The following is a 144,179-nucleotide window of genomic DNA, read 5'->3' as shown; positions in this document are numbered from 1 at the left end:
AGGAGCGATCTTCCCACGCTCCTGCCCCATGCAGATTGCTCAGAGGAAATGGCCTCAAAAACCCACTAGATCACCAGGTAAGGTTTAAGGGGGGGTTTACAGGGCTTAAAATAGCCCAAAAAATTATTATTATTTTTTTTTTGTTTAAAAATCGCGAATAACCAAATCCGCGGATACTGAAACCGCAGATTCGGAGGGGGAAGTGTAGCAGGAGGGGCCCCTGACATGTTGGTTCTGTGACTTACTGATCTGTACACTGCAGCTCTTGGCTTCACCATACAGTAAAAACACTGGCACTACAGACCAGTGGCGTACCTAAGGTATGTGATATCCGGGCCCATCATTTTTTGACACCCCCCACAGCCTATCATTTTTTGACAGCACCCCCCCTCCTTGGTATGGTTTGACAAAAGACTAAGAAGGTGGCGGAAGCAGTGAAAGCATCCTTTAAGGAACACCCTCCCAATCTGTCTCTATCCCGCCCCCTTCGTGACGCCACTGGACAGCGTTCTCAGCCATTGGTTGACCTTGACTGGGTCGCAGCGCCCAATTCTCAGCCAAGGTCGACCAATGGCTGAGAATGCTCTCGGGTAGCTTCACGATAGGGGGCAGGATAGAGCCAGATTGGGAGGTTGTTCCTTAAAGGACGCTTTCGCCGCTCCCACCATCTTCTTAGCCTTTTTCTTGGCCGTGGGGGTCGACCGGCAGCTGCGCAGAAGTGCAGGTCCCAGGAGGTTCCGGACCTGGCCGGCTGTGCACCCACTTAGGGCGTGCACCCCGGGGCGGTCCACTTCCCCCCTGTACGCCACTGCTACAGACACAAGAATGAGAAGCACAAATTCTAGTCAAAGGTGGACCCACAAGGCATATTTGAAATTTGGATGTGTAGCCCAGAGTTCAGTTTTAAGAGCGGCAACAGTAGCACTAACCATCTTGTGCTCCAGACAGAATTCATCTATGGGCTCCCTGTTATGTAGGACCCAGGGCAATTTATCCTTTCACCAGTTTGCCTCTGTATATGAGGGGCCACCATAAAGTTTTCAGTCCAGCCAAGAAGAGAATGATATGGAGCCATGAAACTTATTTATTTATTTATTCATTCAATTCTCTATGCTGTTCGCCCAGGAGAGCTCAGAATGGTTTACATGAGCTTATTCGGGTACTCAGGTATACTTCCCTGTCTGTCCTAGTAGGCTCACAATCTGTCTAATGTACCTGGGATTGGGTGACTTGCCCAGGGTTACAGGGAGCAGTGTGGGTTTAAGCCCAGAGCCCCAAGGTGCTGAGGCTGTGGCTTTGACCATTGCGCTACCCTCTCCCTCTCCTCCCACTTACAGGTTATTCTACATGTTTCTTGACACTTTTGTTTCAATTATATAGTTGGGCTGAGAACTTTTCAGTGACCCCTCCTAACAGTTAAGAATGTCATGACTGAGCTGAAAATCTGGTAGGCCACATTTGGCTATTAATCTAAAAATCTGGCTTATACTGATTTAGCATGACATTCCAATTCCATTTGTTGAAAATGGATTAAAACAAATTAAAATTACATTAATTACACTTCAATCATTTTTAAGACATGATGAGACCAGAAAATGCCCCATTTGTTAAAGAGAATGCCCGCAGGTTACTTTGTTTGAGAAGCCTAATCAAACTAGCACTGTAAGTCCTAAATCATGGCTCATTAACCAAACAGGTACTACATTTAAAAAACAAACCAATTTATCATTTAAGCCGCTTTAAGAACCACTAACAGACAATTACTAAGGGCTTCTTTTACTAAGGTGCGCTAGCAATTTTAGCGCGCTCGCTAGACGCTAATGCCTCCATAGAACTTGCGTTAGTATTTTTCGTTTAGCGTGTGGTTTGCACGCGCTACTCTTCAGCGCGTGCTAAAAACGCTAGCGCACCTTAGTCAAAGGAGCCCTACATGTCAATTAAAAAAAAATACTTTATCTGTAACTGAAACAATTTTACGATTTAAACTACTTATCATGCCTAAAGTGATTTATTAAATAATAACTTTTCATAAACTATATCTTAATGCCCATATGTGTTGAAATTAGACTATGTACTTAATAGATAAATACACATAAGAGCAGGCAATATGATCTATAAAATTAGTATGTTAAAAAAAAAACTGAGTATTTGCCAAAGAAAATGAAGCAACCTTTCAAAAATAAGTTTCTTTAAATAAGAAAGGAAGCTCCTTGGGCCAGATTAACAAATCAAACTTTGAAATCTTTCTAATAAGGAGTTAGGAGAAACCGTGTCGCTACAAATTAAAGAATATAATGTGTATATATTATACAATTTACATTAAAATATGCCTCTCCTGAACAACTTTAAAAAAAGGGAATTACTAGCTGGGTAAGCCACTTATCATAGCTACCGCTTAGCAGCCAAACATATTCACACTCCATAAACATTGAATATTTTCTCCCAAAATTCTCGGTTAGGTATTATGCGTATTACTTTTTTAAAATATTAAAATGCCACACTATGCATATTGTCCATAAGCAGGGCGGATCCCTCTCTTTACCTGGACTCGTACTTCGGGGAGATTGACTTTGGTAGCCAGCTCTTCCCTGCTGTACACATCTGGGTAATGAGATTTCTCAAAGGCTCTCTCCAGTTCATGCAGCTGGAAGGTGGTGAAAGTGGTCCGGTTCCTCCTGTGTTTCTTTTTGGGCTGTTCGTCCTTGGACAGTTTATTACCAGCACCGTTACAGTTTGCTATTTCTGGGCTGATGCAGTCATTAGAATGTTTGCTGCAATAGGACTCTGGAAAAAATAAAATAATAAAAACAAAAACAGAAGAGGAAAATATTCTGGGTCACTTTTGAAAGCAGAAAAGAGACAGAAAGTGAGTCCCCTTCTCCAGAGAAGGCAAGGCAGGCTGACATCTAGCTTTCTAAAGTATACACAAATTTTATTAATTCGTAAGTATTGCGCTCATCTCGGGCGCACATCAGAATGTTTAAAAGCATGCAATAACAAAAGAGGAAATTACATTTAAAATGGAAAATTATAACATGGATTTTATGAATTTAAATGTTTTCATCGTTTTTATCTAATGAAATGTATAGCAGGGAAAACGTATTTGTTACTTTTTATATATCTGCAAGCTTGGTAAAGCAACTAGTTTTCTATCCTCAAAAGGTCACAATCTAGGAGAGTCTTTTGGTGAAGAATAGCAAATGTTATCTACCACATTTATTTATTCCGTTTTCTATAAGCTCAGAACGGTTTACATTAATTTATTCAGGTACTAGAGCATTTCCCCCTGTCTGACCTAGTGGGCTCATGATCTGTCTAATGTACCTGAGGCAATGGGGAATTTAAGTGACTTCCCCAGGGACACAACGAGCAGCGCAGGTTTGAACCCACAACCTCACCTGTAGCTTTAACCACTGCGCCATGCACTGCCCGCATTCGATTCTTATGAGCCTTGCGACAGATAACATGCACTGGAGCAGTGGTCTCAAACTTGCGGCCCTCCAGGTACTATTTTGAGGCCTTTGGTATGTTTATCATAATCACAAAAGTAAAATAAAACCATTTCCTGATCATATGTCTCTTTAGCGGGAAGGGGTAAAACGCGGACCTCATGGACTGACGGACCTCGCGGATCTAAACCCGCACGGCCTTATAAATCTGAGGTCCGTGCTGTTTGTAGTTAGTTTCTGGCTCTGACAGACCTCGGTGACAATTTAGTGCCGACGGATCCGTCTCAGCATAGGGAGGGAAAAGTATTAGGATCCGCCAGCGCTACAATGTCATCGAGGTCTGTCAGAGCCGATTTGCTGGGGCTGCAGGAAACCAGTTTAAAGGATTCGTTTTACAGCCGCCCCAGCACTAGCACTAGTCTCTGGCTCTGACAGACCTAGGTGACATTTTAGCGCTGACGGATCCTAATACTTTCCCCTCCCTTTGCTGAGACGGATCCGTCAGCACTAAATTGTCACCGAGGTCTGTCAGAGCCAGAAACTAACTACAAGCGGCACGGACCTCAGATTTTTAAGGACGTGCGGTTTTAGATCCGCGAGGTCCATCAGGTCCGTGAGGTCCGCGTTTTACCCCTTCCCCTCTTTAGCTATAAATGACAATATTATTATTAAGACTTAGCCAAAAGGAAAGCTTTATAAACTATAAAGAGTTTTACCTCATGCAAAATTGTCATTTCTTTAATAAGACATTAACTTTTTTTCCTGCGGCCCTCCAAGTACCTACAAATCCAAAATGTGGCCCTGCAAAGGGTTTGAGTTGGAGACCCCTGCACTGGAAGGTTGGGCGATTTGGCCAGGCTCGCGGGTGCCGTGGTGGGATTCGAACCGGCTTCTCCCGCTCTGCCCTTTGGGCTCTTCCTCCGGGTCGCGTGACCTACCTCCAAAGGGCTCCCCCCCTTGCACTTGGGCTCGCTCTCCGGCGCCGGCCTCCTCGGGGAGAAAGCAGCGCCTCGGCTTCCTCTTCTCGGCTTCCTTCGGGCCGCCGGCCGCCTGGAACGCGCTCAGGATGCCCTCGTCCTTGGCGAATCCCAAAATGGCTTCTATGCTGTGGAGCCTGGAAGGGTTTCCCGCCGGACTCCTGCCCAAGCGTCCCGGGAAAGAGAAGCTGCCCTCGGACATGCTCAGTCGGGCGCTGCGCACGTGCATGGAAGGGCCGGCGCCGCTTCCCTTCTGCCCCTGTCCCTGCGGGCCAAAGAACACCGCTCTGAAGTTTTGTTGTTTTTTTTAATGAGCAGCAAAAATCTGCTTCTAGGCAGGTGGAGCAATTATAATTCCCAACAGCAGAGAAGAAAAATCTAGGTGCCACTCCCCACTCTGATTCCTTTAGCCGGGGCTTTGTGGCAGAGGCTCCCGGGTTCCCGCTAGGTGACTCTGCTTGTCATTCAAGAGGCGAGGATCGGTTCCCTGTGACCTCTGGCAGGAATGGCTGCGGCCTGACTTGCTGGGGGACTTTTAAAGCGATGCCCCCCCTGTCACAAGTTCTTTGTGCGAGTGTCAGCTGTCCCTGCTGTGCTCTCCAGAGAGATCTCATCTTCATTAGAACAGGCGTTTTGTCTTAGCTGGGATATAGCCCACCTGAGCTGATGATGTATTTATTACAGGCTACTCGTGGTTGCCAATTGATTGCAAAATGGAATACAGTTAATCGCGAGCTCTGCCACCTAATTTTCTCTGATTGTAACATTGTACCATCTTCGCTGATTGTCCAGCCCTTTTTCGTTGTAAACCGCCTAGAACCACTATGGCTTTGGCGGTATATAAGAACTAAAATTATTATTATTATTATTATTATTATTAATACAGTGGCCTAAAACTCAAACCCTTTTCAGAGCCACATTTTGGATTTGTAGGTACTTGGAGGGCCTCAGAAAAAAAAAATAGTTAATGTCTTATTAAAGAAATGACAATTTTGCATGAGATAAAAACTCTTTATAGTTTATAAATCTTTCCTTTTGGCTAAGTCTTAATAATAATATTGCAATTTATAGCTAAAGAGATATATGATCAAGAAACTATTTTATTTTATTTTTGTGATTATGATAAACATACCGAGGGCCTCAAAATAGTACCTGGCGGGCCGCGAGTTTGAGACCACTGCTCTAATACGGCTTGAAACGTAAAAGAGCAGAGACTTCGTTTCTAATTTGAAAAAGAAAAAAAAAATCACTTTTAAATTGCATTTGCATTGTTCGTGATCATACCTATTACATCTAGGAATGTTTATACGTTATATAACAAATATAGATGGATACACTTATAGATGGGCAGTTACTGTGACATAATTGTTATTAGGCTGACCTTCAGTTTACAGTGTATAATATTATCCGTTTCCGAATAAACTGCTTGTGGGGTTTGGTTCTCTGCATGCCATTTAAAATAGTTTATGGAGATAAGGCCAGAGTCAGAAGTATGAAGGGAATAGAAATAGATGGAGGGAGGAGACAGGAGGAATGGCGAGGAAGGAAGGATGATGTGGAGACAGATAATGAAGATGCTGTGGTTGCTGATTCTTAGTATTTGGTTATGATTAGGACTTTCGGTTTTAAAAGATAAGCACTAATAATAATTACCTAGTAAATGAATAAAACATTGGAACAATAGCAATAGAACTCCCAAAATAGCTTGAATTTTTAATTTTTTTTAAAAAAGAAAAAGTATCATCTCACCCGTCCCCGTCTTGTATTCTTTTAGTGATGAGTATTTGATATAAAAGTAGATATTTGATTCCACTACAGAAGTATTTGTGGTGCAAAAACATCATGAATATACCATTTTGTATCCCCAAAGTCCTCCTTCTTAGCTGGGAAATAAAACATTAAATTTTATAAGCACGTAAGAATAGAAGTCCTAGTTACGATTAATATATTTTTTGTGATTTTGCTTTCTCTAAGCCCTTTTAAGGTTTCCAGAATTTTATGGTAACTTTAGGCCCCGATTTCTAAGTTTTTTTGGGAGTGGGTTTTTTTTTTTTCTCTATGCCACAGAAAGAGAGACAAATCTTTGGGGGAAAACGGATTCCTTCACTGGCTTTTTCAGTTGTTCTGCCTCTTAAACACTATTTGAATTGTTTGATTTTTCACATATATTCATTTGTGAATGAGATGTTTCTCTGTGGCTTTGCTTTCATTAACTCTAGAATTAATGAATAAGGGATACTGTAAATGTATCAACCAAGAAATGAAGAATTAATTTATAACATTTTATTGAAAAAATCCAGTAAATATACAATAATATAATACAATAAAATAGTCATTACAATAAAATTCATCATATTAATTTCCATCAAATGCCTTTCATTTCTTCAAAATATATTTCCAAATTACCCATTACATCTCTCAATACCCTCCCCCTATTTCCTTACCCCCTTCCCTTTTCCCTATTCACCTCTCCCCATCCCCCCCACAATTTTTAATTATAACATTGTAATAAATGAATTAAACAAAATACAATTCAAATAATTCCACATATATTACTATCATCCTCCTATTACCACCCCAACCCTAGAATTAAACTGTTTGAAGAGGATCCAGCATTTCTTTTTGCTGAAAAAGCAGCCCCCATAAGCCTCCCCCATATTCTATGCACTATCACTATTATTTCTGTAGCGCTACCAGAAGTACGCAGCGCTGTACTTGCACGACAGGACTTTTAATTAACTGCTTCCTGTATCTGTTGCAAAGATTTCAGTAACGCCCTGTATAAAACACATTTATTTCTTTTGAAATCTCACAACAGTTTTGCCGCGGCATAAAGCTATTTCTAATGATTACTAGAGATGTTTTGCAAATCAGAAGTCAACCATCAGCTGTTAAATTCGCTGTAAATAAGGGAAAATAGTTATGTTAAACAGACGTATCTGTCAATGCATTTATTTATTTTTATTTTTCTGAAGTCTTTATTAACACTTGCAATTCTGATTACAAACCCACAAAATCAAGTAGCAAACAGTTGTGGGCATGAAACTCGACCCCCCCCTCTATTTTTTCATTTTGCAAAGGGAAAACACCCCAAGGTAGAAAGGGAATCAAAGAATACAATAATAAAATACAATTGATCTTACAAACTGGTGTACTAATAGCACACATTTTCACAAACTACCCTCTAGTAACTAGTAGAACAAACCAACTGCAGCATATGTTACAATGTAGTATGCATCTATATTTAATTTATTTATTTATTCAGTTTTCTATACCGTTCTCCTAAGGGAGCTCAGAACGGTTTACATGAATTTATTCAGGCACTCAAGCATTGTTCCCTGCTATCCCGGCGGGCTCACAATCTATCTAATGTACCTGGGGCAATGGGGGAGATTAAGTGACTTGCCCAGGGTCACAAGGAGCAACGTGGATTTGAACCCACAACCCCAGGATGCTGAGGTTGTAGCTTTAACCACTGCACCACACACTCCCCATAAATGTAATGATGCAAATAGCTAGGGTTACCGTATGACTCCAGAAAAAAAAAAAAAAGAGGATGGATAGAGACATCTGGTTTTACTTCCATTTAAAGCAGTAGAAGTGAAAACCCGGATGTCTCAATCCGTGCTCCTTTTCTGGAGCCATCTGATAACCCTACAAAATAGCTGGAATGAGTCTGAGACATTTTTAAAGGACTTCCCCAGCCTCTCCCTAGCCATGCCTTTTCTGCAATACTTGTCAGGAGCTCTGCGCTGTGCTAACACTGTCTGGGAGTACAGGAAATGAGCTCTATCTGCAGTACTCATCGTCCAGACGCAAGGGTCTCAAAGTCCCTCCTTGAGAGACGCAATCCAGTCGGGTTTTCAGGATTTCCCCAATGAATATGCATGAGATCTATGTGCATGCACTGCTTCAATGCATATTCATTGGAGAAATCCTGAAAACCCAACTGGATTGCGGCCCTCAAGGACTTTGAGATCCCATTATTTATGGAGGGTCTTATGATAAGCCCTGCCCTTCCCATGGTTCAGGTTTATTAAGTTCCGTCCCATGGGGCACACACACCGCCTAGGACAGGGGTGGGCAATTCCAGTCCTCGAGAGCTGGAGCCAGGTCAGGTTTTCAGGATATCCACAATAAATATGCACGAGATAGATTTGCATCTCAAGGAGACAGTGCATGCAAATCCATCTCATATATATTCATTGTGGATATCCTGAAAACCTGACCTGGCTCCGGCTCTCGACCGGAATTGCCTACCCCTGGCCTAGGAGCTTCTCTGAGATCAGTTCACACTGTCCACAGAACCTACTGGCGTATGAAGCTTATTCCCCAGTGCCCACAGATTAGGAGATCAGAAATCATATTTCTAGCAGGATACAGTATCTTCAGATTTTTTGGTGTCTCGTTAGGTGCATCTCTCTGTGCTAAACTCACTGTTGCAGTAGGTCTCATGGGACTACATTCATCTGGGTCGAAGGGAATGTTGGAAAAAAAAATAAGGAAAAATGTTCATTACTGTCCCTATTTATTGTATAAGTCCCATTTACTGTTGTCTCAAAGCCTAGCACACACATGAGAGATTTTGTTTTCTGCTTGCTGATCCCAGAACACTGTTCACCCCATTAGATGTTTCCTTATCGGTGCCCAAATAAAACAAAATCTTAGGGCAGAACAGGTGGTTCAGCGCTCGAGACAGCTTGCTACTGTCCGGGGCTTTCTGCCAATTAACAAGAAGCAATTAGTATAGTTAATTGGCACTTATTGCTTTCCTTGAATAAGAAAGCAGTTTTATGGAAACTTCCTAAAATATTAAACTGATCCATGTGATCTCGCCTAAAACTGCCCACATGCTTCTTACAGGTTTGTCTTCCGAAGTTAATTACCCTTAGAACTGTTCTGCTCTCCCTAACAGCTCCAGATGAGGTGAGCCTTTATTTGATATTTATTATAGAGCTACTGATTTAAAAAAAGAAATCTTGAAAGACTTAGCAGTCAATGGTAAGGTCCTAGGGAAAACAGGCTAAGAAGAGACGGGAATAGGTTGTGCTAGCCTTTGTCACAATATAAAGAGCAAGTTAGTGCCATTGTGAAGGTACGTCACAATATAAAGAGCAAGTTAGTGCCATTGTGAAGGTACTGGAGGGTCCTCCAAGCAATCAGTCAGGGGTCATTGTTAGGTTTTAATCTACATGTGTATTTCCCAAGAACTCTATTAGGAAAGATGAATGGGCTTTGCCATGTTACTAATTCTTCTAATTCTGCCTTGTATATTTATAGAAGCTGTCCTCGCAAAGGGTCCGAGGCCTTTTGTTTTCACCCAAATCGTGTACATTGCTAATAGCCCCTCTTTTTGTCACACAGGAAGCCAAAAAGATAGGAAGAAAGAATTAATTCCTACCCAAAATGAATCAAGGAAGGGGCAAGTGAGGGGAACAGTTTGCAAACACAGGACAGAAGGGCAGCCCGCCTATTAAGGAAGCAAAAGCTCACTGGGTAATCTCTAAGGCTTAAGCACTTCTCTTTTCATCCCCCATAGGGGTTTGTTGGTTGTTGTTTTTCAATAGTCAGAGTCTTCTCTTACCAGGTAGAAGATACTGGAGAAACTTTATGGCAAGTGCGTGGAAGAAGATACAAGATGCTATGTCAACACCACCTGATCTTTATTTATCATGATGTATTAACTCCTTAGAGGGGGGAGGGAGAGAGAAAATATTCACTTACAGTGGAATTGAATGGACTCTGTCACATTTGCCATGCAAGGCTCGCTACCATGGCTTTGTAAAAGAGACCCCAAGTTAGGGAACACATCCCAACCGTCTGGCAGGTCTTACTACTACAGTCAAACCTTGGATAGCAAGTAGCGTTGTTTGTGAGTGTTTTGCAAGACGAGCAAAACATTTTATTAAATTTTAACTTGATGAACGAGCTTTGTCTTGCAGTACAGGCACATATCGTGTGTCATGTCATCAGAACCCACAGTTGAAGCGCGCACATCTTACGCTAAGCGTGGCTGAATGTAATAAAAGGGTCACGCCCAGTTTACCCACAGTTCAAGCACGCACTACATACGTACTTCTTACGCCAAGCGCAGCTGAATGTGAAAGAAGCGTCACACCCAATTTACCCATAGCTCAAGCGCTCACAGCATACAGTATTTTGTATTAAAGTTTTTGGGTTGAGGAACGAATGGTCTGAGTTTCCATTGGGGGTCCTTGTACGAAGGCGCGCTAGCTGTTTTAGAGCACGCCAAACGCTAACACGTCCATAGACTATAATGGACGCATTAGCGTTTAGCATGCACTAATATTTAGTACCCGCTAAAATGGCTAGTGCTCCTTAGTAAAAGGACCCCTTTATTTCTTATGGGGAAATTCGCTTTGATATACAAGTGTTTTGGATTACGAGCATGCTTCAAGAACAAATTATGCTCGCAAACCAAGGTTTTACTGTATTATTTATTTACAAACTAGTGTTTAAGCCCGTTACATTACATTGGTGGATCAGGAATGCTGCCACTGCACTGAAACGCTTCCCTGTTCGGTGGTTCCTCCCTGAAACGCTTCCCTGCTCGATGGTTCCTCCCTGAGACGCTTCCCTGCTCGGTGGTCCTCCCTGCTCGGCGGTTCTTCTACTGCGCATGCGGTGGCACGGAGTTTCAAGTGCATATGCATAGCTAGGGTTTTATTATTATAGATGTATTACTCACAACTATCTAACAATTCTGAGTGAGTTACAATCCAACATACATAATTAAAACAATGTCACAAACTACGAAAAGACATAAAAACAAATCATTTCATAAACTATAACAAACAATAATATTCTTCATAACTCAGTCATTTACCAAACAAACATACACAGCACAATAAAAAGGATTCACTTAAATAATTCTTGTTCAATCATTTACGGAAACCTTTCTGGAAAAGCAAAATTTTAACCAATTTCCTGAACTGACGTAAGCTGGTAGCATTCTTTAATGGTAATGCATTAAGCATGCTGAATGCCAAGCAACTTTATCTTTTTAAAAGGTGGAACTTCAAGACTGTTCCTATGGGTGTTGAAGCATTTACAATGCAGACCTGTGCTGCTGGCTTTTGTTAAAGAGGGGGATAATGCCAATACAGCATTGTTGGAATTTAGGTAACTCAGTCCCTGTTCAGGCCCAGTCCCTGCCTCTTTTCTCTCATCCCATGGGCCTATAATCCATGTTTATACCCTGATCTATTTTGCCCTATTATTCTCTCTTCTTTTATCCCACACTGCCCAAATCTCATTCATTTTCTATTCCAACCCACATTTTCCCAATGTCATCTCTCCCTTTCTGTAAGGTACAGCAAGTTTCTCAGCCTCTCTTCCCTCCCCAACCAGCCTCCCTTTCTTCTCCTTCATTAGTCCAGCAGTTTTCCGCTTTTCTCATTCCATATTTTTCTGACAGAACAAAAAAAGTGGAAAAGCACTATGAATGATTACATATAAAATGTCAAGCCCAGTATGGCCTCTGTTTCCAACCCAGGTCACAAGTACTTGGCAAGATCCCAAGGAGAAAACAGATTTTATGCTGCTTATCCTAGGAGTTACCAGTGGATTTTCCCATGCCATCTCAATAATAGCTTATGGACTTCTCTTTTAAGAAATTAGAACATAGAAACATAGAAATAGACGGCAGATAAGGGCCACGGCCCATCCAGTCTGCCCACCCTAATGACCCTCCCCTACCTTTACCTTGTGAATAGATCCCACGTGTCGATCTCATTTGGACTTAAAATCAGGCACGCAGCTGGCCTCAATCACCTGAAGTGGAAGACTATTCCAGCGATCAACTACCCTTTCAGTAAAAAAGAACTTCCTGGTGTCACCTTGCAGTTTCCCGCCTCTGATTTTCCACGGATGCCCTCTTGTTGCCGTGGGACCATTGAAAAAGAAGATATCTTCCTCTGTCTTGACGCGGCCCGTGAGATATTTGAACGTCTCGATCATGTCTCCCCTCTCTCTGCGCTCCTCGAGTGAGTATAGCTGTAATTTTTCTAACCGTTCCTCGTACGGGAGATCCTTGAGTCCCGAGACCATCCGAGTGGCCATTCTCTGGACTGACTCCATCCTCAGCACGTCCTTGCGATAATGCGGCCTCCAAAATTGCACACAGTACTCCAGGTGGGGCCTCACCATGGATCTATACAATGGCATAATGACCTCCGTCTTACGGCTGACGAAACCCCTGCGTATGCAACCCATGATTTGTCTTGCCTTAGATGAAGCTTTCTCCACTTGATTGGCAGCCTTCATGTCCTCACTGACGATCACCCCTAAGTCTCGCTCTGCTACCGTTCTTGTTAGGATCTCACCATTAAGGGTATAAGTCCTGCATGGATTTTGGCTACCCAAGTGCATAACTTTGCATTTTTTGGCATTGAAACTGAGTTGCCAGGTCCTAGACCAGCGCTCCAGTAGGAGTAGATCGTGCATCATGTTGTCGGGCATTGAGTTTTTGTCCGTTGTGCTTTTGCCCACTACATTGCTTAGCTTGGCGTCATCGGCGAATAATGTTATTTTACCTCGGAGCCCTTCTGTCAAGTCACTTATGAAGATATTGAACAGGATCGGGCCCAAGACCGAGCCTTGGGGCACTCCACTGATCACCTCCGTCATTTCAGAGGGGGTGCCGTTTACCATTACCCTTTGAAGCCTACTTCCAAGCCAGTTCCCAACCCATTTTGTCAATGTCTCGCCCAATCCTATAAAACTCATTTTACTTAGCAACCTGCGGTGTGGTACACTATCGAATGCTTTGCTAAAGTCCAGGTACACGATGTCCAGGGACTCCCCAACATCTAGCTTCCTCGTCACCCAGTCAAAGAAGCTGATCAGGTTGGATTGGCAGGATCTCCCCTTAGTAAATCCATGTTGACGGGGATCCCGCAGGTTCTCCTCATCAAGGATTGTGTCTAATTGGTGTTTGATTAAGGTTTCCATTAGTTTGCTCAATACTGATGTGAGACTCACCGGTCTATAGTTTGCTGCCTCAATTTTTGAGCCTTTCTTGTGAAGTGGAATGACGTTAGCCGTCCTCCAGTCCAATGGGACGCTGCCTGTACTAAGGGAGAGGTTGAAGAGCACGGACAGCGGTTCTGCCAAGACATCACTCAACTCCCTGAGCACCCTGGGGTGTAGGTTGTCAGGCCCCATAGCCTTGTTAACTTTGAGCCTTGACAGTTCATCGTAGACACTGCTGGGTGTAAACTTGAAATTACTAAATGGGTCAGCCGAGCTAACCCTTGTCTGTAACTGAGGGCCTTGCCCCGGCGCTTCTCAGGTGAAGACTGAGCAGAAATATTCATTTAATAGTTGTGCCTTTTCCGAGTCTTTTTCCACAAATTCTCCGTCTGGTTTACTAAGACGTACTATCCCTCCCGAGTTTTTTCTTCTGTCACTGATGTACCTGAAGAATGATTTATCTCCCTTCTGGATGTTCTTTGCTAGAGACTCTTCCATGTGGAATTTAGCCTCCCTGACTGCAGTTTTGACGGCTTTAGACTTGGTCAGGTATTCTGCTCTAGAGTCTTGTTTCCCTGATTGTTTGTAAGAGATGAATGCTTTTTTCTTCTTCTTGATGAGGTCTGAGATCTCCGCAGTGAACCACTGCGGCTTATTGTTCCTACGCCGTTTACTTACTAATTTAACATAGCGGTTTGTCGCTTCCTGTATTGTGGCTTTCAGAGTCGACCACATTTCTTCTACGCTATTGGTTTCTGCTTGGCTTTGTAGCACCTGGTGAACAAATTCTCTCATGTTCTGGAAGTTTGTGTCCTTGAATTTGAGGACCTTGGTCAGTGTGGTAGGTTTAGTGAAGCCTTTCCTAAGATTGAACCATATCATGTTGTGGTCGCTGGAAGCCAGTGTTTCTCCCACCGAGACTTCTGTGACACTTTCCCCATTGGTAAGTAACAGGTCCAGTATTGCCTGATCCCTTGTTGGGTCCAACACCAGTTGCCTGAGACGTGCTCCCCTCAAAGAGTTCAATAGCCTCCTACTGCTGCCGGAAGCAGAGGTAAGTGTGTCCCAATCCACATCAGGCATGTTGAAGTCGCCTAACAGTACTGTGTCCCCACGCAAGATGATATTCTCTATATCTCCTATTAACTCCATATCTAGGTCATCCTGTTGTCTTGGGGGTCTGTAAATTACGCCAAGATACAGGCATTTGTCCTTTCCTCTGGCCAAATTGACCTAAAGAGATTCCCCATTGTACTGGACGTCTGCGATTCTTGTGACCTTAATGTCATCTTTTGTATATAATGCTACACCTCCTCCCATTCTGCCCTCCCTGTCCCGGCGAAGCAAGTTGTAACCCGGTATGACCATGTCCCACCCATGGGTGTCCGTGAACCAGGTCTCAGATATTGCCACCACATCCAGGTCGGCATTCCTTATTTCTGTTTCCAGTTCCAGGATCTTGTTACCCAAACTGTGTGCATTAACGTACATAGCCCTCCATGTGTTTTTGTTACTTCTCGCTTGAGCTACTTGGACACTATTAGCTTTATGCTCATATTTTGTATTCTCCCTAGACTCAGAACTATATCGTGTACTTAACCCGGACTCCCCAGATCCAGAGTTACAGTGTGTACCTATCCCAAATATGGAAGGGTGTGTATCCTGTGGGGGTGTTCCCGCGTGGGCTACTTGAACTCCTTTGGTACAATATGCAATGTGTGTACCCCCTCTGGACCCAGGATTACAATGTGTACTGCCCATAGTCCCGGAATTACCATGTGTACTCTCTCCTGACCCAGAATTGCAATGTGTACTCTTCCTAGATCCAGAAGTACAATGTGTATATCCTCTAGACCCAGAATTACAATGTGGCCCAGAATTATAATGTAAACCTACCCCAGACCCGAAATTGTGTATGCTCTCCCCTGACCTAGAATTTCGGTGACCACTTACCTCAGCCTCAAAAAAGAATTGACAATTTAGCTCGTCAGGTTGGTTGTATGTGCCCGTACCCTCCCCCAACTTACCTAGTTTAAAGCCCTGTGAAGTAGGTGGGCTAGACGGTGTCCAAGGACGTTCTTCCCTCTTCTGGTCAGGTGCAACCCGTCTTGTCCTTGTAGTCCTTGCAATGCTTCTCCATGGTGTATCCAAACCTTTTTAAAACCCTGCTATGCTAACCCCATTCTCTGGCAACAAATTCCAAAGTTTAATTACACACTGAGTGAAGAAATATTTTCGCCAGTTTATTTTAAATTTACTACTTAGTAGTTTCACCACACGCCCCCTAGTCCTGGTATTTTTGGAAAGAATAAACAAATAATTCACATCTTCTCATTCCACTCTACTCAGTATTTTATAGATCTCTATCATATCTTTTCTAAGCCATGTCTTCTTCAGGCTGAAGAGCCATAACTGCTTTACCCTTTCCTCAAAGGGAAATTGCCCTATCATTTTTGTTGCACTTCTCTATACCTTTTCTAATTCCACTATATCTTTTTTGAGAGGTGGTGATCAGAATTGCACACAGTATTCAAGGTGCAGCCACACCATATCAAAGGCATGATAGCATTTTCATCTTTATTTTCTATTTGCTTCTTGATAATTCCTAACGTTCTATTTGCTTTCTAAGCCACAGCCACACACTGGGTTGAGGGCTTCAACATATCCTCAACGATGACACCTATATCCTATTCTGGGAGGTGACTCCTTCATTTTCAAATACCCAAGAATCATTAGCAGCACCAAGTTTGCTATTCTAGTACTTTCCCCATGGAAATTTGTGGTTCTGTTTATTTTCCAAGCTGTAAAGAAAAAGGAAAGGGAAAGATGATGAGATCTGGTATACCATCTTCTGTGGTTTTACATATTATATATATACAAGCATTTATTTTGTACCTGGGGCAATAGAGGGTTAAGTGCCCAGAATCACAAAGCGCTTAGTGGTTCCCCTGGTTGTCAGACCGCTGTACTAAGGATTAAGCAGTAATGTGTTTGAAGCAGCCCATCTGTATAGAAAAATTATCCATTTTCAGGAGAAAGATTTTGTGGGCAAGTCTGGTTTTAAGTTTATATCACAAAGCAATGCAGTATTTCAGTCCAAAAGTCTACCCATAGAAATCAATACCGCAGGTCCCATAATACAAGGATTGGCCTAAGTTGCCTAGCTGGAACTGGGTCTGCCTATACCTGTAAATGTCATTGTTTATTTGTGTTGTTTTTCTCACTTCTCTGCAAATAAAGTTACAAGGGGCTGCTGAAAAGTTCTCAGCCCAACCAACAAAGTTGGGGCAGTCTCCATCGAGGGGCTATAAACTTAGGGCTCCTTTTATCAAGCCGTGCTAGCCACTACCGCCTCCTCTTGAGTAGGCAGTAGTTTTTGGCCAGCGCAGGGGTTAACGAGTGATGAAAAGTCGCACATGTTAACCCCGCTAGCGCGGCTTGATAAAAGGAGCCCTTAGTCCAGTGATTTTCCATTTTTATTCATTCTGTCGGAAAAATACAGTATAAAAAAAGTGGAAAATTGCTGGAGTAAGTGTATAGCCCTTGATGGAGAGTGTTCCAACTTTGTTGGTTGGGCTGAGAACTTTTCAGTAACCCCTCATACAGCTGCTAATAGTACACACAGCACAAAACATCTAAGAGGGAATAAAAAAAAGAAGTCATGATTTCACCAAGCCCTTCCCAAGAATTATAATTTAAAAAAAAATAAAAATTATTTATTCATTTTAAAGTCTTACAGCAAGTGTACAGGAATATGTTATTAATAAGTACAATATAACACTTGAAATTCTTTCTCATATAATCCTAAAAACATAAAAATTATAACCCTTCCCACCCACCCTTCCTCAATTAGTGCAATCAAACCTATCATAAATATATTATAATCACATTTTTTTGTAAAATTTCCGTAACAACCCCCCACCCCCCCTATGTGTATATATATCTATATAAGGAAAATTATGTTTACTCTTTACAATATCTTTCTAACGACCCCCAGATCTTTATAAAATTATTATAATTCCCTTTCTGCATAGCAATTGCTCTTTCCATCTTAAAATTATGGTATAGCGAAATGAATAATTTAGATTAGTATAATTTTTCCAGTTATTGGTAATATGCTGAATGGCAACCCCTGTCATGATTAATAAAAGTTTGTTATTATGTGATGATATTTGACTTTTTTTCCTCATAGACATAGGGTTCCAAGAATTACAATTAAAAGATGGCTTTGCCTAGAAAAGTTCCAGTCTTTATCACTGTGCTTTAATATGTTACTATGTTTTGATGTAGTCGACAAATTAATTTCCAAGTTTAAATAAATAAATAACACGAAGTAGTGTCTGTGATTTCCCAAGGGAGAATGCTTTCTATGCATTGTGAAATAAAGCTGGATTAATGCAGTCCATCTCTACTTGTTTCCCAATTAAGCTAATTGAATTCAGATCTTTCCAGAGTGGACTCTAGCCATGTTTACCTTGATGGGATGACAGACCTGAGTCTTAACAATCCCATTAGCCATGAGAAGAAAATCCTAGCAGCCAAGGAGGGGGGTGCTGAAAAGTTCTCAGCTCAACCAACAAACTTCCTAAATTCTGAGCATTAATTTGCCACTGTAGCTGAAAAGAGTTATCTTATTTTGTCAAGTGCCAATTTGCAGAAACAAAATTCTATGTTTTGACATTGTTTCAGGCCATTGATTGAACCATATACACGTTATTCTCGTCTTGGGTGGGCTTAGAACTTTTCAGCATCCCCTCGTACAATATTTACCATGTGATCTAGTTCTGCGCTCAGCTGTCCCTTCTGCATTTTAGGTACTGCATCTGTCTTTACAAATATAGTAGGGGTTGTTTTTTTTTTTTGTTTGTTTTTTTTTGGGGGGGGGGGGTAAGTGGCAATGAAAGCTTGGATTTTAAATCTGTTATCTGTGGACCATGGTCAGTGCCTTTCCCTGAAAATGAATCATTTCTCAATATGTTGGTTACGTCAGCCTGTAAATCAAAATTCGGGTTGTAATGGAATTCAAAAGATCAGTTTTACTTGAGCAACAAATACAAGAAGAAATTAAATAAATGTTTGAGTGGAAGTAAAAATAAAAGAACCAAAACTCTTATCTAACATTTCAGGATGCCAAATGTGATGTAAAGGAGACAGTTTTCAATAGCTCATGTAGCTGGAAGAATGTGAGTACAAATAACACAAAACAGAACAGATAATTTTCAAAGATAGACTAGGCATGTGCATGGTCAAAAATATTCAGCTCACTTTTTGTAATTTTCTAAATTTTTCCTGACTTCTCATTTTTTTGTAGTTTTTTTTTCCCCACAGATTCAGTTTTAAAGTGCACACTGTCCTCTAGATTCTATAAAAGGTCACCCAAATTTACACACCCAAATTTGGGCGTGATCATCGTATGCGCATGAAACTTCCTCAATGGCTCCTGTGAATTCTTGCGAGATTTGCCGCAGTCATTCAGGAAGCCACTCAGCACCGAGCAACAGCACCCAAAGCATTCTCCTGCTTGGTACAGCTGAACCGCCAGAACTCAGGACAGCGACCAGCTCAACAGCGGGGCAGGAGCGTGGAAATCTCGCTCCTGCATGCTACACCTCTGGATCACCAGGGATTCCAGGTATGCGGGACATACAGAAGGTGTGATGGCATGCAGGATATCGACAGGGCAGGGAGAGGGGAACAGGGTGGTGAGCCTGACAGGGCAGGAAGTGAAGGGGGTTGGGTGCAGATCCTGGATATTAAGCCGCCTGTCTTATATTCGAGTCAACCATTTTTCCTCCTTTTGGGGGGGAAAATGGGGTCTCGGCTTATATTCAGATTGACTTATATTGGAGTATATATGGTATACTTTCTGTAGCCACATGTTTTCTGTCTGTGACAGTCCAGTACTGGCAATAATGGGCACTGGAATGGAGGATAACTCGTTCAAGTAGATAAAATACCCAGAGATGCTGCCTCATATGCTACTATCTCTGCAGTCTTTTAAGGAGCTTTCGGTCATGGCAGAGATAGAATAATTACCTCCAATGGGAGAAAATTTAGATATATCATGTTATCTGTAAATACGTTCAAATATCTTTATGTTCAAGTCAAGAGGTGGTAGCAGGTCGGAGGCAGAGAAGTAGAATATAAGACGGTTCATAGCTTTGAAGGCAATTCGGTAAGGAGATCGCAGCAGGTAACCGGGCAGCCCATGATGTTAGATCAGATAGGAAGTGTAGTGTTAAGTCCAGTGTAGAGAGCCGCAATTAAGACAGTCAGGATTTAACTACCCCATCTTTGTCTGCTGGAGCCATGCACGCAGGATCTCTGGGTCGTTGTAATTGTCTGTTTTGTTGCGGTAAGTCACCCGAAATCTAGCGGGATAAAAGAGCCCATACTGTGCACCGAGGTCTTTCAAGTCCTGTCGCATGGAGAGGAAGGACTTTCTCTTCGCTGCCGTGGCGGGAGCTAGGTCAGGCACAATTATGATTTTTCGTCCTTGATGTAACATAGACGCTTTTCCTTTAGCAGCATTTAATATTTGTAGTGTTTGCTGGAATCGGAGTACCTTAACGACCAACGGGCGTGGGCGCTTGTTTCCAGGTTGCAGGCTAGAAGGGGAGCGATGAGCACGTTCAAGTTCTAAAATCGGGGAGAAGTCAATGTCCAAGAACTTCGGTAGCCATGAAGTCAGGAAGGCTATCGTATCATTACCTTCGGCCCCTTCCGGCATTCCGAGGATCCTTAAATTGGATCTACGACTGCGATTCGCCATATCCTCGAGGTCAGTAGTGAGCTTAGAAATGGCCACCGAGTTAGCATTTATTGTCTCGTTTCGATGGGCCAGCTCTTCCCTAAAATACCTCGGTATCCAGTTCCATCCTGATATTGATATCATGATGTCTATCAATTTAGCGGCTTTAATATCTAAGGTCGATGCATTGGTGAAGAGATGGTCCCCTCTTTCTTTACTGTGGTGGGGACGTCTTGAGGCCATCAAGATGACTATTACACCGACTGTCAATTACTATCTTTCTATGCTCCCTAGATTAGCCCCCAAGGAGTTCTATAAATCTATTGAAGGGACGCTTTCAGCTTACCTCTGGTGTAAGAAACCACCTCGTATCTCTCTTAAAATTCTCAAAGCCTCAAAAGAAAATGGGGGCATGGGTTTTCCAGATTTTTTTCTTTATCATATTGCCTCGTATCTGCGATATAGTTCGCTCTGGATGTCAGATCCTACTCTCTCTAACGAACTGGCCGCTTGGTTTGGAATTGAGCAGCATCTTATCCATCCGATTCCATTATCTAATTTATCTTTTCTTTCCACTTCCTCATTACCATGTAAATCTACCATCATACATACCACTCTCCAAGCGATTCAACATTTTGATCGTATTTCCGGATCTGATCGACGCAACACGAACAGTTCTCCTCTCTGGTATAATCCCTCTTTTTGTATTGGTAATCGCCCAATTCACTGGAATTCATGGATTAATAAAGGGATATGGACTTTAAATCAAATTATGAACAATGGTAAACTCCTCACTTTTGCTCAACTTATGGACAGATTCGACTTGCCCACAACAGAATACTATCATTGGATTCAACTCTCTCACTGTCTACATAAATGCTCACCATCCATATTTTCATATGACAATGCCTCGCCTTTCCAAACTTCCTCGAACCTAGCGATAAAACTCGGTCATACTACATCTCTTTTCTATAAAGAACTCAGATCATATTTGTACCCTAGATCTAAAAGATCCACGGATGTATGGTTTTCTTACTCTACTTGGTACGGAGATGATCAGGACTGGGACCATTATTTTAGCAAAATAATTCGCCCAACTGCCTCAGCAAGCTTATCCCAGTCACTATATTTCCTAGCTTACAAAGTTTTTTGGACTCCAAACAAGATGTATATGGCTGGCTTAAGAGATTCCAATAGGTGCTGGCATTGTGCTTTGGAATTAGGGGATCTTCATCATATGATTTATGCATGTCCTATCCTTCAGGACTTCTGGATGCAAATATGGCGTCTCATTCAACGTATCCTCCCTATTTCATCTGGTTTCTCCTTTGATATTTTGCTTTATAGAGCATTAGCTGTGTCGGATCCCCTCTCCACCAGTCAACAAGCCCTTCTCAATATTTTAATTGCATTAACCATTCAAATGATTCTGAACAACTGGAAATCCGCAGATTTGCTTAATGTTGTTTTCTGGTGGAACACAGTCCTCATGATTCATTCTTATGAACTTAAAGCTGCTGAATTTACAAATCGATTGCAACGTGTCTCCAAGATTTGGGACCCTATCCGACACTACTCTTCTTAACCGTTGCCTTTCCTCTACTTTCTTTTGATTTTGTTCAGTCCACTTTTTTCTCTCCTTTTCTTCTCTACCCATTCTGGTAGGCTGACATGGGATGTCCGCCCCGTATTTCTCAACCATCTCCCAAGTTCTATACTTAATATTTTTCACTCATTCCTACTTCATTATGGTCCATCTTTTCCTTTTTTCATTTTCTACCTGAATCACGTCTTCCTCCTCTCTTTCTATTTCTCCTCTTCTTTTCTCTCTTTCTCTTCTCCAGGTTCTTTAGCGGGTTCTTTTGAACCTCCAGGATCTCTTGGGTTTTTTCTCTTTTGTAATGACAAGTGTTAACATCATATCATATGTATTTTGTACTACGTATTCTTCTATTATCTGGTTGGTTCTGTTGAACCTCATTGCTCATTTATTCATTATACTTTTCTGTTTCCTTTTTGTATTTTGTTCTGGTTCTTTAAAATTCAATAAATATATTTGAAATCAAATATCTTTATGTTCAATTGTAAAATACTTTAAGGGTTGATTCACCTCTTCTCTTTTGGGGCTTCAGAGGGCCAGGAAATCTGTGGGAAGAGATTAAAAAAATATTCAACATACTCCTTTAATGCTAATGATCTTACCTATGTAACCTCTTTCACTGTAAAATGGAGAGTCAAGACATTTTTTAGAATACCGTGTTACCCCGAAAATAAGACCTACCCTTAAAATAAGCCCTAGCATGATTTTCGGGGTAGGTCTTAATATAAGCATTACCCCTGAAAATAAGCCTTAGTTGCCGGCAGCAGCAGCGTTTCCCTCGCCCCATCTCTCCCTCCCATCAAAACCACGCGACTGAAATAAATACCTTACAACAAACTGGCAGCATTGGCAGCAATCTAGACAGGCTGCTTCACGGCCTTCTATTGCCCGGGCTTTCCTCTGCCACGTTGCTTGACTTCGGTGGCTCGATTTGTGTGGGGTTTTTTTTTTTTGCATTTATTCTGTGCATGTGCTCATTGCTATCATCAGCGATGGGCTCAAGCAGATTTTAGCGAATCTTTGCTACTCTCCGCCAACCTCATTTGCATGAGCATTGTTTGGAGAATGGCTCGCTTTTTAAAAATCGCTACAATAATAGCTGCGACAGCGGCCCGTCGGATGAACTTTTCCAGCAGTTGGTAATGGAATCCATACATACTAGACTAATGGAGAGACCATTTCTGTTATCATATTGGGGAAATCACCAAATGGTATGGTTTAATTATTAAGACAGTTGAGAAGATTCATTCAAGAATAAAGGTTCTAGGCTTCAAAAACTAACTTGGTTCAGATGGGGGATTAACTCAAGGAGCAGTTAGCTGGAAGAGAACATCTGGAAGAAGTAGGAAAGCAGAGGGCAAAACTGAAAAGAGCTATTGCAAGGGCAACAAACCTTTTTTATATGGAAAGTAAATAAAAGAGGAAAAGAAAGCTGCTTTAATTCTCAAAAGTAGTAGCTGAAAAGGTAAAGAAAAAGAGGTTAGCCTTCATAAACTACAAGAGATTCCAGAAAGAGGAAGACAGGCAAAAAAAAATCTGGAAAACCTATGAGAAGCAGGTAATATAGCCAGGAAAGAAAATAAGCAAATGGAAGAAAAAATAGCCAATATGGAAACATGTTTTCAACTCTTAGCGCAGCCTCTTTTTACTGCTTCCTTGAGACGCTTTACTTTTTGCAGCCATCCTCGGCAAACACAATATACAGGCACTTTGTTACTTATCTTCATTTTTTTATGGTATGTCCCAACCTTTTTCACCATGGACCCCTGACGAAGGTTTGTCCGAAACACGGACCGTGTCGGGTCCCTTGATTGGTAAAAGGGTTTTATTTTACTTATTTGCATTTTAATTTTGGTACAATAAATTTTTGCCTGCATCTTGTACACAGTCTGCAGTTTTGTTTGTTTCTCCTGCTTGGTTTTTTCTGCAGACAAAGTTGGACTTTCTCCTTTGTTTTGGTGTTCAACTCTTAACTCCCACTCACTGCTGTCAGATACCTAGACCCCCTGTATCATTTCCTCTACCATAATCGCCCCAATCCTGAAATGTCCTAAATTAGATCATAAGCTCTTCTGAGCAGGGATTGTCTATTGTATGTTAAAATGTACAGCGCTGTGTACGACTTTCAGCACTATAGAAATAATAAATAGTAGTAGTAAGGACAAGACCAGTGGCATAGCGAACGTAGGAAGCACTCAGGGTGGTGGCACACCCCCATGCCCTCCTCTCTTTCCCCCCACTCCTTCTGCATCTCCCATGCCACAATCGTGCCCTCCCTTCCCCCATACCTCTTTAAATCTTCACCAGCGTGAACAGCTTCTCCTGCTGTCCACGCATGCAGATAGTACTCAAAGTTGGTGGTAGAAATAGTAAACCCTTTCTCAACAAGGCCCTTGTTTCGTGCCCACGCGCTGCTTCAGGACAAAGGGCTCCACAAAAACAAAAAAAAACCCCAACAAACCATAAAAAGAACATATCTTCTTTTAGCACCATGGCACAAAGCTCCAAATGGCAGGCAGATTTAAATTTCTCCACTGACGTCCTACTACGTCAGTCAGATCACATGATGCACTCCAACTGCAAAATTTAAAGCGCCCTTTCCTTTCAGACTCCTTCAATAGAATGCTTGCCACTCAATAGCAGTGTTCAACCCCCTAGGTTGCAATGATTGGAGCGTGTATATCCAGTTTGCAAGCAAGAATTTAAGCAAGCATGGGACAAGTACATTGGATCTCTAAGAGAGAGGAAGGGATAATAGATGGAATGGATGGGAGAGCTGGATAGACCATACAGTCTATATTTGCCTTCATTTTTCTCTATTTTCTATGCTTCTGTGATGATAGGCATAGAAAGAGAAGAAATGTTAAATGGACAGGAGACCCTGCAAAGACAAGAAAAACAGAAAAGAGACACTGGAAAAAAAAAACAAATGGAAAAATTTGTCCCCTTGTCATTCTCTACTTTCAATCTCACCCTTGGCATCTCTGATTACTTGATTATGGCATAATTATACCGGTATTAATAACTCTGTATTGTAACACCACTACAGAAGTCCCTGTAACTCTATATAGTGCCCTTATATAGAGCTCATGTATTGTAACACCTTTACAGAAGCTCATGCAAACCGCTCTGAATTGACTCCCTAGTCATTAGTAGTGGTATAGAAGCTCACAATAAACAATCTTCTTTCTCTCCTCTCCCTTCCCCCTGGTCCAGCATCTCCCTTATCCCCCACTGTTTCCACCAAAAAGCACAGTTACTTACCGTAACAGGTGTTATCCAGGGACAGCAGGCAGATATTCTTCACGTATGGGTGACGTCACCGACGGAGCCCCGGTACGGACCTTTTTAACTAGAAAGTTCTAGTTGGCCGCACCGCGCATGCGCTGGTGCCTTCCCGCCCGACGGAGGAGTGCGTGGTCTCCAGTTAAGATAAGCCAGCTAAGAAGCCAACCCGGGGAGGTGGGAGGGTCGTAAGAATATCTGCCTGCTGTCCCTGGATAACACCTGTTACGGTAAGTAACTGTGCTTTATCCCAGGACAAGCAGGCAGCATATTCTTCACGTATGGGTGACCTCCAAGCTAACAGAGAGGGAGGGGGGATGGTTGGCCATTAGGAAAATAAATTTTGCAACACAGATTGGCCGAAGTGCCCATCCCGCCTGGAGAAGGCATCCAGGCAGTAGTGAGAAGTGAATGTGTGAACTGAAGACCAAGTGGCCGCCTTGCAGATTTCCTCAATAGGCGTAGAGCGGAGGAAAGCCACAGAAGCAGCCATAGCTCGGACCCTGTGGGCCGTGACAGCTCCTTCCAGCGACAGGCCAGCTCGAGCATAACAGAACGCAATACAGGCAGCAAGCCAATTGGACAGCGTCCGTTTAGATACAGGGTGACCCAGACGGTTAGGATCGAAGGTCAGAAAGAGTTGAGGAGAGGAGCGGTGAGCCCTGGTACGGTCAAGGTAGTACGCCAGGGCACGCTTACAATCCAGCGTGTGAAGAGCCTGTTCCCCAGGATGAGAATGGGGTTTAGGGAAGAAGACAGGCAGAACGATGGACTGGTTGAGGTGAAAGGCTGAAACCACCTTAGGAAGGAATTTAGGATGGGTACGCAGAACCACCTTGTCATGGTGGAAAACAGTGAACGGTGGATCGGCGACCAGTGCATGTAGCTCACTAACCCTCCTGGCAGAGGTGATGGCAATGAGGAAAAGCACCTTCCATGTGAGAAATTTGAGCGAGGTAGTAGCAAGAGGCTCAAAAGGAGGTTTCATGAGGGCTGACAAAACCACATTGAGGTCCCAGACGACGGGGGGAGGCTGAAGAGGTGGTTTGATATTGAAGAGGCCTCTCATGAACCGGGAAACCAGAGGATGAGCCGTGAGGGGTTTTCCAAGAATAGGCTCATGAAACGCAGTGATGGCACAGAGGTGCACTCTGATTGAGGTCGACTTGAGGCCAGCGTCGGAGAGAGAGAGCAAATAGTCCAGTACAGTTTCCACCGCCAGAGAGGTGGGATTGTGATGATGAAGGAGACACCAAGCGGAGAACCGGGTCCACTTCTGATGGTAACATTGGAGTGTGGAGGGTTTCCTGGAGGCATCCAAAATGCGACGGACTGGCTGAGACAGGTTTTCTGGAGAGGTCAGCCCGAGAGAAACCAAGCTGTCAGGTGGAGGGAAGACAGATTGGGATGTAGCAGAGACTGATGATGCTGCGTAAGCAGAGAAGGAAATACAGGAAGAGGAATGGGCTCCCTGGAGCTGAGTTGAAGCAGGAGGGAGAACCAATGTTGTCTGGGCCACCGAGGGGCGATGAGAATCATGGTGGCCCTGTCCTTGCGGAGCTTGAACAGGGTCCGCAACATCAGAGGAAGTGGAGGGAAGGCATAGAGGAACCGATCCGTCCAGTCGAGTAGGAATGCATCCGGGGCCAGACGATGTGGAGAGAAGAGTCTGGAGCAGAACTGGGGCAGCTGATGGTTGTGAGGAGCTGCAAAGAGGTCCACCTGTGGAGTGCCCCATCGAGCAAAGATGGAGTGGAGAGTGGGAGGATCCAGGGTCCACTCGTGAGGTTGAAGGATGCGGCTGAGCTGGTCGGCCAGGGAGTTCTGTTCGCCCTGGATATAGACCGCTTTGAGGAAAAGATTGTGGGCTGTGGCCCAGGTCCAAATTCGGAGGGCCTCCTGACAAAGGAGACGAGATCCGGTGCCGCCTTGCTTGTTGATGTAGTACATGGCGACTTGGTTGTCCGTGCACAGGAGAAGAACCTGAGGATAGAGAAGGTGCTGGAAGGCCTTGAGAGCATAAAACATGGCTCTGAGTTCCAGGAAATTGATGTGATGTTGACGCTCCTGAGGGGTCCAGAGTCCCTGGGTGCGTAGATCCCCTATGTGAGCTCCCCATGCATAGGGGGAGGCATCTGTGGTGATGATCATGGAATGAGGGGGCGGATGAAGAAGGAGGCCCCTGGAGAGATTTGAGGAGTTCAACCACCATTGAAGAGATTGCTGAAGAGACGATGTTACAGAGATGGGATGAGAAAGAGGATCCCTGGTCTGTGACCATTGGTTGGCGAGGGTCCATTGTGGTATTCTCAGATGGAGTCGCGCCAGAGGAACCACATGGACTGTCGAGGCCATGTGACCCAGAAGAATCATCATCTTGCGAGCAGGGATGGATGGTTGTAGGAGTACCTGTCGACAGAGGTGAAGCAGTGTCCGGTGCCGGTCGGCAGGAAGGAACGCTCTCATGGAGTTGGTATCGAGAAGAGCTCCGATGAACTGAAGGCGCTGCGTGGGAAGCAGATGTGACTTGGGATAATTGATCTCGAACCCCAGGAGGTGGAGGAAAGAGATGGTGTGGTGAGTGGATTGCAGCACAAGTGGAGCGGTTGTTGCTTTCACCAACCAATCGTCCAAGTAGGGGAACACTTGTAGGTTGTGGGACCTGAGAAAGGCCGCTACCACAATCAGGCATTTGGTGAACACCCTGGGCGATGATGCGAGACCAAAGGGCAGCACCTTGTATTGATAGTGGTGATTCTGAACCTGGAATCGGAGGTAGCGACGTGAAGCCTGATGAATTGGAATGTGGGTGTAGGCCTCCTTGAGGTCCAGGGAACATAGCCAGTCGTGTTGAGAGAGAAGAGGATAAAGTGTGGCAAGGGAGAGCATTCTGAACTTCTCCTTGACCAAACACTTGTTGAGGTTCCTGAGGTCGAGGATAGGACGAAGATCTCCCGTTTTCTTGGGTACCAGGAAGTAGCGGGAGTAAAAACCTTGACCCCTCTGGTCTTGCGGAACTTCTTCGATGGCATTGAGGAGGAGAAGGGATTGGACCTCCCGAAGGAGGAGAGGAATTTGGGAGGAGTGAGAAGCAGACTCTACGGGAGGATGATCTACGGGTAGAGTGTGGAACCTTAGTGAGTATCCGTGACGGATGATGTTGAGAACCCACAGGTCTGACGTGATGGCCTCCCAGCGGTGGAGGAAGATGGTGAGGCGGCCTCCGATAGGCTGAGGAAGAGGCATGGAAGGTTGGAGACTGGCTATGCCCTGGAGAAAGGAGTCAAAAGGGCTGAGGGTTCTTAGTCGAAGGGAGAGGCTTGGTCGCCTGGTGGGACTGAGAACGAGCCTGAGTGTGTTGTTGTTGTTGGCGAGGCCGGCGGGATTGTTGTTGAGGAGGATTCAGCGGCCTGGCAGAGAATCGACGTTGATAAGAGGACTGAGGCCTGTATGGTCGTGCCGGTGGAGTCTTCTTCTTCGGCTTAATGAGGGTGTCCCATCTGGTCTCATGAGCCGAAAGTTTTTGTGTTGTGGTATCAAGAGATTCCCCAAAAAGTTCATCACCAAGGCAGGGCGCGTTGGCGAGACGGTCTTGGTGGTTGACATCAAGGTCAGACACTCTCAACCAGGCTAGGCGTCGCATGGCTACAGCTAGTGCAGAGGCTCGTGAAGTAAGCTCGAAGGAGTCGTAAATCGAGCGCACCATAAATTTTCTGAGCTGAAGGAGGCTGGAAATCTGCTGTTGGAAAAGTGGGATTTTACGCTCAGGTACATACTTTTCCAAAGCAGAAAGTTGTTGGACCAGGTGTTTCATATAAAATGAAAAATGAAACGAGTAATTGTTGGCTCTGTTAGCCAGCATGGCATTCTGGTACAGGCGCTTTCCAAATTTGTCCATAGTTTTTCCCTCTCTGCCAGGAGGGGTGGAGGCATACACACTAGATCCCTGAGATTTCTTTAGAGTGGACTCTACGAGGAGGCTCTCATGGGGCAATTGGGTTTTATCAAATCCCGGGATCGGGATGACCCGGTATAAACTGTCCAGTTTTTTAGGGGCACCTGGGACAGTCAGTGGGGTTTCCAAATTTTTATAAAAAGTTTCCCGTAGGATATCATGTACGGGGAGTTTAAGAAATTCCTTGGGAGGTTGGTCGAAGTCCAAGGCTTCTAAAAATGCCTGGGACTTCTTGGAGTCGGACTCAAGTGGGATGGAGAGAGCCGCAGACATCTCCCGAAGGAATTTCGTGAAGGAGGATTGCTCGGGCTTGGAAGTGGTTTCAGCCATAGAGGGTTCCTCATCGGTAGAAGAGGCGTCCTCTTCGGTACCGAGTGGGGATTGCTCCCACAGGTCTGGGTCCCTGACAGCCGGTTCAGTATGGCGTGTTTTAGAAAGGGACTTGCCAGATCGCATGGATACGGTGCCGGGGGATGAAGACCGGCGTCGATTCCTGTCCCTGGAGGAATGGTGTCCATCCCGGTCCCGAGATGACCGGCGTCGATCTGGGGCCTGGGTCGGGTCCTCTGCCGAGTAAGTCTGAATTACAGGCTGAGCAGATAAGACCGGCATGGATGTGTTCAGCGGTACCGAAGGGGTGGATACCGGTGGGGCGGTACCAGGCTCGGTCTGGACTGGTACCGGAAGGAGCGGTGCCAGTATGGTTGGAAGGAGCTGTTGGAGTTGCTTCTGTAGCTGCTCCTGAAGTTTGTCCTGGAGGATAGCCGAGATCCGGTCCTCCAATGGGGGCACCGGTACCGCTTTAGATTTCTTCGGTACCATAGGTGCTGCTCGACGCTCCGGCGATGAGGAGGCCGATGACGAGGCACTCACCGTGATCGGAGCGGAGCGTTTACGGGATCGGCGGGACGTCGGAAGAACCGGTGTCACCGCTGTAACAGGAGGTCGCTCAAGGGAAGTGGAAGGCTTCTTAGCCGGCTTACCTGGCGCTATCGACCCCGAAGAAGGATCAGGCGGTGTCGATGTGGCCGGTGCCGATTTAGGCGGTGCCGTCGACGTCGGGGCCTGCTCCATGGTAGAACCGGTACCGAAAAGAATATTTTGCTGTATTTGCCGGTTCTTAAGTGTGCGTTTCTTGAGAGTTGCACAGCGGGTGCAGGAGTCAGCCCGATGCTCTGGACCCAAACACTGAAGGCACCAGTTGTGCGGGTCAGTCAGAGAGATCGGGCGTGCACACCGCTGGCACTTCTTGAAGCCCGGTTGCGGGGGCATGAAGGGAAACACGGCCTCCGCGAAATCAAACCCGGAGGCTTGTATGATTACAACAGGCCCCGCCGGGGCCGGCTGCAAAAAAGCAAAGAAAAGACACGAGTTTTTTTTTTTTTTTTTTTTTGAAACGGAAAGTAAAGTCAAAAGACAAAATATAGAACAAAAAGGATCAAAAAAATCGCGAGCGGGAAGGCAAAATAGAGTTTTCAACGGCCGTTGAAAGCACATGCGTCTTCTTCGCTCCGCGGAAACGAAGAAACTGGAGACCACGCACTCCTCCGTCGGGCGGGAAGGCACCAGCGCATGCGCGGTGCGGCCAACTAGAACTTTCTAGTTAAAAAGGTCCGTACCGGGGCTCCGTCGGTGACGTCACCCATACGTGAAGAATATGCTGCCTGCTTGTCCTGGGATAAAAAGAAATACCCAAAGCGGTATAAAGGTGTGAGGTTACTGTCTAGGCTGCGCATTGGATGACTTTTTTTTTTTTACAATCACATTACCTCTACTTTCCAAGACTCACACTGGCTCCCAATACAAGCACACATACAATACAAATTCTTCTGCACCCTCTTCAGAGCCCTAAATGGAACTGGTCCTAGCTACCTAAACAACCACCTAATCAGAAATAACACATCAAGACTAAGGAGAACACAGGCTCTCTTCACCCATCCTCAAGCAAAAGGCATACAAAGCAAAAAACGATTTGACGAACTACTAGCCACCAGAGCAGCGAAAACAGACCGCCACCGCTCCAAGCTACTGACCAAGACGACCAACTCCAAAACATTCAGGAAAGAACTGAAAACTATGCTTTTCAAAAAAATTTGTCAAATGATCTAACTTAAACCTTATAAACCCTTCCCCAGATCCCATCGCTCATGCTATCCATCAATTCGTGTAAGCTCATTCTATCTATCAACTTTGTAAGCTCCCTGGGAATGCCCAGACCAATTCTTTTTTATAAACCGCTGGAACTGAAAGGTATTGGCAGGGTAGAAAACTGTAATGTAATGTTTTTGAGGAGCAGAGCCAGCAAAGCCATCTGTGACGTACGTGGCCTTGACAGCTGCTTGGAACTTTTAGGCTGCATTTTTATCAGCAAGAGGTGGCTTGGCTTGACTGGTAGGAGGGCTAAGGAAGCTGTGCCAATAGACCGAGGAAGTGGGGGAGATGACCATCCACAAAAGTTTGCCTGGGGTTCCATTGATGCTTAAAATGACTCTGGTTTTGTGAAAGATTTTACCAAAGCATTTTACATTGCATGTTTTGGGATTCAGGAATGAATCTTACAAGGAAATACTGTCTGCAAAGGCAGCAAAATGAGGTTGGCCATTAGACCACAGCCCTACCCATATTTCACACAAAATTGCATCAGCATCTAGAGTAGAGAACTTGGACCAGAAATTGGTTTGTTTAGCCTCCAACCAATAAGATGCTCTGCTGCCACTGATGTGTGATATGTGATGTATTATTGTATTTGGTATACAATACTGCAGCTGTACACATTTAATTCCAAAAACTCACAAACATGCTTCTGCTTTTACATCACAGAACATTTCTCTTCAGCAGTCTGCTTTATTTCAGCAATTGTGGCCTGAGCTTTCTCTTTCAAAGTGTCCAGATCCAGATTTTGAATATCTTGAAGGTGCCCCAGGAACGAATCTTTCTCTTCTTCTTCCTCCTGATCATCTGCTACCATTTTCTGAAGGTCCTCCGGTACATCTATCTCATCTCCTGCCATTTGGATCTGGTTCTCATCTTCTTCACTCTACAACAAAGAGAAACAATGACCGCTCTGTTGACTTAATTCTTGTGGAAATGTGCATCAGTTCTGTTGACTATTACATAGTGGTGAGACCACCCATAAGTATAATTTTTATACAGTATGACTGGACAAAATGAGCAGGAGACTTCTGAGGGGATGAGGAATCAGAGCAAAATTGAATGCATTTTTTTTTTTTTTTTAATTAAGATAACATTTTAGCAGTAGATTGCTCAAAAGATGGTCAAATAATTGCAAACAATTACTTGTGCTTGCTCTAATTCATTGTACATGGGTCTTTGGGGAAAACAGATGATGCATTCTAAATATGTGCAAAATATTGCACTGTGCATTTTGTTGGGCCTTAGGGATCATATTATACTAACTCTTCAAAGGCCTCACACTGCTTATCAATAACTGCAAGAGTTAAATTTAAAATATTGATATTTATACTGTTTTCAGGATGCAGATTCTGTGCACCACTAAACCGTTAGCTAAACCTGTACAAAATCCAAACGAAGACTCGCTATTCTTGAGTTCCAACAGTTTATTACAAACACGTATACAAGTGATGCTGCAGTAGTTGAAACAAGGATATGTTTGTAACTGGATGCTGTTGTTTTCTCCGTCTGTCCTGGTGGGCTCACAGTCCATCTAATGTACCTGTGCCACACTCTCCCATACTCCCTCACAGCTGTTTACATTTGTCTTATTTTTATAGTTGCAGCATTTTAACCAAAACTAACAGTGACTTCTGGCTAGATCTTGTAATCTCTGTTCAGGATCAAATGTTGCATGTGCTCTATTCCCCCCCCCCCCCAAATCTCTTTGAGACCTTTCTGGTTTCATGCCTCTGCCTAACCTCTTAGTGTCATACCAAGGGAAGGAGAGGGGAGGGGTGCAAGCACCAGCCACAGTGGCAGTAAACTTCAATGCAGCCATCACGGGACCTTCGGGCACCTCCCTGAGACTGAGAAGTGATATCAGAAGCAGTGGCCCGGCAGTCTCAGGGAGGCATTAAGGGGGAAATTCTACAGATGGCACCTAGTGGCATCTAGCCAAATTCCGTACATAAACCCAAATTTGTTTGTTTTCTTTCATTGGTGCTATAATTGAAAACACCATTAAAAGTCAATTTAAAAAAACATGAATTTAATTAAAGTGCGTGAAATTTAGCATGACCCCTAATGACACCTAAGTTGAAGTCAATGCCTACCTCAAAAATAGGTGTGGTTGGGGTGAATAGGCATGGTATGACTTAGGTGTCGTTAGGCATCGATAAATTAGACCTGGAAAACCCTGGCCTAATATACTGGTGCCTATCATTAGGATGCCCAGTGACGCCTAAGTCAAGTTAAGCGCTCGTAGGTGCAGTTCTTTAAATGGCACCTAGCGGTTGATTGACAATTGCACCGAGCAGCGCCTATTTAGATACCATATCTAGAATCGGGCCCTAAGGGTTCTCGTGTTAAATCAGTGTTATATTTAGTGCATAGTAATCCTAACACGCTAATTGAATAATATAGGAATGCCCACGCTCCATCTGCGACATGCCCCTTCCAAAAATATTTTTTAAAATAGCTAATGCACCAACAGGCAAAAAAAGATGCTAAATGCTTTGGCCTGGTTTTCAATAGCGTTTAGGCCCATGCTAATTGCATGTTAAGGGCTTAACACTCTTTAGTAAATGGCTCCTTACTTCTTTACCTGAGCAAATCATTTTGAAAATTGTTCTCTTAAATGAAGTTGAGTGGATCGTGAAAGTTCTTAACATGCTGTACTGTTGTAGCAAAAGGAGTGCAGGGAAGATGTAGCATAACCTGACAACAACATTCAATGATGAGAACCCACACTGCAAGAGAACATAGTATATGATGGCCAATAAATAATCTGGAACAGTATCGCCTACCCGTCCAAGTCTGTACTTCTCTCTGAGGTACACCCGAAGTGTAGCTCTCTCTGCTTTTTTCTGTGCAAAGGCAGCATCTCTCTCCATCCTGCATATTAAAAAGCAGCGCGTAATCTGAGTTTTCTGACTATAACAAATGCACGGACATATTTTCAAATAAACTTAAGGCCCCCTTTTACAAAGCCGAAATGTTTGTAACTCACCCTGTACTAACCTCCCCTCCCCCCTTTTACGAAACTGTGGCGCAGTTTTTAGCACAGGCCGCAGCAGTAACAGCTCCGACGCTCATAGGAATTCTATGAATATCGGAGCTGTTACCGCCATGGCTGGTGCTAAAAATCATGCTACAGTTTTGTAAAAAGGGGGGGGGGAGATGTTAAAATTACCTCATGTTTTAAAACATAAAGTCCTAGGCCATTTCCATTTTGTAATGATTGCAAGTATCTTGAAGGATCAACTCAAATTGTTTCCTAGCTCAACTCCACAGTCAAAATGCATGGACAGAATATCTGGTGAACCATCTTCATTACTAAATTTCACTTTAATTCTCTTAGGGCCCTTTTCACAAATCCACAAGTAGTGACTCCCACACAGCAAATGCAACACAGTCCATTCAGTTAACTGTGGGCTGCATCACATTTGCTGCACCATGACTCTACAGACAGCTGTGTAAGATTTTTTATTTTTAGTTATTTAGTTTGTAACATTTTATTGAAGGAATCAGACAAAAGTACAAGTGTACAGTCGTATAATACACAATATTCTCATAACAGACAGCTTTGTAAAAGGGGTCCTTACTGTGGGTTCAGTCCACCCAAATATGGGTCTTAGAGAAATGTTTCATTACAATTATATTTGTTAACTTTATCAAAAAAAAATAATCATGTCTATTTAAAAAGCAGTTTGAAAGCCTTCTGTACCTTGGTAACTAAAAAAAAAACCCCAAAACACTGTCTTCTACACTGTATCTATATAAAAAAAAAAGAAAAGAAAGTAAGGTCTGAGTAAATTAAAGCAAATTCATTAAGGTTACATTTCCATATCAGTCCTAAGCAGTACCACTTTCTTGATATCAACATACATCTGGATTTGGGCAGGGGAAATCACAATGATCGTTCTCTTACTATCATGTCAGGTGGTAGGAAGCTGAAAATGGCTGCACACACTCTAGTAGCCACATTGCCTCATTCAGAAATCGACTGAAAAATTGTACAAAGAAAAGAAACGGTATCTTTTCAGCTGCACACAGAACACTACTTCCATTGTAGAGAATTACATGGGGGTCAAATTTTTCCCCTTTCCTGCAGGAAATCATTTTCCCATCCCATCCCCACAAATTCTTTCCTGTCCCTGCCCCATTCCTGCAAGCTCCATCCTCATCTGCACCAAGCCTCAAACGCTTTAAAATAATAACTGTCCGAGGCTTGTGTGGTTAAGGCAGAGCTTACAGAATGGGGCAGGGACAGGGATGGCGACAAAATTTGCAGGGACGGGACAGGGAAATTGAATTCCTGCAGGGATGAGGAAAAATTTGTCCCCATGTCATTATTCCATAGCAAGAAAATGGAAAAAAAAAAAGCAAAGAAAAGTGGGAGGCCAATGTGATGTGGTATGCTATGATTAGCACACTTTATATCCATATTTTTACGCACATTTTCAGCTCCCATCAGTAGATATTGTGTATCTGGATTTTCAAGGTATTTGACAAAGTACTTCCTGAAAGACTTGTGAGGAAATTAGAAAGTCATGGGATAAGGAGGTGTAAATGTCCTATTGTGGATTAAGAACTGATTAAAAAGAGAGAAAACGGAGCAGAATAACTAGCGAGATGATAAAATTTGCTGATGACACTAACTTGTTACTGTACATTGTACTGAAAAATAGGTGCTGGGAAAAATCATTGCAAAGTACTAGTCCAGAGGTGGGCAACTCCGGTCCTCGAGGGCTGGAATCTAGTCGGGTTTTCCCAATGAATATGCATTGAAAGCAGTGCATGCAAATAGATATCATGCATATTCATTGGTGAAATCCTGAAAACTTGACTGGATTCTGGCCCTCGAGGACCGCGTGTTGCCCACCCCTGGACTAGTCTATAAATGGCTGAAACCTGGTGTAAATCCTGGCTCTCTGACACCATGCACGTCTTTTGTGAATGCTCCTGAACCTTCCATACCTCTCCCATGGCTACATCTCCTTTTGGGTTGTGAGCTATGGGATTTGGGCACTTGTTGAAGAGCATGAAGCCAGATGCATGCACAACCTCGAATTGGTGCCAATTAACTGATTGACAGCACCAATTATTGGTTTTAATTGTCTTATAAATCAATTAGGTTGCGTGTGCTTCTCTGGACCAAGCCCACATTTGGGTATGGATATTTTGATACTCTTTCTAGAATCCGGGGATGGTGCCTAGTAATCAAGCTCAACTTTAGAACTCACTGATGACAAGCAAGCAATTTTTAAAGGCATGGGACATGGATGAAAAGGGAGAGAGGATTTTCTCTAACCCATTTCTGCCCTGACCAGGAAGCAACTGCTGCAGACTACGAATCACTGGATATGGAATATTTGTCAAGTACTCACTTCTCCTCCATAACCTGCCTTCGATATTCTTCATACTCCTCGCGTGTCATTCCCTGAGCTGCGGCTGGGTCCGCTGCATCTGTTTCTTTATTTTCCTCCTCTCCTCCACCAAATCCAAAATTCTTCAGTTGGTTGCTCACCATATTTTTCAACAAGAAAGACATTTTCTTTTCCAAATACATAAAGTACAGCAAATCAAATAGAGATTAAGGTCTATTTGTACTCGGGAAATATTTCAACTACAGCCTCACAGGTTCAAGGACAGATAGTGAAAAGAATATGACAAAACCCAGTGCAACAGCCATAATCTGGATTAATTGATGAACATCTTAGCATCCACTGGCAGATGGCTCAGATTATGTACAAGTAAATCATGAGATGTTGCTGACTACTTTTTAACAGTAATAGTTTTAATCTAATTTCCAATTATATGCTCTATTTGGCTTTTATATTCTAATTTGACATTTTGCTTTGTTCATTTTGGGAATTTCTCAGTAGTGGAAACAATGCTCTTATCAGACCTTTGCACTGAATGATAATAATCTGTTTACTTGTATAATGTATATCTTGATTTTGTATGAATAATTTACATTAGAGAATATTATGACAAATGTTTAATCTAATGGTTTTTGTTAGTTGCCGATAGCATTATTTTCAGATAGTTGTTGTCATGCCATGTCCGAGCAACAGCATTGAATATCCAGGGTTCTGTAGCTGGCTATCTCTTATGTTGTTATGTGCTTAAGTGCTGAATCTTGCACTTAAGTGATGTTGCATAAAGACTGACTTTTATGCAGTCCAATTTGATGGCTAAACTTAGGTGCTGAACATCAGCAGTTTATACTGCATAAGTGCCGAGTACGCCCATGGACCACCTATAAAAATAACCAGCTTCCAGTAGCGATAGGCACGTAAGATCTCTTAGAGCAGGGATGTCAAAGTCCCTCCTCAAGGGCTGCAATCGAGTCGGGTTTTCAGGATTTCCCCAATGAATATGCATGAGATCTATTTGCATGCACTGCTTTCATTGTATGCTAATGATTTCATGCATATTCATTGGGGAAATCCTGAAAACCCAACTGGATTGCGGCCCTTGAGGAGGGACATTGACACCCCTATCTTAGAGAGAGGAAGAGATAATGGTTACTGCGTACGGGCAAACTGGATGGGCCATTTGGCCTTTATCTGCCATCATGTTTCTTTGATATTCAGCAAATAGGGAAGTATATGAAGTTCACGAAAGAGAGTAGGAATAGATAGATGCTACCACTTGGGCTCACTAGTTTCACAATGTCATTTATTCATATACACTCACATACTGTATTGCAGAAAAACAGACTCTACACAGCCAGTGTTTTAGCACTGGAAAGTGCCTTCCTCAGGAGTCTAATGCTGCTATGCTGTACCTGGAGAGTTCAAGTTCTTCCTAAGCAGAATGCAAGGCCGAGTAGAGTTCATTTTTTCCAACTCTAGTGGGTACATCCATCACTACTTTCTCTTTTGGACTTCCTTTGACATGGAGATTGCACTCCATGGTTTGTGGTGTTCTTCTTAGTATATGAAGTTCCACAACAACCATAAAACTAACCAGTTAAGTGTTGCTATATGTCATCCATTAGCTTCAAACACGTGATTTAAAGACCAGGAGCCATTTCTAGTCAGGGTCTCTTCCAAAGCAATGGAAAGAATCAGTTATTCACCCAATCATTAAAGACCAAAAGACAGACCATAATGATTGTTCAAATTATTGCCCCATTGCCAACCTCTCATTTATAGCAAAACTGACAGAAAAGATGGTATTCAATCAAATAGCTGAGTTCGTCGAGAAAACTAATGCCCTGCACCTGCACCAGACTGGGTTCTGATAGAATCACTCAACTGAACACTCCCTAATCGGTATGACATCTTCAATACTATACTTCTTAACTCATAAAGAATCAGTTCTCCTGATATCTCTAGATCCATCAGCTGCTTCCAACACCATAGCTCAGTGTTTTTCAACATAGGGTACACAGGCCGCTTATTGGGGGTATGCAGCCTTGCCACTGGTGGGAATCCCTCCCTGCCCACCCCCTACTGAAGCTGCTGCCAGTCAGCTGGCCCAATGCACCACCCCACTTCGTTGGAGCTGGACTGGCTTCCTCCTCCCCCAGCAGCACTCCATGCAGGGACGCAGGCAGCGAGTAACAAAGTAGCTGACCTGGAACCTTCTCAGATGTCAGAATCAACTTGAGAGGTTTGTGGGTGCTGTCCCTGCACAGAGTTGTTGCTGGGGGAGGATGGAGTGAGTTTGGCTCCAACAAAGTAACAGGGCTGGCTTCGGGGTGGGGGTGTGCAGCAGGCAGGGAGGGAACCCTGCAGCGGGTTCAGAAAGGGATGTATGGGCAGGGATTCCTGATTGTGCCTGTGGCTTCTGTGGACGGGTCATCTTCCGGGAGGGGGGGGGGGGTACAACTAGGGATCCACAGTGGCAACTGCAGCTTCTGGGAAGTGTGGTCGGGCAGGCATTGATCGCCGGTGTGCAACTTAATTTTGGGACAAAGCTGGAAGGCAGGGAGGGAGGCATGAACATGGGCCACAGAAGGGAGGGAACAAAAAGGGAGAATTGATGGGCATGAGTGAGAGATGGTGCACATGGGGAAAGGAAGAAAAGAAAATTGGACATAGAGAGGAGTGCGGTAGCAATGCATGGGGAATAGGATGAGAGGGGAAAAAGTTGTATAGGGTAGTGGAGAGAGCAGATTGAAGGGGATGCAAGGGGGAGGAATGTTGGACATAGTGGAGAAATGTGGCATTGTGCTGAAGAGGGGTAATAGGAGAAATGGGCATGGGGCTGATGGGCAGTGGTGAAAAATGCTGTACATGATCCAGGGAATGAGAGGGAGAAATGTTGGATGTGGCAGTAGAGGGGGTGGGAGAGATGCCTGGATCTCTCAAGAAAGATGGACAATAAGAGAGAGAGGGAGACATATTGCCAATAGGGGTGGAGAAGAGAAGAAAAAGTTGGACTCATAGAAGGACAGAGATGTTGGTTGGGGAAGGGAATGGGGTCTGGAGGAGAGGCAGTGTGCAGGAGGCAGAAATAAATAAATATTGAATGCATAGTCAGAAGGAAATGCAACCAGAGACTCATGAAATCACCAGACGACAAAGGTAGGAAAAATAATTTTTATTTTCAATTTAGTGATCAAAATGTGTCAGTTTTGTGAACTTATATCTGTCTATATTTTGCTCTATATTTGTCTATAGCTGTTACTGATTGCATATTTTTAAGTTATCTGCCTTGACCTCTGTGGGAAACCACCCCTGAATATAAATGATAATTAACATTTTCTCTGCATCCAGTGTGTTTTGTGTTTAATTTTGTGGTTACCATTATGTATTAATAAGATTATATTGTATGTATGTGAGAAATAGATGGAAAAAATTACATTATAATTAGTACTATTATTATTGGGCTCATGTCAGGAGCGGAGCTTGGGCAAGGGTACTCAGCTGGTATTTGTTAGGCTTAGGGGGTACTTGGCTTGAAGAAGTTGAGAAACACTGCACTAGTGGCATCAATCATATCAGCGTGTTTAAAAGTATTATAGAACATTTTAAATTTGTTGTTTTAACTGAAAATAAACTATTGAACTAACAAACTAAGATCCAAATGTACGATTAAATGCTTCATGATAACCAGTTTAGTGTGAAGGGGCAAAGGGAAACAGTTATAGACCTTGGCAAGAGAAGTCGAGATCAAGCCAGGATGTCTCCTTTTCAGGTTTAAAAATAAATAAATAAATAAAACAAATACATAGAGACCTCCTTCCACTGTCAATATTGCAATATCTTTTTTTTTTGCGCAGTAGACTGTCCCTTATCAATGGCATGCTCTGTCTGCAGCTATCTTGCAACTTAGTGGCAACAGATGAGTGCGCGGGATCTCAAATTCCACTTTTAGCATGAAATAGTGCCATTTCTAACCACTTTTCAAGCTGTGGGTCAGAACCCTGGGCCAATTCTTTGGCAGGATTGTCGGCATTGCTGTGACAGCAATCGGTCATATCCTGGAATCTGGAAAACCTTAATCTAGATTGAATTGCATCGATAACCAAAAGCTAAATTCTGTCACATTGACTTTGTGAGCCACATATCAGGACAGCCGATTAAAGTGCAGGCTTTGTGCAGAAAGATCTGTGAAAGACTGGCAGAAGTACAGAGATTTGGCACATTCCAGCTTCCTGAAGTTGGGATCCATAACTCACATTCATTTTGTACTACAGTATTAAAGATACCAAGACTGATCTGGTAACATATCAGACCACACTGAAACAAGGGAACCAATACAAAAAATATATATATATATTGAAAATATTTATTCTTTACATTTTCACTGGGTTAGTTCAAAATTGCATTCCGATTATCATCCAGCATTAAGTTACATTAATCAGAAACAGATAGACAAATGCTTAGGGAATAAAGTGAACTTGGGTAGAAAATTGTTCCATTTAATATTCCAGTATACTAAAACATAACACCATATCCAATATTTGGGTAAATAAAAGCAGGTACATCACAGAAGACATAAAACCCCAAAACATGGTAAAAATAAAATTTCCAGTTCTACAGCTGATCTATCTCTGTTCTACAGTGCCTTCTAAAAGTCTTTGAACCCTTGTACATTTTGCTCATTCTGCACTCTAAAAAACATATGTTTAGAATGTATTAAAGAAGGAATTTGTTGCAGTGAGTTTTCCGGAAGAAAGGCTCAGTAATCTACTGGAAGAACAACCTGCCATTGAGGAAGAGGAAGATAATTCCACATCCATATCCAATGCTTGGAAAGATATCTTCATGAATAGAGAAATCATTAGAGCAGATCTCCAGTTTGCCTTTCTATTGGAATATTGCAGTGAGTTTAGCCACAAGAAGGCCTGATTGGACGAATACTGACCTACTAACTTTGAGCTCAAGACAACCCACTGAAGGCAAATCTCTGAGCTGGCAGGTTGCTCCCAAGTCCTACCAGCTGAAAGAATCTATCCCTCCCCTCTCCTGCCATCTCAACTCTATCCTATACCGTTTAAACCTCTTTTTCAGTAGCAAACAGTAACTTGTATCCACTATTCACGCCTCTGCTTCCACATATGCAGGGCCAGTGGATATGAGTCACTGCTCATTGTCGGAAAGGAAATGAAGACTTTAAAGGGTACGGGGGAAGGTGAGAAAGTTGACACTTGCCCTTCACCTGGAGGGGGGCAGGTGATAGGGCTCTCACCATAGGAGCCAACTTTTCAAAATAATTGGGGATACTCAACTCAGCACAAATTACCAAGTCCATATCAAGGAAATTAAAGCAAGGTGGGTTGGGAACACAACTGGTCAGGCTGTCTTTAAAGGAAAGGCACAGCAGGTGGTGTACATATAGGTAGGACTTACGGGAAAAAGAAATGTTAGGGGTAGCACTGCCAAGTCCCATCAGTTTCGCTTCCTCCCCAACCCCAACTCATCCCCAGAGTTTACCATCCTTCTCCCAGCCCATCTACACCACAGTCACAAGACCTCTATAAAGTCACTATATGTTCATAGAATAATCGCAGCTGGTTACACATTTGTCGAGTGTGTGACCAAAGGACCTCGGTTCAGTAATAGAAACATGAAGACAAAAAAATGAACAGGGAACCTTAAAATGTACAGATTCAAAATGTACAGCAATATTAGAGGAACAGAAACTGAAATGCAAAATATTAGAGAATATTTCAGCTTTTGGAAATGCAGAATAAAATATATTTTTTTTATACTTTTGTTGTATGAACATTTTATGTTTCTATTCACTTTGGTCCATGTCTTTTGTAGGATCTTCTATTTGACATTTCTCCTCTCTCCAGTTCCATCTTCTCTCTGTGTCCTTATCCATTTTGTACTGCATACCCCCATTTTCCTGTCCCTATCCATCCTGTAGTGTGTCTCTTTCCCTATCCTCCCTGTATTTTCCCCCTCATAATCAGCATTGCCCTATGTCTCTGTCCTGTCACCATCCAGCATGGTCCCCATGTACCCCTATCCCCCCTCTCTACCCAGCATCTATTTCCTTGTTCCTCCCCTCTCTCTTACCTTCCGCTCATACTTGCTCCCTTCCCCAATCCAGCATCTATCCCTCTTACTCCCCCTCCAAAGTCCAGCACCTCTTACTGTCTATCCCTCCCTCTCCTCCTGTCCAGAAGTATTTCTGGATCCAGCACATTTTTATTCCTCCCTATCCCATCCAGCAGAGGAGCTCTCACTCCCTCGGCCCAACACCCTCCTCTCTCCCTCCCTCTCCCGTCCAGCAAAGGAGATTTCTCATTCCCTGGGTCCAGCATCCTCCTTTTCTCCTACAAGTTGAGGCCTTTGCCTTCTCTTTCTTCACATTATACCAGCACTGACTCGGGGTCTATCTTCCCTGGGATGTGTCCCACCCTCATGGAAACAGAAAGTTACATCAGAGGAAGGTGGACTCATGTACCTGGACTTCAGTAAAGCTTTTGACAGTGTCCCACACCGCAGGTTGATAAGCAAGATGGAATCGATGGGGTTAGGAGAGACACTAACTGCATGGGTGAGTGGCAGACTTCAGAGGGTGGTGGTTAATGGTACCCTCTCTAAAACATCAGAGGTGACCAGTGGAGTGCCGCAGGGCTCGGTCCTGGGTCCACTCCTTTTCAACATATTCATAGGGGATCTGACTCAAGGGCTTCAAGGTAAAATAACACTATTCGCCGATGACGCCAAACTATGTAATATAGTAAGTGAATGCAGTTTACAGAATTATATGGCGCAGGACCTGCTTACATTGGAAAGTTGGTCCTCAACCTGGCAGCTAGGCTTCAATGATAAGAAATGTAAGGTCATGCACCTCAGAAGCGGAAATCCATGCAGGACATACTTCTTGAACGGAGAAACTTTAACTAGGACTTCAGCAGAACGAGATTTAGGAGTAATCATCAGTGCAGACATGAAAACTGTCAATCAAGTGGAGAAGGCTTCATCTAAGGCAAGGCAGATATTGGGTTGTATCAACAGAAGTTTCGTCAGCCGAAAGCCTGAAGTCATAATGCCGTTGTACAGGGCCATGGTGAGACCTCATCTGGAGTACTGTGTGCAATTCTGGAGGCCACATTACAGTAAAGATGTGCGCAGAATTGAATCGGTTCAGCGGACGGCCACCAGGATGATCTCGGGGCTCAAGCGTCTCTCATACAAAGAGAGACTGAACAAATTGCAGCTCTACACTCTCGAGGAACGTAGGGAGAGGGGAGATATGATCGAAACATTTAAGTACCTCACGGGACGTGTCGAAGTGGAAGATGATATTTTCTTTCTTAAGGGACCCTCGGCCACAAGAGAGCACCCGCTCAAACTCAGGGGCAGAAAATTTCATGGCGACACCAAAAAGTATTTCTTCACAGAGAGAGTGGTTGATCATTGGAACAAGCTTCCAGTGCAAGTGATCGAGGCAGACAGCGTGCCAGACTTTAAGAATAAATGGGATACCCATATGGGATCCCTACGAGGGTCAAGATAAGGAAATTGGGTCATTAGGGCATAGACAGGGGGTGGGTAAGCAGAGTGGGCAGACTTGATGGGCTGAAGCCCTTTTCTGCCGTCATCTTCTATATGTTTCTATACCAGGTAATACCAAGGCCCCGAGGCAGCGCTGGCGTAATTGTTCCAGTGTCATGTGATCAAGGCAAGTAGGGAGGAGAAATGCCTGAAACATGGGAAAAAATATTGGGAATGCTTAAGCACCCCAAGTTGGTGTCTATGGTTCTTGCAACCACCCACTTTGGGCCAGGCTCACCCAAAATTGGGTGCTTCTAATTTGTTGCACTGATCTAAAAGAGCTGTCATTACATTTTAAATATGCAAAAATTATACAAATATTTAAAAAATAATGGAAAGGCAGCTGGCATTTCTATCAGTAGTGGTGTCTGCCTAGATTCTCAATGCCACTACCTTAACCAATAGGATTTGATTCCCTCTGACCTCAGTGATAAGACAGGCAGAGCCATGCTTGACTTGGAAGAATAGCCAAATTGCTGGTTCAAGTCCCACTGCAGTTTTTAATGGCATATGGAACTCACTCTGAGAAAAGCTTTCATACTTTGTGTAAATTCTGGTATCTTCCAGAAAGAGGGAGAAACTAGGAACAACATTCTAGATTTAAATTTAAGCACCATTTATGCACACAAGTGCATATTTACTCATGTAAATTGGAGGTGCACAACTAAGCTATTCTGCACTAAAATATCTAAGCACATAATGCAAATTAAGCATTCATAGTGTGAAGGAGCTTCAGAAGGGCCAACATTTATGGCTTAACTTACTGCAAATTGCACACATAAATGTGACTGTTTCTGGGAAAACATGCCTAGAGCCGCAGATCCATAGAAACATAGAAATAGACGGCAGATAAGGGCCCACGGCCCATCTAGTCTGCCCCCCTTAATGTCCCTCCCCTACCTTTGCCCTGTGAATAGATCCCATGTGCCGATCCCATTTGGCCTTAAAATCAGGCACGCTGCTGGCCTCAATCACCTGTCGTGGAAGACTATTCCAGCGATCAACCACTCTTTCAGTGAAAAATAATTTCCTGGTGTCACCTTGTAGTTTCCCGCCCCTGATTTTCAACGGATGCCCTCTTGTTGTCGTGGGACCTTTGAAAAAGAAGATATCTTCCTCCGCCTCGATGCGGCCCGTAAGATACTTGAACGTCTCGATCATGTCCCCCCTCTCTCTGCGCTCCTCGAGCGAGTATAGCTGTAATTTGTCAAGCCGTTTTTCGTATGGCAGATCCTTGAGTCCCGAGACCATCCGGGTGGCCATTCTTTGCACCGACTCCAGTCTCAGCACATCCTTGCGATAATGCGGCCTCCAGAATTGCACACAGTATTCCAGGTGGGGCCTCACCATGGATCTATACAATGGCATAATGACTTCCGCCTTACGACTGACGAAACCCCTTCGTATGCAGCCCATGATTTGTCTTGCCTTGGACGAAGCCTGCTCCACTTGATTGGCAGACTTCATGTCCTCACTGACGATTACCCCCAAGTCTCGTTCTGCTACCGTTTTTGCATTCTGAAATTTAAAGCTCAATTTCTCAAAAATTACTATTTAAGCACATATTTGAACTTCTGTAACTTTTTTTTCCCACATACAAGGATAAGGCTTGAACCGTTGTATTACAAATTGTTCACTCTGATTCATTAAAACCTCATGGTCTGTTTCTGGCAGCATAAGGCCACAAACATCACATTTATGCAACATTTACACCAGCTATGAATTTGGCATAAACATTAGCACACTGATGACTTAAGCTATCCGCTATAATAAAACCTTTAGGACGCATGCACACTTCAATCTCTGTGCCTCTGTGATCTGTGGTGCCATGCCACGCATGAGCAGTGCCTGCCTCAGCTGATTTCTTGCCTCCTGCCCCGATCTCCGACACCGGCCGATTTCCTGCCTTCTGACTACGCTACCACTGCCAGGACGCCTCTTCTTCTCACCCCTGGACCAGCAGCAGCCAGTTTCAGCAAGCAGCCATGGGGCATTTGCTAGGCCGGCCCACTTCGATAATGCGAGGTGGGCCGGCCTAGCAAAAGCCCTGAGGCTGCTCAGGCTAGCGGATGTTGGACAGGGAAGGGGTGCTGCTGGACAGGGGGGAGGTCAAAGGAAGGGAGATGGGCTACTGCTGGACAGGGGGAACAGGAAAGGGGTGCTGCTGGACAGGGGGGAGAGACAGAAAGAAAGACGGGGCAGAGAAAGCCAAAGAAAGAAAGAAAGAAAGAAAGAGACAGACAGACAGGGGGGCTAGGGAGAGAAACAGAAAGACAGACATACTGAAAGAAAGAAATGCCTAAGTCTACACATCTATTCTAGCACCCGTTAATGTATCAGGCTAAAAAACGAGTTACTCTATAATAAATTATGCAGGTTACATGCCATTATAGAATAGTCTCACAGCTCTCAAAGCAGACTTCTAAACTGCCCCCCACCCTTATAACCAGAAGGGAACTAGTTCCAGAAGGAAACTCCCTTTACTATAAAACACTGACTTGCTGTTGAAATTGTCTTAGGTTCCTGATTCTCCCCAATTCTGAATTTAAGCATAAGGAGAGAGCCTTCACGCTTAAGTCATACAGTCCAGAAAATTATATATAAACTTGGTATTGTGCTCCAGCCTGTCAAGAAGTACCCACAAGCACCTAGGTATCAGAAAACCACTTAAGCATCTGCCATATTAGATAGTAGATGAAACCTTCACCACTCTCTTGTGATAGTGAGATGGGTAGAGATTGGTCATAAGAATTGCCGCTGCTGGGTCAGACCAGTGGTCCATTGTGCCCAGCAGTCCGCTCACGTGGCAGCCCTTCGGTCAAAGACCAGCACTCTAACTGAGACTAGCCCTACCTGTGTATATTCTGGTTCAGAAGGAACTTGTCTAACTTTGTCTTGAATCCCTAGAGGGTGTTCTCCCCTATGACAGACCCCGGAAGAACATTCCAATTTTCCACCACTTTCTGGGTGAGGAAGAACTTCCTTATGTTCGTACGGAATCTATCCCCTTTCAATTTTATAGAGTGCCCTCTCATTCTCCCTACCTTGGAGAGGATGAACAACCTGTCTTTATCTACCAAGTCTATTCCCTTTGTACCTTGAATGTTTCGATCATGTCCCTTCTCAATCTCCTCTGCTCCAGGGAGAAGAGGCCTAGTTTCTCTAATCTTTCGCTGTACGGCAACTCCTCCAGCCCCTTAACCATTTTAATCGCTCTTCTCTGTACCCTTTCGAGTAGTACCATGTCCTTCTTCATGTACGGTGACCAGTGCTGTACGCAGTACTCCAGGTGAGGGCACACCATGGCCCGGTACAGCGGCATGATAACCTTCTCTGATCTGTTCATGATCACCTTCTTTATCATTCCTAGCATTCTGTTCGCCCTTTTCGCCGCCACAGCACATTGCGTGGACGGCTTCATCGACTTGTCGATCATAACTCCCAAGTCTCTTTCCTGGGAGGTCTCTCCAAGTACCGCCCCAGACATCTTGTATTCGTGCATGAGATTTTTGTTACAAACATGCATCTCTTTACACTTATCCATGTTGAACCTCATCTGCCATGTTGATGCCCATTCCTCAAACCTGATTATGTCACGTTGCAGATCTTCGCAATACCCCTGTGTTTTTACTACTCTGAATAACTTCGTATCATCCGCAAATTTAATCACCTCACTCGTAGTCATTCATGTGGAACCTTGTCTAACGCCTTCTGAAAATCCAGATATACAATGTCAACCGGGTCGCTCTTGTCTATCTGCCTGTTTACTCCCTTGAAGAAGTGCACTAGTAGTCCAGAACACCATGGGTATGAAAGAAATGCATCATCCACTATATTTAATAGGTTCTTGAGGATCTAACAACACTGTAGCTAATCCTAATTGCAAAGGACCTATACCTATGTCTTAAAATTCCTGACCCTTACAGTAGTAGAAACTAACAGCTGTACATGGAACATTTTATTGTGCTGCCATCATGCTGTCCACTGTACTAGGAACTGATGTAGAGGAACTGTTTGCTCCCTACTGCCCTGTAGTAGGAATAAGGAGTGTAGGACTCTGGCTTTGGAGTTGAGTGTAAGTACTATGATAGACACACTACATAATTCAGTTGCCTATCTGCCTCCATTATTATAGACTGACTACCAAATAAACAGCTTGTTCAGTACACATCATTGACTTAGCCTGAGTCACTGAAAGATTGGACAATATGTAGTGAGAGTGAAGCTGCTTATTGGCCTCCTGGAGGATTCCAGTCCCAATCAATACATCTTGTTTATGTGCAAAGAATAGCAACCATCCATGAACATACTAGATGACTGCATAGTGGACAATTTAAACCCTACCTTATGTAAATTACAAAATCATAATGACTTGATGGCATAATCTTCCAACTTTGTCCTAGTAAATCCAGACTAGAACTAGTTCCAAAACTGGTCATTAAAAAGGCCCATAGTTAGTTACATAGAGATCACCTGTTTCAACAACAGTAGTCAAGCTGATTCAATTATTCCTGAAGGAAATATGAGGTCACGTGTTACAATTGAAGCAAAGATTTAAACATGCTAAACATTGGAGCTGCCAAAAGAACTCTGGACCAAAGTTATCCAAAAGTATACTAAGATAATTTCAAAGTAATTAAATACTATTACTTGGGATACTATTAAGTCAACTGCTATAAAATGGACACAGTAAGTCTTTAAAACACTACGATTAGGCCACCCTACCAAAGTCCATAGAAGTGACCTAAAGATATTGCCGAGAAGGGTTCCTCTCGAGTCTGTGTCTTCAGAGGTCAGTTTTACACATTCTGTGACAATAACGAACCTCATTCCTACTGTGAAGTTTAATATTTAAGAGTTTGAGAAAAATGTCTACTCAATGTCGAGATTAATCCACAAACTGTATGGGAGGATGGCAAGTCACTGTTAAATGTGGAAAACACACATACATTGTGTCCTTAGCATTTGCAAAGATACTTGGTTCATAGACAACGGCACTAAAGACAAAGGCGTGCCCGGACAATTGAGCGCAGCGCGGAGGCGCGCGCCGCTCTAAATTACTGTTTTTAGGGCTCCGACGGGGGGTGTGGGGGGGAACCCCCCCACTTTACTTAATAGACATCGTGCCGGCGTTATGGGGGGTTGTAACCCTCCACATTTTACTGTAAACTTAACTTTTTCCCTAAAAACAAGGAAAAAGTGAAGTTTTCAGTAAAATGTGGGGGGTTACAACTCCCCAAACCCCCCACAATGTGGCACGATGTCTATTAAGTAAAGTGGGGGGGTTCCCCCCCCACACACACCCTCGGAGCCCTAAAAACAGTAATTTAGAGCGGTGCGCGCCTCCGCGCTGCGCTCAATTGTCTGGGCACGTCTTTGTCCCGGCGCGCTTTTGACCTGACACCAAGATACTTGGACACTGCACCCATGTGGGTGGATATCTGTAATCTGCCAAGACCATCATGGAACCTTTTGGTCTTAATACTAAGTGATTTCTGATGTAAAACAGGGCGTATCACCTTGCTAACAACATTTGTATAGTACAGGTACACCACCAAATTTCTGGCAATGGATAGTCCCACACCTCCTTTAGTCTGGACAAAATTACGAGTGGGAACTTGAAATTCCCACGCCTGCTAGTTTACTGGGTGGCCCACAGATAGCCTTGAGTGAACCTGCATTAATGTGGCTTGCTTACATTGCATCTGCTGGTAACAATATCTCGATTTTACGAGATTCTTAGCTTATTTTGCTTAAATGTAACCTTAGCTATGGCTTCTAAGAGAGATGCAAGTGTCAGTGGTAGTGTCAACACCGGCTCATATCAATTCAAAAGAAAGCTGAACTGTTGAAAAAGCTGGACCGTTGTGTTTCAGTGTGTAAGCTGTGTGAAATTTACATTTAATATTTCTTTATTTAAAGGTTCCAGCAGTCCATGGTGGTTTAGAGACATACAGGAAATCTATAATTAGTGGGTTAGAGATTTATGAACGTGAAAACTGTCTGTTCAGCATAACCGTTAATCTGGCAAGGTTTTGGTACCAGGGATGCCAGAAAATCAGTGGTATTCCTGTATCAGTTTGTGACAGCTTTATACTACGAGGATGCTTTGCAACAGCAGGGAAAAATGGATAATGCAAAGTGCAGGCAGATTCCGAAGAAAAACCTTATTATACTGCCTGCCACAGACCTGAGACAATATTTGCCTTTCAGTAGGACAACAATCCTAAGCAAAAGCAATAATGGAGAAGCTAAGCAAGAAGAAAGTGGCCTATCAAAAGCCTTGACTTGAATCCTCTACAAAATCTACAAAGGCAAGAATCCCCTATTTCCAGCCAACCTGAAAAAACATGAGGTATTCTGTCAAGAGGAATGGGCAAAAGCTACAGAATTCTACTATGCAAAGGTTGATAAATTGCTGCAAAATGAGCTTCTATCAAATATCAAGTCAAGGGATTGAAGAGTTATGCAATCAAAAATATTTTGACTATTTGTATACATGATCTTTCATGTCAAACGTGTAAAGCTCTTTGTGTAACTCAGTGAAAATAAAGTAATCCAAAGGGAAAAAAGGAAGAAATTCGGAAAAAATACGCGAGCTGGAAGGCAAACTAATGATTTCAATGGCCGTTGAAAAACATACGACTTCTTCGCTCCGCGGAAACGAAGAAACTGGGGACCACGCACTCCTCCGTCGGGCGGGAAGGCACTCGCGCATGCGCGGTGCGGCAAACTAGAACTTTCTAGTTAAAAAGGTCCGTACCGGGGCTCCGTCGGTGACGTCACCCATACGTTAAGAATATGCTGCCTGCTTGTCCTGGGATAATAACTGTATGAAGACCAGCAAGGCACTGTAAGTATTCCACTCCCAATGCCTTAAGGTTATTTGATTTGAGAATATTAATGTTTCCACATTCTGTAATGTTCTCTACTGTAGTATGTCATTATCAACTAAGTTGCTCTCTACACCTCAAATCAAAAGTCACTGTGAGATGTTATTTACTTTAGTGGTCGTATTTCATATAACATTTCAGCTCATGAACTGAAAAATTTATACTGATGAAACTAGATCAAACAGCTTGTCACAGTGAATTGATCGGATCATTTCCAACGGATCTGCTTTTTTGGTGGCAGCTTCAGAGTAACATTCAAAATTATCCATTCACAGTTCAATCACAAGATACCTTGGGAGCAGTTACTTTTCGATTTACTGACAAGATATGCAAACTAAAATATTTTTTATTTCTTTTTGTTTGCTATATTAATGTCTGTATGTACATCTATCCTATACCCAGATAGGTAGACATATAAGAAACATAGAAACATATACTTTCAGTATGTACAAAATAAATGGGTTGAAAAACATGACCTACAATACTAAACTTAAAATGCAGGAAGTATGTTTTTGTATGATTTTCTGGGGTTTTAAAAACCTGTTTTCTAGCAGATAAGATAAATCATTGTTGTACATCTCGTTATGGACGGGATTTCAGACCATTATTTTCTGGTCTTTACCAATCTATCCATATGTACATACACTTCTCCCTCCGTATTCGCGGGGGATGTGGGCAGAACATAGTCATGAATACCAAAAAACTGCGAATAACTTTTTGCATGTTATTTGTGGTTTTTCGGTAAAATAGACCTGAAAAAGATAACCCGTGAATAACTCAACCTGCGATTTGCTCCTTACAACGCCGGGAGCAGCGGTTTCCAATGTGAAACGCCAGGTTCAGTGATGAAAATTAGGGGAGCGGAGTCAGCAGCCAAAAAATTGCGAATAAGCGAATTTGCAGATACGGAGGGAGAAATGTATTTCAGTAATGAACTTAAAAGAAGAAAAAAAAAAATCCAGGCTGATAACCTGATATAAAATGTTTTCATTCTATTTCTCTGTATTTAAAACACAAAGTTGGTCACTTCTGCACAAAGATGTGAACAGATGTACATGGCACATAAAAAAAAATGCAAGCCTGTCACTTTCTCAAAGTATGTACAATCCTCAAATCTACTGTACAAACTTGCTTTAATTGAAGGCACCTATGATATTACCACTAACACAACCAGTCAAAAGTGAGCTGTTTAAACTCTGTTTCAGACAGCTAAAGAAAAATGTGTGCTCATCAATGAGTTACCAATTTTGCTTTATACCTAAAAAATTATTTTCTTTAGAACTCCATGAAATTATTTTTTCTCAGCCATAAAATAGCAAAAAATAAAAAAATCTTGGAACATATGAATTTGCAGGCTAGGACCAATCATAAGTGTAAATACCATTTTTACCCATGAAAATTTCCTTTGAAGAACATATTCAAGGCAAAAGGTTTTAGACCACCACATCCTGGCATCTACAATCAAATTAAAATGTATTATTTACGCTGAAATATCAGAGTTTACAATATTACTCTAGAAAGTTCTATTTATTTAGCATTCAAAATCAATTTTACATTCAGTGTCTACACAGCTCACTTCTGTTATTATCTTAAGACTGGTGCAATGTGTACACTGGTAAATATCTAAATTGCAGTGGTTAATAAGCTCTCTTTCTGCTGACAGAAAATGGGAAATGACTTATTCTTCCAAATCAAATAAGAGACAGAATGAGGTTATTAAAAAACATTTCAATTTTTAAATGTTATGTTTGGTGCTTATATCTTGTCTAACAATGGTATTTACGGTCAGTCTTCAAGAACTGCCAACTGGCCAACTTTTCAGGCTATTCCTACTGAATATGCACAATATATTTGCAAAGCAGGAAAAAAAATAAAGCAGCACAATTGGTGTGAAAGAACAAAATTTATTAAAGGAACCCGACACGGGTCATGTTTCAGCAATACGCCTTGACAGGGGTCAAGTGGATAAAAAGCCTTTCAGCATAAGTCAAAAATCTTGCTATTCAGGAAATTTATTAAGATGTGTTAATTCTGCTCTATAACAGGTGTATATATGATATTCTGTAAAGTATCAGGATGTGTAAAAACTGCTATAATAAGTACTGAATTTATAATCTTGCTGGGTGTGTCCAGTTTATTTTTCTTATTGTAATCCACCTAGAACTGCAAGTTTAAGGCGGAACAGAAGTCAATAAATGTTTTAATCAGTTCACAAGTGATAAATCCAACATAAGTACTGGCTACTACAAAAAAACTCAGAAGCTGTGAAAAACCACATGCATTAATCGAACATTCAGGCTGAATGCTCGTTTGTAGTCCAAAAAAACCCCATCTGCGTACAATGGTGGTGGAGTCATGGAAATCTCTCATGCATATTCAGTAGGGCTACCTTGAAAACCTGACCCATTGGCGGTCCTGATGGATTGGAAGTGAATAACCACCACCTAAAAGCAGAGCAAGTGGGGGAAAAAAGTGCTGAAGAGGCCATCATAACCCAGTGAACTCCATCAAAGTACAATACTGTAAGAAGCATGGTCAGAGTAGATATCTTTTGGGTAACATAGTATTACAAAAGTTATAAAGCTGTTACAAATTTTACTGCTGCAAAGAGGACCAAATTATGCCCTAGACCAGTGGTTCCCAAACCTGTCCTGGAGGACCCCCAGGCCAGTCGGGTTTTCAAGATAGCCCTAATGAATATGCATGACAGAGATTTGCATATAATGGAGATGCCAGGAATGCAGATCTGCTCCATGCATATTCATTAGGGCTATCTTGAAAACCCGACTGGCCTGGGGGTCCTCCAGGACAGGTTTGGGAAGCACTGCCCTAGACATTTCAGAAATGTCAAGCAACTCATTGTGAAATAGACTTGCATCAAATACAACCAATTAATGGAACCACAAAAGTACCAAATGTCTCTAAGGGTGTTCCCTTTCTAGTAGGATGATAAAGCAATTAATTTACAGTATATGGGGGGTGGAGGGGAAGGGGGTGGAGTGGTAGCTACTGAACTGACAATACCTGCACAGAAATGAGAACTCTGTCTCTTGTATATTACAGTATTTGTTTGTTCTTCAGGGTGATCTCTTTCTCTTTATACCTTCCTGCACCACCCATTTTTTCTCTTGTCTGTCAGTTTCAACTGTTTCAGCTTGCTCTTCGACTGCCCGTGTCACTTTCATGCACCTCTAACCTTAAGACAGTTCAAAAGAGTTTTAGGCTTTTTTTTTTCACAGCCGCTAGAACGAAGCATTGCACCACTCGGGGGCAGAAATCACAGGGAATGCATACAAGTCCATTCTTCTGTGTAAAAGGACTATAGGCAGGTTTCAGATCTTATGCCAGCGAGCAGGAAGGTGGCAATCACTCTAGCTGGCAAGCCAATTAGCATATCAGAGTGAAAGGCAAGGATTAACATTCACTTGTTCGCTACAAGTACGATTGCTGCCGTTTAGTCAAAGGGAAGCAATGACATATCAAGGAAGAATTCTTTCCGAGGTGGAAGCAGAGAAATGGAATAATCATTTCCCCTTAAAAACACTGCTTGCCATCAAAATGCCAGGAAAACATCTGTTAAAAGTATAGATTAACTAGAATCATACAGATATTTTCCATTTCACTGTTGTATGTTACAATGTTAGTCCATGTCCTGAACTAGTGTTCTTGAAGGCATTCATACTTAATGGATAATATCTGGAATACTGTCTTGTGAAAAGATATGCTCTCATTGAATACAAATACTGTAGGGTATCAAAAATAAATTTCAATATAACAGGTACAACAGGGCCAGAGACATTATGAAACAGTAACTGGATATTCTAAACTGAACACAATTCTTGACTTTAAAATCATTTATAAATCATCTACATTTCATGGTCTATACATTCAACTCTATAGACAAAATAATCCCTAAACCTTCATCTGCTGTCTATATCCAGATCTTCTGGTTCTTCAAATATTTTTTTACGCATAATATTTCAAAAGGAAAGAAAAATAAACTATTCAAACCAATTCCAAAGGCCATTGAAGGTAGCCATGCTTTCTCCCTTTAACAGACTACTGGGTTAATGTAAAAGGTCAAATCTTAAACATAAGCTTAAAGACTGCTAATCCAGCCAATAAATTGAAGGTATCAGAACACATTAAAAACAGAAAACAAGCGGACCAACAAACATATAGAAAAATGTTTCTTAAAATGGAGACTAACGGTTTTCATAGGAACATGTTATAGCCTACTCTCCATTTCTGTCAAGATTCCCCCCCCCCAATGGGAGAGGAACCATACATCATTTCATTTTACATCAAGACCAATAGCCATAAAGTTTTTCAGGAGCTCTTCTACAGCAAGGGAAACACTGAAGGAGACCAGCTAAGTCCTGGTTCTAACCCAATGTGTATAAAAATAGCCAAATTGTTTTTACTCTTTACAAAAACGAAAAAACCAACACAATTGAGATATCAGAACTACTTCTCCCAAGCCTGGTACAGTCATGGTCATCCCATGCTTAATTCGTCACCAGTCAGGTTATTCCAAAGGCCTTGCTGCTCTCAGTGAAGGTATGCACTGAACGCTTGTTTAAATCTTATTGTACCTGGTAAACAAATCATCCTGTAATGTTGCGAAGAACAGCACAGCAACCACTATATTCCAAGAGACTTTTTGTATGCTGAACTCACCTTTCAAACAAATTTTTAAAATCAAGACTGAAAAACACATTTTTGGTCAATATCTTTTCATATGCCACCGAGGAAAAATAGTGCCCTTTTCTTACATTAAAAAGCACATTTACACTCACCAAAAAATCAAAATTTCACCCCGTGGCCAACCTGCTGTGCCAAAAGTTCTTGAAGGCTTTCCTAATCTACCTTACTTTTTAAATAAAACAAAATTTAGAGTACTGCAGACTGGTATCTTATGATCTGTTCCAACACCGTCCCCTGGAGCTAGCATCCAAAGGCTTAACCAAGATAAAACCCACTTTACTGATATATGTAAGGCCCCGATTCTGTAAAAGATGCCTACAGTTACACGCCTAGATCGGCATGCCTAGCCGATCTATGTGCCTAATTTTTTTAATGGCTTAAAACCGGCACTGATAATCGAAAGCACCATTAAAAACCAATTATAAAACATTTGCTGGTAGCCGCCTACCAATGCAATGTAGGCATCTACACTGAGGTGCCTACCTGCAAGTAAGTGTAGCAGGGGGTGGATTTGGGCAGGAGTTTGGGTGTGGACTGTTAGGTGCCAGGTGGCCACCTCAGATGCACTCATTTAGGCCTAAATGGCAATGCGTCTAAGGATTTAATGTTTCACAGCAGCTAAGAATGCTTAGGCAGTAGGAAAAGGCGCCTAGGAGGTTAATAATTTATAGAATCAGGACTTAAATACCTACACAGCAAGACAAACTGTAACTATCACACAACAATCTCCATAACAAATCATGGTGCCCCGTTTTTTATTAATATAAAACTAAACACACCCCACTATTTAGTTGCGATATCCTAAGGCTTACATGGTTTAATTTAATTGGCTTGTCTTATTTTTTACTACTTCCTATCCGGTCTGAGTGAACCGGCAGTGTCAAATGGAAAACTAAAGATAAAGATACAATCCCCAGCAGCAAAAGACTTGAGCAGAAATCCAAATTCTGGGTTGTAATGAACTCTGGGAGTGAACATGTGTATATTTGTATAGAAACATTATCGATGGTGCTCAAGCCCCGAATTTGGATTTCTGCTCAAGAATCTTGTTGCTGGGGATTGGACATATCTGCAGAAAAGTGATTTAAAATTTTTTTTTTCTATATGACCAAGTTTATTTGAAGAAATTGAAGCTGTACCTGGACGTAAAAATTTTTTGAAGATTTAAATAGATGTAAGAAAATTTCAGTAATGGAGTTTTTTTTTTAACAGGGATGTATATTCCCTATTTCGGCTTTGTGGCTGAAGTAGTAGTGTCTTGGAGATATTAATTAATTCTATATCTCTGGGGATACCGAGGTCTTTTCTCTATTTACCGGAATAACCTGCGTGGGTATGCTGTATGTGCTTTTTTTGGTCCTTCCTCAGGTATATATGGAAAGTTAACACAGATTCATTAAAGAGGAAGGAATGCAGGCTGTCCTACACCAATATACTGCTTGTGAGAAACAGGGGATAGGATGTAACAATAGAAAAAGATAAGAAGGAAAAAATAAAGGAAAACATTTCAGGTTTTTTTTTGCCCTATGACTATCAGGAGCAAAGTGAGTAATCACATTTGGAACCCAGAGTAGGTATATAGCTCCAGACTCTGAGGCTTTTTTTTACCCCATAAGTCAAATGATAGGAAGTAGTAAAAAGAAGAGAAGCAATTAAATTAAACTATGTAAGACTTAGGACATCGCAACTAAATAGTGGGGTGTGTTTAATTCCATATTACTGTATTTACTTTTCAACCACTAGGTCAGACAAATTGTTTTTATCCCATTTCTCATTGCCATTTTCTAATTAAAAAACAACAACAAAAAAAAACCATGGCTGTGGAGTCGGAGTCGAGGGAAATTTCGGGTACCTGGAGTCGGAGTCAAAAGTACAAAAAACTGAGGAGTCGGAACATTTATCTACCAACTCCATTTTTGAACTTGGCATACCAATCACAAGCGATTCTTTCAGCTATAGCACCCACTATATACACAGCACAAATGTTGCGAGCAGCTTCTGCGGCCTTAGAACCTTGATTAAAAGCAAAAAGAAGGTGGTGTCGAAAATGCTCATTTCTCTCAACTTGACATTCCATTTTAACGATCTGAAAATTAACCAGTGCTGTGGAGTCAGAGTCGAGGAGTCGGAGTAAATTTCGGGTACTGGAGTCGGAGTCTGAAGTACAAAAAACTGAGGAGTCGGAGTTGGAACATTTATCTACCGACTCCACAGCCCTGAAAAAAACAAAACCTCTTCCCTTTTGATTTATCCTTGGATGGAAAAAATAAAGGAATTGGACTTTATAAAGCCAATTTCAAATGGAGAAACATATGTCAAAGTGTCACTGGGGCCAATATTTTACTATTTACCATTATTTTCATATGACAGACTTCTGCTGGCTCAACGTAAACAATTTTGTTAGCAGGGTAAGGAACGTAGAGATGAAAGAAACAAGTCTGCAATGATTTAAAATCTCAAAGTTCTTCCTTTTCATTGTAAAACAAGAATCAAAGTCTAGTACACTGGAGATAAATGGTTTAAAAAAAAAAAAATAATAAAAAAATATCTAGGTCTCCCTTATAATCAGTCTTTGTTTTAATGTTAGTTCTTTTTGTTTGTTGTAACATTATAAACCAGAGTTCTTTGTTTTATATACAGAAAAAGGAATTTCAATAATTTAATCTTGAAAAGTACTTAAAGACTAGAAAAATTCCCCTGTAGAAACCTGTGCAATGCTGTGAGCATACATACAAGAGACACATACAGGTACATATACACAAAGCTCATCAAAAGAACTTCTTGGCTGCTGCTTCCTGTTGGCTCCTAAGGGCAGAGAAAAAAGAGAAACAAAAGTTACGAACTTTCATTTACAGTCATTGTATGGATGTATCTGACTTCAGGCAATTTGATAAGAGTGGAACATCTGTTCACTCTTTTCTGAAAGTTCTAGGTTTCACTGGGTATAAAGCACAGTTACTTACCGTAACAGGTGTTATCCAGGGACAGCAGGCAGATATTCTTTACGCATGGGTGGCGTCACCGACGGAGCCCCGGTACGGACCTTTTTAGCTAGAAAGTTCTAGTTGGCCGCACCGCGCATGCGCGAGTGCCTTCCCGCCCGACGGAGGAGTGCGTGGTCCCCAGTTAAGATAAGCCAGCTAAGAAGCCGGGGAGGTGGGTGGGACGTAAGAATATCTGCCTGCTGTCCCTGGATAACACCTGTTACGGTAAGTAACTGTGCTTTATCCCAGGACAAGCAGGCAGCATATTCTTTACGCATGGGTGACCTCCAAGCTAACAGAGAGGGAGGAGGGATGGTTGGCCATTAGGAAAATAAATTTTGTAACACAGATTGGCCGAAGTGTCCATCCTGTCTGGAGAAGGCATCCAGACAGTAGTGAGTAGTGAACGTGTGAACTGAGGACCAAGTGGCAGCCTTGCAGATTTCCTCGATGGGCGTGGACCTTGTGGGCCGTGACAGCACCTTCCAGTGAGAGACCGGCCCGAGCATAACAGAACGCAATACAGGCAGCAAGCCAGTTGGAAAGCGTCCGTTTAGAGACAGGACGACCCAGACGGTTAGGATCAAAGGTCAGAAAGAGCTGAGGGGACGAGCGGTGAGCCCTGGTACGGTCAAGGTAGTATGCCAGGGCACGCTTACAATCCAGCGTGTGCAACGCCTGTTCCCCAGGATGAGAATGGGGTTTAGGGAAAAAGACAGGCAACACAATGGACTGGTTTAGGTGAAAGGCCGAGACCACCTTGGGAAGGAATTTAGGATGGGTACGCAGAACCACCTTGTCATGGTGAAAAACAGTGAACGGTGGATCGGCGACCAGTGCATGCATCTCACTAACCCTCCTGGCAGAGGTGATGGCAATGAGGAAAAGCACCTTCCATGTTAGAAGTTTGAGCGAAGTTGTGGCAAGAGGCTCAAAAGGGGGTTTCATGAGGGCTGATAAAACCACATTCAGGTCCCAGACGACAGGAGGAGGCTTCAGAGGTGGTTTGACATTGAAGAGGCCTCTCATGAACCGGGAAACCAGTGGATGAGCCGTCAGAGGTTTTCCGAGGATAGGCTCATGAAACGCAGTGATGGCACTGATGTGGACTCTGATTGAAGTAGACTTGAGGCCAGCGTCGGACAGAGAGAGCAAATAGTCCAGTACAGTTTCCACCGCTAATGAGGTGGGATCGTGATGATGCAGTCGACACCAAGAGGAGAACCTGGTCCACTTCTGATGGTAACATTGGAGGGTGGCCGGTTTCCTGGAGGCATCCAAAATGCGACGGACAGGCTCAGACAGATTCTCTGGAGAGGTCAGCCCGAGAGAAACCAAGCTGTTAGGTGGAGCGAAGACAGGTTGGGATGCAGTAGAGACTGACGTTGCTGCGTAAGTAGAGTAGGAAACACAGGAAGAGGAATGGGCTCCCTGGAGCTGAGCTGAAGCAGGAGGGAGAACCAGTGTTGGCGAGGCCACCGAGGAGTGATGAGAATCATGGTGGCCCTGTCCCTGCGGAGTTTGGATAATGTCCGCAACATCAGAGGTAGTGGAGGAAAGGCATAGAGGAACCGATCCGTCCAGTCGAGCAGGAATGCATCTGGGGTCAGACGATGAGGAGAGAAGAGTCTGGAACAGAACTGGGGCAGCTGATGGTTGTGAGGTGCTGCAAAGAGGTCCACCTGCGGAGTGCCCCAGCGAGCAAAGATGGAGTGGAGTGTTGAAGGGTCCAAAGTCCACTCGTGAGGTTGAAGGATGCGGCTGAGATTGTCGGCCAGGGAGTTCCGTTCGCCCTGGATATAAACAGCCTTGAGGAAGAGATGGCGGGCCGTGGCCCAGGTCCAGATGCAGAGAGCCTCCTGACAAAGGAGGCGAGATCCGGTGCCGCCTTGCTTGTTTATGTAGTACATGGCGACTTGATTGTCCGTGCACAGAAGAACCTGAGGGCAGAGAAGGTGCTGGAAGGCTTTGAGGGCATAGAACATGGCTCTGAGTTCCAGGAAATTGATGTGATGTTGACGCTCCTAAGGGGTCCAGAGTCCCTGGGTGCGTAGTTCTCCTAGATGAGCTCCCCACGCATAGGGGGAGGCATCCGTGGTGATGATCATGGAGTGAGGGGGTAGATGAAAGAGTAGACCCCTGGAAAGATTTGAGGAGTTCAACCACCATTGAAGAGATTGCTGAAGAGACGATGTCACAGAGATGGGATGAGAAAGAAGATCCGTGGTCTGTGACTATTGGTTGGCAAGAGTCCATTGGGGTGTCCTGAGGTGGAGTCGTGCCAGAGGAAGCACATGTACCGTCGAGGCCATGTGGCCCAGGAGGACCATCATCTGTCGGGCTGGAATGAAGTGATGAAGGAGCACCTGACGACAGAGGTGGATCAGGGTCCGTTGACGATCGGAGGGGAGAAACGCCCTCATTAGCGTGGTGTCGAGAACTGCTCCAATGAACTGAAGTCGCTGTGTAGGAAGCAGATGCGACTTGGGGTAGTTGATCTCGAACCCCAGGAGATGGAGGAGAGAGATGGTGTGATGAGTGGCTTGTAGCACAAGTGGCGATGTAAGTGCTTTCACCAACCAATCGTCCAAGTAGGGGAACACCTGGAGGTTGTGAGACCTGAGGAAGGCCGCCACCACAATAAAGCACTTAGTGAACACCCTGGGCGATGAAGCGAGGCCAAAAGGTAGCACCTTGTACTGATAGTGACGGTGCTGTATCTGAAACCGTAGGTAGCGACGTGAAGTCGGATTGATTGGAATGTGAGTGTAGGCCTCTTTGAGGTCCAGGGAACATAGCCAGTCGTGGTGAGAGAGAAGAGGGTACAGCGTGGCAAGGGAGAGCATTCTGAACTTCTCCTTGACCAGACACTTGTTGAGGTCCCTGAGATCGAGGATGGGACGAAGGTCTCCTGTCTTCTTGGGAACCAGGAAGTAGCGGGAGTAGAATCCCTGACCCTTTGGGCCTGAGGCACCTCTTCGATGGCATTGAGAAGAAGGAGGGATTGGACCTCCCTCAGGAGGAGGGGGGTTTGGGAGGAGTGAGAAGCAGACTCTACGGGAGGATTGTCGGGTGGAAGAGTCTGGAAGTTGAGAGAGTAGCCGTGGCGGATGATGTTGAGGACCCATTGGTCTGATGTGATGGCCTCCCAACGGCTGAGGAAAATGTGGATACGTCCTCCGATTGGTTGAGGAAGAGGCAACGAGGGAGGAAGACTAGCTATGCCCTGGAGAGAGGAGTCAAAAGGGCTGAGAAGGTTTCGAAGGAGGTAGAGGCTTGGCAGGTTGATTAGACTGCGAGCGAGCCCGAGTGTGTTGATGTTGTTGACGGGGCCGCCGAGGTTGCTGAGAAGGCGGATTGAGGGGTCTGGCAGAGAAACTGCGTTGGTACGAGGACTGTGGTCTGTAGGGGCGAGCAGGTGGAACCTTTTTCTTAGGTTTAATAAGGGTGTCCCATCTGGTCTCATGGGCAGAGAGCTTCTGGGTGGTTGAATCTAAGGACTCCCCAAAAAGTTCATCCCCAAGACAGGGAGCGTTGGCTAGGCGGTCTTGGTGGTTGATGTCCAAATCAGATACCCTCAACCAGGCCAGGCGGCGCATGGCAACGGCCATGGCAGATGCACGGGAGGTCAGCTCAAAGGAATCATAGATAGAGCGCACCATAAATTTCCGCAGTTGAAGGAGGCTGGAAATTTGCTGCTGGAAGAGCGGAACTTTGCGTTCTGGGATGTATTTTTGAAGGGCGGACAGTTGTTGTACTAGGTGTTTCATGTAAAAAGAGAAATGAAAGGTGTAATTGTTCGCCCTGTTGTCCAGCATTGCGTTTTGATAAAGGCGCTTGCCAAACTTGTCCATCGTTTTGCCTTCTCTGCCAGGAGGGGTGGAGGCATAAACACTGGAGCCCTGAGTTTTCTTTAAGGTAGATTCAACCAGGAGAGACTCATGGGGCAGTTGAGGTTTGTCAAAACCCGGTATCGGGATGACCCTGTAAAGGCTATCCAGCTTCCGGGGGGCCCCGGGGACGGTGAGTGGGTTTTCCCAGTTTTTATAAAAAGTTTCCCGCAGTATGTCATGCACGGGTAACTTGAGAAACTCCTTGGGAGGCTGTTCAAAATCCAAGGCCTCCAGAAAGGCCTGGGATTTTTTGGAGTCAGACTCGAGAGGGATAGAGAGAGCCGCAGACATCTCCCTGAGGAACCTTGAGAAGGAGGATTGCTCAGGCTTAGAGGTGGTATCGGGGGCTGAGGGCTCTTCGTCCGACGACGATGCATCCTCCTCGGTACCGGGAGGGGAGTCTTCCCATAAGTCCGGATCCCTGACATCAGTGTGCGCATGTCGAGATATCGGGGTGGAAGGCTCGGTATGGTGTGTCTTAGACAGAGACTTGCCAGAGCGCATCGAGATATTACCGGGAGAGGAAGATCGGTGCTGGTCTCGGTCCCGGGAAGAACGGTGCCGGTCTCGGTCCGGGGAGGACCGGTGCCCAGCCTGGTACCGAGGAGGATCGGCATCAGCGTGGGTATGACCTACGGGAGGAGCACGAAGGTGTTCAGCCGAGAGAATCGGCATGGAGGAGTTCAGTGGTACCGATGGAGTGGATACCAGTTGGACGGCGGGAGGCTTGGGCCGGTCTGGTACCGAAAGGAGCGGTGCCAGGAGGGTCGGTAACAGGTGCTGGAGTTGTTGCTGCAGCTGCTCCTGTAATTTGTCTTGGAGGATGGTCGCGATGCGGTCATCCAGGGGTTGCACCGGAACCGCTTTTTCTGCTTCGGTTCCTTAGGTGCCGCTCCACGCCCCGGCGATGAGGAGGCCGATGACGAGGCACTCACCGAGATCGGGGCGAAGTGTTTCCGGGGTCGGCGTGAAGCCGGTAGGGTCGGTGTTGTCACTGTGGCCGGAGGGTGCTCAAGGGATGTGGAAGGCTTCTTAGCCGGCTTACCTGGCGCCAGCGACGCCGATGAGGGATCGGGCGTCGTCGAAGTGGTGGGTGCCGATTTTGGCGGTACCGTGGTCGACGCACTCGGTTCCATAGCAGATGCGGTGCCGAAGAGGATGTTCTGCTGGATTTGTCGATTCTTTAGAGTGCGTTTTTTTAGGAGTGGCACAGCGGGTGCAGGAATCCGCCCAATGCTCAGGACCCAAACACTGTAGGCACCAATTGTGTGGGTCAGTGAGGGAGATCGGGCGTGCACACCGCTGGCACTTCTTAAAACCCGGCTGCGGGGGCATGAATGGAAAAACGGCCTCCGCAAAATCAAACCCGGAGGCCTGTATGGTGACAACAGGCCCCGCCGGGGCTGGATCGAAAGAAAGTACAAAAGAAACAAAAAAATTTTTTTTTTGAAAAATGAAAACAAGAAAGAACCCGAAGGCAAGGAGAAAAAATAAGAGAAATTCGCGAGCGGGAAGGCAAAAAGTAGATTTTTCAACGGCCGTTGAAAACACATGCGACTTCTTCGCTCCGCGGAAACGAAGAAACTGGGGACCACGCACTCCTCCGTCGGGCGGGAAGGCACTCGCGCATGCGCAGTGCGGCCAACTAGAACTTTCTAGCTAAAAAGGTCCGTACCGGGGCTCCGTCGGTGACGTCACCCATGCGTAAAGAATATGCTGCCTGCTTGTCCTGGGATAAACATATTATATCCATTAGAGCAGGGGTAGGGAACTCCGGTCCTCGAGAACCGTATTCCAGTCAGGTGTTCAGGATTTCCCCAATGAATATGCATGAGATCTATTTGCATGCACTGCTTTCAATGCATATTCATTGGGGAAGTCCTGAAAGCCCGACTGGACTACGGCTCTCGAGGACCAGAGTTCCCTACCCCTGCATTAGAGCAATGTATTGCAAACTGTGTGCTGTGAGACGCCAAGGAGAAGGCGAGGTGCCAGCACCAGCCTACAGGACATGCCTTTCACGACGAGAGGCACATCCTGTAGGCCAGGGGTGCCCACACTTTTTGGGCTTGCGAGCTACTTTTAAAATGACCAAGTCAAAATGATCTACCAACAATAAAATTTTAAAAAAACACAACGCACACTGTACGCATAGAATTGTTAATTATCATTATTCCGGGGTTTTTTCAAAGAGGTCAAAGCAGATGACTCTATGCACTGTCACCTCAGTAACAACCATACAAAAATAGACAAATACCCACCCCCTCCCTTTTTACTAAACCACAATAGCAGTTTTTAGTGCAGGGAGCTGCGCTGAATGCCCAGCGCTGCTCTCGACGCTCATAGGCTCCCTGCGCTAAAAACCTCTATTGCGGTTTAGTAAAAGGGGACCATATTGTAAAATATAGAGAGCAGATATAAATTCAGACACATTTTGATCACTAAATTTAAAATAAAATCATTTTTCCTACCTTGTCTGGTGATTTCATGAGTCTTTCTTCTTCTGACTGTGCATCCAATCTTTCTTTCAGCCTGTATTCTTCCTCTCCTCCAAACCTTGTTCCCCCCCCAACGTTTTCTTCTTCTCTCCCTGTCCTCTCTTTCTTTCTCTCTTCATGCCCTCTTTCTTTTTTTCTGTTTCTCTTATTTCCTTCTGTCTTCCTGCCTGCCCTCTTTCTCCCTCCCTTCCCTCCCCCAAGCCACTGCCGCTGCCATCGGATAACAGGCCCCCAAAGCCGTCTGCCACCGGCCAAGCTCTTCCTGCTTCGGGCCCACCAGCATTCCTCTCCCCGACGTCAATTTTGCCGTCGGAGAGGAAGTTCCGCTGGCCAGAACTTCCTCTCTGACGGCAGAATTGACGTCGGGGAGAGGAAGGCTGATCGGCCCAAGATCGACCTATTGGGAGAAATGCTGCCGGGTCCTGCCTTTGAGGAAACAGAAAGTAGGCAGGACCTGGCAGCAAGAAGAGCAAATCGCAAGCTTCACTGACCTGTCTCCCGCTTTAGCCTGCGAATGGGGCTCTAACATGTGCGTGCCGGCTTCCCTTCTCTTCTCCCCCACCCCCCCGGACATAACTTCCGGTTTCAGAGGGAAGAGAAGGAAAGCCGGTACAAGCACATGTTAGCCCCCGGAGCATAAATTCTCCAAGCCGTTTTTTGTTTTTTTTAAATGTTGAGCAGCGGAGGCAGCAGCAGAATTCAGGAGCAGGCCAGTCAGGAGGGGAAAAAAGAGAAGGGAAGAAGGGAACCCGCTCTGCGATCGACTGGGGTCGCCTGAGCGAGCGACCTGTCGATCGCGATTGACGTGTTGGGCACCCCTGCTGTAGGCAGTCAGCTGGCGCCTCTTCCCTACCAGGGCCCCGTCTGGAAGGCCTTCGTGCATGCATGGACGTTAACGCGACGATGTCACGCATGTGTGTGATGTCATCACGTCGACATCTGCGCACTTCCGGATGCTCTCGAGCCACGGCCACCAGTTTAGTGCGCTGCAGCTTCACAAAGTTTGCCAGACAATTCATTGGAGAGTGCACTTAACTACATTCAGAGGTGTTCAGGGGGAGGAACATAAGCAACACAGCACATTTCTCTATGTTTCAAAGCACAAGCATGAACCCTGTTTCCATTGAAAAATCATGCCCACGGAACAAGCATGTGCAAAAGATCTAGAAGGCATTGTTTTTCCTTGGGCAACTTTCCAAGATAAACATGATGCATGCTTTCACTTTTGAAAACTTGGTACAAATTCCACTGTTAAAACATTCAAGGATTTTGCTATTATGCAGGTAGATTAATTTTTGCTGTTGAAGGGGATAATTTTAAAACATATTTCTGTAGGTGTAGTAGGCTAGAATCAACATTGGTTTTCAGGTTATTTACACTGCAGTCCTCCTTGATTTCCCTTGTCACACTGAATGGCTCTGATCATTAAAGTGTAATATTAGACAAAGGGAACCTGAAGCCGAGTAGCAGACTTGGAAGAAGTAAGGGAGATAGAGATGTAGATAAAGAAGACCTACAGGGACGTTGTAGAAAAGTCCCACCTCCAGTCTAGCAGCCTCTGTGCTGCCTCAGAGGAGGGAGGTCTTCTTATGTTCTGCTTATGTTCTTATGACAGCATCACCCTGGTGAAAGAGGAGGCAATCCTGTAGTCATGACCTGCCCACCAGGGGATGCAATGTCCTCTTGCACCAAGGATGTCTTTCTAGGGGCTTCTGCCTAAGAGGGAAGGGTTAGGACAACCTTTATAGTGGGAGATTCGATCATTAGGCATGTAGATAGCTGGGTGGCTGGTGGATGTGACGATTGCTTGGCTACTTGTCTGCCTGGTACAAAGGAGGCAGACTTCATGCATCACCTAAATAAGATTTTAGACAGTGCTGGGAAGGAACCTCCTGTCTTGGTACATGTGGATACCAATGACATAAGGAAATTCAGTAGGGAGGTTCTGGAAGCCAAATTTAGGCTCTTAGGTGGAAGTTAAAATCCAGAACCTCCAGGGTAGCATTTTCAGAAGTGCTCCCTGTTCCACACGCAGGTCTCAAAAGATAGGTAGCGCTCTGAGTCTCAATGTATGGATGAGGCGATGGTGCAGGGAGGACTGTTTTAGATGTTAGGAACTGGGCAACTTTAGATGTTAGAAACTGGGGGAAGGCAGACAGTTGTTCAAAAGAGCATGGTTCAGGACAAGGTATCTTTAAAAGGATATCATCATAAAAGGGAAGGCAGACTATCCCGATAGTGAGATTGTAATACAAGACACAGTAGATCAGGTTTCCTTAAATTCAGGAGGCTGATTTTAAAGGTTGCAAATTATCTATACCAACTGCTGAGCAAATTGTAAATATTTATGACAAACACCGTTTGAAATGTTTGTATGCAAATGGCAGAAGCCAAAGAAACAAGACGGGAGAATTAGAATATATTGCACTACATTTTTAAGAAGGGTTCCAGAGGTGATCCGGGAAATTATAGACTGGCGAGTGACATCAGTGACAAGTAAAATGGTAGACTATTATAAAGAACAAAATGACAGAACATATACATAAGCATTAGATTAATGAGAGAAAGCTAACATGGTTTTAGTCAAAGGAAATCTTGCCTCACCAATCTACTGCATTTCTTTGAAGGGGTGAATAAACATGTGGATAAGGGTGATCCGGTTGATATTGTATATTTGAATTTTCAAAAGGCATTTACAAAGTACCTTATGAAAGACTTCTGAGGAAATTAGAAAGTCATGGGAAAGGAAGTAATGTTCTATTATGAATTAAGAACTGGTTGAGGCAGATCACATGATGCTGTGAGCTGGTGAGCAGCAACTCCAGCCAGCTCCAAAGCCTTTACCCTCATACTCACTATTTTGGAGACTTTTATAGACCACCTAACTGTTTTTTCCTTGCGCTAATGTTAGCTGGACAAGTTTTTGGCAAAATCTCAGCCAGTAATGTCAATGAAATCGGCAAAAAAAAAGACCATGAGAAGATGAAACCCAGGGAAGAAAAAATGGCAGATGCCTCTCGTAGTGTTAGCACATTACTTACCCCTAAGATGATGATGGAGCTTACCCAAGTGATTTTACAGGCACTGGGTCCTTGCAGAGAGAGAGATTATATACATCAGTCTCGTGTACACCACACATTTTCCAGAATAGATTATATATTGACTTCTACTCATTACTTCTCCCAGATCCATGCTGCTGAAGTGGGTCTCCTCTCGGTTTCGGACCATTGTCCGATATGGGTAGTCATTCTTCAGGATGATTCTCTGCCTACTGGGGGGAGGGATGGTGTTTCTCCATCATATTTAGTTAAGAACCCGGATTTTATACAATATCTTAAGAAGTGGGAAGACTATGCCACTTTTAATGCTCCACATATAGATACCCCCTTACTATTCTGGGAGGCTGCCAAAATGGTATTTAGGGGAGACATCTCTTATGTTGCAGCACAGAAAAAGCGCATGGCCCAGGGTATCTTGCGTTTGGAGAAGGAATGTGCTGCTTTGAAACGGAAACATCTAGCTTGGCCTACGCCTCAATCCAGGGAAGCCCTAGCGGCCCCAAATACATTTTTACACGTGCGTACACAAAAATATTTTTATTATACTCTGTTTCATTATTACAAATATGGGAATAAGCCAGGCCATTTATTGGCTGCTCTAATTAAACCGCGGAGCCCAAATCGTTATATATTGCGTCTTGTACTTAAGGATGGTGCAGTGGTGGCAGACTGCTGATATTGCAAGCAGCTTTTATACATACTACAACGATTTTTATTCATCGGTGGAGTCCTCAGGGTGGTCCTGATGTCTGTGATTATCTAGCTGATGCCGCAGTACCCCGTCTATCTTCCCTTGAGCGGCAGCAATTGAACCAACCAATTCAGGGGAAAGAATTTCAGGTGGCGGTTACCCACTATACTTCTCCAGGTCCCGATGGATTCTCCCCTGAGTTTTACAAAATGCTTTTTCCCTCTTTGTGTGGCTCGTTGGATGCATACTATACAGCAGTACTAGTGGCGGGTACATTTCCATCAGGCACTAATCAGGTGTATATTACATTAATACAGAAGCCGGGTAAACCAGATACCGAAGTCAAGACTTATAGACCAATTTCACTTATCAATGCAGACATCAAGATATTGGATAAAATATTGGCTAACCTGATAGCATTGCTCTTGCCCAAAATGATAGTCCCAGAACAGGTGGGTTATGTTAAACAGTGCTACCGATTGTTAACTCCATGCAAAGATCTCAGGATGCTGAGGTGGAGGGTATCTTGGTCAGCTTAGTCGTGGCCAAGGCCTTCAACCAGGTTAATTGGGCCTACTTATTTAATGTCCTCACATACTGTATATGGGTATCACTGGCTCGTTTCATGATGTGGTTTGGTTACTTTATATGGAGCCCACAGCGTGGTTAATGGAACGCGCACCCCTTCCTTTCTCATAGCTAGAGGAACCAGACAAGGGAGTCCTCTTTCCCCACTATTGTTTCTCCTCTATCTGGACCATTTTATGCAAACTATTATGCTGGACAATGAATTACAGGGTCTGTCAGAGGGTTAATCACAACTGCGGGTGTTGGCTTTTGCAGACGATTTGCTTCTGACCCTTGGAAACCCACAGCACTCTTAACTAGAGCCTTGGAATTACTAGATGAACATAGTATGTATTCAGGTATGGTACTGAACAGATAGAAATCAAAGGTTTTGCCCTTGTCCCTGGAAATTCGAGGGGGCATTTTCTTTTAACTTGGGCTAAGGATTGTTTGACTTATTTGGTTATTCAAATCTCTCCAGATCTCAAAACATTTATATACTCTGAATGTTGGACCACTACTGACACTTACTAAACAGAAACTGCAGCATTGGAGAATTTATCCACTATCTTTAATGGGGAAGATTGCATTGTATATGGTTTTGGTGCCACAGTAGCTTTATATCTATCAAATGATTCCTATTTTATTGTCAGCTAAACATAAGGAACTTTGTAAATGTTTAAGGCAGTATTTGTGGAATGGTAAGCAGGCACGATTGTCCTTGTCTGAACTGATGAGGCCAAAGGACAGGGGTGGCTTGGGACTGTAAAGTCTAAAGTATTGTCCCAGGTATGCCAAATGAGACATTTAAACAATTGGTTACAGAACACCAAACATGTTTCAGCTACCCCTCAAGAATTGACTCTGTGCTCCTTATCATTTCAGCTATTTGTTACACACTAAATAACCTTGACTGCCTTTTCCTCACAGAGACCTGGCTCACCTCTGATACAGACCCCAGAATAACTGAAGTCTGCCCAAAAAGCCACAAAATGACACTGGTATGCAGAGAAAATGAGAGGAGAGGAATTGCCATCATAGCTAGAGACACATTAAACATACACCTACAAGACAAAATAACAGACCAATACATGGATTTACTTGCCTGTCAACTCTCAAGCACATCACTTAAAGGAACACTCACATGCATACTATGCTACATAACCCCAAGTAACTGGAGCACAGCCAAACCAATATTTGAAGAATTTATCTATCGAAACTCCTTAGCAACTACCTACAACCTCCTCCTTGGAGACCTCAACCTTCAACTTGAAAACCAATCCTGCAAAAATGCTGAAACCGTACTAGCATACCTAGATGCCTTAACTTATAAAATTTTAGATCCTCAGGCTACATATGAAAAAGGACACCAGCTGGACATCGTAGCATACATGTCCCAACAGAACTCACACCCAGAAATTCAAACCTTAAACGGAAAATGGAACCGTTCCCTTTGGTCTGATCACTACACCTACTCCTTCGAAATCAATTGGTCTAGTAACAAATACACTCCAACTACTCAACAGACTACCTTCCTCTCACGCAAACATATAGATCCCACAGTATTCTAGACAAAAACAGACACCATAATCCAACACTACACACCTAAAGACTTCATCTCAAAATGGAACCTGCTAAGTAAGGCCATCCTAAACGAACTAGAAACATAGAAAAAAAGCAGCAGAAAAGGGCTATAGCCCACCAAGTCTGCCCATTCCAAGTATCCCCTCCCCTGAATTTACTCCCTTAAAGATCCCACGTGAGCATCCCATTTTCTCTTAAAATCCGTCACGCTGCTGGCCTTTATCACCTGGAGTGGGAGTCTGTTCCAATGATCCACTACTCTTTCGGTGAAGAAGTACTTCCTGGAGTCGCCATGAAACTTCCCTCCCTGATTTTCAGCAGATGCCCTCTGGTGGTCGAGGGTCCCATGAGCCAGAAGATATCATCTTCTGACTCGATGCGTCCCGTGATGTACTTATGTTTCAATCATATCTCCCCGTTCTCTTCTTTCCTCAAGTGAGTACAGCCGCAATTTTTTAAATCTTTCTTCATACGTGAGATCCTTGAGCCCCAAGACCATCCTGGTGGCCGTTCGCTGAACCGACTCGATCCTCAGCACGTCCTTTCGGTAGTGTGGTCTCCAAAACTGAACACAGTACTCCAAGTGAGGCCTCACCATGGCTCTGTACAACGGCATCATAACTTCAGGTCTCCTGCTGACGAAACCTCTGCGGATACACCCCATCATTTGTCTTGCTCTGGAGGAAGCCTTCTCCACTTGATTGGCAACCTTCATGTCCTCACTAATCATCACCCCTAGGTCGCGTTCCGCCGTGGTCCTAACCAAGGTCTCACCATTTAGTACATAAGTTCTACGCAGGTTTCTCTTACCCAGGTGCATTATCTTGCATTTTTTAGCATTGAAGCCTAGCTGCCAAGTAGTTGACCATTGTTCCAGCAACAGTAGGCCCCAGAAAAACCTAAAACCAAAATCAACAGAAAATCAGACAAATGGTTTGACAACGAACTACTCAACTCAAGACAATGTAGACAACTGGAAAGAAAATGGAGAAAAAGCGACCAAGAATCCACTAAAACAGCATGGATAGCAACAAACCAAAAGTACCAACAAAAACTGAAAGAAAAAAGGACACTACTCGAAACAAATCGGAGATGGACCCCAAGACTCAAAAAAGCTATTCCAGCTACTAAAAGTCCTCACAAACACAACATCATACATAGCAATCAACAATAAGCCCCCACCTACAGCCACCCTTTTAGCTACCTACTTCAAAAACAAAATCGCAAATATAAGAGCCTCTTTCAACGGAACACCCTCACACATAGGGACATCATTTCCACCAACAGAAAAAGAATCAGTCGCAGCAGATAGAACCTGGTCCCATTTCTCACCTATAGAATGGGCAGAGTTCAACAATCTTTATAACAAATATAGCCATGCAGCCTGTGACCTCAACCATTGCCCCCCATACCTACTTAAAACATCAAGCACATTATTCCGCTCCCTGCTTCTTCAATGGATATACTCAAGAACTCAGCGAAATCATAATAACTCCGATATTAAAGGACCCTAAAGGAGCAACAGACCAACCATCCAATTACAGACCCATTGCCTCAATCCCATTGTACATCAAACTGATGGAAGGTCTCGTAGCCAAAACTTTAGCCTTTTACCTAGAAAATCACAACATACTCCACCCCACACAGTCAGGATTCAGAACCAAATACAGCACGGAGACACTTCTAAAACACTAATGACACTGTAAGACAACACCTCAGTACAGGCAAGAAAATCCTGCTGATACAACTAGACCTTTCTGCAGCCTTCGACTTGGTAGACCACGACATGCTTCTACAGACTCTCGACTCAATAGGAATCTCAGGCAAAGTACTTACATGGTTCAAAGGATTCCTACAATCAAGAACTTACAGAGTCAAAACAATGCAAGAAAAATCAGAACCATGGTTCAACCCCTGCGGAGTTCCCCAAGGATCACCCCTATCACCTACACTATTCAATATATACATAGCTTCCCTCAGCTACTACCTGGATAATCTTGGCATAATTTCATACAGCTACGCAGATGACATCACTATTCTCCTACCCTTTGACCAACCAGAATCCATCATGACAAGCACAATACAAAAAACACTCGAATCAGTTGCAATTTGGATGACAGAGCACAAATTAAAACTTAACCCTGACAAAACAAATTTCATCCTACTAGAAAATAACAAAACTCCAACATTAACTAATCTTGTAATAAATTTGTTCTCATACCCACTACAACCTACAGTAAAATTGCTTGGAATCATAATTGACAGAGGCTGCACTATGCAACCCCAAATTAACAAAATAATAAAGGCATTGTTCATGACCATGAGAAATCTAAGAAAAATCTGCACATTCTTCGAAAAGAAGCAATTCCTTCTATTGGTACAATCTCTTATCCTTAGGATGATAGACTACTGCAACATACTATACCTACCATGTCCCGCGACCATGATAAAGCAACTGCAGACAATACAGAATACAGCCCTAAGACTTGTCTATTCACTAAAAAATATGACCATATCACAGAGGCATACCATGACTCGCACTGGCTTCCAATAGAAGCGAGAGTGCACTTCAATTTCTACTGCTTACTTTACAAGGCTATCAACGGAGAAAGCCCAACCTACTGGAATAACCGACTAAATCAATCCTCAACCAGACACAGAAGAACCCACTCACTATTCTCTCATCCATCATTCAAAAATGTCAAACGAAAAATACTTTATGACAACCTAATAGCCTCCAAAGCAGCTAAACTAGACAGACAAATCACCACCCTGTTATCTTCAACTACAAACTACAACACCTTCAAAAGAGATACTAAAATCATACTCTTCAAAAAACACATAAAACCTATCTAGCACGACTAATCCCAACCCAACATCCAACACTCTCTATACCCTTAGTACTCTCTAATATTCTTCTATCTACCTAATGTTATCTAAAACCACATAATTCACTCCATTCTTATCTCCTAAAGACTTCTACTTCCAGTTGGTAACTCTTTACCCAATTTTTTTTTTTATTACCTTAAAAATTTTATATCATCGCTTATTCTATTCTTTCAAATTTTGAATGTAATTCTTGTTTTTAGTTTGAATGTAATCCGCCTTGAACCGCAAGGTAATGGCGGAATAGAAATCACTAATGTAATGTAACTAAATATCTTCCTCCAAAAACATCAGCAAGGGACCTTCTGTTATTGCCACTACACAGGTTGTGGAGGACATTGTGCAAGCATCTTCGCGTCCATTCTACAGTAGTCTCTGGGCCAAAATACCGGAAACAAATGGAATGGCTACGAAGATCGGCATCTACTACTGACCTCCAGGGCAGTCCGAAGAGACTGATGGAGAAATGACGGATGAGATTAAACATGAACGCTACATAGTTATCCTGGGCGACTTCAATTATCCGGGGATAGATTGGAACCTAGGCAACTCCAGCTGCAGTAGGGAGGCTAAGTTCCTGGATGTTGTAGGCGATTGCTTCCTGGAACAACTTGTCAAGGAAAATACGAGGGGAAATGCAATTATGGACTTAATTCTAAAAGGACTACGAGGACCGGCACAAGGTATAGAAGTAGAAGGGACGTTGGGAAACAGTGATTGCAATATGATCCACTTCAATGTAGACACAGGAAAAAAAAACTGATCCAGAACGACTTCTATGGCAGTTCCGAAAAGGGAACTACGAAGGGATGAGAGTCATGGTGAGGAACAAGATTAGGAAGAGGATAAGCACTGTAAATACGCTAGAGCAACCATGGTCCCTTTTTAAGGACACAGTAACCGAGGCGCAAAATCTATATGTACTGCATAACAACAAGGGCTCCAAGAGGAAAAAGAACAAGGAACTGGCGTGGCTCACTGTAGCGGTGAAGGAAGCGATAAGACAAGAAGACTTCGTTTAAGGAATGGAAAAGGACAAAAATGGACAAAAACTGGGAAAAGCACAAACAACATCAAAGGAAACATTTCTTTACACAACGTATAATTAAACTCTGGAATTCATTGTTCAAGAATGTGGTGAAAAATCAGTTAGCTTGCAGGGTCTAAAAAAGGCTTGAATAATTTCCTAAAAGAGAAGTCCATAGACCATTATTGAGCTGGCTTGGGGGAAAACCACTGCTTATTCCTAGGATAAGCAGCATAAAATCTGTTTTACTACTTGGAATCTAGCTAGGTTCTTGGGACCTGGGTTAGCCACTATTGGAAACGAAATACTGGGCTTGATGGACCATCTGTTTGTCACAGTACGGCAATTCTTTTATTCTTACATAATGAAATACTCATTCAGCAGAAAAACATGTCTTAGTTCTATCTGCAAACTTACCTGTACATGATATAACTTATGAGTAACACTGTCTGCACAGCTACAAATACAAAGAAGTATGTTGTTGATAGACAGGATGGAAAATGTGGTAAATTAGGGCAGTTTTGCCTTTCACTTGGCTAAAAATGAAAAAGAAAAAAAAAGCATTTAATACAAAAGACATTTGAAATTATTTTAAAATTGTGAAAATTTAGAATTGGTAAAACTGAATGGTTAATTTATTTTAACATGATTAAAAATTACAGTGAAATTTATTCATACCCGTTAATTTCCTTTCCTTGAATCCTATTGCACCAGTCAAATTGATTGAGTACCTGTACCAGCAGATATAGATTCTGATCTATTCCAGTGACATCACTGGTATAAGGTCTGGAGCAGTCTGGAATTCTCTAGTATTCTATTGCTAAAGCAAAATTAGGTCCCAATGTGCCACATCAACACTACAAACAAAAAAACAGGGACAAAGTGCAGGTTAAACTTGGAAGATATTCTTCATTGTAGTCTTCCAGGGTGAGCACTACACTGGTCTAGCAGGATTCAAGGAAAGGAAGTTAACAGATCCAGCAGCATTCTTGGCAGGTATTTTTACCAAGGAGGAAGTATGAGCAGGAGCGAGTGGGAATCGCTCCTGCCTGAAGGTGCCACTAAACCACCAGGACTTGTCACAGTAGGCCTGGGGGGGGGAGAGGGGGGTTACACTAGCCTGTTCAGGAGGGAGGGAACGCTACACTGACAGTCTGGTGGGAGTGAGGGTGTGGGAGCATCCTAATTGTGGCAGCAGAAGTCTGCTGGCTCAGTGGTGGGGGCAGGGGGGAAGAGCTGGTGAAGGGGGAAGACCAGAAGCCTGCTGATTCAGGAAGGAGGGTGGTAGGAGACCACATGGAAAGTAAGGGGAGAAATGGTGGAATATAAACCCTTAGTTTATATTCAAGTTAATATTTTTCCCCTTAAAAAAAGGGGGGGGGGGCACAAAAATGGTATAGAAACATAGAAGCATGAAGCCAGATAAAGGCCAAATGGCCCATCCAATCTATCCATCTCTAGCATCCACTGCCTCCTTCTCCTCTCACTAAGAGATCCCAAGTGCCTGTTCCATATTTTCTTGAATTAAGACAGTTTTATGTATTATTTGTGTAGTTATGCAGTATTTTAAGTTCAATTAATTGTATTGCACTGTCAAAGTTTGAAAATCAATAAAGATTAAAAAAAAAAAAAAAGACAGTCCATCTCCATCACCTCTACTAGGAGACTATTCCACACATCTACCACCCTTTCTGTAAAAAAAAAGTATCTCAGTTTATATTAGAGTATATATGGTACAATGTTTTGGTTGGAAAGTATCAGCAGAAAATGAAGGTGTGAATCTCTGCACATACTTTTCTTTTCCAATAAGTTTTAAAAAGAGAATGTGAAAATGTATTCACTTTTGAAAACTTCTGCAAAAACTACAGATAAAGATACCTGTGGACTTTGCAGTGATACAGGCAGTTTGAATAATCAAGAGCATGAAGGCTAAACGTCTTAAAGTATCCAAGATTACAATTAGACATGAATGAAAAACAAAAATTACCAAGTTTCGCTGTACTAAATGTTCAATGTCTTTTTTCACCACATGTAGATGTTCTTTAATATCATTGAAGTGCTGAGATGATTCATAGATCCCTCCTGCAGAATCTGCATGCTGCGTACCTGATAGTTTCAGGATGTCACCCATAGAATTCCTGAAGTACAAAAGAGAAGTTACTGTGCCTGGGGGGAGGGAGGGGAACAAACAAACAAAAAACAACAACCACATGATGCCCATTAATTGAGCCTTCTCAAAAAGAGCCCACCTTCTGGAATTTGTTCCGAGGCAGTCTACCCCTAACTGATAGCTATCTCTACTTCAGGAAGCAGGTGAAAACCCTGCTCTTCTACCAAGCCTTTAAATGATGGTTACAACTCACTCCATCTTGACTTGCTTTCAGCACATCCTTTTTTTAAAAAAAAATAAAAAATAAAAATTCTTTATTTGTTTTCAAATTAAACAAGTGCACAAAAGAGTATATTACAACAAATTATTCCAGAATAGCACTTTGATATCTGCCATATAAACATCTAGTAAAATCAATAACCCCCCTACCACCCACCCTTCATCATATTTTCAATAAAAAATTTACACATATTATATATCATAGTATAACATAATATGTAACATTATTTCCAACTCCCTCCCCCTTTAGTATGCTAAAAAAAAAAAAGAAAACGAAAAAGGAGAAGTGCTGACTATTCACTACAATATTTTGCCAATGGCCCCCATATTTTTATAAATTTAGTATATGTCCCTCTTTGTACTGCTATTGCACGTTCCATTTTAAATATATGGCATAATGTATTCCACCAAAATGTATAACTAAAGTTTCTGTAATTTTTCCAATTGTTGGTTATGTGTTCGATGGCAACCCCTGTCATAACTAATAAAAGCTTGTTGTTCTCTGATGATATTTGACTCTTTTTCCTCATCATCATGCCAAATAGCACTGTATCATAAGAGAGTGCCACATGATTTTCCAAAAATGTATTTACTTGAGACCATATTGAATTCCAAAATATCTTAATATAGGGACAAAAATAAAGTAGATGATCTAATGTCCCAGGTTTCAGATTACAGTGCCAGCATCTATTGGACTTAGAACTATCTAATTTTTGTAACCGAACAGGGGTCCAAAACACTCTATTTAACAAAAATAACCAAGTCTGTCTCATAGATGCTGACACTGTACATCTCATTCTCCAAGACCAAATTCGTGGCCATTGAGATGCAGAGATTTGATGCAGAGATTTGATGCTTGATCTCAATGCTCCAAATGTCTCTCAGACCATTCTTTGGTTTTTTATTCAAGTACCCAGATAATAATTTATACCACAGCGCGGCTTGATGTCCTAGGAAGTCTGCTTGGAAGCATAGGAACTCTAAACTATACTGATTGTTCAAAGTCTTCCATTCAGGGAACCCTACCTGAATGGCCTGCTTCAGCTGCAACCATTTAAAACTTTGTGTTTTACTAAGACCAAATCTATGTTGCAGTTGTGAAAATTCAAACAGTTTACCATCTGAAATAACATCCTTTAGAGTTCGAATGCCTGCAATAATTCAGTTCTTCCAAAGGACTTGGGCCCCGCCAATTTTAATCTTGGAGTTTATCCATAAAGATTGATTAGTTGATTTATTAATTGGGATATGTGTTAATTTGCTGATATATCTCAACGTTTTCCAGGTATCCATTAACATTTTATTCTCCCTATATCTCCTAGGCATGTTAATGCTTGGAACATGAACTAAATTCAAAGGGAACATAAGGCGCCATTCCAAGTATAACCAATCTGCTGCATTATCTATGAGTTCTGGGAGGATCCAATACATACCCTGACGTAAAATATAGGCTTGATGGCACCTATAAAAATTTGGAAAATTTACCCCTCCCTCCTCAATTGATTTTTGCAAGGATACTAAAGCAATTCTAGGCATTTTACCAAGCCAAAGAAATTTCATTAGAATACCATTAGCTTTTTATAAAAGGACCCCTGAAAATAAAATCGGTACCATACTCATTTGGTAACAAACCACAGGCAAAATCATCATTTTAATAGTTTGAACTCTCCCCCACCAAGAAAGATGTAAAGGGTTCCATTGCTCACATAACTCCGTAACTCTTTTTAAAACAAATTTTTCATTTTCCTTTACTGTATCATCAATTGTACTTTTAATTTGTATACCAAAATACTTAAATCCATTCTCTTTCCATATGAATAGAAAAGAATCAAATAATCCTTTTAGACAATAAACATTTAAAGGTAAAATTTCTGATTTAGTCCAATTGATTTTATAACCCAAAAATTTACCAAACATATCAATTAATTCCAACAAGCAAGGTAAAGTAGACTCTGGATTTCTCAAATAAAGCAGAATATCATCTGCATATGCTGAGATCTTATATTCCATATCAGAATAAGGAATACCCTGTATCCCCTTTGCTTGTTGCATAGCTAACAATAAGAGTTCTAATACTATATCAAATAACAAAGGAGATAAAGGACAACCTTGTCTAACTCCCCTCTGCAACTGAAAACAGATGACTAGATTGATTCAAACATATATATAATTTTGCTCTTAACCTCAGTTACAGGATGTGCTGAAAGGAGTGGCTTTCAGCACATCCTGTAACTGAGGTTAAGAGCAAAATTATATATAATGTTTGAATCAATCTAGTCATCTGTTTATTTATCCAATTACCTTTGTCTTACCCAAAGTCTGATGTTCATAATTGGCTGTCAGTGCATAAAAAGCACAGTTACTTACCGTAACAGTTGCTATCCAGGGACAGCAGCCAGCTATTCTCACATATGGGTGACGTCATCCACAGAGGCCAGATGCGGACTGCCTCGCAAGCATACTTGCTTGTAGAAAACTTCAGAAGTTTCGAGTTAGCAGCACTGCGCATGTGCCTTCAGATAGCTAGCAGAGAAGCCAACCAGGGGAGGTGGGTGGGTTGTGAGAATGGCTGCCTCCTGTCCCTGGATATCAACTGTTATAGTAAGTAACTGTGCTTTATCCCAGGACAAGCAGGCAGCCTATTCTCACATATGGGTGACCTCCAAGCTAACCAGAATGGGATGGTGGGAGCATTGGCAACTTAGGAGAATAAATTTTGTAATACTCTCTGGCCAAAATGGCCATCTCATCTGGAGAAAACATCCACACAATAATGTTGAAAGTGAAAGTATGAACCGAGGACCAGGTGGCAGATTCACAAATTTCCTCAATAGGAGTGGATCTGAGGAAAGCTACTGAAGCCGCCATGGCTCTGACTTTATGGGCTGCAACTCGACTCTGTAGATGCAGTCCAGCCTGGGCATAACAGAAAGAGATACAAGCAGCCATCCAGTTGGAGATGATACGCTTAGAGATTGAATGTCCCAACTTGTTTGAAGGAGACAGAAAGTTAAGGAGCGGTTCTGTGTGGTTTGATGCGTTCCAAGTAGAAGACCAAAGCACGTTTACAGTCCAGAGTATGACAAGCTAATTCTCCAGGGTGAGAATGAGGCTTTGGAAAAAACACTGGAAGAACAATGGATTGGTTGAGATGAAATTCTGAAACCACTTTAGGTAAGAATTTGGGATGAGTATGGAGGTTATCATGCCGCTGTACCAGGCCATGATGTGCCCTCACCTGAAGTACTGCGTCCAGCACTGGTCACCGTACATGAAGAAGGACACGGTACTACTCGAAAGGGTCCAGAGAAGAGCGACTAAGATGGTTAAGGGGCTGGAGGAGTTGTTGTACAGTGAAAGATTAGAGAAACTGGGCCTTTTCTCCCTCGAACAGAGGAGATTGAGAGGGGACATGATCGAAACATTCAAGGTACTTAAGGGAATAGTCTTAGTAGATAAGGACAGGTTGTTCACCCTCTCCAAGGTAGAGAGAACAAAAGGGCACTCTCTAAAAATGAAAGGGGATAGATTCCATACGAATGTAAGGAAGTTCTTCTTCTCTCAGAGTGGTAGAAAACTGGAACACTCTTCCGGAGTCTGTCTTAAGGGAAAACACCATCCAGGGATTCAAGACAAAGTTAGACAAGTTCCTGCTGAATCAGAATGTATGCAAATAGGGCTAGTCTCAGTTAGGGCGCTGGCCTTTGACCAAGGCCCGCCAAGTGAGCGGACAGCGGCAATTCTTATGTTCTTGTTATGATGGAACACAGTGAAAGGTGGATCAGCAACTAATGCTTGCAGCTCACCGACTCCTTGAGCAGATGCGAGGGCAATGAGAAACACTACTTTCCAAGTGAGATATTTCAGATGAACCATAGACATTGGTTCAAATGGAGCCTTCATTAACTGAGCAAGAACAACATTGAGATCCCAAACCACTGGAGGTGATTTGAGAGGAGGTTTGACAATGAAAAGACCTTTCATAAATTTGGAAACCACCGGATGAGCAGAGAGAGGTTTCCCTTCAATAGGCTGATGGAAAGTAGCAATTGCACTGAGATGGACTTGGATAGATGTAGACTTGAGGCCAGAGGTGGATAAGTGCAAAAGATAATCCAGAACAGAAGATAAGGAGGAATGCTGAGGCTCCTTATCATGAGAGATGCACCACATAGAAAATCTAGTACATTTTTGGTGGTAGCATTGTCTAGTGGTAGGTTTTCTGGAAGCTTCAAAAAAGGCTCTTACAGGTTGAGAGGTACCAAGCTGTCAGGTGCAGAGAATGCAGGTTGGGATGAAGTAGAGATCCTTGACTCTGTGTAAAGCAGAGATGGAAAAACTGGTAGAAGGTATGGCTCCCTGTTGCTAAGTTGAAGTAGAAGGGAGTACCAAGGTTGTCTCGGCCACCGAGGAGCTATCACAATCATGGTGGCATGATCATTCAACTTGACAAGAGTCTTGAGAATAAGAGGGAATGCATACAGGAAGATTCGTCCATTCCAGTAGAAAAGCATCTGCCTCGAGGCCATGAGGAAAATATATCTTGCAGCAGAACTGAGGCAGTTTGTGGTTGTGGGGAGACGCAAAGAGTTCTATCTGAAGAGTTCCCCACTGCAAAAAAATGTGATGAAGAGGCGAGGAATTGAGTGTCCATGCGTGAGGTTGCAGAAGATGACTCAAAACAGTTTTTCACCCCTTGGATGTAGGCAGCTTTCAGGAAAGTGTTGTGGAGGATTGCCCAGTCCCAAACCTTCAGAGCTTCTTGACAAAGGGAGAGAGATCCTGTCTCTCCCTGTTTGTTGACATAGTACATGGTGACTTGTTCGAATGAGGACTACCTGGTCGTGAAGATGTTGAAAAGCTTTGAGAGCATTTAAGATCGCTCTGAGTTCCAACAGACTGATGTGAAACTGACAATCCATGCTGGTCCAGTGGCCTTGAATATGGAGACCATCGAGATAAGCCCCCCAAGCGTAGGTCGAGGAATCTGTCATAAGGACCTTCTGATGAGGGGGCGTTTGAAACAGCAAGCCTCTGGAGAGATTGGAAGACAGCATCCACCAGCAGAGAGACTGTCTCAACGAAGGAGTGACTGTAATGTGTCGAGAGAGTGGTTCGCAAGCCTGCATCCACTGAGATGCCAGGTCCACTGAGGAATTCTGAGGTGAAGTCTGGTAAAAGGAGTCACGTGCACTGTGGAAGCCATGTGACCTAGGAGGACCATCATGTGTCTCGCTGAGATTGAAGAGCGGGAAGACACTGCGTGACAGAGATGAAGAAGAGCATCCAGACGTTGTTGAGGAAGGAATGCTCTGAGTTGGATAGTGTCTAGAACAGCTCCAATGAACTGTAGATTCTGAGAGGGTTAAAGTTGGGATTTGGGGAAGTTGATTTTGAATCCCAAGCTTTGTAGGAACCACCTAGTCCGTTGAGTCGCTACAATAACCCCCTGAGATGTTGAATCTTTGATGAGCCAGTCATCGAGGTAGGTAAACACCTAAAGACCACGGTTCCTTAGAGCTACTGCTACCAACACCAGGCACTTGGTGAACACTCTGGGAGATGAAGCTAGGCCAAAGGGTAGCGCACTGTATTGGTAATGCAGATTCCCCACCCGAAATCTGAGGTACTGACGGAAGGTTGGATGAATGGGGTTGCGAGAATAAGCCTCCTTGAGATCTAGAGAACATAACCAATCATTCTGATCTAGAAGGGGGTAAAGGGATGACGGGGACAACATGCAAAATTTTTCTATGACTAAAAATTTGTTGAAAGCCCTGAGATCCAGAATGGGTCGCAGATCGCCCATCTTCTTCGGAACTAGGAAGTAACGAGAATAAAACCCCCATGCTCTGCTGTTCTAGAGGAACTTCTTTGATGTCACGGAGACAAAGCAGAGCCTGAGCTTCCTGAAGAAGGGCGGTCAGATGGATTGGAAGGATACTCTCTTGGAGGAAGCTCTGGTGAACTCGAGTGAAATGAAGAGAGTATCCTTCCTTATTATTGACAGAGGTCGGATGTAATGGTCTCCCATCGATGGTAAAAATGATGGAGACGACCGCCTGGGGGGGGGGAAGGGAAGACAGAGGCAGAACGATGGAGGTTATGCTCTGTGTTAAGCAGTCAAAAATGCTGCGCAGCCTTAGGCGCAGAAGGCTGAGGTTTCTGTTGCTTCTGTGGTTTCTTGTGAGGTGAGGTTCTTGAAGATAGGAAGTGAGGTAAATTGAACAACTCAAACAGTGTGCAATCCTCACTCAGCAGGATAAACCATTCAAAACAGAACAGACCAACTTGTGACGTTCTTCAATTTTCTTTATTCAAAAACTTTTCTTTTTTCTTATCATTATTGCTCCAATGCTCAAATGCCCGACGGGACCCGTTTCGCCAAACTGGCTTTATCAAGGGTTCCAGCAAGGAGCACTTAATTTAGCTTCCTCTTGCAGCCGGGGCAGGAACAATGTTAGCAAGAGGAAGCTAAATTAAGTGCTCCTTGCTGGAATCCTTGATAAAGCCAGTTTGGCGAAACGGGTCCCGTCGGGCATTTGAGCAAGAATGATAAGAAAAAAGAAAAGTTTTTGAATAAAGAAAATTGAAGAACGTCACAAGTTGGTCTGTTCTGTTTTGAATGGTTTATCCTGCTGAGTGAGGATTGCACACTGTTTGAGTTTCTTGTGAGGTGCTCAAGTGTAAGGAGCCAGCCTTGGAGTATAACGCCTCTGGAAAACTTGAGGAGGGCATGAAGATTTTGCAGGAGCTGGCTTTGGCTTTGGTCTGACAATAGAAGCAAAGGATTTTTCATGTTCAGACAATTTCTTAGTGGCAGCCTCTATGGATTCATCAAAGAGGTCATTGCCCTCACACAGAATGTTAGCCAGACGGTCCTGAAGATTAGGGTCCATGTCAATGGTGCAAAGCCAGGCCAAGCAGCGCATCGCTACAGAGAAAACAGTGGCCCTAGCAGACAGTTCAAAGGCATCATAAGATGACTGGAGAAGATGTAATCTGAGTTGTGACAAAGTAGCAGTGACTTCTTGGAACTCTAAATGCCTATGTTGATCCAGGTTCTTCAGAAAACCTCGAAGACTATCAAAGAGGAACTTGAGATAAGTAGTGAAGACAAAATTGTAGTTGATGACTTTGGAGGACATCATAGCATTTTGATAGACAACTTCCAAACTTTTCCATGGTCTTACCCTCTCTTCCAGGAGGAACTGCGGCATAGACCCTGGAAGGATGGGTTCTTTTCAAAGAGGACTCCAAAAGGAGGGATTGGTGAGATAACTGTGAATTCTCATTCCCTTTGCAATGTAGAGTTCTATACCTCGAGTCCAACTTGCCTGGAACAGCTGGTATAGCATAAGGAGTCTCCAGGCATCGCTTGATAGTTTGAGACAAAAACCGGTTAAGAGGGAGCTTAAGTGACTCTGCAGGAGACCGAGGCAGATGCATTTCCTCTAGATACTCCTTAGAGTATTTAGAATCAGCGTCTAATTTAATGTCCAGGTCAGCCATCTGACAAAGGAAGGAAGAGAAAAAGACAGCTGATCCGCCAGGGCCCTGCCTCGAGAAGAGCTCGATGACCTCAAGGTGTCTCGAGTGGAGAACGAAGGTGAAGCCTCTCTGGAATAGTGGCAATCCAAAGAATATGGAGACATGGGGGAGGCAATGGAAGCAGTCGATTCCTCAGGGTCTGGAAGCGGTGACCTCGATCAAGGAGTTGGAGGCCTCGAAGAGCTGGAAAGTCTGGAATGAGGCCTGGACGAGGAAGGCTGCTCTTTGGAAGAAGACCTGCACCTCGATAAGGGCCTTGATCGACAACGAGAGTGGTGTCTGGAAGCAGGTTTTGAGGATTGAGGAGACTTTGCCCTATGTATGGAAACAGGCAATGCTGCTGGTGAATGAATAGGGCTAGAAGCTGTAGAATGAAACTCAGTGGCTTGGATTGAGGATTCCTGTCGAGACACTCGCAAAGACTCTGCTCCTTGCATAAGAGTGTGTAGATGCCAGACCAGACACTCGCAAAGACTCTGCTCCTTGCATAGAGTGTGTAGCTTCAACTCGAGTCACAAGCAGGGACTCGACCTTGCAACAGACTGCTGATTGCCCAGGCTGGATTACAGGAGGCAGAGTCGAGGCAGAACCATATTTGCTCAGTAACTGAACAAACTGCTGCTCCAACATGGTCTGGAGAGAAGCCTACAATTGTGGATCCGAGTCTGAAGCTGGACCACTTGCTGAGGCTAAAGGCTCTAAGGTGGCAGTGGAGATGTGCTTTGACTTGGAGGTCTTGGAGAGCTTGAGGACCACCGCCGGAACCTTCTGCTTAGGTATCTGACTCGAGGGAAGCTCAGGGGAAGATAACGCAGGTGTACTCAAGGCCAAAGATGATCCAAACGAGGACGGTCTAATGAGACTCGAAGTCAGAGTCGTGGAAGCAGGAGGACCCTAGGCAGCACTTGAGGTTGAGGGTGTCACTAAAGAGTCCATTCTGAAGAGTTTTTCCACTAAAACCAGACAACGCTTAAGGGCTCGAGGTTGAAGAGTAGGACAGCGCTCGCACGACTTAGGACTATGGTCAGGCCGCGAGTTTGAGACCACTGCCTTAGAGGGTTAAGCCAAGGGAACCTGTCACCAGGAGTGGGATCTCTAGGATAGTAGACTTGGGGGTGGGTCAGTAGAGTGGGCAGACCTGATGGGCTATGGCCCTTATCTGCCGTCATCTTCTATGTTTCTATTTTTCTATAATCTGTCGTGATCCTGGTCCATCCTGGTAAAACTACCATAAATCGGGCTCCCACTTGAAAGGGAAGGGGGGGAAGGACCTGAACACCATCACTGGGCAGGTCGAGAGGAAGAAGAGAGTTAGTAGGAGCCCCTTCCTCCCTGTCAAGCCCCCTGAAAGGACTGTATATGCTGGAAGAACCGATCTCATGAGGAAGCACCCACATCAGACACTATGCTAGACCAATACTGGCAAAACTCAAGCCTACCACAACTCAATCCTCCTCTACCAGACTGCTGAGGCCTGTCCTCTAGCAACCAAGGCACCTTGGATTCACCTAAACTCTGCACCAACTTGTCCAAGTCCTCGCCAAAGAGGAAAGAACCCTTAAAAGGAAATTTGTTAAGACTGGACTTGGAGGCAGAGTCCACCAACCAACCACATAGCCACAAAGTACATCTAGAAGACGCCCCTAATGCCACAGACTTAGTCGAAGCACGCAACAAATTATACATGGAAGCAGAAAGATATGAAGAGCCAAGCTCAATTTTAACAACCTCCTGATCCACCATGCTCAGCCCACTGGAAACAGACTCAGACTATCAGACCACCAACGCCTAGACCAAAAACTCTGCTTAAGAGACTATCCTCCTGTCCTGGGGGTCCTTCAGAGCCAAATCCCCCTCCACAGAACAGTATGCCTCTTAGCGATGGCTGAAACAACTGCATCCACAACCAGCGGCCAATAGGAGTCTCTATCAGTCTCAGGAATAGGGTACAAGCAGGACAAGGACTGCACCAGCTGAAAATGGGGATCCGATGTCTTCCACCAAGCATACACGATATCCCAGAGATCCTGATGCACAGGGATGAAACGGCAAGCCATCCGAAACCCTCAAAGAAGAGGATCCACGAGGAGCCACTTTGGAATCATCCTCAAAACACAACACAGAAGACACCTGAAGAATGAGCTCCTGCAGTTCTTCCCAGTGAAAAATGCGCACCACTAAAGCATCCTCCCCCATGGGCGGCTCAGACACCCAGCCACCCACATCATCAGATCCTACCTCTTGAATGTCCTGTAGGTCCCCAGAGAAACCTAGGTCATTGTCTGGCAACAAATCATCATCCAGGAAAGCCATGTCCTTTAATGAGAGACGCTGGCATTTAGGTGGAGGAGGAGAGGGCGGAGGAAGGGGTGGCATAGAAGAAAAAGTAATCTATAATTGGCTGTTTTGCTCCTCGGGGAGAGTGTTGGACCCTGCATGAATGAAAATCTATTCCGAACACTTATAAATAAGCGGACATCAGTATGCGCTCTATGAGTATAAACGTGGGATTTTTGAGCTCAGGTAGCAACTCATGGGTGACCAGCACCAGACATAAGTCTAAATGAGCGCTGCCTCATACATCATTTAGTCCTTAATGTGCAAACTCTATAGTGGTTTTAGCGTGCGCTTAGTGCCTGGAGGAATTGCCACACGTGCTAGATGCTAATGCAAGCATTGAGCTGGCGTTAGTTTTCCCACGTAGCGCAGGGGTTTGCGCGCGCTAAAAATGCTAGCTCACCTTAGTAAAAGAGGGGGTTAATTTTCCCCACCACCAAATTTCCCCATCCCGCCCCACCCGGCTACTTTTTCATGCTACCCGACTGGAAAAAATTTCTGGGGAGAACACTGTAAACCATGGACCTATGATAAAATGGGTTGATGACAATTATCACTATGAAAATTATTTTCCTTTTGATGGTCCACAACATTTTATTAGAGCATTGTTGCTCCTAGTTTTTTTTTTAATGTCTCAATTAGTCTGCCTGTGATATACTTATTCTGTCCATTGGCATCTTCTTACTTGATCTCTTTTACATAAGTCAGCATGTCCTCCTGATTTTTCAGGATAGCTCCAAGGTTATTTTCTGTGACCTAAAATGAATCAGAACACAGCAGACTTCTTATACCACTGAAACTTCTAAAGTGCCTGAAAAATGTGCAACAGCTTATCTAACTAAAACAAAAGCTCTGTCATGCCTTCTTCAAACTCACCTGCCCTTGCTCATCGGATCCTTTCTTTGTGATCATGTCCTTCACGGCAGATACATACATCTTCTGCTCATCAAGGATCATATCCAGCTGTTTGTTGAGCTGCTTAATTTCAAGATGAATCCTACTCTGCCCCTCAAAGATTTGCCTTAGTTCCCGATCACTGACCGACTCATAGATATCATCGACTGTGGACAAAAAGATACTTATCCATCAATGCTGTTACTTTTGGGTATTCATTATTTATTCAATTTTCTATACCATTCTCCCAGGAGAGCTCAGAACGGTTTACATGAGTTTATTCAGGTACTCAAGCATTTTTCCCGGCAGGCTCACAATCTATCTAATGTACCTGGGGCAATGGGGGGGGATTAAGTGACTTGCCCAGGGTCACAAGGTGCAGCATAGGTTTGAACCCACAACCCCAGGCTGCTGACACTGTAGCTTTAACCACTGCACCACACTCTCCCCTCTTATAACTTAGAGAAGAAACTATCAATACAAAAAGAGGGAAGCTTAGCTGTTGAAGCAGCAAATTGTTAAAGTTTAGAAGTGGTTAGTTATATATCTGGCATGACAAACTTGCAACTGATTTCTGAATATTGATCTGTGCAAGGGGAAGGAACCATTCAGATTATGCCATTTATATTCAAGCCTAAAACATAGATCTGCTCCAAAACAGAGTAATCTATTTCTTACCTAGATTCTCCTGCATGTCCGGGTGGTCCTTTTGAAACTCTTCTTTCTTTTTGTCTAGTTCTTGCTGAAAATGTTCAAACTCCTCTTGATACTTATCTTTCTCCTCCTTGGGAATTGTTGTATCTGGAGGTGGCTGAAATGTATTCCAAGCAAATAACATAATGTAAAGAACCAAACAAGTTGCAGACTCTATACACCAGATCATAATTCGAGTCATTAGCAAGTGCACTTCCCTGTGGATGTTCCCAGGTCACAGAATGGCAGCTCTTAGCAAAGTCTCTTTATACTAAATTTTCACAAAACTAGATCTTCCTGTTAAAGGACAGAACCCATTTTCTAAATTTTACACACCAATTTTAGTATCTCTTATAGAGAGAGGGTACTGGGCTTAGGAATCAAAGAAGCATAAAGATATACCACCATTGCAAAAAACAAAAACAAAACTTTAACACATCAAAATTAAAGCAAATCATAACTAAGAAAATGGAATTATGATAAATAAAATCACTAATCATAACATAGATGCCATACTGGGACAGATCGATGATCCATTAAGCCTAGTATCCTATAAGAACATAAGAGATGGCTGAAATGTATTCTAAGAAAGCACAAAATGTAAACCTGGAAAATGCAATTTGATAAACCAAAGTGTAGCAAATAATCTGTATTAGATAGTATTGAGAAATGAACTTGCAGAGCTAGTGTAATATGTATATTTAAAATCTAGAATTAATATTTGGCAATGCTATAGAAGTAGTAATACTAGTAGTAATCTCAGTGAACCTGGAAGACGTACTGAGCCAAACTGACAAGTTAAGAGTGATGCATCACCTGGAATGAATGGTGTACACCGCAGGGTAATAAAAGTACTCAAAACGTGAAATTGCTGATAACTGCTGTTAGTGATATGTAATCTGTCATTAAAATAACCTGTAGTGTTTGAAGAATGGAGGGTGGTCAACATAATGGCCAATTTTTTAAAAAGGGTTCTAGGGGTGATCTGGGAAATTACAGACCAGTAATCCTGACTTCAGTGCCGGGCAAGATAATGGAAACTATTATAAATAATAAAATTACAGAACATGGGTCAGAGTCAGAATGGGTTCATCCAAGGGAAGTTTTGCCTCACTAAAGGCTGCCTCTATAGCTGGTGAGGCCTATCTCTTGCCACGTCCCAGCCAGAGGCAGACTTTAGAGCTGTTTCCTCCACTGTAGTGTTTGGGATGACCCAGAGGGCAGGTAAGCAGATGAACGCAGGCGGAAAGAGGTGTCAGACCTTGGCACATGGAAGGGAAGGGTTCAGCTGTAGGCGGCCCCTACCACTGGGCCACTCTGGACCCCTCCCTACAAGGAAGACCTAAAAGATCTGACGTCAAAAAACTGTTACTCTAACCGGCAGCTCACTTAGGCTGGGAACTACTCCCCATCATAAAATCCTTTTCATCATACATGTTCAGCAAGATCCTAGCAGAGTATAAAAAGGTACTCTCTCTGTGTCTCTCTCTCGCTCACTCTCCCTCCCCCCAATGACTAACTGCTCCTTGTATGGATACTGTACCGATTGCATTTGTACCTTAACTGCCTATGCACTGTCCCTAGTTAATTTTTTTTTTTTTACTTCATTGAACCTCACAGTATATCGCAGTATAAAAATAAAATTTTATGTTATTTTACCAGGCTCTCAATGGTAGCTATGCTCCCGATTATTACTGACAGACAATGCATTAAGACACTTTCTAATTTTGTGTCAAAACAAATTAAAATCAATGTAAATTAAAGACAAAATTACACACAAAAAAAATACTTACTACCATTTCACCAGGTTCAGTCAACTGAAATGTCAGGAAAGACAGGACATCATGATCATCTGAAGTCAAATGTAAATAGAAAACATAATATGAATGGTGCTAGTGTTAGAAATACTATTGAGACAATAAAACAATACTCTCAGCAGTATCAGATGACTTGGTACTTGGGTTCAAGCAGCACAGAAAAGAAATCCTGCAAGACAGCAGTAAGAGTCGAGTAACAGGAAACCAAAGAAAAATACTGCAGAAACGATGCACTTGATGGCAAGTCTTTATTTCAGTCAATTAACGTTGTTGAACTGTGGCCAACCTGTGTGATGAAGGAATGGGGGACCCGACACGGTCCGTGTTTCGATTAACACATCTTCTTCAGGGGTCCGATGAGTTCCTAAGCAGGCCACAACAATGTAACATAGTAACATAGTAGATGACGGCAGATAAAGACCCAAATGGTCCATCCAGTCTGCCCAACCTGATTCAATTTAAATTTTTTCTTCTTGGCTATTTCTGGGCAAGAATCCAAAGCTCTACCCTGTACTGTGCTTGGATTCCAACTGCCGAAATCTCCGTCAAAACTTACTCCAGCCCATCTACATCCTCCCAGAAATTGAAGCCCTCTCCAGCCCATCCTCCCCCAAACAGCCATATACATTACATTACATTAGTGATTTATATTCTGCCAATACCTTGCGGTTCAAGGTGGATTACATAAAAGTTTTCAGAGATTACATAAAAGTTTACAGGACTAGCATAAGAGATGTCATAAGAGTTTACATAAGAATTACTAAAAAGTTGTCAAGATCTTAAGGTGATAAATGTTGGGTAAATAGAGGCATTTTAGCATTAGTCGGGTTGTTAGAAGCATATTAGAGTATATTAAGGGTGTAGAGTGTGTAGGTGGGGTTTAGGTAGAAACTGGTCGTATTAGATAGGTTTTATGTATTTTTTGAAGAGTAGGGTTTTAGTATCTTTCTTGAAGGTTTTGTAGTCTGTGATTGATGACAACAGAATGGTGATTTGTCTTTTCAGTTTAGCTGCTTTGGTGGCTATTAGGTTGTCATATAGTTTTTTTCGTTTGACATTTTTGGATGGTGGGTGTGTGAAAAGTGAGTGGGTTCTCCTGTGCCTGGATGAGGAGGGTTGAGTTAGTTGGTTATTCCAGTAGGTTGGGCTTTCTCCGTTAATAGCTTTGAATAGTAGGCAGTAGAATTTTAAGTGTACTCTTGCTTGTATTGGGAGCCAGTGAGAGTCATGGTATGCTTCTGTGATGTGGTCATATTTTTTCAAGGAGTAGATGAGTCTTAGGGCTGTATTTTGTATAGTTTGTAATTGTTTTATCATGGTCGCTGTACATGGGAGGTATAGTATGTTGCTGTAGTCTATTAGTCCAAGGATAAGGGATTGTACCAAAAGTAGGAATTGTTTTGTGTCGAAGAATTTTCGGATTTGTCTTAGATTTCTCATGGTCACGAATGATGCTTTTATTACTTTGTTGATTTGTGGTTGCATGGTACAGCCTCTGTCAATTAGTACTCCCAGAAGTTTTAGTGTGGGTTGAATAGGGTATGAGATCGAGTTTATTACTAGATTTGTTAAGGTAGGAGTTTGTTTTCTAGGAGGATGAAGTTTGTTTTGTCAGGGTTAAGTTTTAATTTGTGCTCTGTCATCCATGTTGCTACTATTTCGAGTGTTCTGTGTATTGTGCTTGTCATGGTGGGTTCTGGTCGAAGGGGAGGAGAATAGTGATGTCATCTGCATAGCTGTATGAGGTTATGCCATGTTTGTCTAGGTAGAAGCTGAGGGAGGCTACGTATATATTGAATAGTGTGGGTGAAAGGGGGTGATCCCTGAGGAACTCTGCAGGGGTTGATCCAGGGTTCTGATTTTTCTTGCTTTGTTTTAACCCTGTAAGTTCTGGATTGTAGGAAGCCTTTGAACCATGAAAGTACCTTGTCTGAGATTCCAATGGAGTCTAGAGTTTGTATGAGAATGCCGTGATCAACCAGCTGGAAGGCTGCAGAAAGTTGTATGAGCAGGATTTTCTTGCCTGTACAGAGGTATTGTCTGGCAGTGTCCATTAGTGTTCCTAGTAGGGTCTCTGTGCTGTGGTTGGCTCTGAAGCCAGACTGAGTGGGGTGGAGTAAGTTGTGTTTGTCTAGTTATGAGGTTAAGGTTTTGGCTACGAGGCCTTCCATCAGCTTGACGTAGAGTGGGATTGACGCTATGGGTCTGTAGTTGGATGGTTGGTCCATTGTTCCTTTGGGGTCTTTTAATATCGGAGTTATGATGATTTTGCTGAGTTCTTGTGGGAAATGACCCTCTAATAGTAAAGATTGTATCCATTGTAGTAGCAGGGAACGGAATAATGACCGTGCAAGTCTGCCCAGTACTGGCCTTAGTTCAATATTTAATATTATTTTCTGATTCTAGATCCTCTGTGTTCGCGGTGAAGCACGAGTACCTAGAAGAACTGCGTAGTCACCCGCTGACACGCAGTTCTTTTAGGCACTCGCGCTTCACCACGAGTTCTGGTTTATTTGTGCATTGTGGCCTGCTTAGGAACTCATCGGACCCCTGAGGAAGATGTGTTAATTGAAACATGGACCATGTCGGGTCCCCGTTCCTTCATCACACAGGTGGACCACATTTCAATAACGTTAATTGACTGAAATAAAGACTTGCCATCAAGTGTATCATTTCTGCAGTATTTTTTCTTTGGTTTCTTGGTACTTAGATTTCCTTATTTTATGAAGACCACTTTCAGAAGCATTTAATTAGGTAAACATTTGGTTTTGCAGGTTATAATGGCCCACCTTAATTCTCCTGCTTAAATATGAGTAAAAATGTTTAGGATTTCCATTACATATATACTCTTTGCCATGGGGATTTTTTTTAAAACAGTAAACCAAGAGTATAGAAGGCTTCCCGTTTTAACAGGTTTCATTCTGAAACAAACACCAAACTAACAGAGGCTGACGTACTAATATGAGAAAAATTTTTGCATTACCTGCAACAGTGTGCTGACATCGGAGGGAGGGCTTTGCGTCAAGTTACGTGCAGCATGTAGGGCAAAGAGTCCTGCACGCTGCACGTGACTGACGCAATGCCTTCCATACGACATCAGCTCTGACCACGGGGGAAGACTTCCAGTCGGCTATGTGTGCAGACAGGAAATAGAAGACGAGCCTCGCAGCTCAAGCTACCTCTGAGAGCTCCATTTGGATGAGAAAGTTGCTGATAAGCTAATTTGCTGACAGATGAGGGCTGGACTGAACGTGGGAGGCAAATGCAGGACACAAAAGGGGGGGGGTCAAACGTGGGAGGCAAACGCGGAACACAAAAGGGGGGGTGTGCGTTTTTGGACACAGAAGGCATGAACTTGGGAGAGGAAGGGAGGGAAAGAGATGCTGAGGTGGGGGAGGAAATAGAAAGGGAGAATTGGGCGTGGGTATGACAGTGAGAAGGAAAGAGATGGTTGTGTACATGGGGAATGGAAGAAAGGAAAATTTGGAGTCATAGGGAGGGAGGGAGGCACAGATGAGAGGGAGAAATGTTGTGGTGGAAAGGGAACAGTGGGACAGATTGAAATGGATGCAAGAGGGAGGAATGTTGGACATAGTGGTGAAGAGAATGGAGGGAGCGATGTGACATGGTGCTGGAAAGGGGCGATAGAACAGAAGGAGAAATGTTGAGCATGGGGCTGGTGGGCAGGCACGAAAGATGAGAAAGGGATAAATGCTGGACCATGGTAGGAGGAACCAATGGATAGCAACAGAAGAATTTACAGAAGATGGGAATGTGGAAAAAAGAAACTGAGACCAACTTTATGGAAAAATAAGTCTCCAGACAAAGGTAAAAACCAGAATTTATTGACTAAAATATGTTAGCTTTGGGAAATGTATATAGCAGATGTCTTTGTATGTGTTCAAAAGAAAAGGAAATGAATTTCTGGTTTTATTTCTACAGTGTTGAAGTACTTGCTGACCCTTGCTGTGACTAGTGGGGATCCCCAAGCACAGGATTTCCTCTAGAGACAGCCAGAACTCCCCCCTCAACCAAGCACAGCTGTCGCTGGCAGCATCCATGAGCCACTGAGGTGCCAGCATCTGTGACTCGGAGACGCTACTGCTGCCTGCCAAGCTTGGCAAAAGGGACCGCCGGCCAACTGCAAAGGAAGTCCTCAGCTGACAGCTTGGGGTTCTCTTCAGCTGAGTATTTATATTTTATATTTACATTAGAGGCTCTGGTAGAAACCCGTTTACAAAGTATGTATTCTTCCCAATTAATATTTCCAAATTAATAGTGTCTTTGCTTATTTGTAAATGGGTCTCTACCAGAACTTTTAATTCAGTAGCATAATTAAATGAAATAATTATTTCTGAAGTTTATAGGGACAGGCGGGGACGGAGGGATTCCTCACAGAGACAAGTGGGGACGGGTGGGATTTCTGTCCCCGCGCAACTCTCTAGCTCAAGGCCTTCTGGTCTCGCTCTCTCCGAGATTCTCAGAGATCTCCGAAAGAGCGAGACCAGAAGGCCTTGAGCATGCGTAAATGCTCAAAGCCCAGCCCAGCCAAGAGGGAGGATCTTTGGCCACCGGCATGTTCTGTGCATTGGTGCTGATGCCAAAGTGGGCTAAGGGATGGCGTTTGGGTGGGGGTGGGATGCCGGATCGTGGGGGGAGCGGGGCAAACCCAGTTCAGGGGGACATTCGCTGGCGGAGGGCGATGCCAGTTCTTGGGGGGAGGGGGGAGCAACACCGGTGGACTCGAGGGTGGGGGGTAAGGAAGCAGCACCGGTGGCCTCGAGGAGGGGGGAACAAATCATGCGAGTTTCCATTCATTTCTATGGGGAAACTCGCTTTGGTTTATGAGCATGCTTCTGGAACAAATTATGCTCGTAAACTAAGGTTCCACTGAACAATCAAATACATTAAACATCACTTATAGCCAAACAAATATTAATACAAAGTACATTCCCCCTCCCTCTCTGGATGTGTTGAAATCAATTAGGAATTAAAGGTTTATTTGATTAATTAGTTTTAACAAATGCCGTTAATGGACCCCATGTTTCTTTAAACTTTTATTGTTCAGCATTCATTCTTTCATATCTATAATATTGACAGAGTTTCCCACCAAAAAGTAAAGTTCAATCTGTCCCAATTCTTCCAATTTCTCGTTATTAACTGCATGGCCACCTCCGTCATAATAAGAAGAAGTCTATTATTTTTTTGTATCAATTAGACTCTTAGGTTTCAAAAAGTCCCAAATAAAACAAACAATGTCATAAAACAATGTCATAAGACAGTGGAATAGGAGCCTCCAATATCCTGTTGATTTTACCCCAAATTGATTTCCAAAAGTTGAGTATCAATGGACAGTAGAACAACAAGTGATCCAGTGTCCCTACATCAAGATGACAGTGCCAGCATCTATTAGACTTTGAACTATCCAACTTTTGTAAACGAACTGGGGTCCAAAATAATTCTATATAACAAAAAAACCAAAACCCACAAAAAATCCAAGTTTGTCTCAGATGCTGACGCTGTACATCTCATTCTCCAAGTCCAAATCCGTGGCCATTGCGTAGCAGAAATATGCTGCTTTGTTTCAATGCTCCAAATGTCTTTTAGGCTTGTTTTAGGTTTTTTAGTCAAATATTCAGATATTAGTTTGTACCACTTGGCGGCCTGGTGCCCTTGCAAATCTGTCTGGAAACATAGGCCTGGCAAGTTATACTGATTTTTTAAGTTACGCCACTCAAGGACCCCTTTCTGAATGGCCTGTTTTAACTGCAACCATTTATAACCCTGAGATTTTGAAATGCCAAATGATTGTTGCAATTGTAATAAATTTACCATTTTCCCATTCTGAATTACATCATCTAAAGTATGTATGTCTGCCTGCAACCAGTGTTTCCAGAGGATTTTATACTCGCCAATTTGTATCTTGGAATTTAACCATAGGGATTGACACGTGGATTGTTGTATTGGAATAGGAGTTAAAGTATTAATAAATCTTAATGTATTCCAGGTGGAAAGAAGAATACTATTGTCCTTGTATATTCTAGGACGCTTGGTACTCAGAATATGGCTAAGACGTAATGGAGGCCATAAGATGACTTTCCAATATCAGTCTATCCGGCAGATTCTCCATGAGTTCAGGAAGGATCCAATACATACCCTGACGCAAAATAAAAGCTTGGCGATACCTGTAAAAATTTGGAAAATTTACCCCTCACGCCAATTAAACATAGAAGATGACGGCAGAAAAGGGCTACAGCCCATCAAGTCTGCCCACTCTGCTTACCCACCCCCTGTCTATGCCCTAATGACCCAATTTCCTTATCTTGACCCTCGTAGGGATCCCACATAGGTATCCCATTTATTCTTAAAGTCTGGCACGCTGTCTGCCTCGATCACCTGCACTGGAAGCTTGTTCCAATGATCAACCACTCTCTCTGGTGTCGCCATGAAATTTTCCGCCCCTGAGTTTGAGCGGGTGCCCTCTTATGGCCGAGGGTCCCTTGAGAAAGAAAATATCATCTTCCACTTCGACACGTCCCGTGAGGTACTTAAATGTTTCGATCATGTCTCCCCTCTCCCTACGTTCCTCAAGAGTGTAGAGCTGCAATTTGTTCAGTCTCTCTTCGTACGAGAGACCCTTGAGCCCCGAGATCATCCTGGTGGCCGTCCGCTGAACTGATTCAATTCTGCGCACATCTTTACTGTAATGTGGCCTCCAGATTTGCACACAGTACTCCAGATGAGGTCTCACCATGGCCCTGTAAAACGGCATTATGAGAGAACAAAAAAAAAACCTCTTTGGAGTGACAATATTCCTAAATGGACTTTATTTGAAAGTGTCAAAGTTCCAAAGGTACACTGAAATCATCCACATAAAATAATTTAATCCACATGAAAATAAATCATCCACATAAGAGCCTTAAAGGACCTAGTCCGCTAGGGATACAGGACCCAACACGGTCCGCGTTTCGACAAAAAGTCTTCTTCAGGGGTCCCTGGGGGTCCTATAAAAGGTGAGTACATGGGAAACAATTGTGTGGTGAGCCGGAAGTGAGACACTGCTTGCATTGGAAAGGCCCTGAAGAAGACTTTTTGTCAAAACGCGGACCGTGTTGGGTCCTGTATCCCTAGCAGACTAGGGCCTTTAAGGCTCTTATGTGGATGATTTATTTTCACGTGGATGAAATTATTTTATGTGGATGATTTCAGTGTACCTTTGGAACTTTGACACTTTCAAATAAAGTCCATTTAGGAACATTGTCACTCCACAAAGTTTTGGGGGGTTTCCTCTGGATTTTCTTCTTTATGAATATTTTGGGGTCAATTCCTTTTGTTTTTTCCACCTTAAGATCATCACATACCATCACACTCAAGTCCTGCTTCTCTTTCGTGAACAAAAATTCTTCATCCCTAAACTGTACTGTTCCTTCGAGTTTTTGCAGCCCAAATACATGATCTTGCATTTCTTAGCATTAAATCTTAGTTGTCAAATTTCAGAACATTCTTCAGGCTTCCTAGGGTCGTCCTGATGTTATCCACACCATTAGGGACGTCTACTCTATTGCAGATTTTGGTATCACTCACAATCTTACTAGACAGCCCTTCAGCAATATCACTTACAAAAATTGTGTAATGATCAGAAACTATTCAGTGCGACATACATGCAATAAAGAGATATCAGGAGAGGGGAGGGGCAGTAAATAGGAAAGCGGTTAAAACACACTTTTCACTGCCCATAAAGATAACTCCTAACCCTAAACCAACTTGACTAAATCTCTTATATGCTATATCCCAGGATCCACTCCAATGATTTATAAAGAATTGTCTTTTTTTTTTTTTTAGTTCAATAAATTTTTATTGAGTATTTTGAAAATTACAGGGAGCAATTCAAATACATTAAAATAATATGCAGCATTGTGTATACAGGATCTACAAATATATATTTAACTGTAGAGATTCATTCTAGTAAGAAAACCTCAAAGTAATGGAATTGTTCGAGGAGACTGTATGAAGAAAAGATGAAGGAGAACAGAAATAGAGATTAAAAAGAAAGGAAAGAAAAAAAAAAAGAAGGGAAGACAGGAGTGTCTACAAAGTTGAGCGTACATATGAATCCAAAAATGACCATGGTGATTTTTTGCCTTTCAAATTCATGGAGGTTCGGAGTGTAATTTTATTATCATATGCATACGATTCAAATCTATGATACATACATAAAGAGTTCCACCAAAACGTATAGTCTAATAATGAAGATGATTTCCAATTTTTCAGAATGTGCATGAGAGCAGTCACAAACATGGTATCGATGAGTTTAGGAGGACAATTTGATTGCGCGAAACAGGGATGTTGAGATCGAAGTATTATAGTGTCCATAGAAATCTCTTCTGAGCAATTAGTGATAGATTGTATGGTGTTCCAAACTTGGGTCCAAAAAGAGCGGACAAAAGTACAATGAAAAAACATATGATCAAGAGATCCCTCCTCTTTCAAACAATTCCAGCAAACAGAGTCTTCCTTTAAGTTGGCTTTCCACATGCAAAGTGTGGTCCATATTGCATTCCACATAACAAAGAACATTGACTGTGAAACTCTAGAGGATAAAAGCAGGCAGTTTGTTGAAGACCAAAAGAGTTCCCAATCAATGTCAGAAATCGGAGTGGTGAGTATAATATCCCAGTGTTTCATAGATTGAGGTGAAAAAGTGAAGGAGTGATCTCTCAAAATATTATAGAAAAAAGATATAGCTTTTCCTTTTGATAAAGTCAATAAAGACCAATGGCGGATAGTATTTTTGGAAGTCATGAAGTCAAAGCGTATATGTACAGAAGACAGCACTTCAATGAGTGAGAGCCACTGTGAATAAACAGAAGAGGGAAGCAGGTATGTGGAACAGAGTATATCAAAAGGAACTGACGCTGTAAGAGTAAACAACTGCTGGGCAAACCATATACCTGCCCGCTGCCACCGTTTCCATGAAAGGGATTTGCCTTGATTTTGAATTTTGGTATTGTTCCAAAGAGACATGAGTGGGCTAACACTAACTGAGATCTCAGCTATTTTGTCTAAATGATGAAGAGCATGCTGCGTTGAATTCAACAGAGAGTACCTTCTCAAATGTCTGGGTATTGATATCGTTAGTAAGCAGGAAATGTGTAAAGGTTTGCATAAAAAGCACTCCATTTCAAACCAAGCAGGAGGGTCTTGAGGAGATGAGTCAGTAACCCAGTAAGCTCCATATTTAGCTAGTGAAGCAATATAATATTGACAGAAATCTGGAAAGTTAAGGCCACCATTAATCTTAGAGGCCTTCAGCTTGGCTAAAGCAATTCGAGGTTTTTTCTTATTCCAAATAAATTCAGATAGTTTCCTATTTAGCCAATGGAAAAACGACTTCCGGCATAGAAGAGGAAGCATAGAGAGGATGTAATTAATTTGAGGTGCTAGAGTCATTTTGATGGATGATATTCTACCCCACCAAGATAAAAAAAAGTGGAGACCATCGAGATGTAGTATTAAGAACTAAATTTTTTACTTTAGATATATTGAGATCTTGAGCAAGAACCGGATCCTTGTGTATTAAAATTCCCAAGTATTTCACAGCTTCATGTGACCATGAGAATGGAAAATTAGCCAAATCTGATTGAAGAATGTTATCATTCAAAGGAAAGATTTCTGATTTCTCCCAATTGACAGAATATCCAGAGAGGGGGGAATATTGTTTGATAATATGTATAAGATGAGGAAGAGAGGATAGAGGATTTCTAAGAAAAATTAAAACATCATCGGCATATGTTGCTAATTTGAAGTCTCGATCAGATGAGGGGATACCGTTAATTAAGGGGTTTTGTCGAATAGCAGAGAGAAGAGGTTCCAACACTAAATTAAATAACAGTGGTGAGAGAGGGCAGCCCTGTCTAGTGCCTCTATTAAGGGAAAATTTATTGGATAAAGAATTATTAATCAAGATGCGGGCAGTGGGACAGTGATATAGTGTTTCTATCCATTTCATGAAGAATGAGCCAAAATTGTACCATTTCAAGACACAGAAAAGGAAAGGCCACTCCACTCGATCAAAGGCTTTTTCAGCATCTATAGCTAGGCCTATTATAGGGTCTGACATTGTTTTAGCATGAGCGTTAATATGATGAAAGAGGCGCAGGTTATCTCCTATATATCTTTGTTTAATAAACCCTGTTTGATCTTTATGTATAAGAGATGGAATCACTTTGGTAAGTCTTAATGAAAGTAATTTTGCCATTATTTTGTAATCTAAATTAAGGAGGGAGATAGGGCGGAAGTTTTTAACCAAGGTGGCGTCCCTGTCAGGCTTAGGAATTACTACAATGGTGGCTTCAGTGAAATTAAATTGTTTATCTGGAGTGGAATGGAGGAAGTCATAATAATTAAGTAGATGAGGAGCTAAGATGGTGCGGAATTGTTTAAAGAATTTGTTAGTAAAGCCATCCGGGCCGGGGGCTTTCCCAGCCGGTAGGGAAGATATGGCAGCTTCTATTTCTGATATGGTTATCGGAGAATCTAGTTCCAATTTAACAGAATCTGATATGGTCGGGTGAGTTAAGGAAGAAAGAAAGGAGTCTATATCTGATTCAGGACCAGCAAATTCGGATTGGTATAATGAAGCATAAAAATTTTCGAATTGAGAAGAAATTAAAGATCTGGTTTTGACTAATTGACCTGATGGATCTTGAATAGACGCGATATGTAGTCTTTTGGATTTAATTTTAAGGTATCTGGCCAAAGGCCGACCCATAAGATTATCTCCCATATAATGACCAGAATTGGAAATGAAGATATCACGCCTGGCTGTACATGAGACTAAAGTATTATATTCGTATTTAAGTTTTTGGATACTTTGGAGAATAGTTGGGTCATGTAGGTGATTAGACATATGTTGTAGTTCTAATGTTTTAATAGAATTTTCTAATTCTTTTTCCTTTATCATGGATTGGTTTTTTTTTCCAAGAGGCAATTTTTATCAATTTACCTCTAAGGGTTGCTTTGTATGCTTCCCATACAATGGAAGGACAAACTTCAGGATCTTTAGAGTTATTTTCAAAAAATTCCACTGTGAAAGAATTAATTTTTTCAACAGTTTCCTCATCTAAGAGTAAGGTGTTGGTTAGCCGCCAAGAGGGAGATTCTTTGCGTGGAGCCGAGATAGAGATATATAAAGAGATGGCAGCATGATCCGTGAGAGAGATTGGATGTATAATAGCATTGCTAAGATCCTGAACGAGAGAAGAGGATAGGAGAAAGAAATCAATTCTCGAATAGGTATTATGTGGTGGTGAAAAATGTGTGTATTCTCTACCTTTCGGATGAAGTAATCGCCAAGGGTCCACAAGGGAAAAGGCATCATTTAGAGCTTGAAGAGCTGTGAAAGACTTGGATTTGGAGGGTTTACAAGAAGAAGATCTATCAATATACAAGTCTTGGGTTTGATTAAAATCCCCTCCCAATATCAGAGAACAAGAAGCAAATTCAATCAGCGCCAGCTGAATATCTTTTAAAAAATCCGGGTGATCTTTAACCGGACCATATATATTGAGAAAAACAAAATCCACTGAGTGCAACGCAGCATGTACCAGACACCATCTTCCCTCCGTATCTGTTTTTAATGAATGAATAATAGGAGAGAGTTTATCATTAAAAAATATTGAAACACCATTTTTCTTTTTATGAGTTGCGGAGGAATATAGGTGAGTGGAAAATCCCTTTAGTTGGAATTTCGTGGCGGCAGAGAATGGGAGATGAGTTTCTTGCAAGAAGACTATATCTGGGTGTTTGTTGGACACATAATTAGCTATCTTTTTTCTTTTAATGGGATGGTTCAGACCATTCACATTAAAGGAAAAAACATGTAAATCAACCATAGTGAATGATATGTATTGGTGAAACATAGAATATATCTCCTCTGTCGAGAAAAAATAGTTGATGTATTTGTAAGATCAAGTAGACACTCCTGTCTAAGAGGAAAAATAGAAAGAGCATGAAATTAAGAGAGAAAAAAAACCCAGTAATGTCAGCATAATGTATGGTCATGAAAGGAATAAACCATACTATCATGCATATTTTAAAATATTTTAAGGGTGCTCCTGTGAGCACGGAAGAATAACACATGTGGAGCAACTAACAAAGTCCACACCTAATCAGTAATATAAAACATGAGATTAGTGTGCTTAACTTAGCAGATTATGCAATATATGTATTTCATTACATAGCATGGTGAGATAAGAACTTATTGGCACATTCTGAGATATCAAGTCTGGTATTGATTTGAGTAGACAGAGAACTCAGAGGAAATTGCATAGTTGATGTTAAGTAGAATTAAACCGCTGGATCCATCATTGGGGTACCGCTGGCCACAATCACAGGTAGTGTTTTTTTGTTTTGATAAAGAATTGTCAAAAAAAAAAAAAAACACCCTCCCCAAAAAACCTTTCCTACTGTTGTAACAAGTTATTGTTATGTTACTCATATGCTAGATTTCATATTGCAAACAGAATTTGTCCTACTACTGCGTGTGTGCCTTACTAATCTATAATAATAAAACCCTAGAGTGCGCATGCGCTCTTGAAACTGCGTGATTCCTGGCGCTGTGAGGTGTGCCTCCATGCCGAATTAGATTTTCGAACACAGAGGAAGGCCACAATACGGAGCAACTCCCCCCTCGCCGTCACTCACCCCCAGAGGAGGTGGAGGATCCTCTGCGAACTCCAGCCGTCTCCCTCTGGAGCGCTCGGTAATGTGAGCGTTGCGGCTCCGCTCGCGCTCCTCTCCTCCTACCGCCTCTCGATTCCTGGAACGCCAAGATGACGGCGGGGCTGCGGGCGCTGGGCCGGCAGCGGCAGCCACCTTCACTCACTGAGAGAGCTGGGACATGGGGAGCCAAGACGGGGGGGGGGGGGGAGGAGGAGGGAGGTGCCATTGGTCAGGTCAAAGCAAACTGGTGCAAGACTTACAAGTCCACGGGGGAAAAAAGCCCCCGACCGATGCCTCTGAATGTTGGAACCGGGCATCCGGCAGCAACTTCCAACCGCAAGTACCCCAAACCGGTCCTGGCTCTCTAGACCCGATTTCTAGTAACTCTCCATGCGGTTCGTACAACCTGAAATTGACGGAGATTGCCGATTGTTTGTGATGACACGTGAATCGATCTGGCTGCTTTAATGCTTACAGGACTGATCCATGCACCCTCCCACTGTCTGAAGGAGGTGGTGCTCAACACCAGGTTTCCGCCCCACTAGGTAAGCCACTGGTTATGAAATTCATGCAATTCAGAAATCAGCACACAAGGAGTAAGATCATCAACTGAGTCTCATATATCCAACTGCCTGTTAGAGAAAATTTATATGTCTCATGTTTGTTTACGTCAGCGGTTACTGCATGCATAGGAGTATATAGAGAGCAACCCACCTGCCCACTGTTCAGCTGCACTGCAGTGACACGCGAGGATCATGCATAGGACTGGCCTGCTGCAACAGTACACACCAACTGCAATGTTGGCAATCCAAGAACATAATGATCTACATGAGCCAGTGACTCAATGTACTGGATTTAGGAATGAGAAGTGGTAATAGATAATTGGAGCACCAGTAGGCCTATCAAGGAGGATGGGTGGGGCACATTTCAAGATGCTCAGGATAAGGTGGCATGCAGCTCCACTTATTATTTTTGCTCCCCATCCCTCGGTAGGAGATTCCTAATTGGATCTCTGGTACACTATGTCAACATGCAAAAATACAATCACAAACTACAAAAAAAAAAAAAAAAAATCCACACAAGAGAACAGCATACAATTTGCATTACATTGATAAAGAAATGTATATATGTAGCTGCTTTCTCATGCTTCTAGTTAGGTTTAAAATAGAGAATGACATGGTGGCGGTTACCTGCGGCTAGCCGCGATTAGCCGCAGGTAACCCGCCAAAACGGGGAATGAAAAATAGCAGTCGCTGCGGGGATGGGGACAAGCCATTCACCGTCCCGTGGAGCGGTGAATGGTCTTGTCTTGTCTCCGCAGTGAGGCATCAAGGATCGCGCGGTCCCCGCAGCCCCCACCCGCCCGTCCGATCGATCATTTAACCAGCTTCCTCTCTCCACCTCACCTTAGTTTGCCGGCTTTCTTTTTCGGCGACCTGCAAGCTTTCCAAAGAGCCGCACACGCGCGGCTGCTCAGTATTCAATCTTCTGCTCTGACTCAACCGGAAACAGGAAGTTGCAGAAGATTGAACTTTGAGCAGCCGCGCGTGTGTGGCTCTTTGAAAGCGTGCGGGTCACCGAAAAAGAAAGCCGGCAAGCTAACTTCTGAACCTGCAAAAAAGGTTGGAAGGGGGAGACTTAGCATGGGAGTCATGGCATTAAAATAGCTCCCAAATCCCTCCCTAATTCCTTATCTCTTCCTGATCCCACAAGCCTCTATGAGCATTTGATTCCTCCATAGGCTCAAGTTTCTGATGGAGCTCACTAGGAGACAGAGGAGTGGAGATAAGAAGGAGGCTGAGAGAAAGGAAGAGAAGTACTAGGAGCCCATTACCGTGTTAAAGCATAGATTAAGGGCCTCGTATACTGAGTTTTATCCTTTATATATAGTGAAACAAACCTGAAGACAGCTGTTCATGAAAAATAATGATCATGACAGAACAAGCTTGCCTGAACCCCAGAAACCTAACCTTATCCTCTTATGCCCAGAGCTCTCATATTCCCCTCATACCTCCCTGCAGGCAAGAGAAGTGTTTATCTCCTGAAATCTTGTCCAACAAGCTGAAAATCAAATGTGGATTATAGTGTTGAGCCCTTAGCCAATATCATTTTAACAGTAATGGGAAAGATAACACAAAATAAGCACATCTTCTGCTAGGAGAGAGAATCTTATTGCAAGTAGCCCATATTTGGATTGTAAACTTCAGGGAGGTAAAGTGGCTCAGGTTGGAGGGGGGGGCAGGGTTAGCTTTAGATTATTCCCTCATCTTTCTAAACCCCAATTCAAGACAAGTTGCAATTCAAGTCCAGTAGATGGTAAGCCTTCTGGGAGGGAAGGGTGGTGGTGGAAAGGAATAGAACAGACATTGAAAGAGGATAGAGAGGAACAGACCCTGAAGGGAAATGTGGAAGGCAGAGTGGGGAGAAGACGCTGGAAGGGAAGAAGACAGATGCCAGACTATGGGGGAGCGGAGGGAAGAAGATGGGTGATAGACCAATTGGGGGTGAAGGGAGAGGCACAGTAACAGCAAATGGAAGACGCAGAGAGAAGACACACAGTGGATGGAAGGAATTGAATGAGAAGCTGTGGAAAGCAGAAACCACACAACAAAGGTAGAAAAAAAAATTCTATTTATTTATTTATTTTTTGCTTTAGGATAAAGTAGTATATTAGTTGTGTTGATAAAAATTTATAAACAAAGCCCTGCCAGCTGAACATCTCTTTCTCTAGTTCAGCAGCCAGAACTTTGATTTATAAGAAAGGAATAAGCTAAATATTGCAGTACTAAGGCTTATATGGATGCTGCAGGGACGGTGACAGGGCGGTGAATGGGATGGCAGTGGCGGTGACGGGGCGGTGAAAGGGATGGCGGTGACGGTGAGGTGAAGGGAACGGCGGTGATGGGGCGGAGCAGAGGATGGTGGGCCGGGGAGGTGACGGGGACAGATTTTTTCCCCGTGTCATTCTCTAGTTTAAAACACAATTTACCTATTTTCTTGCAGTGCCAAGACCACACAAATACAAGGAAAAACATTTTACAAACTTTTTGGGGTAACAGCCGTTAACAAAATATAGTCAAAAGAGAAATATGGATATTAAAGATCACCTGCAAGTCCTCCTGTTGCTGCAGATATTCCAAAGTAACCTTGATTCGGGATAATCAGGTTATCCACTTTCATACAATATTCATAGTCTTCTTTATTGGGAGTAAATGCATTGTTCATCATCACCTAAAACAAAGGTACTATTCAGAAACATTGAATATGCAGTAATGGAGTAAATGCCTGCAGATAAAGGATCTAGTTTCTCCAGATTGTTCGATTTAATCTGCTCTGGCAGATAGTTGAACCTTGACAGCCTTTAGGCTCGCTCCTTATTCAAATCAGTCTTGTCACTGTCTCACTAGATGAGCACACAAATCGATGCTCTGGCCTCCCACTATTACACATACAAGGTGCTACCCAAAGGTTCGGGGAATTCAATTGTTTAAAAAAAAAATAAAATAAAATAAAAAATTCCTTACCAAAACTCCTACTTTCTACCGTCTCCTTTGAAGTAATGCCCTTGAGAATGTATACAGCGATCCCAGCGTTTTTCCTACTTTCCATGCATCTATGGAATTCATCTTGGGCGAGTGCCTTGAGGACCTCCTGCGATTCTACCTGGATCTCTTCAATCGTGTTAAAACGGCACCCTTTCAGTCGTAATTTCATTTTGGGGAATAGGAAAAAAAAATCGTAGGGGGCAAGGCCACTTTACTATTTCTGGAAGGTCTGAACAGACAGAAATGCGATGGGCCTTCTGTTCACTGGTTAGCAGTCTTAGCACAAATTTCACAGAAATGTGTTCCATATGACTGTCGTCCGACAAAATTTGCTGAACTATCCCATGTGACTTGTCGTATCTCACAAACATCGTAGATAGTTTGCTTATGATCTGTAAGGATAGTCTCACAAACATTTCCTATGGTTTCCGGTGTTCTGCTTGTTGACAGTCGTCTGGAACGGTCATCGTCGTGGACAGATGTCCGTCCGTCTGTCCTTGAAGCGTTTGCACCAAAGAAAGGTTTTGCTTTAACACATGGCATTATCTCCAAAGGCTTCCTGGAGCATATGATGGGTTTCTTACCTTACCAATATGGCTTCAGACCCAACTTCTGCACTGAATCCCTATTGGCCTCTCTAATCTCTAAGGTTCAGCAACTGCATTCTCGTAACAAGTTTGCTGTCCTTCTTCAATTCGACCTCTCCGCAGCTTTTGACGTTGTCCACCACGACATTCTAATTTTCCAACTCTGCGAGATAGGCATTAGCTCCATAGTTCTTGATTGGTTCTCCAAATTCTTGCGCTCCCGCTCTTACATGGTTAACATGAGCGGCATCTCATCCTCCCCCTGGACCCCGACTTGTGGTGTCCCACAAGGCTCACCCCTCTCCCCAATCCTCTTTAGCATTTACATGTCCTCCCTGAAACTACTCCAACTATCCCCCCTTGAAACTCTTTACACTTACGCTGATGACATCCTCGTCCTCCTTGAGACCGACTCGAACCTCACTAACCTCTCCACGAACATATCCTCATGCATAAAGAACCTCCAATCCTGGGCATTCACAATGCATATGAAACTAAACGAGTCCAAAACAAAACTCCTTTGGCTCGGCCCAAAATTAGACCATCTACCTTCCTCCATCCCATTGTCCTCCGGCCCCCCATTACAGCTCGAGTTCTCAAGCAAAGTTCTGGGTGTCACCTTAGACTCTTCTCTATCCTTCAACGAACATCTCCAATCCCTGGTGAAGAAATGCTTCTTCAGCCTTCACATGTTAAGGAAAGTCAGACCCTATTTTCACCAAAAACACTTCGCAGTCCTAGTACAATCCATCATCCTCTCCAGATTGGATTACTGCAATTCTATCTACCTCAGCCTAACCAAGAAAAGCCTCCACAGACTTCAGCGGATTCAGAACGCCGCAGCTAAGCTTGTTTTCGCGAAAAGCAAATTTGATCACGTCTCACCACTCCTGTCTAAGTTCCATTGGCTCCCAGTAATCCCCAGGATCCACTTCAAATGTGCGTGTCTGGCCTACGAGTCCAAAACAAAACTCCTTTGGCTCGGCCCAAAATTAGACCATCTACCTTCCTCCATCCCATTGTCCTCCGGCCCCCCATTACAGCTCGAGTTCTCAAGCAAAGTTCTGGGTGTCACCTTAGACTCTTCTCTATCCTTCAACGAACATCTCCAATCCCTGGTGAAGAAATGCTTCTTCAGCCTTCACATGTTAAGGAAAGTCAGACCCTATTTTCACCAAAAACACTTCGCAGTCCTAGTACAATCCATCATCCTCTCCAGATTGGATTACTGCAATTCTATCTACCTCAGCCTAACCAAGAAAAGCCTCCACAGACTTCAGCGGATTCAGAACGCCGCAGCTAAGCTTGTTTTCGCGAAAAGCAAATTTGATCACGTCTCACCACTCCTGTCTAAGTTCCATTGGCTCCCAGTAATCCCCAGGATCCACTTCAAATGTGCGTGTCTGGCCTACAAGATCCTACATGGCATCCTTCCTGCCGTTATCCCTCTATCCTGGAACTCCCCAACCCCTACTTCCTCCAGATCCTCCCAAATTTTTAAACTATCCTTCCCTTCCATAAAAGGTATTTCCCATGTAGGCAAACTTGGGTCATCCCTCCCCTTTAGAATCACTGAGATCTGGAATAACCTCACCTCACCTCCCCTCTCCGAACCTCAAGCTCCCTCCAACTCTTCCGCAAACACCTAAAAACCTGGCTATTCCCCCCTCTTAGGCCTCTCACCTTCCCCCTTTACACCTAACTCTTTAATCTCTCCACTGTAGTTCCTCTCTCATCCTTCTTACTGTAAACCGTGCGAGCTCCACATTCGTGGAGATGGTGCGGTATATAAACCCAAGGTTTAGTTTAGTTTCGGCAGCAATTTTTTTCAAAATTTGAAACAAAATTTGATGCAGATTCTTTGCTCAGTAAAATCAGTCATATTGAAATCCGCTGAGTCACTAAAACACAACCTTACAAAATCGCAGAGAACATAAACAACGCATCTACTCAGCTGCACGCCTATTGGTGCACCAATTCACAAAGCATACTGCTAGACACCTCTAGCAGTGGAAGGGCATATTATATCCAGTTAGCACGCGTGCTGTTCACATTCCCTGAACTTTTGGGTAGCACTGTATGTTTTAACCAACCTCTCAACTCACTTAAATCATATTGTGAACATCTAGCACCTCTGCGGGCAGGATACCATTATCCTCTCTTTAAAAAGATATGTCCTCATATTTTCAGATCATCCTTCCTTTCCACATAACCCCTCTTTTCCCCCCCTCTATGGAAAAATGGTTATTTATGTACCCTATAGAAAGCTGCTAAAATATATGTTGCTGTCCTGCCCCATTTTCTCTTCTAAAAAGTACATTTTTGAATTATTTAACTTTATAATAGGATGCCTATGTGGAAAATAAAAAAGGCAAGAAGGATGCTTAAATATATATATATATATATATATATATATATAAAATTGGAGGTATGTATGTGTGTATGTGCCGCGATCACGCAAAAATGGCTTGACCGATTTGAACGAAACTTGGTATGCAGATCCCTCACTACCTGGGATGATATGTTCTGGGGGTCTCGCGGCCCACCTGCACACGTGGGCGGAGCTACAAACATAAAATCAGATTTCACCCATTCATGTCAATGGAAAAAATGTAAAAAGCTGCCATTCTCGCAGTAATTCAAAAACGGCTTGACCGATTTGAATGAAACTTGGTATGCAGATCCCTCACTACCTGGGGTGATATGTTCTGGGGGTCTCGCGGCCCACCTGCACACGTGGGCGGAGCTACAAACAGAAAATCAGATTTCACCCATTCATGTCAATGGAAAAAATGTAAAAAGCTGCCATTCTCACAGTAATTCACAAACGGCTTGACCGATTTGAACGAAACTTGGTATGCTGATCCCTCACTACCTGGGGTGATATGTTCTGGGGGTCTCGCGGCCCACCTGCACACGTGGGCGGAGCTACAAACAGAAAATCAGATTTCACCCATTCATGTCAATGGAAAAAATGTAAAAAGCTGCCATTCTCACTGTAATTCAAAACCGGCTTGACCGATTTGAACGAAACTTGGTATGCAGATACCTCACTACCTGGGGTGATATGTTCTGGGGGTCCCGCGGCCCACAACTCTATGTTGCTTGCTCAAGGGTGGGTTCACCCAAGAATTTATATGTTCTTGCTCCAGGAGGTGAAACTAAAAATTTTGTTTATAATCACGTTTTGCGTTTGTTGTATTGTATTCATTTTGTCAAATATTTCACATTATAATTTGAATATTGTACTTTTTATTAAGCTGTAAAAAAATAATTTCATTCACCACTATAAAGTATCTTTATTTGAATCCATTTACAGTGTTATTGCTATAATTAAATACCCGTGCAACGCCGGGGCATCAGCTAGTAGCTGTATAAAATACAACCACTCAGCACCAATCCCAGCAATGCACAAATTCTCACAAGCTCTAAAGCCGATGTAAAGTATGTTCATCTACCTGCAAATTTTAACGCTGCCAATTAGACCCAGATTTTACAAAGAAGGCTGATCCAGTCCTTGGTTTTAACAAGTTGTATCATTTAAGTACTAATGACCTTCCTCATAATATATGTCTGCCTTTAACTCGCTGAACTGGACTGCAATTGAAACTACTGTATGTCTAATGCCCAATATACTGCCCACTATATTGCATGTCTAATGCCCATTATGAAGGATTTAACTGCTTATCATCTGTCTAAGCTCATTTACTGTTGTATTACCTAAACATCCTGTGTAACTCCTGAATTGTAAGTCACCTTGAACCTAGAGAGGCATAAAGCAGTGGTCTCAAACTCAAACCCTTTGCAGGGCCACATTTTGGATTTGTAGGTACTTGAGAGGGCCGCAGAAAAAATAGTTAATGTCTTATTAAAGAAATGATAATTTTGCATGAGGTAAAACTCTTTATAGTTTATAAAATTTTCCTTTAACAGTTAAAAGGAAAGATATATAAACTATAAAGAGTTTTACCTTATTCAAAATTGTCATTTCTTTAATAAGACATTAACTTATTTTTTCAGAGGCCCTCCAAGTACTCTATTTTTTTCTGCAGCACTCACATTTAAAGTTTAATATCTTTTCTTTCTCAAAACTGGCACATTTCAATCATATATTGAAAATAAAATCATTTTCCCTACCTTTGTTGTCTGGTGACTTTTTTTTTCTGTGCTTTCAACTGTTTCCAGGGCCTTCTTGTCCTTTGACTGTTTTTCTCTCCGTCTTCACTTTCTGCCTTGCATCCATCTTTGGCATTAACTTAATGTTCAATTTTTCTGCTTTCTTTTCAAAATCTACGTTTCCATGTCTTACCTTCCCTTCCCATCTCTCTCTTCTTCCGTCCTATTTCCATGGTCTGGCATCTCTTTCCTTCCTTTCTCTCCCTCCCTCCTTCCTTCCTTTCCCCTGGTCTGGCATCTGTCTCCTTCCCTTCCCCCATGCCCTGGCATCTCTCCCTTCCCCTCCGTGGTCCGAGATCTCCTTTCCTTCTCTCCCTCCCATGAACTTGGCTTCTTCTCTTGTTCCTTTCCTCTCCCTTCTCCTTCCTTCCCTCTTTCCCCAATTGGGTGCAGCAACAACAGAAGCAGCATTTCCCTTCCCCCTTTCCTGTGCAGGAGAGGCATTTCTCTTCCCCTTTCCCTCCCCCTCCCTCTCCCTTTTCCTGTACAGCAGCAGCAGCAGCATTTCCCTAGGGTCTCCCTTTCCCTATGTAGCAGAAGCATTTCTCTTTCCCCTCCCCTTCCGTTCTCTTCCTTGTGGAGCAGCAGCGTGTCTGGCCGACTCGTTCCGTTCAAAGCCGCGGGTGGCGGCTCCTTGCGAGATCCGCGCCTGAAGCCTCTCTGATGTTGTGACGTCAGAGAGGCTTCCGATGCAGGAGTGGATAGCGCGAAGAGCCGCCAACCCGCGGCTTTGAACGGAACGAGCCAGCCAGACACGCTGCTGCTCCAAAAGGAAGGGAAAGGGGAAGAGAAATGCTGTTGATCGCGTCCAGACCGCGGTCGGCAAATAAAACCTGGCGAGCCACATGCGGCCCGCATGTTTGAGACCGCTGGCATAGAGTGACCCAGAAATTGTAAATTAGAGATTTGCATTTTTGCTTTACTTAGGGAATGCAATTGGGAACTCATAACTATAAGTCACAGCATGCACTAGGTCAGGGGTAGGCAATTCCTGTCCTCGAGAGCAGGGCCAGGTCAGGGTTTTCAGGATATCTACAATGAATATGTATGAGATGGATTTGTATTAACTGCCTCCTTGAGATACAAATCTATCTCATGCATATTTATTGTGGATATCCTGAAAACCTGACTTGGCTCTGGCTCTCGAGGACCGGAACTGCCTACGCCTGCACTAGGTGGATTCAGTTGGCAGCCTTACTTTAATCTACTTGAATGACACTCGGGAATGTACACAAGCAGCATGTGTGCCATATACAGCTCTGCAAATTACTATACTTTCACACATATAAGCTGGGGCTAACATTAATTTTTTACATTTAAACTAGTAGGGTCAAAGCTAATACAAGGATGAGGTTTATACACATTCCTGGATACATAAATATGAACTAAAAAACAAAACTAACAAAATATTGTATACAGATAAGGATGTAAGCTGTTTCTTCATGTACTCTAACCAGACAACTTTTTTAAAAACTATAGTACAATCAAGTGAACTGCTGCAATTTTGTACAAGATGGCTGTACCTAGCAAAACTCTGGATTACAAGAAGCATACATTGAAAAGGTAAACTGAATGCCTGTATAAAAATGCAGCCCCAGATCCACTCTCTCCCTGAACAAGCCACTGCTTATATTTTCTACACATCTAAAGACACAGACACTACCACCATCTTGGGCACAACTTTGTCACTACTCGCTCCCATTTTGAACAGAGATGAAATGACAGAATGTGCTGAATTACAGTGCATTTACTCTCGCTTAAAAGGGGATTGTAGAGAACCAATGTCTTTGCAAGAAATAGCTGGTATCAACATTTACAAAGTTGTCTCCATTCTGAAAACATTTCAATCAACCAATCAATAAATAACTCTGTTAAAGAGGCCTTATTGATCAGATACTGTTTTTCTGTGGGTGCCATCATGTTTTACCCTCCCTTTAATTCATGGATGAAAGCATCTGAACATGAATATAAACTTTAACAAGTAAAAATTGCAGAAACCAAAAGGTTTCAGGAACTGAGGGCAGCTTTTCTCTTCACTTTTCATTTAGCCATAATCTTCCTCAAACTGACATAGCTATCAATAAGGAGGGGGAAAATTTTAAGTTTGCTCGAATAAAAAAAAAAAAATACAAGTTTTGAAAACTAGCTGCTTGTTCAGAGTCTACTTGTGAGTACAAAAACTGAAGGCAAGTTACAGGTAGAATCACAGCCGTTTCTCCTGTTCTGTGTATTTTCTTGGCTCAACTGATTCTAAGGTCTATGAAATGGGGACTCTTGTGTCCAGTGCTACAAGTAACCTAATGCCACAACTAGGAAGATAAGTATTTGCTACTGAATAAATGCATAGGTGCCCTTTAATGAATGAAGACAGATGCATTCAGCAAAGTTATGTAACCTCTTTATGATGTCAAAGCTAACAACATACTTACAGTCAGCGTTTTCTTGTAGTAGGTGATCTTGGCTCGGACAGGATAAGGCGTATTACGAAAATCCCTCTGACAGGATGCCAGTGCTTGAGTCTCACCATCACTAGGGAAACCAATAGATTATACTTATCAAAACGAAAATATGGCAAGAGGTGTTCCAGGTCACTCACAGAACCACTTATAAATTCCAAAATAGTGGCTTTGTCCCTTCAACTCTGAGAAGCTCTTGCATGCTTCTTACCTTTTTCTGAAGTCTGTTCCTTTACTACCTTATTTGGACCGACTCAAGACTTGAACTACTTTGGATTTCTTGTGTGAAAAGTCTCAGCCCTGACAAAGAAAACAGTAATGCTGCAGGGCTCACATTTCTTAATCTGAACCGAGGTATAGGAGATTGTCCTTGAAATGATTAGAACTTCTGCTAAAAGTCACCCAATTATAAGGTTTATTTTCTTATTATTGTGAACAGGGTATGATGATATATTCCTAACAAGTTATGAACTTACAATGGCTGTTTTTCCTGCATTTGATTCCTTTACAAAGGGGCTTTTTGCAATGAAAATCAGTTCAGCATTGAAAATGATTACTCAGCGAAATCTATTCCAACTTCCAAATGCAGGAAATTCAATACACCCACTATAAAAGATATCCATCTCTCTATTCAAAAAACCAATCCTAAAGGAGTTAAATCCAAAATTATTCCACCAATATATTTGAAGAAATTTTTCTCCTGTTTGGGTCCATATATTCATTCTTTGGTTCACAAAAGCTTAACCACCGCTTATGTCCCACTCTCTTGGAAAACAACAACCATTACACCCATAGTAAAAGACCATAAAACTAGTCCAGAAGAAATCTCGAATTACCGACCCATAGCCAATATTCCTTTTCTCGCTAAAATCACCGAAAGACTTGTCTTTAATCAACTTTCTGACTTTGTAGAGGCCTCGAACGTTCTTCACCCGAATCAAACTGGTTTTCGGAAATTTTACAGTACTGAGCTATCACTAATTGGAATGATTAACAACATCCATTATTTTTTTAGACCATCAAAAATCAGTTGTTCTATTCTCACTCGATTTGTCAGCAGCCTTTGACACTATCGACCATTTTCTTTTATTAGAACGTCTTGAATCAATTGGCATCAGTGATGAAGTTCTGAAATGGTTCGAATCTTTTCTCTCTAATCGCTCCTCAATAGTCTATTTCAACAATGAACACTCTAAACCAGGGGTGCCCACACTTTTTGGGCTTGCGAGCTACTTTTAAAATGACCAAGTCAAAATGATCTACCAACAATAAAAATGTTAAACATATATACATATATATATATATATATATATATATATATATATATATATACACACCCCCCCCGAGTGTACTTTGTATTTATGTTCAAATCCCCCCCGAGTGTACTTTGTATTTATGTTCAAATATTTTTTTATTATACAGCCCCCCTCCCCTGAAGGCCTGACCCCCCCTGAAGGTCTGCACATTTCCCCTCAAAGGTTGACTCCCCCCCTGAAGGCCTGCACTACCCCTTGAAGGACTGCATCCCCTCCCCTCCCCCCCCCCGAAGGCCTACCCTCCCCACATCCATTTACCTAATTCCAGCAGAGAGCAGTCTGCAGAGAGGATCGCTGGTACTTTAGCGATCCTTGCAGGTTGCCATAGGCCTCAGGAGCTGTCTTCCCTCTGCCCCAAGCCTGTCTCTGATTTAGAGGAGGGGCAGGACCACGGCAGAGGGAAGACAGCTCCCTCCAATGGCAACCTGTAAGAATTGCTAAAGTACCACCAGCCACCGGCCGTCTCCCATTCGTCCCCTTTGGAGATCCCCACAGGAATAAGGAAGTTAAATTAATAGAATACTTAGGCACAGAAAAACAAAGAAATACCTCCAAGAACTGCCTGTCACAATGCTCATTAGTTGAACTGAATAAAAGACAAGTGGATTTAGAAGGGGACGATCCGCCCGGATGCACGGCTTGGAGGGGTGCACATCCGGCCAGGTCCGGGTCATCCTGCCTTTCTTTTCCCCCGGTCCGCACTCGGGGCTTGCGCCTGCCTGGTCCCGCGCCGACGCTCAAATGGTGCCGTCAACTCCCGCGAGTCTCGCGATAACCAACAGCACCATTTGGGCGGCGGGTGCGAGCCCCGTGCGCAGACCGGTGGAAAAGAAGGGCAGGAGGACCCGGACGGCTGTGCATCCCTCCAAGCCGTGCACCCGGGGCGGATCGCCCCACCTCGGTACGCCACTGATTGGGAGGCCGATATTGGGGTTTTTAAAATTGTATATCGGGCAGCATTAGGCCTCGCTCTTACCTCAATCATTACAGGCGCTTCTATTTCTTGTGATGCGCTGAGCTCCGTCCCCCACCGACCTTCACCCCGCCCTTCCAGCACTCTGATTGGCCAGTGTTCTTTAAGAGGCGGGCCAGTCAGGAGGGGAAAAAAAGAGAAGGGAAGAAGGGAACCTGCTGTGCGATCGACTGGGGTCGCCTGAGCGAACGACCTGTCGATCGTGATCGACATGTTGGGCAACCCTGCTCTAAACCATTCTCAACCTCATATGGAATTCCACAGGGCTCTATTCTTTCCCCTCTTCTCTTCAATATTTTTTGTCCCCACTTCTAAACATCTGTCAATCTATCGGTTTTACATCTTTCGCTTATGCCGATGATATTCAACTATTGCACCCCATTGATCCAGGAAATCCAGACGAAATATCAATAATCAACAAGAAATTAGACTCAATAAAAAAATGGCTGACCACTAACAAATTAGCTTTAAATATCAAAAAAACAAAATCTATGCTATTACCTTGGAAAAAGGACATCTCATTGGACACTGCCTTTGTACTAGACAACATTCCCTTAGATTCCGTTTCCTCATTAAAAATTTTAGGTATCATCGTGGACGACAAGCTTTCATTTCACGATAACATAGGGAATACAGTTAAATCATGTTTCTATAAATTACATATGATACGTTCTATATCCAAGTTTCTTAAGCCTAAGTCTATAAATATATTGATCCACTCATTGATTATTTCCAAAATCGATTACTGCAATTCCCTTTTTTTCAATATACCGCAAAAAGAAAAAAGGAGGCTACAAATCATCCAAAACACTGCAATCAAACTAATTTATAACGCAAAAAAATTTGACCGTCACCCCTCTGTTGATAGACTCCCATTGGCTCCCTATTGCTCATCGAATTTCGTATAAAATATTACTACCGTATTTTCACGTAGATAACGCGCACCCGTGTAAAACGCGCACACGGGTATAGCACGCGAAAAACACGAATTTATGTACAGAAATTTTTATATACCGTGCACACCCGTATACCGCGCATGCTGCCCGACTCTCCTTTCGCCCGCCCGACTCTCCTCTGGCCACCCCGACTCTCCTTTCGCCCGCCTCGACTCTCCTCTCCCCCTTTAAGTCCTGTCCCCACCCTGAAAGCCTGATGCCCCCCCGACGTCCGATTCACCCCCCCCCTGCAGGATCGCTCGCACCCCCACCCCGAAGGACCGCTCGCATGCACCCGCACCCCCACCCCGAAGGACCGCTCGCAAGCACTCCCACCCGAACCCGCACCCCCACCCTGAAGGACCGCTCGCACCCCCACAGCCTCCCAACCCCCCCATCATGTAGAAGCTCCTACCGGTGTCCTGCTGCTTCCTCTTTGCGGTCCCGACTCCCCGACACGATCGGGGCAAGAGGGAGCTCAAGCCCTCTTGCCCCAGCCAACCGCGGCACCTCCGACACGATCGGGGCAAGAGGGAGCTCAAGCCCTCTTGCCCCAGCCAACCGCGGCACCTCCGACACGATCGGGGCAAGAGGGAGCTCAAGCCCTCTTGACCCAGCCAACCGCGGCACCCCCGACACGATCGGGGCAAGAGGGAGCTTAAGCCCTCTTGCCCCAGCCAACCGCGGCACCCCCGACACGATAGGGGCAAGAGGGAGCTCAAGCCCTCTTGCCCCCTCGACTCCCCGACAATATCGGGCCAGGAGGGAGCCCAAGTCCTCCTGGCCCTGGCGACCCCCCCCCCGCTAGTTGTTCGGGCCAGGAGGGAGCCCAAACCCTCCTGGCCACGGAGACCCCCTACCCCCACCCCGCACTACATTACGGGCAGGAGGGATCCCAGGCCCTCCTGCCCTCGACGCAAACCCCCCCCCCCCCAACAACCCCCCCCCCCAAGAACCTCCGACCGCCCCCCCAGCCGACCCGTGACCCCTCTGGCCGACCCCCACGACACCCCCACCCCCCTTACCTTTGTGTAGTTGGCCGGACAGACGGGAGCCAAACCCGCCTGTCCGGCAGGCAGCCAACGACGGAATGAGGCCGGATTGGCCCATCCGTCCCAAAGCTCCGCCTACTTGTGGGGCCTAAGGTGCCTGGGCCAATCAGAATAGGCCCGGGAGCCTTAGGTTCCTCCTGGGGGCGGGGCCTTGGGCACATGGTCGTGTTGGGCCCATGTTCCTCAGGTCCCGTCCCCAGGTGGGACCTAAGGCTCCCGGGCCTATTTTGATTGGCCCAGGCGCCTTAGGCCCCACCAGTAGGCGGAGCTTTGGGACGGATGGGCCAATCCGGCCTCATTCCGTCGTTGGCTGCCTGCCGGACAGGCGGGTTTGGCTCCTGTCTGTCCGGCCAACTACACAAAGGTACGGGGAAGGGGGGTGGGGGGGTCGGCCAGGGGGGTCGCGGGTCGGCTGTGGGGGCGGTCAGAGGTTCTTGGGGGGGGCGGTCGTTGGGGGGAGGGGGGTTTGCGTCGAGGGCAGGAGGGCCTGGGATCCCTCCTGCCCGTAATGTAGTGCGGGGTGGGGGTAGGGGGTCGCCGTGGCCAGGAGGGTTTGGGCTCCCTCCTGGCCCGAACAACTAGCGGGGGGGGGGAGGGGTCGCCAGGGCCAGGAGGACTTGGGCTCCCTCCTGGCCCGATATTGTCAGGGAGTTGGCGGGGCAAGAGGGCTTGGGCTCCCTTTTGCCCCGATCGTGTCAGGGAGTCGGGGGGGGGCCAAGAGGGCTTGAGCTCCCTCTTGCCCCGATCGTGTCGGGGGTGCCGCGGTTGGCTGGGGCAAGAGGGCTTGAGCTCCCTCTTGCCCCGATCGTGTCGGAGGTGCCGCGGTTGGCTGGGGCAAGAGGGCTTGAGCTCCCTCTTGCCCCGATCGTGTCGGGTGTCGGGACCGCCAAGAGGAAGCAGCAGGACACCGGTAGGAGCTTCTACATGATGGGGGAGGGGGTCGGGAGGCTGTGGGGGTGCGAGCGGTCCTTCAGGGTTGGGGTGCGGGTGGGAGTGCGTGCGAGTGGTCCTTCGGGGTGCGGGTGCGTGCGAGCGGTCCTTCGGGGTGCGGGTGCGAATCGGACGTCGGGGGGGGGGGAACTATGTAAAAAAATTTTGTACAACGCACTCACACGTATAACATGCAAGGGTATGCGCGGTACGTAAAAACCATGTATAACGCGCGCGTTATATGCGAGAAAATACGGTACTAGTTTTTAAATCGATGATCTACAATGAACCTCAGTTCATCACTAGACAGCTCATTCCATATAACGTTTCACGGACCCTTCGATTAGCTTCAAACAATCTGTTAACAGTTCCATCTTTAAAAATTATTGGTACTAGAAGACAAGACATGTTTTCAATTATCGCCCCTACCTTATGGAACTCTATACCTCAGTACATTAGAGACATAAAGGACCTCATTTCTTTTAAAAGGGATTTAAAAACCCATTTTTTCAAGGATGCTTTTAACATATGACTCTCAGATTTACCAATTTTTTTTTTTTTTAATGCTAGGTTTAATATCCCATAATTTTGCTTTTTTCCCTTCCCTAAGTTATTTTTCCCTTTAATGTATATTTTCTTCTACAAATATATTGTAACTTCCCCCTTCCACCCTCTTGTTTCATGCACCTTGGTAACAATAATCCGTGTAAGACATACACACTGAATGGTGAAACCTTGTCCAGGACTACAGCAGAGCGGGATTTGGGGGTAATCATTAGTGGAGACATGAAATCAGCCAATCAAGTGGAGAAGGCTTCATCTAAGGCTAGACAAATGCTGGGATGTATCCGTAGAGGCTTTGTTAGCCGGAAGCCAGAGGTCATTATGCCGCTGTACAGAAGCATGGTGAGACCTCATCTGGAATACTGTGTGCAATTCTGGAGACCGCACTACCGTAAGGATGTGCTGAGAGTTGAGTCGGTTCAGCGAATGGCCACCAGGATGATCCTGGGGCTCAAGGATGTCTCGTATGAAGACAGGCTGCACAAGTTGCGGCTATACTCTCTCGAGGAACGTAGGGAGAGGGGAGATATGATAGAGACGTTTAAGTACATCACTGGTTGAATAGAGGTGGAAGACAACATTTTCCTTCTAAAAGGGCCCTCGTCCACAAGGGGACATCCGTTGAAAATCAGGGGGGGGAAATTTCATGGGGATACCAGGAAGTACTTCTTCACTGAAAGAGTGGTGGACCATTGGAACGAGCTCCCGGAGCAGGTGATCATGGCCAGCAGCATACAAGATTTTAAGAATAAATGGGATGCCCACGTCGGATCCCTACGAGGGTAGCATAGAGGAGGGCAGATTGGGGACGAGTGATAGAGTGTAGATTAGGGGAGGGTTGTTGGAGTGGGCAGACTTGATGGGCTATGGCCCTTTTCTGCCGTCATTTTCTATGTTTCTATGTTTCTATGTAGTATGTTTTGTTTTTGTTTTTTTTAATTTAAAAAGGTCAGTGTATTTGTATTTCTATTTTACTTGAATTGTACATTGCTTAGGTATTTAATAAGCGATTTATCAAGCACTAATAAAACTTGGAAACAAACAGGCAGCATATTCTCAACAGTGGGTGACTTCCAAGCTAACCATAATGGGATGGAGGGGGAGTTAGCAAGTTAAAAAAAGAGATTTTGCAAAACACTGGCCAAAATGGCCATCCCTTCTGGAGAAAATATCCAGACAGTAATGAGAGGTGAAAGTATGAACCGAGGACCAAGTGGCAGCCTTGCAGATTTCCTCAATAGGAGTTGATCTGAGGAAAGCTACAGACGCCGCCATTGCTCTAACTCTGTGGCCCGTTACTCGACCCTTCAGAGGGAGACCAGCCTGAGTGTAGCAGAAAGAGATGCAAGCAGCCATCCAGTTGGATATGGTTCGCTTCGAGACAGGATGCCCCAACTTATTTGGATCGAAGGAGATGAAAAGTTATGGGGCTGTTCTGTGAGGTTGAGTGCATTGCAAGTAGAAAGCCAAGGCATGCTTGCAGTCCAAAGTATGGAGCGCCACTTTTCCAGGGTGAGAATGAGGCTTTGGAAAAAATACTGGAAGCACAATAGATTGACTGATGTGAAATTCTGACACAACTTTAGGCAAGAATTTGGGATGAGTACGGAGCACCACTTTGTCATGGTGGAAAACTGTGAAAGGTGGATCCGCAACCAAAGCTTGTAACTCACTGACTTTTCAAGCAGACGTGAGGGCAATCAGGAAAACTATTTTCCAAGTAAGGTACTTAAGATGAGCCTTGTCGATTGGTTTAAATGGAGGCTTCATCAATTGAACCAAGACAACATTGAGATCCCAGACCACTGGAGGTGGTTTGAGTGGTGAATGAACATTAAAAAGTCCTTTCATAAAGCGGAAAACCACAGGGTGTGCAGACAGAGGTTTCCCATCAAGAGGCTGATGAAAAGCAGCCATCACACTGAGATGGACTCGGATAGATGTAGACTGGAGTCCAGATTGTGATAAGTGAAGTAAATAATCCAAAACAAGGCTCCATATGGCGAGTGAAATACCAAGCAGAAAATCTAGTCCATTTCTGGCCATAACACTGCCTAGTGGACGGCTTTCTGGAAGCGACCAAAATATCCTGTACAGACTGAGAAAACTGTAGAGAGTCTGTTAGGTTGAAAGGTACCAAGCTGTTAAGTGTAGAGACTACAGGTTGGGATGTAGCAAGGACCCTTGACTCTGAGTAAGCAGAGAGAGAAAAAATGGTAGAAGCAGAGGCTCCCTGGTGCTGAGTTGAAGTAGAAGGGAGTACTGCAGTTGTCTGGGCCACCGAGGAGCTATCAGAATCATGGTGGCATGTTCTGTCTTGAACTTGACAAGAGTCTTGAGAATCAGAGGGAATGGAGGGAGGAAAGCATCTGCCTCGAGACGCTGGGGAGAGTATATTCGAGAGCAGAATTGAGGCAGCTTGTTGTTGAGGGGAGAGGCAAAGAGATCTATTTGAGAAGTCCCCCAGCGAGCAAAACACCTGACGTAGAGGCGAGGAATTGTGTCCATTCGTGTGGTTGCAGAAGACGACTCAATTTGTCCGCCAGGAAGTTGTGCTGACCTTGAATGTAGACAGCTCTGAGAAAGATGTTGTGATGGATTGCCCAATCCCACAGCTTCAGAGCTTCTTGACAAAGGGAGCGAGATCCTGTACCTCCCTGTTTGTTGACATAGTACATGGCGACTTGGTTGTCCGTTCGGACAAGGACTACCTTGTTGTGAAGATGTTGAAAAGATTTGAGAGCATTGAAAATCGCTCTGAGTTCCAACACCTTGATGTGACAAAGACGGTCCGCAGGAGACCAATGACCTTGGGTACGGAGATCGTCTAGATAGGCTCCCCATGTGTAGGTTGACGAGTCTATTGTGAGAACCTTCTGATGAGGGAGAGTGTGGAACAGCAAACCTCTGGAAAGATTGGAAGAGAGCATCCACCAGTGGAGAGATTGCTTCAATAAAGGAGTTACTGTAATTTGTTGAAAAAGCAGATCGGTAGCTTGTTGCCAAGGGTCCACTGAGGTATGCAGAAGTGAAGTCTGGCAAAAGGAGTCACGTGAACTGTAGAAGCCATGTGACTGAGCAGAACCATCATTTGTCTTGCAGAAATTGATGCAAGATGAGACACTTGATGGCAAAGGCGAAGGAGGGTATCCCGACATGGTGGAGGTAGAAACGCTCCGAGTTGGACAGTGTCCAGAGTGGCCCCAATGAACTGAAGAGACTGAGATGGGGTTAACTGGGATTTTAGAAATTTGACTTCTAACCCCAGACATTGGAGGAACATAATAGTCTGTTGGGTCGCTGCAATAACCCCTTGTTGAGAGGGGGCCTTGATGGGCCAGTCGTCCAGGTATGGAAAAACTTGAAGACCCTGGGCACGGAGGGCTGCAGCCACCATCACCAGATACTTCGTGAAATTTCTGGGGGGATGAGGCGAGTCCGAAAGGAAGAACTCTGTATTGTAGATGAAGATTTCCCACCCAGAATCATAGATATTTGCGAGAGGCTGGATGAATCGGGATACAAGTGTAAGCCTCTTTGAGATCCAGAGAGCATAGCCAATCTCCCTGATCTATCAGGGAATATAAGGTTGGTAAAGAAAGCATCCAAAACTTCTCTTTGACTAGAAATGTGTTGAGGGCTCTGAGATCCAGAATGGGTCGCAAATCCCCCATCTTCTTTGGGACTAGAAAATAACGGGAATAAAATCCCATGTCCTGTTGGTTTAAGGGAACTTCCTCGACAGCTCGAATGGGAAGGAGAGCCTGAGCTTCCTGAAGAAGGGGAAGTTGCGACAAATTTGAAGGACACTCTCTTGGAGGGTGATCTGGAGGCACCTGAAGAAAGTGAAGTGAGTATCCCTCCCGAAGGATGGTGAGAACCCAGAGATCTGAGGTGATCATCTCCCACTGGTGACAAAAATGGTGAAGACGACCTCCTATTGGCAAAAGAGAAGTCTGATTAAGGGAGGTTGGTATGCTCAGACTGGGAATGTCAAAAAGACAGTTGGTTTAACCGCAGCAGGAGGCTGGGCTTTCTGCTGATGTTGTTGTTGTGGAGGCCTTCTAGGCGGAGGCCTGGAGAAAGCTGGCATCGTTTTTTTTGAAGATAACGACATGGTGGTTGTTTGTATGGCCGAGCAGGAGTAGTCTTAGGCTTCGGCCGAATCAAGGAAGCAAAAGAGCGCTCATGTTCAGAGAGACGCTTTGTAGCAGCCTCAGTGGAATCATCAAAAAGTTCATTTCCCTGGCAAGGCAAGTTGGCTAGACGGTCTTGCAGACTGGGATCCATGAATGCAAAGCCAAGCTAGGCGACGCATGGCTACTGCAAAAGCAGAGACCCTGGAAGAGAGCTCAAAGGCATCGTATGTGGCTTGGAGCATGAAGAGTCGAAGTTGAGACAGAGTTCTGATAATCTGTTTGAATTCTGAAGACACTGCTCCTCAAGAGCCAGATAGAACTTAGACATCAATTTGAGGAAATAGTTAAAATAAGCAGTAAAAGTGTAGTTGTAATTTAGAATTCTGTTAGCCACCATGGAATTCTGATATAGCCTACGTCCATGGTACGAGCGAGAAGGCACTCACGCATGCGCAGTGCAGCACTCGGAAGCTCTTACAAAGATCTTCAAGCAAGTCTGCTTTCGAGGCTGTCCACTTCGGGGCTCCGGTGACATCACCCACTGTTGAGAATATGCTGCCTGCCTGCTTGTCCTGTGATAATTATGTTTATTAAAATCTTTATATACCGCATATACAGCCAAAATGGATCAAAAGCAGTTTACATTATAATTTAAATCAAGTATATAAAAAGAATATATTTCTCAGGACCTCAGCTTTCTAACAACGCACAATCATGGCAACTTCCCCCTCCCCCCACCTTTAATAGCAGCCATATTACCTCTTCAGGAATATGTAGTTTTTATGGTTAAGTCCATCCCCTCAGTTTCTACAGAACTTTAGAGAACTTTCACTGCAGGTTCTATGCAGGGCCTGGTGAACAGTGACGACGGTCACAATAAATGCTACACAGTACAGCTCATTCCCCAAAGAATATGGCTCAAATGTGACCCAATCAAACCCACCCACCCCCCCAAAAAAAAAGGTTTGTGCAAATAAATGTACTGTAGTTGAGTGTACAATTAGAGGGGGCAAAGTTCCAAAAGGGACAAGGGGATCAGCAGTTCCAAAAGGGACAAGGGGATCAGCAGAGCTCAATTATGTCTCTTAAGGACCATTTTCCATTGTACAGTACTCCATTTGTACACTTATATCCCACTATGTAGTGCTGTGGAACTGTCCAGAGAAATTTACAGTTCATAGCAAATATTCAAAGTTGCCTAGTGATAGAGCTGGTGCCTAAACACCTTGAGGTTGTGAGACTGAATCCCAGTGCTGCTTCTTGTGACCCTGGGCAAGTCACTTAATCCTCCATTGCCTTAGGTACAAAATAAGAACCTAGGTAAACCGCTTTGAATGTGTAACCACAAAAAGCCCCTTTCCCTTTATATCTAAGTAAATGTGTAGTGCCACTATAGCTGTGATTTATAAACAGGGCATTTAGACTGTGAAGGCACGAGAGCACGTTTTCCATAGAGACCAAACACGCCTTTGTGCCATTCTGGGAAGTTAACCTCCTAACTCTACAAAATTGCAGACAAAGTTGCGTACACAAGTTACAGAACAGGGTCAGTCATAATTTAATTTAAATAATTGCCTTTAGTTGTCACTAATGTACAAATTGTGAGTGTAAAATCCATAGCATACAATTGCAAAAGAGACATGGGCATGTCAGAGGTGTACCTACCATTTAAGTGCATGGACTCTAGAACACTAGCAGTGTTGCAACAAACTACCAACAGTCGGACATATAACTGCAGACTTGGACATGTAACTGCCAATTCAGAATTTGCGTGTCAATCATGCAACTGCACCATTTGTAAAATCACATCTATATGAAAGGTAAGCACCAGAAATGGAGGCCAGGGTTTTTGCCAGGGTTTTAAAGGCCTACATTTCCGGTGCCTACCTTCCATGAGAATTGTTTAAAGAGACAAATAAGGTCACATTTTGGAGGTGTCTAAGGGTGCCTCCATTTTTTTTAAACAACCTTTTATTTGGTTTTTGATCAATTACTGCATTGATTGAACCAATTAAACAGATTAAGTTAGGCAGTGGTAGGGTGCAGTGGCCAACTTTAGGCAACTTTTTGAGAATTATCCCCTCTGTGCAGAGACTTACCGTATTTTCACGCAAATAACGCGCACCCGTATAAAACGCGCACACGGGTATAGCGCGCAGAAATCACGATGATATGTACAAAAACTTTGGTATACCACGCTCACGGGTATACCGCGCATGCTGCCCGACGCTCCTTTCGCCCGACCTGACTTTCCGACTCTCCGTTCACCCCCCCTGACTTCCGTGCACTGTCCCCCCTTGAAGGTCTGTCCCCATCCTGAAAGCCTGATGCCCCCCCCCCGACGTCCGATACATCCCTCCCCCCGAAGGACCGCCGACTCCCCAACAATATCGGGCCAACCCGACCATGTGCCTCAGGCCGCGCCCCCAGGTGGGACCTAAGGCTCCAGGGCCTATTCTGATTGGCCCACGCGCCTTAGGCCCCACCAGTAGGCGGAGCTTTAGGATGGATGGGCCAATCCGGCCTCATTCCTTCGTTGGCTGCCTGCCGGACAGGCGGGTTTGGCTCCCGTCTGTCCGGCCAACTACCAAAGGTACGGGGAAGGGGGGTCGTGGGGGTCGCCAGGGGGGTCGCGGGTCGGCTGGGGGAGCGGTCGGAGGTTCTTGGGGGGGGCGGTCGTTGGGGGGAGGGGGGTTTGCGTCGAGGGCAGGAGGGCCTGGGATCCCTCCTGCCCGTAATGTAGTGCGGGGTGGGGTTAGGGGGTCGCCGTGGCCAGGAGGGTTTGGGCTCCCTTCTGGCCCAACTACCAAAGGTACGGGGAAGGGGGGTGGGGGGGTCGCGGGTCGGCTGGGGGAGCGGTCGGAGGTTCTTGGGGGGGGGCGGTCGTTGGGGGGGAGGGGGGTTTGCGTCGAGGGCAGGAGGGCCTGGGATCCCTCCTGCCCGTAATGTAGTGCGGGGTGGGGTTAGGGGGTCGCCGTGGCCAGGAGGGTTTGGGCTCCCTTCTGGCCCGATATTGTCGGGAAGTCGGCGGTCCTTCGGGGTGGGGGTGTGAGTGGTCCTGCCGGGGGGGGGGGGATGTATCGGACGTCGGGGAGTCGGCCGGGCAAGAGGGCTTGGGCTCCCTCTTGCTCCGATCGTGGATGCGGGTGCGGGTGGGAGCGCGTGCGAGCGGTCGTTCGGGGTGGGGGTGCGAGCGGTCCTGCTGGGGGGGGGGGTGAATCGGGCGTCGGGCGGGGTGGGAACTATGTTTTAAAACTTTTGTATACCGCGCTCACGCATATAACGCGCGAGGGGTATGCGCGGTAGGTAAAAACGCGTATAACGCGCGCGTTATATGCGTGAAAATACGGTATCTGCTCCAAGACAATGCAGATATGTGAACAAGAGGGGGAAAGAAGAATTTTGCCTCAAAAATAGCACAGCAATACAGTAGAGAGAAAGGCAAATGAGATGTCAGATAATCAACCAAACAGTTACTTTATTGTGCAAATAATGAAAAGTCACATAATTTTAATAGTCTATAATCTAAAGTCCATCTTGAATGCAAGATATCATAAAGAAATCCAAAATCTGTGATATGGGATAAATCTTTGACAATGTAGTTGTTACTAGACTAAGATTATTATTTTGAACTGCTGCTTCATGGGCAACATTGCCTGAGAAATACACTTCCTGGATTTTTTGTCATAAGAAAAGACTTATTTTCAATAAATTAACTTGGCAACAAGTAAGAAAGGGGCAAACGGAATCAAATTCTTAATATGGCTGCTTAAGAGGTCATCTGCCAACACATAATGCACACTAAGGTCCGTTAGCATAAGTTAAGTGCCACATGGTCCATGGATACAAGATAAGAGGCAAAGCATTCAGTGCACACTAAGCTTTATTAAAAAGAGCCCCTAAATAAGAAAACATTGCACCATAGCACGAAGGACTAACCATTGGACTGTTTCACCACAGGAGACATTTATCCTCCTTTGACAAAACTGTAGTGTGATTTAGCACCAACCGCGGCAATACCACCACTGACACTCATAGAATTCCTATGAGCATCGGACCTGTTACCGCCACAGCCAGTGCAAAAAACCACACTACGGTTTTGTAAAAGGAAGGGGGGGTGTTAAAGCCTTAGATTTCTGGTAAATTAATAAGCCTTTTCATGAAAAAAAAGCAACAACAAAAAAACAACGAACAAGGTAAATCAAAACCTGTAGAAAACAAATGTGACTGAAGTATTTAAATTGTATCAAGGATTCCCAAACTGGGCAACATAATTCAAACTAGGGAGTAGGGGGCGGGCGGGATGTCCTTCACAAAATTCTCATGCAACACTGGCAACCATAATAGGATCTCAAACCTGTGCCTACTCAACGAGAGGCAGATTCACAGTAACATCAGATGACACTGTATGGCCTGGAACAAAAGCACAAGATGGAAAGCTCGAGTTGGGACTGTGAGGTCTTTAGATGTCACATTTGGGAACATTTTTACACGACTACAGTAAATGCAGGACCAACTCAAGGCAAGAGCCAGGTGAAGGGGGGATAAAATGTTCAAGGGTGCCAAAAGCCTGCCTCAGCAGTTTAGCCTTCACAATGATGAACATATGTTTTGCTCTCACCTCTGTACTGCCACAAGTTAATCTGTTCTCATGTTAATTACTATTCTCAATTTTAAATCTGGGATGGTGCCAGCAACTGAATGTGGAGAGTACAGCAACATGCACTGCTGTAAAAGAACAAGTACAGCTGAGGCTGGTAGAGAGGGAGAGGGAGGGGCAGCTGCCAGTACAGCACCACAACACTGAACTAGAACCAAAAGTATAAGTCAAAATTAAGTTGATGGTAGGCACCTACCAGAAAGTAGATATGTTTGGCATGGGAGGCGCCTAAACTAGACTTAGGTGCTGGTATTTAGGCCAAGTAAACCCTGGCATATTGTAAATAGTGAGTGCCAAAGTCCAGTTTAGGTGCTGCTAGATGCAGTGCTATAAATGGTGCCTAACTTAAGATTGATTGCTTTCCTCAGTGCCTATGTTTTAGGCACTATATATGGAATTGGGCCTTTAACTCTATAAAACAGGCACATCATTAAGCCCCTATTTGCTCTTCCCTCCTAGGCGACTCTTATACAAACTGTCTTCTTAATATGTTGAACAGGGAGCTTGTTAGATTTTCAGGATCTGCATAATGAATACGCATAACATTAATCACTGTTATTTACCAATATGAATATTATTTAGGTGTCTATGGCACCACCTTTTTTTTGTTAAATATTTGCTTGTATAGAAAATGAGATGTCTTAGACAAAAATGAGATATCTAATAAATAGACAAGATAATTTATCAAAAAAAAAAAAAAAAGATACATTAAGCAATAAATCTAGCATTTTCAAAAGAAAATACATAAAATAAGAAACTTACTTTTGGTGATCATAAACAAGACGGCCATCATTGCCAACCATCACTATTACTGGATTGTTTTTCTAAAACAAAGCAGAGAGTTTCAACTCTTTATAAGACAGAACAACATTCTCAACGTACAGCAAGCTCTATATAGCAACTTACCACAAAAAGAAATAAGACCTTTACAAATACACTTCCCCCTCCGTATTCGCAGTGATAGGGGAACAGCATGACCGCGAGTACAGAAAAACCGCAAATAACTTTTTGTATGCTATTCGCGGGTTTTCTGTTAAAAAAAACAAAAACAAAACACCACCCTAGAAAAGGCACAAAACCGCGAATAACCTGACCTGTTCCTCTGTGGCTGTAAAGGAAAGTGTGGGTCTGGATCCTGAGAACCGCTTCCAGAATAGAGGGCAGGTCTACCACTGCGCGAGGGAGAGAGCAGTAACCTGTGGTTTGGCGGGGTACTTCTACTAAAAAAGCTGTGGAACCACGGGGTGCAAGGGGATATCTACCGATGGATCAAACACTGGTTGGCAGGCAGGAAACAGAGGGTTGGAGTAAAGGGCCAATACTCAGACTGGCAATGGGTCACGAGCGGAGTTCCACAGGGGTCGGTGCTGGAACCTCTATTGTTCAATATATTTATTGACGATCTGGAGATGGGGACAAAATGTGAGGTTATCAAATTTGCTGATGACACCAAACTCTGCAGCAGGGTTAGGAACACGGAAGACTGTGAAAACCTGCAAAGGGACCTAACGAGACTGGAAGACTGGGCAAATAAGTGGCAAATGAGTTTTAACGTAGAGAAATGCAAAGTCATGCATGTAGGGAAAAAGAACCCGATGTTCAGCTACAAAATGGGGGGAACACGGCTAGGGGTGAGTAACCTTGAAAGGGATCTAGGGGTGATGGTCGACACATCACTGAAACCATCGGCGCAGTGTGCGACAGCCTCAAAGAAAGCAAACAGAATGCTGGGCATCATCAAAAAGGGTATCACAACCAGGACGAAGGAAGTCATCATGCCGCTGTATCGCGCAATGGTGCGCCCGCACCTGGAGTACTGTGTTCAATACTGGTCGCCGTACCTCAAAAAAGGACATGGCGGTACTCTAGGGAGTGCAGAGGAGGGCGACTAAACTGATAAAAGGTATGGAAAATTTCTCATACGCTGACAGGTTAAAAACGCTGGGGCTGTTCTCTCTGGAGAAGAGGAGACTTAGAGGGGACATGATAGAAACCTTCAAAATCCTAAAGGGCATAGAGAAAGTGAATAAGAACAGTTTCTTCAAACTGTGGGGAGCCACAAGCACTAGGGGTCACTCGGAGAAATTGAAAGGGACAGGTTTAGAACAAATGCTAGGAAGTTCTTTTTTACCCAGAGGGTGGTGGACACATGGAACAAGCTTCCGGAGGAGGTGATAAGCCAGAACTCTGTACAGGGGTTCAAGGAAGGTTTGGATAGGTTCCTGGAGGATAAGGGGATAGAGGGGTACAGATAGAACTTGAGGTAGGTTATAGAAGTGGTCAGAAACCACTTCACAGGTCGCGGACCTGATGGGCCGCCGCGGGAGCGGACCGTTGGGCAGGATGGACCTCTGGTCTGACCCAGTGGAGGCAACTTCTTATGTTCTTAGACTGCGCGCCTGGCGCTGGCAAATAACAGGTAGAGTTAGCGCATGCCCGGAACAATGGGAAGACACGTAATGGAAAAGTACATATACATATCACTGTTCATCTTCTACAACAGGGGCTCTCAACGCTAGCCTGCAAGGACCCCATTCGGATCTGGTCATCAAGGTAAGCAAGCTGTAGAAATGTATGTTATACGTATAAGCATATTATGTAAGAAAAATCTCATCTGATGAATTTTCACTATCAGTATTCTAAAAACTGACCTGTTTCCTGATCTAACTGTTTGCTTTGAATGGATAGAAAAAAAAAATGAAGAAAAAAAAAAAAAACAAAAAACACCAAAACGCAGGGAACAAATCCCAATTGCCAAAAAATAATTCCCATATGAGTAAGGTTGAATTCAGAAATGAGTAATGCAACCTGTGAACTGAACAAACCCTTAAACAGAGAATCTAATGTTAATAAGTGCATCACAGTATACTTTGTTTTGCATGGGCAGGCGTGTGTTTCACTGGGTGGAAAACTATTAGCCCTGTAAATTTAACACCAGCACAGCCACAGTCCAAGCAATCTTCCTGAAAGAACACAAACCTTTCCATCATTGTCGAAGGAGTCAAAGAAGATGCCAACACCATTCCATGAATCAGCTGCCCCAAAAACGTTGCCATCAAAGCCCTGGTGTTCAGTAAACCAGATCGCCTATCCACAGAGTAAAATTACCAGTAGTTAATAGGGGATTATTCAAGTTTGCCATTTAAAACTTTTCTTTCACATGTGAAACAGGTGCTTACCAAACCATCTGCTCCAACTCTGCCTCTTCCGGTCACTCGAAACGCTACCTGCGTTTCCCAGTTCTCAAAGAGGGAAACACTTTTTGTCCAAACTGACCCCCGCTGGCTTTTCAAAGATGGGGTTATTCGAATCTGATCGGCACTCGGTATAGCACCTGAAAGAAAAAAATCCATTGCAAAGGTCAGAGTGAAAATGCAGCACCAAAACCGTATGAAGTCTGTGGCTGTGGAAACAGTAAAGCAGCACTGGATTTGTTTTAGGTTTGGGGAGGGGAAAAAGAAGTGTTTTAGTGGAGTGGAGGTTCTCAAATTCTGTATGCTAGCATTACAGGAGGAAGGTTTTAAAATCTCAGTGTCTATACCATAACATAAGATTAGCTTTACTGGGTCAGACCAAAGGTTCATCAAGCCCAGTAGCCCTTTCTCACTAGTTCCTGGCCAAAACTCATAGGAAATGGCTGCCATGAGCTCCTGTAGTCTCTCAAGACTACGACGGGAGCTCACGGCAGCCATTTCCTACGAGTGATCTGCATGGGGCAGGAGCGTAGGAAGATCGCTCCTGCCCCAAAAACCCACTAGACCACCAGGTAAGGCTTAAGGAATTCTGGAGGAAACCGAGAGGGAGGCAGGCAAGGTCTGGAATACAGTTTAATTTGTTTTTAAAATTGTTTTTAAAAAATTGCGAATAACCAAACTAAACCTTAAGTTTGTATACCGCATCATCTACATAAAGATAGAGCTTGGCACGGTTTACAGGTAATTGAATAAATGAGGGAAGGACATAAGAAATCAGAGGTTATGAAGAGGAGGATAGCTAGCTTTACATTTTAAATAACCGAATCCGCAGACGCTGAAACTGCGGATTCGAAGGGATAAGTGTACACACAGGGGTCATCTATAGGCCTCAACTGCAAAGAAGTTGAACAAAAAGCTGGTGGCAGATTGTCAAAACTTGAGTCTGAAAGGGGAAATGTTCCTACTTGAAGATTTCAACCTTCCTGATGTGGACTGGACCCTGTCTGAAGAATTGGAAAGAAGCAAAGATTTGTGGATGCCCTTCAAAGCACTCTGCTCAGACAAGGGAAGGGACAATGCTGGAGGTAGTGCTCATGAATGGTGAAAGTGTCTAATGTTGAGGTGGGTGCCCACCTTAGTAACAGTGATCATCATACAGTATGATCTGATATTTTGCAATTCTTGCTTTCTTATTCTTAACGCTGTTAAGAATAAGAAAGCAAGAATAATGTTGTTAAGAATAAGAAAGCAAGCATCGCAAAATATGTGGGGTAGTGGGGTAGTGAAAGTGGATAAAGCCCTGAAGAAACAGTTGCTGACCGTGAAACGTTGGCCAGTATTCTGTATCACTGATACCGACATAATTTATAAGGCTGCTAATCATCTTAGTCCTGCTAGTGTAGTGGTAGTAGCACATTCACTTCAGAAGTTTTTTTGGCCAATGATGTGGGTTGAGGTGATGTGAGCTTAGGCTCTGCCGTAATAATACCAGAGGCCTTTTTCTTCCGTTGTGTTTGTGCTTTCTAGTTAGTAGGTGGAGTACTTCTATTTATTTATTCAGTAAAATAAGGGCATTCCTGAAGAAATAACTGATAGAACGGGAGGATATAAGGGACATTGAAGTCTCTGGTCCAAGCTGAAAGGAGCGTTTGGTGAAGTGGTTAAAGCTTCAGCACCCTGAGGTTGTGGGTTCAAACTCATGCTGCTCCTTGCGACATTGGGCAAGTCATTTAATCCCCCCTACAGCCCAAAGTACATTAGATAAATTGTGAGCCCACTGGGAAAAAATGCTCGAGTACCTGAATAAATTCATGTAAACCATTCTGAGCTCCCATGGGAGAACGATATTTAAAAATAAATAAATGGCAACTGAGTTCTATGTAAGGAAAATGAATGAAAGCAAGAAAAAAACCATTATGGTTCTCAAAACAGGTGGCTGAAAAAATGAAAGGTGGCATTCAAGGAATATAAAAACGCAAGAAGAGAAATGCAACTGGTGAAAGCTCAGGCAGAAGAAAAAAATGGCTAGAGACATAAAAAGCGGAGATGATTTTTTTCAGGTTTATTGGAGAAAAGAGGAAGACTAGAAATGGAATTGTGAGACTAAAAGATGTCTGAGAACTGTTATGTGGAAAGTGATGAGGAACAAGCAGACATACTAAACAAACTATTCTGTTCATGGAAGAAAAGTCTGGAGGACACAGTTGGCTGACAAGGTTATGTATGGGAGTAAAGTAGATATCACACCGTTCACAAAAGGAAGCGTTTATGAACAACTGGAAAAACTAAAAATGGATAAAGGCCATGGGACTGGACAAAATCCACCCTAGGTATTGAGTGAACTCAGATGCACTTGCGGGACCTCTTACATATTTGTTCAATGAATCCTTGGAGACAGGAGAGGTTACTCAGGATTGGAGAAGAGCAAACGTGGTCCCTCTACACAAAAATAGGGACAGAGAAGTCAGAAACTACAGGTCAGTAAGCCTCACTTTGGTGGCTGGAAAAATAATGGAAACTCTGTGAAGGAAAGAATGAATTATCTGGAATTTAATGGGGTGCCCAGAACATCGATCGCGATCGACCGGTCGATCGCTAAGGCAACACGAGTCGATCGCAGAGCCATGCCTTCCCTTCTCTTTTCTCCCCTCCTGACCGGCGTGCTCTCAATTAATCCGCCTCTTGGAGAACACCAGCCTGAGGGTTGGGGGGGAGATGGAGCTTCTAGCGCCATACCACGCAAGCCAGATATTTCACGGGAGAGGTGCGAAGGTGCTTGGGCAACCAGGTGTTTATGGCCCGCTTCCAGCTTTGTTGCCTGTAGAAAACGTTGCTCTGCCTGTTGTGGTAAGAGAGCTGAGGTTGGGAAGAGTATGGCCAGTCTGTTGTAGTTAGGATCTAAAGAAAATTAGTATAATAATGAGTAGACTAGAGAAAAAACTGAGGAGATGATATTCAGCTTGGGTGTTTTAAGATCCCACCCTGAGTGTAAGATCATCTTAAAATGAATTCTTATAGATAGTCATTTAAGACACCTTATTTACTGAAATCATTATTGAAGTAAGGATAAAAATCAGGTAGGGAGAGAGTGCTATGATGTCAAAAGTCTGGGCTGGCGGCATCTGCTGCTTTCACATTTAAAGTCCGCTGGCTTTTTCACTGAGCACTATTATTTAGCTATAATATATTTTGATTCGATAAATTGATCCTCTATTTTTAGAAAGTCATAGAATAGAATTGAGAATTGAAGTTTTTGAAGGTTAAACTCACAATTTTTGGATGAGTGTGTAGTTTCAGTAGCTGAACCATCCACCCTACAGTTCTCACCTGGTGCCCTCAGATCATTTCTTGTTCCGAGTTTTGAAGAAATCTCTCCCTGGACAGCTTTTTTTCAAGCTATGAAGACATTAAGAAAGCTGGGACATCCTGGTTTGAAGGTCAAACAGAATTCTTCTTTTCAAAGGTGTTAAAGTCATTGCAGGAAAAGTGGATGAAGTGTATGGAGCTATCAAGAACTATATTGAAAAATAAAACAAAACTTTTTTTGAAAACTCTTTTCTTTCCTACTAAGGTAGATAAATTTTTTAATGGCCCTCATATACTGCTAAATAGATGCCAAATGCAGCCAAAAGGGCTATTAGAGTGGTAGACAAGTGGGTATAGTAGGTTTTGGGGGAGTTTATGAGGGCTCAGCATAAAATTATAAGGGAATTTATGGTGTGATGTACTTCTGGTACCCTTTATGCAACGGTCACAACGATGCCCTCTAAAGTGCCTCACTGCTCTCTTGGCATGTTTATGTGGCCAGTCCATTACAATGCTGGCCCCTCCCACGTCCAAATGGCCTGGGTTTAGGTGTTTTGGTGGACAAAATGGTGAACAAAGCTGCACGTCCTAAGGTTGGACATCCTGGTGGTCAAGACATCCAAGTAGACGATTTACAAAAAATAAATTTTTGGAACGTCTTGCGGTGTTGCCGGTTTCAAAAATGGCCATGTCTCTGCCTCCGACTTTGGACATTTCTCGCAAGATGTCCAAAGTCAGACTCGACGTCCTCTCAAAAATGCTTCTCCACATTACATAGAAAATCCCCCCCTCCCAAAAAAAAAAAAGGCAAAGGGAATGGAGACTTGTATATTGCCTTTTTGTAGCTTTGGCATTTCAAAGCCAACACTCAAAGTGGTGGGCACTGGAGGATCAAATGACTTGCCCAGGGTCAGAGGGAGCAGCACTGGGATTTGATCTCACAAACTCTTGAGTGCAGAGGCAGCAACTGTGGTCAATTTAGTCAAGACTAACTATATGCCAAAGTACTGGAGATCATCTTCCTTATTTATTTATATCACATTTATAAACAATTTTCCTGACTGAAAGATCATTCAAAATGGTTTACAAAGTCACAAAAATACTTGCTATTAATACAGAGTAATGAGGCACACTGGAATATTAGCACACAAGTGACAATTTATACCAATATTCCAGCATGTAATCTTGGTTCCAGATCCTATTACAGAATTCACTCTCTGCGCATCACATTTTGTACACTTTATAGAACTGACTCCTATGCTGTAAAGGCTAAAGAATTGCAGCACTTGAAGTAAAGGGGAGGCACCATGGATTAATGCGGAAAGAGGGAATGAAAACATCTATTTACACCGATATGACACAAAATTGCCATAGAAGGGAAAGCACTGCTGCATTCCCATATGCCAGATGTGGTTTCTTCTAAAAGTAGGGAGATCCTAGAATCTCTATGTAGAATGATGACTCTAAACGCTGCAGTAGGGTTGACACCCTGGAAGATATGGATAACATAAGGAGGTTATCTATGAAAATTTAAAAATGGCCTGGAATTTGGCAACATTTAGTGGTTAAAAAAAAAGAAAAATCATACATTTTTGCAGAAAAAATCTCAAGGCAGAGGGTAGTACTAATGTTCATGAAAGAAACACAGGACTTGGACAATCTGTACCTAATATCTTAAGGTGGCCAATGGCAAAAAGGTATGTAGGGGGTCAAGCCCCTGAATAATATACACAGTGTATCACAGACTAATACATCAACCAACAGGAGGAAATATTTTTTCACTCAGAGAATAGTTAAGCTCTGGAACGCATTGCCAGAAGTTGTGGTAAGAGCAGATAGAATAGCTGATTTTAAGAAAGGTTTGGACTATTTCTTGGAGGAAACATTCATAGTCTGTTATTGAGAAAGGCATGCTTGCCCTGGATCGGTAGCATAGAATGTTGCTACATCTGTGAAGGACCCCTGGCCATAACCCTAGCACTATCAATCTAGTGACATATATGACTCAGTCTGGAGGCAAGACACCAGAGGAGTCGTGAGGATAAGATGTCAATAAATTAGCCACGGTATACGTTCAAGGTTCACTTTATTGCTAGTAGCACTGCAAAGACTTGACACCGAGTGTTTCAGCGTTTGTCAAGAGTCTCGAAGGCTGATTTCTCTATCATACGAATAGAACATAAAAACACAGGTCAATTGTCAGAGTGAGCAGAGAAGTAACAGAAGTAACTGGTGTCCAAAGCAAAGCCAAGGGTCCCTTGAACTTTATACCAGTGCCCAATTCATTGGCATCTCATCCTCACGCCTCCTCTGTTGTGCTGTGCTTCTCATGTCGTCGAGGCCTTCCTTGGGCTTTTGCTTTAGTCTGGAGGCATGCAGACAGCTTTGACAAGAACAATCGTTTCATGCAGCCCCAGACTGCTCAGAGCCCCTGGAATTTTGAGGAGGGAATATCCAAGGTGACACCAAGACACTCTTTTGGTTGGTCACAATTACGGACCAATCACCTATCATGATGGTATCATGATTTGTAAGGCCACTTCCGATAAGAACTTGTTTAAAAATGCACATTAGCTTTGACATCAAGCTCAAAACCTCAACAGCATCACAATGACAACAGCGCGTGTACTAATACATCAGCTACAGAAGATCACCACCACCTTGCACCTGCTATCAGGGTGAGGAGATGACCAGATATGAACAGACCGAGGTTTTATTTTATTATTACTACTACTAATTTCCATAGTACTACTACACATATGCAGCACTGTACATCAAATATAACCAGTTATATAAAACTATAACTTACAGTCTTTGATCACTATTTGAACTGGGCTATTCAAGTGGCTTTTGTCCATACAGGGTGCATGTCATGCTATCTGATTTCTGTTCATTTTATTATCTAAGTGCTTGCATTAGGAACATATATATCAATCCAAATCAGACCTATTCTGTTTACATAGTTTTCATTTTACTTTTGCAAATAAGTTTTTATATTTGCTCCTTGTGGTCCATGTGGCTTTACATGTGAATGAGATTTATGGAACATTTCTGGAACTTTCTATGTTTGGATGTATAGAGAAAACAATTGCCAGAAGAAAAGGAGATGAGGGTTCATAGACAAAATCGCGTGAGACAACGGCGCGCCGACAACTGAGCGCAAGGTTGACGGTGCGCCGAAGAAAAGCACTATTTTAAAGGGTTCCGACGGGGGGGGGGGGTGTTGGTGGGGAACCCCCCCTATTTTACTTAACAGACATCGCGCTGGCGTTGTGGGGGGGGGTTTTGGGGGGTTGTAACCCCCCTCATTATACTTGAAACCAAACTTTTTGCCTGTTTTTTAGGGATTGTATCTGAAAGCATGGGATCTGGAGGAAGATTACAGAGTTTAGCAGTTGGTTTGGCAGACTATATGGCTATTATTTTCTCTGTTTCTATCCACAATGCTCAAATGTAGTCTTAATTTTGCAACGTCTCTCATTAAAGGCAAAATGTGAGGGAAACATACAATACAGGTCTGTGAACAATATACCAAATACATCCCATCGGCATAAAACTGATTTGCTCTGGAGTCTCTGGACCTTGCTCCTAGCTAAGCTCTTGTTTATGAAAACCAATTCCAAGCTGAAACTGGTTTTCATTTGCACGACCTCAAATAAGAGAGCATAAATGTAGTGCACATATGCACATCACCAAGTTGGGCAATCCTATGTTCTATCCTTATCAATATATTTTGAGCGCCGGAGATACTCCAATCACTGTACACCGACGGCTGCATACGGGCCTTCCTGGTGTTCACTGAAGTGCCAGAACTTCATATGTAGCAGCAGTATATACTAATGATAAAGCAGCAAAAAAAATTTAATCAAACCGATCAGTTTCAGACTTTGGACCCACGGACAGATGTTGGAGCCACCACTGCTCTGCAACGAAAGCTGCAAGTGGGGAGTCAATGCAGGTCACTCGCCTTCAAACAAAAAGATGCGCAGCCTGCAGAAACAGCCCCAGTGGCTAGGACTGAGAATACCAACCCGCCTCGCGCAGGCCAGGCAACTGGGGGGATACTTACTGCCTGTGTGGACCCAAAAGGGCACAGTACCGTCACTCTGAACTAAATGCGGTCCCTTGAAGCTGTACTTGTATTCAAAGCGGCGGTGAGGCGCGGATGCAGGAGCGCCACCGTCCGCACTGGCGCCGAACCGGCACGGGGAGAAGAGAAGCAAGAACTGCAGCAGCAGCAGGCACAGTGCGGACGGGAGCCGGCCAACAGCAGCAGCGAAGAGCGGCACGCACACCGCCATCTTTACTCTGCTGACGTACCCTTCGCTGGAGCCGGAGGCGGAGCCAACTGAGCGGCCAGCCTAGCTGGCTGGCGAAGGGGAAGAAAGCCGCGGCCCCAGCCAACAGGGCGCTCGCTGATTGGCCGAGGGCGAAGCGCGGCGGGTGGGGGAGGAGGGAGAGGGAGGGGAGGGATGCACGTGGCGTGTAGCGCCTGGAGAAGCGTCAGCTGTCGTCACTTGTAGTTGCGGAAGAAAAGTGCTTTTGCAAGGATTCCTAGAGTGGAGTGTTACGCTGATACCTGGCTCCCAGGGCCGGCCTGACTATTAGGCAAGCCTAAGCGGTGGCATTTTTTTTTTAGGGGGGGGGGGAGGGAGAAAGATTTATTAAAAAACAAGCAGTAAGTCATGTTCTGAAGGCATCCAAAGGCCATAGGTGCCAACTTTTATTATAAAAGCATTTAATGTCCAATTAAGTATTTTCATAGAATTGTCTAGACCTAGAGAGCAAGGGTTCTCGCTGACTGAGACCTGGATCTGCCACGATGACTCTGGCTGCTGCCCTGTGTCATGGAGGCTACATGTTATCCCATACAGTAGGGGTGTCCAATGTCGGTCCTCGAGGGCCGCAATTCAGTCGGGTTTTCAGGATTTCCCCAATGAATATGCATTGAAAGCAGTGCATGCACATAGATCTCATGCATATTCATTGGGGAAATCCTGAAAACCCGACTGGATTGCGGCCCTCGAGGACCGACATTGGACACCCCTGCAAGTTGACCTTGCCCCGCTGGTTGTGGAGGTGGTGTTGATCTACCACTCTCATCTTCTTGCAGATTTTAACCCTTTCTTTCACCTCAGTCTCACTGCTTCTCTTCCTTTGAAGTCCACTCTGTCTTTTTGCACCTCTACTTCTCCGTCTATTATCGACCCCCTGCTAAGTCCCCCTCTTCAATCCTCAATGACTTTGGGCTAGATTCACTAACCTGCCCGATAGTGACCGATCAGTGTCCGATTTGGGCAGGCCTGATGGATTCACAAACCGGCAATATTTTAATGGGGGCGATCAGAGGAACGCCCCCATCCGCCGACATGGATTGCTAGTGTGCGATGCGTCTGAGTCATAACTTTTTTAAAAAAACTTTACTTTTAGTAGCCCATGGGCTCGCAGTGAGGGGAAGGGCAAGAGAGATTCAGGGCGGCAGGCAGGAGAGATTTGATTTCGAGGTAAAGCAGGCAGGACAGATTTGGGTCAGAGCATCAGAGCGGCAGGCAGGACAGATTTGGGGGAGAGCCGGCAGGGCAGATTCGGGGTAGAGCATCGGGGCAGCAGGCAGGAGAGAACAGGACGGCAATTGAGCTGGAGAGTCAGAAAGGACATTTGCGACTGGTCCCCAGCAGTCGCTTCTTGGGTTGATCGGCCAGCCCAGTCGGATCGCAAAATTTGTTTTGTGAATCGCATCCCTGCCTACTTTGCATGCCGTTCCCCTCATTTCCATGTGTGGGTTGAAATCGGATAGGCAGAGAGGTAAGTGAATCGGGCCAGAGTAAAATCGGGTCGCAAACTGATCAGAACACGATCGGTTTGCTTAGTGATTCTAGTCCTTTGATTCCTGGTTTTCCCTTTTGCTTGAATATTCATCTCCCTCCCTCATCCTTGATGATTTTCAACATTCATGCTAACAACCTCTCAGAATTTTATGCTTCTAGGCTTAAGAACTGCCATACTGGGACAGACGGAAGGTTCATCAAGCCCAGTATCCTGTTTCCAAATGTGGCCAGCCTGGGTCACAGGTATCTGGCAAGATCCCAAGGAGAAAACCAGATTTTATGCTGTTTATCCTAGGAATAAGTGGTGGATTTCCCCAAGAGATCTCATAATGGCCAATAGACTTCTCTTTTAGGAAATTATCCAAACCTTTTTTAAACCCTGCTATGCTAACTAATTTTACCACATTCTCCAGCAACAAATTCCAGAGTTTAATTACACGTTGAGTAAAGAAATATTTTCTCCAATTTGTTTTAAATCTACTACTTAGTATCTTCATCGTATGCCCCCTAGTCATAGTATCTGATGCGACTCCTTTCACAGAGCCTAACTGAATATTCAGTGGGAAATAGCAGGTGATTTCTCGCTGAATATCCATGCTTAGCAGCTAGCTGCTAGCCACTGGCTGGCTATATCATGTGGCATAGGAGTAGGAGTAGCCAAGTGGTTAGATCAGCTGCCTCAGCACCCTGAGGTTGTGAGTTTGATTCTTTCTGCATCTCCTTGTGACTCTGGGCAAGTCACTTAACACTAGAGTTAACAGATTTTTGTCAGGAGAAACTCAGACACATGGCCTTGCCCCGTTCAGCCCCTAGCCATGCCCCATTCCACTCCAGCCCTGCCCCCTAAAAGCCTCGCATTTGTTTTCTGACATCATACGCGCATACTCAGAGGTCTTCCAGATGCAGTTGGGAGGTCAGGGCTTTCCAAAACCCGGACAAATTACCAGGCTTTGGAAAGTCTGTCCGGGCACCCAGACAGTCCTCTAAAAAGAAGACATGTCCGGGTTTTCCTGGATATCTGGTAACCCTACTTAACACTTAATTCTTGTACAATCCCGCTCTATTCCTGGACAAGTGGGTTATGCATCTCATGTCGCGAGACTGCTTGTAGGAAGCTTCATTTACCTAATTTTTTCAGACCCTACCCTCTTACCGCAGGAGTGGACTGCCCTCAGGACTCCAGTTGCTTTCTTACAAGCGAGACAGTAGAAGCTAGTCTTTTCTGCACGTTTAATTTTTTCTTCCGATTAAAGATGGATCCATACATATGGCTATTTCTTCTGCCTACATCGCAGCTGGAAAGAAGCCTCCTATTTCAGTGAGGGCTCATTCTACTAGAGCCGTTTCCTCCTCTTGGGTAAAGTCGTCTGCAATCTCTTTCGAGGAGATTTGCAGGGCTGCTACCTGGTCCTCCTTGCATATTTGTAGTGGCCAAGCAGGATGCTGCTTTTGGTTCCTCGGTTTTGGCAGCAGACTCCTCAGTCCCATTAAACTAAACTAAAGCTTAACTTTATATAACGGGTCATCAACCTAAGGAAGCTCGATTTGGTTTACAACAATTAGATAAAAACTAAAGAAAGTTTACAATGATTAAATAAAAACTAAAGAAAGTAATAGCAAAGGTTTCAAAGAAATTAGTTTTCAAAATGTTTGGCAAAAAGAAAAGTTTTTAGAAATTTACCGAAAGATTGGAAAGAACTGGAGCTCCTCAGAATTAAGGGGAGTTCATTCGATAGTTGAGAAAGTTTAAAAGCAAGATACTGAAGATTTTAACTCCTTTAATTCCTTTTTTAGAAGGAAGGGAGAGTTTGAATTGTTGGTCATTGAATTGTTGGCCTCTTGCAAAGGAAAATCTGTAAGCATTCCATAATAAGGGAATGAGGGGAATAAAAATGCCATATAAAATTTTGAAAGAGATGCTAGCACATTTGAATTGAATTCTAAGATAAACTGGGAGCCAATGAAGACTCAGGAACAAAGGGGTCACATGGTCAAATTTACTTTTTCCAAAAATCAGCTTCGCAGCAGTATTCTGGATTAATCTTTGGAGATAGATCTTTGTGATGCCAACATAGATAGCGTTGCAATAATCTAGTCGAGATAATATGATTGATTGGACCAAGACAGAGAAATGTCGATGATGAAAAAAATGTTTAACCTTCCTCAACATTCGTAAACTAAAAAAGCATTTCTTGACCAGGGAAGTCATTTGGTCCTTAACGGTAAGAGAGGAATCAAAAAGGACTCCCAATATCTTAGAAGAGAACTCAATCTTCAAAGAGGCCCCAGATTTCAAAGCTACAGTAGGAGGAAGACAGTCCAATTTTGGACCTAACCATAGAAGTTTAGTTTTAGTTGCATTAAGCTTCATCCAGACAGAAAGAGCCCAGGCTTGAAGTTTGGAAATGCAATGATTTACTTTAGAAACTAAATTGGTAATATCCGAATCAATCTCAATCAGTATAAAGATATCCGTATAGGTGAACAGCGTTTCCCAAGATGACAGCTTAAAAGTATTCAGTGTAGTCATATAGAAATTAAATAAAATTGGAGAAAGCGGAGAGCCCTGGGGAATCCCACAAGGAGTCCGCCAAGGATTGGAGATATCACCTTCAATATTCACTGAATAAGAACAAGACAATAGAAATTTAGAGAACCAATCCAGAACAACCTGATGGAAACCTATATCTGAAAGTAAATGAAGTAAAATTTCATGATGTACTACATCGAATGCCACAGAAGTAATTGTTGAATTTTTGAAAGAAGAGAGATCAATAAGGTTTCAGTACTAAAATTAGAATGAAACCCATGTTGAAACGGCTGGAGTAATGAGAATTTCTCCAAATAATCAGTAAATTGACCAGCTACAATTGATTCTAACATTTTTGTTAACAAAGGTATATTGGCAATTGGTCGTTAGTGAGAAGGGATAGTAGGATCTAAATCTGCTTTTTTTAAAAGAAGAATAAATGTTATTTGTCCCATGGATTGTGAGAAGTATCCATTTTCCATAGCTTGAGACAAAATATTAAGAAATAGATATGATGGAAAAGGGTCCAGTGAACATTTACACTTTCTCATCTTTTCACACAGTTTAAAAACTTGATGTTCAGATACTAGATTACCGTATTTTCTCGCATATAACGCGCGCGTTATACGTGGTTTTTACAAACCGCGCATACCCTTGCGCGTTATACGCGTGAG

At 43.6% G+C, this 144,179-nt stretch overlaps 3 protein-coding genes across 3 annotated transcripts in view; all 3 read right to left on the bottom strand.

Moving 5' to 3' along the window:
- Positions 1-5,058, bottom strand: part of RAX (retina and anterior neural fold homeobox) — a 13,536-nt gene extending 8,478 nt beyond the window's left edge. Inside the window, exons 1-2 of the mRNA XM_033929221.1 lie at positions 4,388-5,058; positions 2,543-2,784 (exon numbers count right to left, since the gene is read on the bottom strand). Coding sequence (XP_033785112.1) covers positions 2,543-2,784; positions 4,388-4,655 — 510 coding nt within the window. The 5' untranslated portion in view covers positions 4,656-5,058. The remainder of the gene's footprint in view (positions 1-2,542; positions 2,785-4,387) is intronic.
- Positions 5,059-31,820: 26,762 nt separating this feature from the next.
- CPLX4 (complexin 4) lies at positions 31,821-36,741 on the bottom strand. Its single transcript, XM_033929220.1, has 3 exons — positions 36,535-36,741; positions 33,952-34,039; positions 31,821-32,048 (listed from the first exon to the last, which is right to left on the bottom strand). Exons 1-3 carry the CDS (start codon positions 36,714-36,716, stop codon positions 31,821-31,823), a joined length of 498 nt encoding a protein of 165 aa, XP_033785111.1. The 5' UTR covers positions 36,717-36,741.
- Positions 36,742-58,280: 21,539 nt separating this feature from the next.
- LMAN1 (lectin, mannose binding 1) lies at positions 58,281-139,522 on the bottom strand. The gene is made up of 13 exons (XM_033933529.1): positions 139,217-139,522; positions 131,827-131,981; positions 131,627-131,734; positions 129,410-129,471; positions 114,052-114,151; positions 106,422-106,545; positions 90,568-90,626; positions 88,760-88,892; positions 88,064-88,248; positions 87,873-87,943; positions 76,898-77,048; positions 75,328-75,446; positions 58,281-58,526 (listed from the first exon to the last, which is right to left on the bottom strand). The coding sequence occupies exons 1-13, from the start codon at positions 139,446-139,448 to the stop codon at positions 58,490-58,492; spliced, it is 1,536 nt and encodes a 511-aa protein (XP_033789420.1). The 5' UTR covers positions 139,449-139,522; the 3' UTR covers positions 58,281-58,489.
- Between the last annotated feature and the right edge of the window lie 4,657 nt (positions 139,523-144,179).

The sequence above is a fragment of the Geotrypetes seraphini genome, chromosome 1 (genome assembly GCF_902459505.1).
Source record: "Geotrypetes seraphini chromosome 1, aGeoSer1.1, whole genome shotgun sequence".
Classification (NCBI taxonomy): domain Eukaryota; kingdom Metazoa; phylum Chordata; class Amphibia; order Gymnophiona; family Dermophiidae; genus Geotrypetes; species Geotrypetes seraphini.
This window is presented reverse-complemented; position numbering and strand designations above follow the sequence as displayed.

Coding starts and splice junctions, on each gene's coding strand:
- CPLX4 (XM_033929220.1), bottom strand. CDS start 36,716: ATGTATTTGGAAAAGAAAATGTCTTTCTTGTTGAAAAATATGGTGAGC. Junction 34,040..36,534: donor AGGCAGGTTATGGAGGAGAA/GTGAGTACTTGA, acceptor TTTAATATGCAG/GATGGAGAGAGATGCTGCCT. Junction 32,049..33,951: donor AGAAGTACAGACTTGGACGG/GTAGGCGATACT, acceptor TCTTTGTTGTAG/AGTGAAGAAGATGAGAACCA.
- LMAN1 (XM_033933529.1), bottom strand. CDS start 139,448: ATGGCGGTGTGCGTGCCGCTCTTCGCTGCTGCTGTTGGCCGGCTCCCG. Junction 131,982..139,216: donor CTTTTGGGTCCACACAGGCA/GTAAGTATCCCC, acceptor TTTTTCTTTCAG/GTGCTATACCGAGTGCCGAT. Junction 88,893..90,567: donor CTGAACCTGGTGAAATGGTA/GTAAGTATTTTT, acceptor AATACATTTCAG/CCACCTCCAGATACAACAAT.